The 137877-nt window shown below is 49.5% G+C and overlaps 4 protein-coding genes and 1 pseudogene across 12 annotated transcripts; 1 reads left to right on the forward strand and 4 right to left on the reverse strand.

Annotated features, from left to right (window-relative positions):
* Positions 1–2646: 2646 nt before the first annotated feature.
* SF3A3 (splicing factor 3a subunit 3) lies at positions 2647–26603 on the reverse strand. 2 transcript variants are annotated; one of them, XM_004001818.5, is made up of 17 exons: positions 26421–26603; positions 26096–26143; positions 24747–24799; positions 24535–24640; positions 21480–21552; positions 21018–21109; positions 19845–19927; positions 18660–18798; positions 17673–17741; positions 17185–17252; positions 16947–17054; positions 15948–16017; positions 13267–13431; positions 13059–13169; positions 11856–11946; positions 3840–3895; positions 2647–2956 (listed from the first exon to the last, which is right to left on the reverse strand). In XM_004001818.5, the coding sequence occupies exons 1-17, from the start codon at positions 26514–26516 to the stop codon at positions 2879–2881; spliced, it is 1506 nt and encodes a 501-aa protein (XP_004001867.1). In that variant the 5' UTR covers positions 26517–26603; the 3' UTR covers positions 2647–2878. The 2 variants fall into 2 exon arrangements, with proteins under 2 accessions (XP_004001867.1, XP_060255450.1); XM_060399467.1 differs by having other exon boundaries at positions 2647–3895.
* A 3979-nt stretch (positions 26604–30582) lies between these two features.
* FHL3 (four and a half LIM domains 3) lies at positions 30583–44706 on the reverse strand. Of its 8 annotated transcripts, none has more exons than XM_060399505.1 (6): positions 44555–44706; positions 32997–33170; positions 32734–32908; positions 31752–31921; positions 31451–31637; positions 30583–31315 (listed from the first exon to the last, which is right to left on the reverse strand). In XM_060399505.1, the coding sequence occupies exons 2-6, from the start codon at positions 33150–33152 to the stop codon at positions 31161–31163; spliced, it is 843 nt and encodes a 280-aa protein (XP_060255488.1). In that variant the 5' UTR covers positions 33153–33170; positions 44555–44706; the 3' UTR covers positions 30583–31160. The 8 variants fall into 8 exon arrangements, with proteins under 8 accessions (XP_060255488.1, XP_027823956.1, XP_027823945.1 ...); XM_027968155.2 differs by lacking the exon at positions 44555–44706 and adding an exon at positions 38539–38624; XM_027968144.3 differs by lacking the exon at positions 44555–44706 and adding an exon at positions 38018–38183.
* A 185-nt stretch (positions 44707–44891) lies between these two features.
* Positions 44892–56114, forward strand: UTP11 (UTP11 small subunit processome component). The gene is made up of 8 exons (XM_012100981.4): positions 44892–45028; positions 48506–48567; positions 49762–49864; positions 51125–51238; positions 51742–51835; positions 51932–52062; positions 55026–55136; positions 55858–56114. The coding sequence occupies exons 1-8, from the start codon at positions 44966–44968 to the stop codon at positions 55939–55941; spliced, it is 762 nt and encodes a 253-aa protein (XP_011956371.1). The 5' UTR covers positions 44892–44965; the 3' UTR covers positions 55942–56114.
* On the reverse strand, positions 50464–51018 carry LOC121817644 (transformer-2 protein homolog beta-like; annotated as a pseudogene).
* Positions 56115–74341: 18227 nt separating the features above from the next.
* On the reverse strand, positions 74342–77289 carry POU3F1 (POU class 3 homeobox 1). Its single transcript, XM_042245861.2, has one exon. The coding sequence runs from the start codon at positions 77238–77240 to the stop codon at positions 75885–75887; it is 1356 nt and encodes a 451-aa protein (XP_042101795.1). The 5' UTR covers positions 77241–77289; the 3' UTR covers positions 74342–75884.
* Between the last annotated feature and the right edge of the window lie 60588 nt (positions 77290–137877).

A 137877-nucleotide genomic window follows, 5' to 3' on the forward strand; every position in this document is an offset into this window, starting at 1 on the left:
TGTGAGTTGCAAGTTAAATTTTCTTTGGGGCAAAATGAGGACTGTAGCCTGGGAGACAGCACCTCAGATAGCTCTGAGAAACTGCTCCCAAGAGTTTAGGGGTAAGGACAGTATATATGTGATTTTGGTGAATACATGCCATCAAGCACGTATTTTTTCAGGTTTCTGTTGGTCTCGTGAGGCTTCTGCTAGTCATGAGAAACAATCGTCATCATGACGGATTTTAGTGTTTTTCTAGATATGGGGCGATTCAAGAACTGGGCTCATAAAATCAGCCCCTGAAAATATCTGAAGACCTATCCTGCCAGTTTCCACCCCTCTTCTACCAAAGCACAAAGTGCCTCATTTCTGCAGGTGGTAGGGAAGGTCAGCAGCTTCAGCAGCAGATGACTTAGTCGTTGTAGAGGTAGATAGGTAGATGACAAGTGCCCATGGCAAGTGCCAATTCGTAGCTGACACTAAGGAGAAAGCTTCCCTGGTGGCTCCGGTGGTAGAGAGTGAAAGTGAAGTCTCTCAGTTGTGTCCGACTCTTTGCGACCCCATGGACTAGTAGCCTACCAGGTGGTAAAGAATCTACCTGCAATGCGAGAGACCTGGGTTTGATCCCTGGGTTGGGAAGATCCCTGCAGGAGAGCATGGCAACCCACTGCAGTATTCTTGCCTGGAGAATCCCCATGGACAGAGGAGCCTGGCGGGCTACAGTCCTCGGGGTCGTAGAGTCGGACATGACTGAGCGATAAGCACAGCACAGCACTGAGGAGAAAGTCTACAGGTATCTTTATATTTCCGAAGAAACTATGATCCTAAAAAGATTAAGAATGACTGATCTAAACCCAGAAAGAGCTCCTCTCATTCTCCCCTGCCTGGTCAGGGGGTTCAGTCGAAACCCTGTTCTTCCTACAGCAAACCCCCAAAGACCAAAGAGGGAGACACGACCGAGCAACTGAACAACAAAAAAGCAGACTTCAGAGTCCCCTCTGGGGAGAATCGCTCCTGATCCAAATTTGCTGGTCCCACCCCAGTAGCTATGTGGCCCCTCAGGGCTGGATAAGCTGGCCACCCAACAATTCCTGCTGGCCCAGGTGTGACTGGACCGCCTTACCTCTGGGTCTGCTCCCACCCTCCCACCTCCACTCAATTCTCTAGATTTATAAACCTAGCTGCGCCTGGCACATGCAAGGCACTAACAGATAGATATTTGGATAAATGGAAGAGATAAACAGAAGCCTCTGCAGTGACAGAGAAGCCCTAGGTTTTCTAATGCAGCTCATCAGATGCTCTCCTCAAAGTTCAAGGATGACTGCAGTCATCTGGGCAAGGCTGAGGGCAGGACTCCTTGGAATCTGGTCCCACTGGCCTTTCACACTGTAAAGCAAAAAAAAAAAGAAAAAAAAAAAGAAAAAAAAAAGAAAAAAAAAAAGAAAAAAAAAGGGGGCTCTTGGGTTTGACCGTGGAGTCCCAGGTACCCCTCCTGAAGAGGGGGCTCGAGGACTGTGACAGCAGGAATGTTCTGGGGAGGCCTTGCTGCAATGCTGGAGGGACATGTGCCTGTGTTTCCCGTTTTCCAGGCTTTAAATCTCTTCCCAAAATGGTAATGTCTCCTGGCACTTTGGGCCTGTTTTCAGTAATCAACGCTTTTAGTTGGCTTGATTAGGTTTAATTATCTACTTTCTCTGCTTTAGAAGCTCAGGCCCTGGAGAGGTTGTCCAAATGGGGTTTCAAACAACTGGAGGAGCCAAAGCACACATGAATGTGTGAAGAGCTGCCCAAGGGATAGGCTGAACCGGGAAGGAAAGTAACAGAGGGAAGGACCACAGCGGCAAGCTGCGTGGAAACCCTACTCATGGAGAACAGGGTACAGATGAGCATGAGGCAGAGGCCAGCTCTGGAGCTGGGATCTTCCCCAGTGGATATATGACAAGTGAACTGAAGTTCTGGGTGCTGAGGGGCAAAGGGAGCCTCTCTGCGATCGTGTCAGACCAGGCCCTGCCATTCAGATGACTGTGCCTGTGGGCAGATCAGGGCCCCCTGACTCCCCTAGTTCTCTCCACTTGGGATACCTGATTCAGATCCTGAGGCAGCTGCTCGAGTCCACGCAAACCGTGGCTCTTGGGGCTTGGAGACCATTCTGGGCTTGGAGCCACTTCACAGTCAAGCAGGGATCTTGGAGGAGACAAAGGCCGACGGGATCACCAAACTCTCGTTCTGAAGCAGCAAGCAGGCGGTCACTGCTGCTCCTGGTTTCACTGTGTGCCAGGCTGCTGAGGCGTGGAGAGGGGCGGGGCTGCAGGACCATTCCAAGCCCAAGCCCTCCCTCTATGCAAATTAAAAGGCAACCTTGGTGGCATGGCTTTGTCCTCAGCAGAGGTCCTGGCTCACTCTCCCCATTTTTCCCTAGTATAGTATATGCATGAATGGCTGACTCAACTAAGGGCAGGGCTTTCCTGGGGTGATGCTCATTTGGAAAGGCAGCAGCAAATGCGGGTGGGGAACAAGGTCAGGTCAGAATCACCTAGCATAATATACGTTAACAAAATAGGTGCTCATTAATTTAGTTGCTTCTCAAGTTTGTGAGAAAGAAGTAAGGAGGTGTTATAAACTAGAGGACTGAATTAGTTCATGATTCTTGTTTCACAAGAAGACACATTCAGAACAAGGGCTGGTTTTATTTTCCAACAGAATCTTCTTCAGTAAAAAACAAAGATAAAACACATCTCAACCCTGCGACCTGCCAGCATGTCTTGTTTCTACAAGATGCACGCTAGTCCGTAAGACTAAGTAGCAAAGAGTCTTTAGGAGCATTTGATTGGGAGAAATAGAAAAAGCAGATCTTAGGGAAGCCTGGGCAAGGCCCACGGCTGAGACACATCCCCAAACACTAGAGGAGTCCTTGTCTTTTCAGATCCTCGTACGTCTTCTTATTCACAACATTCCCACTGGAGTCTTCATACTCTTCCTAAAAGGGAAGAAGGACTCCATTAAGTACAACTCCTGGGAGAAATATTTAGACCAGCCTCTGGGTACCTGAGCTCACCCTGGCCTGATTCCATGCCATTCATCTAAAACAGCCTTTCTCAACTGGGGTTCTGCTCTACTGCCCAATGGTACCAATTATGACCAATCCTTGGGGATATATGAGAAAATTGTGTATTCAAATCACTTCCGGAGTTTAAGATGAGGAACTCCAGCTGAGAAAGGCTCACTTAAGACATGATTTTCAAATGGGTCCCAAGAACTCTAGGTTTCTACCTAAGAGGACACTATAGGGGAGAAAGGCCAAGAGGACTGAGCTTCTCCACATCCAGAGGAGTTCTGCCTTTCCTATGTATTGGAGTTCTATGTCACAGTTTGAAAAGGGCTTTGCTGCTAAAGGAACACTGAACACCACTGACCCAAGAGGAAGCAGCTACCATAGCTCACATACATACCACTCCTCATCTCTGAAATCTGCTCTTAGGGATAACCATCCCAAGACCAACAAGACGCCTCCCTACGCCATGAGCAAGCTCATCAGATGCTCTTCTCAAAGGAGATCTAACGTATGACACAGATTTTCAACCTCTTAGCTTATGAATCCCGAGGGCAGGACAAGACACAGGGTACTTCTGCTTGCCACTTCAAAATTTCAAAGGGAGAATATAACCTGTCTTAAGACACAGATTTGAAGTCTGACATATGTAATATCACAAATAAATTAGGCTTTCAAGTCAAGAGCCGATTAGAGATACTGTCACCCTACACTTCCTGCTACAGTGAACCAGGGTCCGTCTCTCACTCCCTCCTGCACCATGAAGGACTCTGTGGCTTGACGTTACACCCGATGCTACATAAACACTCACCTCAGTGTCAGGCTGCCATCGTTCCGACGCCTTCTGCAGTTTCAGCTTGGCCCACACTGCCGGACGAGAAATGATCAGCAATCAGATTCCACTGAGTCCCCTGAGTACTGGGTGTTACAACATATCCCTCATTAGGATCCCCCTGAGTGCCTGTCCTAAGACATCTGCCTGCCCCAAATGGGAATTTTGGCTCTGGACTGGCTGTGGACAAACCCCTTTCATCGCACAATTTATCACAATGTTCGCTTTGTTGCGGGCTTCTCTGGTGGCTCAGACGGTAAAGTGTCTGCCTGCAATGTGGGAGACCTGGGTTCGCAAAGAGTCGGACACGACTGAGCGACTTCACTTCACTTGCTTTGTTGCAAAATAAAAGTTGGATCAAATATAATCAAACACCTCTCAGAACTGAGAACTGATACTCTCAAAGGAAAAGTTAGTATGGTACAAAGCATAGGAATTATTGGAAAAAGTGACCTTACTGTATTAAAGTTCATAATAGAAGAGAAAGAGAACGCTGTGCTTAGTCACTCAGTCATGTCTGACTCTGAGACCCCATGGACTGTAGCCTGCCAGGCTTCTCTATCCATGGGGATTTTCCAGGCAAGAATAATGGAGTGGGTTCCCATGCCCTCCTCCAGGGAAATCTTTCCATCCCAGGGATCAAACCCAGGTCTCTCGCATCGCAGGTGGATTCTTTACCATCTGAGCTACCAGGGAAACTCGAGAATACTTGAGTGGGTAGCCTATCCTTTCTTCAGGGGAATCTTCCCAACCCAGGAATTGAACCAGGGTTTCCTGCATTGCAGGCATATTCTTTACCAGCTGAGATAATAGGGAAGGCCCAAGAGAACACTAGACATTGTCAAATACCTCTACCTGAGGTCTGATACATGTATTTCAAAAAATTCAGAGAAAAAAAAACAACAGTGAAATATCATGGCCAAAGAGTCTGAAAGATAAGATGGCTCAATAAACACTGAAGACAATAGGAGAATAATTCTTGACAGTTCAATTCTAATGAACACGAAAAGGGAAAGACATCTACAGACACTACCACAGCTCCAGAGGAAGGGGTCAGACATGTGCAAAGACAGGACAGAGACAAAACTAGGGAAAGAACAACTGAAACTTGTAAGAATGGTGTCTGGAAGGTGAACAAAGGGCTATGTGCCACAGATGGGACAGGTCGCTGCTGTGAAGTAAGATGGCAGTGAAAAGGAACAACTACTTGATTCTTATAAGCTTTCATATTTCTCATCAAGTAGAACACTCTCTAAACACGACAAGAATAGAAGAAATATCATATAGAGAAAGCTGAAGTCTAAGATGGGTGAAGAAATGTTAATAGCAAATGAGACAATATATAAGTGCTTAACTCTGCCTGGTGTACAGGCATTCAGCTAATCATCTTTTCCTTCCTTGCTAATTGCCTTAAATTAGCTGAAATCTTTTTAAAAACATATTCATATTTGGCATCGGGTCTTAGCTGTGCCCCATGGGGTTTTGGACCTTCACTACAGCGTGAGGGATCTTTAGTTGCAGCGTGAGGGATCTAGTTCCCTGACCAGGGATTGAACCTGAGCCCCCTGCATTGGGAGCACGGATTCCTAAGCCACTGGATCACCAAGGAAGTCCCTGAATTCCTATTTTTGATGGGACAGCCAATACACTAAAAGCTACAGACACAGGATATCATGGTTTTAGAAAAGCGATTGCTCACAGGCAATGTCCCTAGAATCCATGAAAATGTATCTCTCATGATATTGTCATAAACAAGATGATGATATCTGAACCTGATGCTATTAGTTTATTAGGTTTAGTAGACTTATACTTAGTGAATTTTGGTCAATTGTGACCAACCACCTAAATGAGAAATATCTTGTGAGAAGTTCCATAGGGCTCTTTCTTAGCTGTCTTTCGTTCAACTTATGACTTGTAAATTTGGAACAATGGAATGATTAAAATAATGAATTCATACCTCAAATCCTTCATTTAAGTTAAAAAAATAAAAAAGTACTGTAACTTAAATAATAGTACTGAATCCCTCCTGCTAAAAATGCCAAAGAAAAGCTTAAACAGAATGATCTAAAACAAAGACAAGGAAAGCCAGTATGGGAGCTGTGCCAGTGGCCCGCTCCCTGCCCACTCCCACAGGGCACACGCCTTTCCAGGTGCTCTGGAAGGAGCAATCCTGGTCTAACAAGGAGCTGCTTTTGCTGCCAGTTACTGAAGCAACAGCTGACTGCACCACGGATGGCACCTGACCCAGCTGCACCTGCCTACCATCCTTCCCTGATATTAGAAATTGGGACCCTGAGAGGCTGAACTGCATGAAGGCAGGCTCTGAATACTGAAAAAGGTCATACAGGGCAAGAGCTAGAGTTGCTTTCACTGTGAGCTAAGGCTTAAAGAGAAGATACAACAAAGTGGAGAAGGCATACACACAGATGGAAGCACAGCTGGAAAAGCACATTCTTCCTCACAGGATGGAAGGGCATGGAGTTAGATTTTCAGGGGCTCTCTTCCTCATAGCCCCAGATCCTTAAGATGTCTAGTTTAGATGCTTAAAAAAACCCAAATCCAAAAACCACACATGAAATCCAAGTTTAATAAAAAATATTCTACCAATGGGAAATGAAGAAAAATTGCACATACTCTACAGAATAATAGAAGTTAACTTCAATTTAACAATTAATTGATTATACCTATAGCTGATTCATGTTCATGTGTGGCAGAAACCAATACAATATCGTAAAGCAATTATCCTTCAATTAAAAATAAACTTATTTAAAAAATAAGTGATGCCTATTAGTAGTGAGATGCCTGAGATAAAAGTCTGTCACGATCCTGTGGGAGTCAAGATGTCTGTAACTGTCTGTTACTGAAAAGTCTGAAAGGAAGCCAGAGAGTTAACCTAAGATACTTAAAAAGGAGGACTAATCCCTGGGGAAAGAAAGGAGAGGGGAGATGATGAAAAGAGAAAGTGATACTGAGATAGAAGTGAAACTACAAATGCTACACAAATGACCTACAAGTGTCAAGGGAGGTCATTATGGGTGAAAATGATACACTGTATCAAAGATGTGGCAATAATAATATGAGAGAAACTGATAAACCTAGACATCTGAACAAGGAGATAAGTATCGAAAACAATATGGATAATATTTTGAATCATGAACCTGCCAATACTATTCTGGAAAAAATTTTTTTCTTTTCTTAATGATCAACTCAAAAACATCTATGGGGGTAATTTAAAATAAGGCAGTCCAGGATTACGGGAAGAGAAAAGACTGTGGTGGAATAGACACGTGATTGACCCCTGGCTTTCTTTTCTTATGGTACATGACCTTTAGAGACTTACCTCATTTTTCCTGTTCTGAAAGCGTGGGTGATCTTCTACCTCACTGATTGCTCTGAAGATTAAATGAGTGTAAAAATCTCCCATTTGCCTCGCATATACCAAGCATCTGGTATATGGTAGCTAGCAACATAAAGACTAAACTCCAAATGAAAGATAAAGGTGACTTTGGATCTCACACCTTGGACTCTGTAGAGGAGCCCACAAGTGAAGCTGACGATGATAGCAGCTTATGCTTTCTCACTGATACTTTCTACGTTGTGGTCAGGCATGCTACAGCACTTTACCTGAATTATTTCATTTAATATATACATTATCTCATTTGAGACAACTCTCTGATGTAGATATACTATTAACACCCACATTTGATAGATAAAGGAAACCAAGGCACTAAAGGACAGAACTTGCCCTGTGTCCCCTAGCCAGGAAGTAAGTGGCGGAGCTATGATCTGGACCCTGACAGGTGGCTCCTCCAGAGGCTGCACTGTTAGGAATGTGGTTTTGAACCACCTTTACCCTTGAAGGGGAACAGATGAAAACATAAAGAACTTGAGGGACTCCATCAACAAAGTCCTTGGGTAGAAACAACATGACAAGACGTAGTGGGGGGAAAGCTACTATGTGTAAAACGAGTAAGCTCCAAGGACACAACACAGGGAATTGAGCCAATATTTTAAAGTACCTATAAATGGAGGACAATCTTTAAGAATTTTGAGTCACTACATTGCATGCATGAAAATATAATATTTTAAGTCAACTACAACTTTTTAAAAGAGGAAAAAAAGGAGATAATGGGATTCTGAAAGCAGAAAAGCCACTTTTTGTAAACAAGGTGATAAGAATATTGATATAAGATTAAACACTTAAGTTTATTGAATCATTATGAGTCAGATGTATAGAATTTACTGTTTCAGATCATCAATATAATCACCTCCTATAAATAACTCAACAGAATGACACATATTAATAATGGATAACAGAAATTAGTAGCAGAAATAAACTATTAGATGAAACATTAAAGTTAGAACTGTTAGAAAAACGCCTGTATGAAAGGAATAGATTCAAATTTACTATATAATCTTTGTGAGAAATCTAACAAGAAAATGAGAAATCTAACAAGGAAATAAGGAGTTAAATAGAAATAGATCAATTAATACACTGAGTGTAAAGAGCTCACCCGTATATAAGGATGAATGTTGACAACTAGGGTAAAAAAGAGCCCACATCTGCTGCCAATATTTGATAACTGGGGAATGGTCTATTACAGTAGAACAAACAAGCTGTCAGACAACAGGAATTTCAAAAAGCAAATGGGAGTGATCAATAAGGTTACAATGTAATATTGAGTTTATGTGGCTCAAATAACACAAAAGTGGCAGAAATGCAAGACACAAAGTTTAATTACAACTAGAATCAACATGTCCATACCAGAATTCAAAACAAATAGACATTAAGTATGAAAACTACTGAACAGGAGAAAATGTTTATAAATGATATGACTGCTAAAGGGTTACTATTCAAAATACGTAAACAACTCATACAACTTAATAGAAAAAAAACAAAAAAACAACCTGATTAAAAAATGGGCAGATAATCTGAATAGGTATTTTTCCAAAGAAGACATACAGATGGCTAACAGGCACATGAAAAGATGCTCAATATCACCAACTGTCAGAGAAATGCAAATCAAAACCACAAAGAGGTATCACCTCACACCTGTCAGAATAGCTGTCATCAAAAACACCACAGATAACAAATACTGACGAAAATGTACAAAAACGATACCCTTACACTGTTAGTGGGAGTGTAAACTGGTGCAGCCACTATGGAGAATAGTATGGAGGTTCCTTAAAAAACTAAAAACAGAACTAGCATATGATCCAGCAATTCCACTCCCTGGTATACAACAGAAGAAAACAAAAACACTAATTTGAAAAGATACATGTACTCCCAACATTCATAGCAGCCTTCTTTACAATAGTCAAGACAGGGAAGCAACCTTAATGTCCATCAACAAATGAATAAAGGAGATGGAGTGCGTGTGAGTGTGTGTTAGTTGCTCAGTCGTGTGCAACTCTTTGTGACCCTGTGGACTGTAGCTGCCAGGCTTCTCTGTCCATGGCATTCTCCAGGCAAGAATACTGGACTGGGTTGCCATTACCTTCTCCAAGGATCTTCCTGACCCAGACACTGAAGCCAGGTCTCCTGCATTGCAGGCAGATTCTTTACCATCTGTGCTACCAGGGAAGCCCCAAAGAAGATGTGGTATATATAGATAGATAGATATACATGCACACACATACACACAATGGAATACTACTCAGCCATAAAAAAGAATGAAATTGTGTTATATGAACAACATGACGGACCCGGAGGGCATTATGCTTAGTGAAATAAGTGAGGCATATAAAGACAAATACTATATATTATCCCTCATACGTGGAACCTAAAAAATAAAACCAACAAATGAATATAACAAAACAGAAACAGATTCACAGATATAGAGAACTTGTGGTTACCAGTGGGGAAAGGCAAGGGCAGGGGCGATGGGAGTGGCAAGGTAAGGACAGGGGATTAAGAGGTACAAACTACAATGTATAAAATAAATAAGCTACAAGGATATGTTGTGCAGTACAAGGAATATCGCCAATATTTTATAAGTTTGTTTTTTTTTCCTGTGTGACTTGGAAGATCTTAGTTCCCAGACCAGGGGCCAAATCTGGGCCCTCTTGCAGTGAAAGCAGGAAGCCCCAGCCACTGGACTGCTAGGGAATTTCCTAGTATTTTATAACCTTAAATGGAGCACAATCTATAAAATTTTGAATCACTGTTATACACCTGAAACTAATATGATATCAACGTATCTCCAAAAAAAGTAAGTTTTTGAACAAAGTAACAAGATCAAAGAAAGTATTAATAGGAAAAAGGAAATAGTAAAATGCAGAATAAAAATATTGAGTTTTCTACTTTGTCATACTAAATCAAGGAATCATATGGGCTATTAACTAGAGAGTCTTCTCAGAGAGGTACCTTTCTATGAGGAAGTAATCTCCACATAGTTTCAAATGACAGAAGAGAATATAGCATGTAATCAGATTGACTTTATGACATAAATATGGTTTTGATTCCTAAATCTGACAAGTGTCTGAAAGCAAAGCAAAAAGCACATCTTATTTATGAATGTAAAAACAAAACTTCTAAACAGAATTCTAACAGGATAAATAACTACATTAAAAAAAAACCTACCACTCAGTATGAAATAATTCAGAAATGCTGTTTTATCCGAGCCTGATCAAAAGTAATAAAAATGTTGTCACCTTTCTTTCGTGAAATGTGATAATAAAATCATAAGCCAATCTTAAAATTAGTGAGGCTGCATCACATGGTCTTTAAAAACAGCACTCAGGCAAGGAAGACTTATTGCCTGCTTCTACTTAACATTTAAGATTTGGGGGTAATGCTTAGGAAAAATAAATACATGGAATAAAATTAATTAAAACATGTTTTTGCAGTTGAACCTGATTATAAGCCTAAAATAATGTAAGGTATTACATTACAATTTCAAGGTATCAAGTAATAAATCAACTCAGGCAATCTACAGGACATATTTAAGAAAATATGCTCCCCTTTCCGCCCAGTCATGATCTACTTATTAGTTATATGCAGCTAGAAAACAAATCTAAAAATGTGACAGCATTCAAAATGCAGTATTATGATTCTATGAAATTTCATTACTATTTTAATTTCCTCTAAACAGAGTGAAGGGCAAAAATGAAAAGAGGCTAACTGGATAATCTGATATATTTTAATTCTGATCAGAGGAACTGTATGATTCTGACTTGTAAATGCATAAAGACAAAACAGCAAAAAGGAGTCCCCAAAGCTTACCACACTCAAGAAACTCAATGGAAGAGTCCCTGGAATTCCCTGGGGTTAAGTCAGGGATTGTGGAACCCTTTAGGTCACTTCTACTTGGCTTTACCATGGAGGATTTGAACCCCCGAGGTGGAGCCAGATCAGTTAGCTGACCAGGCAGCAGAGTAGTGTGATATGCTAAGAGGCAGTGCCTGAAACTTAGCAAAGTGGAGTGGTAAAATTCTTTTCCTAACAGTCTAACCTACTGACAGTGAAAACATGACAAAAAAAGAAAAAGAAGGAAAACTGTGAGGAAGATGGAAAAATCTACCATGGCCAGGTGGCCAGGAAGCCTGAGGTTCCTGGGAGCTTCAACACCACATTCCTGGACACACGCTGAGCTTGGCTTTTTCTCTGAGAGGTATTTTGCTGCCGTGTTGCTGTGTATCTGCCCTGTCACCTCAGAAATAAGCTTACCAAGATCACTTTTATTTCTTCCTTTGTATCTGCAGTTCTTAACACAGTAAAATCAATTCAGAAAATACACATACACTCATTCACTCAAAATCTTGCATACCCAGTTCACAGAACCCAGTTAAAAGCAGTTTTATACTCAGCACAGAGCTCTTCTCAAGGGGGAAAGAATCAGTACTCCTGGCTAATCCATCCCCTGAGAAAGCAATAACTATAGGACTGTAGTAGTCTGTATGTACCACAACCTGCTGCCCTTAGGCCTGGACACACGACAATACTGGGACAGTGAACTGTCGCCCTGGCCTCGGGAAAAATAAATAATTACTTACAGGAGACCGCGTCTTCAATCTGTGTCACATTAGCAAAGTGGGCAGTATTTGGGATGCCCAGACACCTCATGCCATGAGCATGGCGCCATTCCTGGGAGGAGAGAAGCAAGAGGACAGCATGAAATAGGACTGACTGGACACACAGCACTAACCCCATCCTACTCAAAAACCTTCCCTAATCCTTTGCAAAAGGCTCCACCGAAAGGCAGTATTCAACTTTTGAGGTTCCTGTCTGTAGACAACTGGCTATGACTGACAAGAGGCAGTTACTTCAAAGCAGCACCGTATGTCTGCCTCACTGGGCAGGTTTATGAAACCTAGATCCAGACAAAATCTGTGTCAAGACCACAACTCTAACTCATCACTTCCCTCCTATGCAACCCCCCCACCAGCATGTGTAAGCATTACTGATGGCAAGTCAGTGTCATCTTTAGAAGTAAAGGAGAAGACTGTTCATCAGGTACAAGCAAGGATATGAAAGAGACCAAGGAGGGGGCTGATGCAATGACAGTATGGCTCAGGGATGGCAGATGGCATGGGCCCTGGATGCCAATTCCAATTCACTGGAGGTGGTACTGAGAAAGACTTAGAGACTACTGGAGTTCGGCAGAAAAGGCCCCAGAATCAGTAATATGCACATCTGAGGAAGACAAAGAGGAATTCACACACATTCTCCATTCTTGGCTACATCTAGCATGTCTTCTATTCTGTAAAATTTCCCTCCAAGTACTGAGAACTGAAGGTAGAAACAAAACAAGGCTGAATTCACTTACTGGAGTACCACCCACATAATGCCTTCTCTCAAGAATAGCTTGATAAATGTCATCCTCTTTTTTTTTTTTTTTCCCAAGAGGCAAAGGCCCATTTAAGACCCAAAGAAGGAGGCGGTCAGCCCTTTCTTTGGTATTGAGTACCAGCAACAGGAGAGAGAAAAATGACCAACGAGTTAGAAAGGCAGGAAGGGCAAGCAAGAAAAAACGGAACATGGTTCAAATAGTGGAATGCCTCCAGAAACCGTTTCAGGTGCAACCCAAGGCTGGCACTGCTGCCAGAAGCCAAATGCCACATGCTGGACTTTATGTCCACTCCTCTGATTCGCTCTAGCTCTGGAGGCTAGGGATCCTCTCAGGCTGCTCCTATCCTCTTCTCTAAAAGACTCATGTTTCAAGCTTCCATGTCCAGGAGAAGCGCCAAATTTCTTACAGCAAAGTGCCGCTGGAAGGCCTTAGGACCTCGGTAGGTATAGTTTCCACAAATCTCACAGTTATAGTTGATATTTAGGCCATGAAGCTTGTACAACCAGTAAGGAATGGGCTAAAAGAAATGAGACAAAAGAAAAACAGTATTAGACCAGTGTCTGCATGTGCTGCCAAAATGAGAGAAGGGGGAAAGAGGGCAGCGGAGGACTGACTTTGCCGTCCCAGCCCAGGGGCAGGTTTTTGGGGTTGTAAATGATCTCGTTCTCTTCGTCTTCGCTCTCACTCTCACTGATCTGCTCCTCCTCTTCCTCTTCCCGCTCTTCTCCAGTCCTCGCCTGCTTGCGTTGCACGTTTTCGTGAGTGAGATGTCGCTGCTCCTATGTCAGGGCCATGAATGAAAGGGGAGGTGAGAGAAGAGTGCAGAACAAAAAGGGAAATTTCCTGTTTTCCTATAACCTTTGTTGATCCTTCATTTTTAAGGATCAAGTTTTCTTTCTTGCACAACAAAAGGAAAGTCTTGCTTTCAAACAGAATTCCTCTTCAGCAGACCTTTCCTGATCTTAAAGGAAAAAGTAAAAACAAAACAAAAAAAACGGAAAAAGTTAAACCTAGCACTTGCCTAGTTAGTCATCTGAGGCCACAGACAATCGCAGAACAATAGAAGTCTTTTCTCTTCTGTCCCTAAACCGTTCCCTGAATCAGTCTTCCTTTCTCTTTCCCACTGTTATTGCCCTCACCAAGGTGACAACGTTCCAACTTGCCCCGAGTCTGTCCTCACTCCAGTCTAGCTTCCATGCTGTCCCCAGATTTATCTGCTGGAGAAAACCAATCTCGTGGCACACTTTGCTTAAAAACACTTTAATCTGCTTTCTGCTACTTAAAGGACAAGGTCCAACCTCTCAACATACAATAACTTTCCAAATTTTTCTCTGACTACACCATCCCTCACCAGACATACCCAGGGACAATGGTTTGTTTTCTCATTATTTCCTTTCACAGTAATTTTACCTTCATACTTGCTGTTTCCTCCACCTGGAACATCTTAATCTCCCTCTTTATACTTAGAACACCCAATCTCAAAGTATTACAGTGAACATCACATTATACTGCAGTTATCTGTAGCCCTCAGTCACAAACTGGGCTTTTCAAGGATAAGAGGCTATGTCACATTCACGACTGCATTCAAAGATTTAGCATAATATTTGGACACCAACAGGTGTCAGTAAATGGTGAAGCAATGGTAAAAATAATACCAATTCATAACAAGATCAACTTTTGGAACTCATTTTGGCTGGAACTGGCTGGAATTCCAAGGAGAATAGTGCCACCTCCTGGCGGGGAAAGCAAAATGCTCTCAAAGGTAGGACTTGTGGGCACACCTTATGTCAGGGGCACAGATGAGCCTCGCATTTGTCTTCAAAGGACCGGTGACTCAGTCTGCTGTCCACACTCAGTTCAGTTCAGTCGCTCAGTCGTGTCTGACTCTTTGCGACCCCATGAACTGCAGCACGCCAGGCCTCCCTGTCCCTCACAATCTCCCGGAGTCCACCCAAACCCATGTACATCAAGTCGGTGATGCCATCCAACCATCTCATCCTCTGTTGTCCCCTTCTCCTCCTGTCCCCAATCCCTCCCAGCATCAGGGTTTTTTCAAATGAGTCAGCTCTTCGCATGAGGTGGCCAAAGTACTGGAGTTTCAGCTTCAACATCAGTCCTTCCAATGAACACCTAGGACTGATCTCCTTTAGGATGGACTGGCTGAACCTCCTTGCAGTCCAAGGGCCCACACTAGCACAGTCCTAGTTCAGTGTGGAGAGTATAAGTATCCCACATATCCAATGTCTAGCTAATCCCTTTCATCCAAAGGAGTTGTAACAGTGGGATCCAACAATGACTCTAGTTTTATGAGTTATTATACACGTGGTCATCAAACAAGGGCAAGAGACAAAGACATGTGGACCAGCTATCTGAACCAGAGCCACCTACTCAAAGCACCATGTGAGCATCTGGAAAGGAAAAGGCTCTGAGAGCAGTTGAAAACTGCACAAAGCAGACACTCAGAAAGGCTGGTCCTCTCTGCAGCACTCCCAGAGACAATGACCATCTTCCACCTTCTCTTCCCTGAAAGAGAATCATTTTCTCCTGCTCCTCCCCCAACTTTCTCTAAGATAAGCATCTTGGTTGGGTAGGCCTTTTTGTACCTGTAACCCTCTTCAGCTTCTTCTTGAAAAAATACTCAAGGAGCAGCTCACAGCCAGTTCTGCACCACTAACCTCCAAACCTAGTACCATGTAAGTTGCTCCAACCCTGTGAACATGTAAGTTATGCCTTTTCAGAGAAAGTCATTCATGAAGACCTGCTGCTGTGGGCACACCTATGTCAGGGGCAAAGATTAGCCTCAGTCGTCTTCAGAGGACTGGCAACTCAGACTGCTGCCCACACTCGCACAGTTCTAGTTCCCTGTGGAGAGTATAAGTATCCCACGTATCCAACGTCTGGCTAACCTCCTTTTATCCAAAGCAGGTGTAAAAGAGGGAGCCAACAGATGACTCTAGTCACATCTTACACACCTTTTGAGTGTCTGCTTCCTGGATCACCCCTGGCTCTATTCTGGAGCTCAGGGAAAGAATCTGGATTCTACATGGAGAGGGGAGTCTACTCTCCCACCCAGCCTCAGGGGATTGAGCAAACCTAGGAATGTCACCTAACAACAGACCCCTAACAACAGAGCAGGACCTCAGTGAAGGGCTAAATACCATGGGAGAACACAATTTTCGGCTACAGTAGTTTGATCTATGCATTTTCTCTTGCAATCGTAAAAAATATCCTACAAGTTCATAGCTTCTTACTTCCACAACTTGGAGCATTTACAGCCCTCAGCTGAGTCACTTACCCCAAGAATCTCTACATATTCGTATATCTGGGCTTCAAGGAAAGCAATGTCTTTGTTCCTCTCAGTGTCTCTGGAAATAAGAAACAAACTGTATCACTTAAGGGTTCTTTCACCCAATGCCATGTTCTCTATATCTGGGAATATTTATTCCATAGGAGCATCTAAAATTACAAGCACAAGAGAAACATCACGTTGTGAAAGCAAATGTTCTGTTCAGCTCAGGACTTGTTATCTTTATTTATTTTTAATTAAAAAAATATTTTTGGCCATGCTATGTGGCTTATAGGATCTTAGCTTCCCAAGAATCAAATCCAAGCCCTCTACAGTGGAAGCGAGCAGTCTAAACCACTGGACTGCCAGGCATTTTTCTCGAGATTATTTCTTAGAATGCATAGAAGCTTCCTCTTTGACCTCATTCTAGAGAGTGAAAGGCATGTCCAGGTATTTAAATTCCTATACAAAGGAAATGTGGTACAGAAGGGCAAGCTCTGGAAGAGGCAGACTTGGGCCCAAGTCTTGCTACTTAGTAACTGTGAGATAACAGGTATAACTTTTCTAAGTCCTTATCTGTCAAAGATGAGGATAACAAATACTTTTCAAGCTTGTTTTGAGAATTAGCAAAATCACATATAAAAAAAATACCCTGTACAAGCATGTGGCTCAGGAACAGATTCAACTGTTACTAGCAAAAATGCACTTAGACGAACACTTTTGAACCAACTTACCCTCTATAACCTACAGAGGTAACAAAAGATACCCGGGGTACAGTTTCAACTTTAGAGACGTCACCCACTCTCAGACACCTGAGTACAGACTGTCCTTGGTTTATAGTAACGATGAGAGAACTGTCTGCCATTAGCAGAGAAAAAGAGCAGACTGGAGCCGGATGGATCAATAGCGGTGATAAAATGGGCTTTAAAATTTCCGATGTGGTATGAATTCTGCACGGGAATAAAAAGCTTAAAATGTAAGCAGAGGTGCCCCCTCCCCGCCACTTACCGCTTGGTGCCCTTTGTCTTGGGATTTTTGGCAAACAGGGAGGTGTCGAGTGACTCAAGGGACTTTCCTTTGGTGCTGAATAGCCTCTGGGCTCGCTCTTCTAGGGTCCTAAGGAGACACAGGGGCAAAGGATTTCAGGATTACTTTACCATCTAGGCTTGCTTCTCTTTGCAGTGTGGAGAAGATTGTGAAACTCAAAGTAAACGAGACAGTTCTGATAGAAAAATCAGTCTCTTACCCGCCACACTTCAGGCCTAAAGCTAGGAGTGCAGATTTTAATCTGTCCAGACCCAGGGAGGCCAACTCCTATATGAAAGAAACAAGTTACAATTTTATATAAATAGACTTGGAGAAGCAACAAATGCTCAAACTTAGGTTTGCAGGCTGGTGTGTGGGTGTTCCTAAAACAGTGGCAAGACCACACATTCCATAGCCAGTCTCCTAGCAGGATGCTCCAACTCTCCAAAGGACCGACTCTGTGATTAAGTTCATCCGTAACCATACTGGCTGTGTTCCACTACCTCCACTATAGCTTAAGATGGTTAATTTTCAGTTAACAGTGTTCAAAGAAATTGGATAAGCTTTTTTTTTCATCTTTCTATATTCTTCGTAGATGCTTATCTCAAGGATTTGTGTCTTACCGTAATAAGTCTGTAGCGTTAGGAGATCAAGTGACCCCTCTGAGGCGTGAACAGGCAAGACCAGCACAGGCTAAAGAAAACATACCTCCCAGGAGGAGAATGCAGAGAGGTCAAGATGGGCTCCGGCATGGGTCAGGGCACTGCTTGTCTCTTTCTGGAAAAACAATACGATGTTTATTAAGACCCAGGATTAGAACAAAGGCAAGGGAGTCATCTAAATTACAGGCATACCTTGGAGATATTGCAGGTTCAGTTCCAGACCACTGCAGTAAAACAATTATCGCAATGAAACAAGTCCCACAATTCTTCCTGGTTTCCCAGTGCATACAAAAGTTATGTTTACACTATACTGTAGTCTATTAAGTGCACAATCCCATTATGTCTAAAAAGACAACACACATGTCTTAGTTAAAAAACTTTATTGCGAAAAAATGCTAACCACCATCTGAGTCTTGGTAGTAATAAAAATCAAAGACCACCGTAACAAAATAAAAACTGGCAATAGTAGACTTGCCTGATGCAGGGAGTTGCTGCATTTGTTAAAAAAAAAACAACACAAAACTGCACCATCTGAGAAGTGCAAGAAAGCAAAGTGCAGTAAGACGAGGTGTGTGTGTACCAGGTGCTGGGTGGCCCCTTATAAACATGTATGAGTGAGAATCAAATGCCTTTAAGAGCAGAGCAAAAAGGAAAAAAAAAAACACACCAACTAAAACTAGATGGTCCAATTCTCCCAGAGATTTCAGAAAAAATTCATGTTTGTCCCCAGGAATGAAAATATATAATAAAGATTTCTAGCACATAATTATATCAGCTTTTGGTCAGTAGGAACCACAGAGCAGTAATGATATGGTTGGTGAAAATGCTGGGCTCAGCCAATGGCAAGTGGGCCCTGACAAATCTCTTTCCAAAGTATACAGAGAAAACTCAGCATACTTGGCAGAGAACACCTCCTGGCTACAACTGATCCCAAGGGACCAGCATCCGAAGGCCTAAAGCAGAGGCTCAAGATTAAAGTAAAATAGTTTACTTCCCTGGAATGTCCTCCACCCAAACCCCCACTGAAGCTCACCGGCCATCCAGGAAAAGTACCATTCTCCCACTTCTTCTCAAACTCGTTCTGAATTTTTCCAAAAAGTTCATTCTGATCTTGGAGAGGCTTTACTCTATCTGTGTAATCCTGAAGGTATTCAAGCAGCATCTCCAGATATCTACAGAGGAATATGTAATACAGAGACAGCAAGGTTTCTGTTTCTGATATACCGTTATGCCCTATAAGATATACTTATAACTCCAGTGATACTAGTCTTTTGAAGGAATAAAAATGAGCTTACAATTGGCTTTCTTCTAATATGTCACCTTGATTCTGACCTTTCCTATCTTCTTTCATCCTCAAGATACAATTCCAAATACTACAGTCTTAACTCACAAATAAGAAAGATTTCAGGTAAAAAGAAAATGAGAAAAATAGAGGAAGGCAGATTACTAACTAGGGGCACAACACCACCAACAAAGCATGACATCTATACATCAGACCCAGGCACCTCTGAGAAAGTTTAATTTTGTCCCCACTCTGCTCAGCTCCAGAGACAGAGGCACCAGGGTGGGAGACTTCCTTTCACAATGAGACAAAATTAAGAACAGTATGGGCCTAAGATCACAGATGTGCCCACAGACACATATTCTTCCAGAGCCAAAGTATTATGATTTTACTTAACTAATTAATCATTTATTTGTTTGGCTGCACTGGGTCTTCACTGCTGCGAGGGCTTTCTCTAGCTGCACAAGCGGGGGCCACTGCTGGCTGCAGTGCACAGGCTTCTCACTGTGGTGGCTTCTCTTGCTGCAAAGCACAAGCTCTAAGCACATACGCTTCAGCAGCTGCAGCACACAGACCCAACAGCTGCGGTGTGCGGGCTCAGGGTGCCCAGACTCACTAGCTGAGGCACTTGGGCTCTAGAGGGGGGCTCGATACTTGTGGTACAGGGGCTGCTCCACGGCATGTGGAATCTTCCAGGACCAAAGATCAAACCCGCGTCCCCTGCACTGGCAAGCAGATTCTTATCCACTCTACAGCCAAGGAAGTCCCAAAGTATTATGATTTTTAAAATGTATCTTTAAAACCCCTACCTTCCCATAAACCTGGAAGTCATTCATGTATGCCTTTCATGAAACAAAATTCAAAACTGCCCTCAAATCTCATTAAAATAATCTTCTAGTCACATTCAGGAGAGGCCTGGAAGCTAATAATGCCTACCTCTTGTACTCGGCATTCTTCCTTTCTTTAGGAATGTCAAACAACTGGTCAAAGATGGACAGGTAAGTGATATAATCCAGCTTCTGAAAAGAGAAAAGAAATGACAAAGAGATTCAGTTAGGTGTTTGCACCAAGTTACAACATAATCTCCAATAAATGAGATCAAAATTGGTCCTAACTACATAATCTCCAATAAATGAGATCAAAATTGAGCCTAACAAAGTTAACAACACTCACTTTAGCCTTTTTTTTCCTCCTACCATTTAATTCCTGCATTAACTGGGTGTTAATTCCACTAGACGGAGTAGAATATGAGACACATAATTAACCTGGAAAAATACAGATCAAGTCAATAAACCATAGGCTAAAAGAAATATCTGTTCATCATTACTATATACCGGGCACTTATTTAAAGACTGACATCCACTACCTGTTAAAATAACGTCCCGGAACGTGCCGTTTTTTCCCTCAATCACTTATTAAGTATCTTTGGACCAAGTGTATGGATATACATGAGAACAAGACAGATCCAACAGGATTGGACTCATGGAGCTTATATAGCTGAGACAACTTTTGGGACATGTCCTTACAACTCCAAGAGGAATTCCATCACATACTTCCTTGCGACTTTCCTGACACTGTCACATTAAATCTCATCTCTTATACTACTACTACTAAGTCGCTTCAGTCGTGTCCGACTCTGTGCGACCACATAGACGGCAGCCCACCAGGCTCCCCCGTCCCTGGGATTCTCCAGGCAAGAACACTGGAGTGGGTTGCCATTTCCTTCTTCATCTCTTATGGTAAGTTATTTTAGGTATCTTTTTAAAGATATTAAATAGTCATTCCTGGAAGAGATTATGTTTTTGTATCTTTATGTACCTACTACTATGTGTACCTAACACAGATGCTGGACGTGTATTTGGGAGTTTTAAAAATTTATTGTTACAAAAGCAAAATAGGCTTGTAATAATAAAACAAAATTTACTAGTAAGTAAAAGACTTATTCATTCACTGCAGAAACCCGATTTTCACTTTGAAAATGGTTTCCTTCTAAGAAAGCACATCACCATTTTAATAGTTACCTAACAGTTCCAGAACACAAGGAAGACACGGCTCAGTGTCCTGACTCACTGTGAGAATCAGAGCCACCTTCTCTATCCTGGGTCTTACCTCAGAGGCCTTCAGGTTAATGTATTTGAGGTAACAGTCATGAAGATCCAGGTAACGACCATATCCCTCTTCATCTGTGAACTCCACCAAATCTGAAGCAATCAGAGGTATCAGTGATTCAGGTACTAAAGACCACTTTATTGGACTTGGCCTTTCAAGTGGACTGCACTGTTTCATAATGCAGCCCTTTACCCAAATACCCTTTCTCTGCTCACAGAGTGAAACAGGACTCAGCCAATGCATTTAAGTTGGACGAGCACAAAATGAACATTGTGCCCAAAGCCAGTTTAGGATGACAATTTAGTCCAGGCTTTTCTCTAGTCTAACAAAGAGAACATCAGTAGGAGAACCCAGCTATAAATTTCTGTGGGGCCATTTTCCAGAGCTCTGAGGGCAAATCTGAGCTCTGTAATTTACCTGTACTTCTGTTGGTGCTGGAGAGAAGCACTAAACCCTACTTACTTTGTGCTTCTTCACTTGGATTCTCTCGCGCTTTTAGGAGTTCCTCAAATTCCACTGACATCGGAACACAGATCTGATGGGAAAAAAAGAGAAAAGCTCAGGTGGATTTTTCAACATAAAGGTTGCAATATCACAGAATGGGCTATATAGAAAGTTGGATTTCTAATGCTTCACTTAGCTTGGATTTTTCATTAGAAGTTTACTTCTGTTTTCCAATTACCTTGCTTTTTCCTTTGCTTTCTGCCATTGTTTAACTAACATTTGCTAAAATAACATTCAAAAAAGTTCAAATAACATAAAAAGACAGAATGAAAAAAAAAAAATCAAGCTGCCCCCTTTAATAATTTTCCTGCAAGGGAGTTCTCTGGTGCTCCAGTGTTTAAGATTCTGCACTTACAATGCAGGGGGCATGAGTTCGATCCCTGATCGGGGAACTAAGATCCCATATGTCTTGAAGAGCACTCCCATCCCCTGGGAAGCAACCTGCCTCCACCAAAAAAGATTGTACTGCAAATAGATAACCACTGTCTACAGACTACTTAAAAAATTTTTAATGTCAGCCATTCTCAAACTTTGCTGCACATTAGAATCACCTGCCGTTGCTGCTAAGTCACTTCAGTAGTGTCCGACTCTGTGCGACCCCATAGATGGCAGCGCACCAGGCTCCCCCGTCCCTGGGATTCTCCAGGCTCAAGGATACTGGAGTGGGTTGCTTTTTCCTTCTCCAATGAGTGAAAGTGAAGTCACTCAGTCGTGTCCAACTCATAGCGACCCCATGGACTGCAGCGTACCAGGCTCCTCCGTCCATGGGATTTTCTAGGCCAAGAGTACTAGAGTGGCTTGCTATTGCCTTCTCCTGAAAGAGCGCGCTAAAAGCCCTGACATACTTGATACCAATTAAATGAGAAGTGGGGGGAGGTATCAGCACTTTTTAAAGACCCTCAGATTCAAATGCACGGCAAGATTTGGAAACCATTGCTCTGTGCATTTATATATGTATTTGTGCAACCATAATACAGGCAAATGACAAGATTATTACTTTGCTTCTCACATAATTGGATTTATTTTTTCCCCCTTAGTATATCCTGGAATAAATTTAACCATTTATTCTGCATCACTTTTCCACCAGAGCTGGGATAAGGTTACACACCAAAATGGTACTCACGTCTTCTCTCTTGGTTAGCAAAAGACTGAATACCTTCCAAGGGGAGTGAGGAGACATTTACGTGCCTCCACTAAGTAGCCTCTCCTGCCTAGTATTTTCAGTCTCTTATTTTTCTACCCATTCCTTTACATATGGACACCTTCCTATCTTCCTCCTGCGTCTCCTCTCCTTTTTCCTGCCAGTCTTTCAAATGCATGTTAAAACACTACACACTACTGTTTCCCCATTATTCACGAGTACTCCCTGTGACCAGATTTCCCAGATTTCCACGCCCACCACTTCCACTGAGCAGCAATCCTGGCAGTTACCAATCAGTAACAGCAGACACCAGTCACTTCCTTTCTGAAGCTCATTTGCTGAGCTCCCATAAGACATGGCCTGGAGCTGCCAACTGACCTGTGCTGGAGGCTCCCCAGGCCCCCTTCCCGTGAGGTGCCTTACTGTGAGTGCCCCAAGGCACACAGAAGCTGAGTCTCCCTTCACACTCTCTCTCCCTCCCAGAACACTATGATTCACAGCTTCAGCCATCAAGTCCACGTGATAATTCTCAAGCCCCAGTCACTAACTTCAACTGCTCATATGACACTTCCACCTAGGTCCATCATCACCTGAAAATCTACATACATAAAAATCCACTTCCAGTGTAAACGAGTTCTTTCTTCCTTATTTCCATCAAGGGAAAAAACAACTTTTCAGTTACAGAGTCATAAATGCTCAGTGCAACTACTGACCCCTCTCTCCACTTCTACAGACATGCCTCACTCCCCCTTTGCCCTGGAATTCCTTTGGTCAGTTGTGCAAGATGTTTAGTAAGTTCTCAACAACTGAGATGTAATCCCTGCTCCTTATAATTTTACAGTACAGTGGGGCAGACATTTATTGTCAGAGAACATGACAAGATCATAAAGAAAAGAAAGATTAACTGGCATTAACTAGGAGTGAGATAGACTAGGAAGCAATTTTCATGAAAGAGTTGATCTCTGGGCTGAATCATGAAGGGGTAATGATCAATGGACGTGAGTAAAGCCTCTTTGTGTTAGTCGGTTCCTCCAGGCAGCAGATTTCAAGATAGGAACACAAGTGGTTTCTTGACCAGTGGGGTGGTGGGGGCAGGAGGAGAGGGATTACCCATGAAAGATAAAAAGGAAAGGACTTCCCTGGTGGTCCAGTGGTTAAGACTCCATGCTTCCAATGCAGGGGACACGGTTCTGATCCTTGTTTGGGGAACTAAGAACTCATGAACTATGAGGTGTGGCCACCAAAAAAAAAAAAGAAAGGAGAGAGCGAGCAGGATGGAGGGATGGAGCAGAGAGAGCCTAGACCATGATGTAGATATGAGAAAATCTCACTGAAAGTCTCACAGTGGGCAGAAATAACCAGGCTGTGATACCCCTCCCCCACACTGTGTTCAGTCGCTGGTTAGGGGCTGCCCAGGAATATGTGTGCTCTGTCGCTTCAGTCGTGCCCAACTCTCTTTACGACCCTATGGACTGCAGCCCGCCGAGCTCCTCTGTCCATGGGATTTCCCAAGCAAGAATACTGGAGTGGGTTGACATGTCCTCCTCCAGGGGATCTTCCAGACCCAAGGACTGGACCTGCAACTGCTGCAGTGCAGGCAGTCTTTACCACTGAACCACCAGGGAATTAGCAGGCAGCTTCTTTACCATGAGAGCCACCTGGGAAGCCCTAGAAGAGAATGGCTTTAGCTTAAAGCTGAGGGAAATTCTGAAAGAACTCGCAGTTGCAGGATGTCACCTAACTACGCTGCTTATTGCTAACTGGTAAGTTCCTTTTTGAAAGGACATCTGAATGACCATCTCCATTTTCCTAACACATGTCCTTTGTATACTCTTTGGACAGGACTGGAGAAAAAACTTTGCAAGGTCATACCTCATTTGGGTGCTTCCGGTGGAATTCCTTTATTTGTTTGAGTCTATTATAGAATTCAGCAAACTCATTGGGTCCTGAAATGGCATTGAGCTCCTCTTTTCGTAAGCTGCAATTTCAGAAAAAAATCCAGAAAACATGGAGCACAAAGTCAGTCCTTTAACCATGGCCCCTCAAAAGCAGTAATTGCTGGACTGAATGTGACTGTGACTTACCCATCCTTGTCGTCATACAAATCCCTCAGATTCCCACTGACTTCCATATACCTCTGAAAGGCAAACACAAATCCATTAGAATGAAGCAATCCGCCCGTACAACTGAGACCCAAGCAACCAACAAGGGCTCTCTAGTCAAATCTCAGGAAAACTTCAAGACATGTGGTGTTAAAAGTTCTTATGCTTTCTGGTACCCTTAACAGACAACACTGGCTCCTAGCTAATTTTTAAAACAGGTCACTCTGAAGATTACCTAAGAAATGTGTTTTGAGGGGTGGCAGAGTTCCCATATTTAACTTTCCCTAGAAGAGTCATGGGCTTCCCTGATGGGTCAGTGGTAAAGAATCTGCCTGCCAATGCACAAGACGTGGGTTGGATCCCTGGGTCGGGAGAAGGAAAAGGTAATCCACTCTAGCATTCTTGACTGGGAAATCCCATGGACAGAGGAGCCTGATAAGCTACAGTCCATTGGGTTGCAAGAGTCGGACATGACTTAACAACTAAACAACAGTAGAAGTATTGTATTGTAAAAGAGAGCCATGTGAGAGTCACCCTTTGGAAAACAGCAGTTCCCATCAAAGACTCTCAAAGATAAAAGGGTAGTCCAAGTTGACTTCCACTATTTCAAAAGGCTTGACTAAGGAATGCTCAGGCTAAGTAAAACACCACACAGCTTCCTCTGGATTCAAATTCAGGATGGCACAAGTACATAGCCCATTCTCCAAAACTTTTGGAACCAGATTTGCTTCTGAATTTGGAATTCAGGAAGGTACTACATGAAATATCCCTAGTGGGATCTGGAAAACACATTAATTAGTTCTGCAGTGAAAGTTATGTTATTTATTGAATGGGATAAAGACCATAAAAAACCTCTCATCTGATCAGATCAAGTCAGATTTTTGCCACCAAATAATTTCCAAAACAAATTAAAACATCTTTTGTTTTCAGAATACTTTGGATTTGGGAATCTAAATAAGGGATTAGGGGCTAGTAATATTTATCTATCCTAATTCAGAAACTCTGATTAGGGTCTTTATTTTTTTTTCTATGGGGGAGAAGGAGAGTACCTTCTAAGCCTGAGGCATTGACACCTCATAACTACTCTTTGCACATCCATGGGACACAGGATGCTGTAAAGGGGATCTTCTCTAGTAATTAAAAATGAGTAAGAGTACTCCATTCGGAGAAGGGAGTAAGGGTGGTTAAACATCCTCAGGGTTGCTTTCGGCGCGTACATTCGGCAGGCATACAAACTCCTCGACTGGCCAATCGGCTACCTTTTTCCCGCACCCCCTCCCTCCTCTTCCAGTCTACCGTGCCCAAAGAGAAGCGGACAGCGGGACACTCACATCTTGCATGGCCCGCGTGCGGTGGTCAGAATTGATCTGGTCCCGGAGCTGAAAAAAGGCAAACGGTGACATATACGCCGTTAGTCGGAATTCTGGAGTTGGGAAGGCCGCCCGAGGGCGGAGCTTACCTGCTCGGGTCTTAGCAGCCCAAGCAGAGAGGCCTCTGGGCGCTGGGCCCCGGGGAAAGGTTACCTAGGCCTGAGCTCGGGGAGGGAATCCCCCGAAGGGCTCGGGGCGGGGCGGGTCTGAGGGCTGAAAAAAACTCTGAGGTTAAACCCGGGCCGGGGGCCCGGCCTTACGGTAGCCCCTGCCTAGGTCCACTCACCGTGGACTTCTTAGTGAGCATCTCTTTGGCCATGACATCCATAAGCCGTTCCTTCTCCTCATGATAGCGCCGCTGCTGCTCCAGAATCGTTTCCATCTTCCCTCCTCCTTCTCCTCCCCCGCCGCCGCAGTCGCTGCCGCCCCAGCTCAAGCCAGTCCACCAACACGACCGGAAACAACCCCTGCCGCCTTGCGCGCCCGCGTCCGCAAGTTACGAGTCCGGAGGCACCAAAGTTCCGCGGTTGCCGGAAGTTCCTCGGGGACTCGAGGAAAAGTGAGCACCGCTAAAGACCCAGTCCGTGCTATGGAGACTGCTGCAGTGCCCCCTGCTGGCCGGAGGTGTGTGGCGCGATACCGAACGATTTGCAGGTGCCTCTAGGGGGCACACAGAAATCCATCAGCCTGGCGTTAAGGAATCTGACCTGGCCGGCGGGGACTTCCCTAGCTGTGCGGCCGTGCTGGTAGGGACCTGGACTGAGTAGCTGACGCGCACGTATGGGAGCTGATGAACCGGAACTTGAGTCTCCAGCTCAGTGTGACCTGTGACAACGTTTTTCCCTCAGTAAAATGGGAATGATCGCGGGTTTTTTTCCTTTCATTTATTCTTTTCTTTCTCCTTCCCTTCCTCTCTTTTGTTATGTGGAAACAACCTAATTGTCTATCAGCAGTGCTGCGTGCGTGCTAAGTCGCTTCAATCATGTTCGATTCCTTGCGACCCTATGGACCATAACCCGCCAGGGTCCTCTGTCCAAGAGGTTCTTCAGGCAAGAATACTGGAGTGGGTCTCCATCCCCTCCTCCAGGGGATCTTCCCCATCCAGGGAACAAACCCACATCTCTTATGTCTCCTGCATTAGCAGACAGGTTCTTTACCACTAGTGCCACCTGGGAAACCCAAGGGACTGGTTAAATAAAATATAGTGCATTCAAGCAGTAAAATATTATATAACTGGAAAAAAAAAAACCGAAACAAGTCTATATGCCCACATCTAGCTGGAGAAATGAAAACCTATGTCCATATGTGCAGACATGCATAGCAGCACTATTCATTATCAACAAAGCTGCTACCCCCAGTCATTAACTGGTAAATATACAAACCAAATATGGTGTATCCATACAATGGAACATTATTCAGCAATAAAGGAGTGTTACAATATGGATGAACCATGAAAGCATCATGTTATGTGAAAGAAAGCAGACACGCAGAAAAAAACAACAACACACACACACACACACACATTAGTGGACGTCCAGATGGCAAATCTACAGAGACAGAAAGTAGGTGAGTGGTTGCCTGCTGCTAGAGGTGAGATGGGAAGGAAATGCAAAAGCAATCTTTTGGAGGTGATAGAAAAATTCTTGGAAAAGGAAATGGCAACCCACTCCAGTACTCTTGCCTGGAGAGTCCCAGGGACAGAGGAGCCTGGGAGGCTGCTGTCTATGGCGTTGCACAGGGTCGGACACGACTGAAGTGACTTAGCAGCAGCAGCAGTAGCAGTAGCAAAATTCTAAAATTGAATTGTGGTGATAGTTGCAAAAATCTATTAAATTTGCTAAACTCAACTGAATTGTACACTCGAATGAATTTTATGATATGTAACATACCTCAATAAAGATGTTTAAAAAGTCTATATGAACTCAGGTGGAAAGATGGTCATACAGAGTGACAACAACTAGAGGTACAACAGTTTATATAAAAATAGACATGCAAAGAGATTATTTCCAGAAAGATATCCAAGTAACAGTAAACCATTGTTGTTTATGAGGAGACAGACTGGAAGCTCTGGAATGTGAGGGAAATTTTTCTTTGTATACGTCCAAAGTACATCATGAAAAATTTTCCTAAACATATATATCTTTCAGTTTAAAAATACATTTAAAACTAAGTATGAAAATACATATATGCACATGCTTGCTTAACAAAAAAGAACTAGGAGGTCATAATATATGAAGGAGTTATTCGTAATTTACCTTCTTCTTTTGATATTCTTCAGTTTTTCTACAATAAGCATGAACTGCTTTTTGTTTTCGAAAATTTGAAAAATAACAGAGATAATGACGTTTGTCCTGCTTGCTCATGAGGTGTTGTGAAGGTTATATTAGTGTCTAAAAATTTAAGCAAGACCTCCAACTTAGGGATAGGATCCCCAGATACAACAAATTCCCAGAAATTTTTCCTGCACTTCTGGGAGAGAGGTAAGAAATTCCTCTTCTGGATTGCAGAGACTCAGTGTGTGTATCTTTTGAGGGGGGGGGGGGGGGGTAAAGGTTTGGGATTTACCGTATTTCATCACATATGAGACACTATCAAGCGGTAACCCCACCATTATTTTATGGTCGATTAAGAAAGAAAGAAAAATTCTTTTTTTCAATTAAGCTATGTCACATGGTTGATTATATGGTTGCATCTGGGTTTCTTAGGTCATAAATCTGACAAATGTTTATCTTGAAATCAATGACCCATTATTGTACTTGCACATCCCTTTCCTCTTAGGTGGGTGGGTCACCTAAGCACCATTCACCTGATGCCTTTCTTCCCCTGAAACCTTCTCCTTCCTCACTCCTTCAGACCGGTCACCAAGTCCTGTCTTTTCCACTCCAGCTGCCACCTGTCTCATTATCTCTCACCTGGACCACTGCACCAGCCTCCTCCCCAGCCTGCTCGTCTTACCCCTCCAATCCATTATTCACTATGCAGCGATCTCACGCCCCTGCTTTAAGACTTCCACTGCCTGGTTTACCCACAGGGTGAGGTCTGTTTCACTTGGCTTTCAGCGTTTCATGACCAGGCTGCTGCCTGCTGCCTTAGTCTTTTGGCACTTCCTCCAAATGAAATTACTTGCTGCTTCCTCAAAATACACCATATGTTTTTTCAGGCCTCCAGGTCTTTGCATTAGCTGTTTTCTATGCTTGGACTACTCTTCCTCGGTAAGTTCTTTACTGAACATGTAGTTAAGTGCCGGAGGCTGAGTGTGGAGGGGTGAGCAAGGCAGGCGTGAATCCAACCCTGAGAGGCTGGTGGAAGAAAGAGACGAAAATGTCAACATACAATTATTAATGATAAGCACACATGGTGGGCTGGGCATTCATCAAGGTTTGTTGAAAATGTCAAAGTTTAGGATTCAGATTGATCCGGGAAGGCAGCGTGGAAAGTAGAACCCCGGATCTACCTATTTCGGGAACTTGACAAGTAGAGTCGCCACTTCTGTGAAACGGAAAAACGCCCGCCCCATAGAATTTCGGAGAGGATTTCATTTCAGATACATATAATCACGCGGTTCTGCCGGCCCGGAGGGCCCCTCCCCCACTGGGCGCCGAAGGTCCGCCCGCCCGTCCCCCCGGCCGGGGGTCCCCCACCCGGGGGGAGGCCGCGGGCGGGACGTCAGTGGCTCAGCCCGCGCCGGCCGCCAAGGCGCACGAGTCGGGCTCCGCCAGTCTAGACCGCGGAGCCCACACCGCAGGCCGCCGAGAGCGCAGGGGCAGGGGAGCCGGACGCCGGGAGAGGGGAGCAGCGCTCCGCCCCATCGCCTCATTTTGGGGGACAGCCCCCCAACCCCCCACCCCCGGGCTCATTCCCGCCCCCGCCCTTGAATCACGGTGGGGCGGGGCCATGACCCATTCATGCCGGGAATCGGATCCAGATGTTCCCGCGGCGCGTGCAGCTGCGTCCTTGCCTTTTTTGGCAAAAAACGTGCAGCCGCGAGCGGATCCCGGGCCGCCTCCGCTAATCCTAGGAAAGAGGGGGAAGGGGGCTGAGGGTCTGGGCCCAGACTCGGGATTCGCACTGGATGCTCCGTGGGGTTCGTGGGGGGCTGTTAAGGGAGGGGAGTGACTTGTACCTGACGGAGAACCCAACACCAGCCGCCCCCGCGCCGGCTCCGGTCCGCAAACTCCCTAAATCCCTCCCTTCCTCACTGGAGGAAAAAGCCCTTTGCCAGCAGGCGGGGGAGGTGGAAGGGAGGCCGGCTAAACCAGAGAGGGACGGTAGCGGCGGCGGGGATCCCCTTTCTCTGGAGAGATTTCCCACCCCGCCTGGAAGCTTCCTTCTGTCCTGCGGGGAGGAGGTGGGAAGAGCCTCCGAATTCCCTAGCTATGGCGAAGGAACCTTCCTTGCCCCTCCACCCACCTCCGCCCGCTCCCCCTACCCCCAGCCAAACAGAGGCCTTCACTTTCTCATACTGCTTTATTGCAGAATCTGAAACGGGGGCAAGCCAAACCCACCCCTCTGCCCATCTCTGGGCAAAATGGAGCTGAAATGAAAAGAGAAAACACAACACGGGATGGGCAAAAACCTGTACCCTAGGACCCCCTAACCAGTGCTGCCCAGACAGCCCCATCCTTGGGGATCCCAGTGGGACAGGGGTGGGGAGCGTCAAGCCTGAGTATATTTGACTTTTGAGGACCTCTCAGGCACCCAAAGGAGACCTAAAGTCTTTGTAGACAAGTCTACATTGAAGGGGGATTGGGTCCCAGAGCCCTGATTTGGAGAAAGGGCTTGGTCTGGGAAGCAAGCCCGACCCAAAGGGAGAGGACAGAGTTCTGGAGTTCAGATTTGAGGAGGGGGTTTGAATGATGAAGGCTCCGGGAGAGCCCAAGTTTGGGGGCCCTGGGTCAGGAAGTACCAGATTGAGGACGCTGGAGTGGGGAGGCTGAATCCTGGAACCCAAGGGGAGCCCCAAACTGGGGAAAGGCTGGGTCCCAGAGGCGGTCTGGAGGAGAAGCCTTAGTCCCGGAGCCCTGGCTCAGGGCCCTGCCTGGCTGCAGCCCTGGCACAGCACTTGGTCTCCATCCGGCACGAAGCCCTGACCCACCAGGGAGGTGGAGCAGCGGGCGCAGGAGAAGCAGCTGTGGTGCCAGTGGCGGTCTTCGAAGGACACATACTTGCCTCCACCGAGTCCTGGAGGGAGGCTGAGGATTAGTGCTGCCGTCTGGAGGGCGGTCCTGTCCCTTGGCCTCATGGAGACCAGATCCCCTGCCCCCCCCCGCCTCCGCCTACACCCGACCCATTCGGTCTTTGGACCCCCTGACCCACCTGTGATGGGGCGCTTGCAGCTGCTGCACTTGGGTGCAAAGAGTTCTCCAAAACAGGTCACACAGTAGGGATCGTCCTCTCGGGAGGTGAACTGCTGCCCTGCCAGGGGCGTCTGGCACCCAGTGCAGACCAGGCATTCTCGATGCCAGGGCTGGTCACGGTATGTCACGCCACCCTGTGTCAGCGTCTGTGGGGGCAGCCTCTGTCAGCAGAGGGGGAGGCGTGGGGATTCCCACCCCGCAACAACAGAGCCTTGCTCACCCCCTCCCCTGAGTGCAGTGGAGCTCCACGCCGCCCCCACCTTGCTGCAGCGGGCGCAGCGAGGAGCAAACTTGTTCTCATAGCAGGGCACGCAGTAGTGAGCGCCTTTGTCGGGCACAAAGGAACGGGAGCCCAGCGGCTGCTCACAGCCGCTGCACAGGAAGCAGTGTTCATGCCACGTCTGGCCTCCATACTCCAGCTTCCGGGACCCTGTGGGGGACAGGGGTCCCGTCAGAGGCTGTGTCCCAAGCTCCTGAGTGCCACCCTCTGCTACCCTCCAGGAGGGTCCCTGCTGCTCCCGCAGCCTTGAAGGTGGTGTCCATGCATTTTCACCAGGGTCCCCACCTCGTATGTTGCACATGCTAACTTTCCCCCAACACCAGACATGCTGGCTGAGCATGTGACCTGAGGGTTTGGCCTAAGTGAAGTCCTCACATGTCCCAGAATATGATGACCTCAGCTGCTACCAGGCCTCCAGGTGATGGGCGCGATGACTCAGTGTATGCTAAGCAAGCCCTTATACACCAGATGTGATAGTGTGAGCACACACACAGAGACCCCATCTACGAGGCAAGCGAGTCTAACGTCTAGGACATGATAGATTCAGTACATAGGAAGCCCGGCCATATCCTCATCATGCCTATCTCCATGTTCTAAATCCTCACATTCTATCAGCCATGCAGGTCGCCACACGTGTTAAGTCCTCTATGTATCTGTCTTTTCTGTCTTTGCACACAAGCCCCAAGGCAACAAACACTGACAGTCTCAGTACACTATGTGTGCCAAATGTGTTATTTCCCCAGGTGTGTGTCATGCGTGTCAGTCCTTGCACGTGCTAAGCTCCAAAGAGCAAACAGGCACAACAGATCCTGCACACAATTTCCAGGAACCTGTGGCATGGGCAGTTCTTTATCAAGCCTCAGACAGGCATGCCAGTCCCACGCACATGCACGGATGCTACACAGATGCCAGGCATGCCAGTCCCACGCACAGCGAGCCCCCGGGAGCCCCTGGGAACATACCGGGCATGACGGTCTCCCCGCAGGCGGAGCACTGCGAGGAGAAGGCACTGCAGTAGCAGTCGTTACAGAGCAGCTCGCTGTCCTGGCAGGTGAAGGGCTCATCGGCTAGGGAGCGCTGGCAGCGGCAGCAGCGGAAGCAGCCCTCGTGGAAGTGGCGGTCTTCGTAGAACAGCTCCTGGGGGGAGCGTGGCAAGGGTGCTGGCACATTTGCCCCCTCTTGCCAGCTTCCACCCACTCCCTGCCCTGCGTGGTCCAGTCCTCACCCGTGAGTCGTGCCCAATCAGCTGTTGGCACTCGGCACACGTGTTGGCGAAGGTGTTGTCGTAGCAGGGCACGCAGTAGGGGCCATCGTCGGTCTGGATGTATTTGCGCCCATACAGGGACTCGCTGCATTTGGCACAGTCAAAGGCTTCGCTCATGGTGGCTGTGAGTGAGCCCTGTTAGAGGCACAAGGTGGGGCAGGGGTCACCCCGAGGAGCTGTGGCTTAGCCACGCTGCCTTAAAAAAAAAAAGAACAAGAGACTAGGCATAGGAAATGCGAGGTCAGAGCAGATGGTGACGGGGAATGGGTGCCTCTGGGAACACAAGAGTCCTGCATGTTTATTTCTGTATTTAACGTTGGGGGTTAGGGGGTCAGGAAAAAATCAGGAAGCAGAAGTTCTTATCTGGGCCCTGGCAGAACTGGGGGGAGGGGGCTTTTCCTGGGTCAGTGACTCATTTCCTGCCCCTACATTTAGCCTGAGTTTAGCCTCCACTGTCTTTACTGTCTCCAAAAGGGTGTAGGAGCTGGGGCAAAGAGTCACCCTACCCTCTCCCATATGAACAGTACTCTCATCGGCTCCTGACTCCCAGGAAGGGACATACCCAGAGCCCTGGAGTGGGGAGCTTTGGGATGACAATGGGGCTGTTTGCACCACCCACCCCCCTCTCCCTGCCTCAATCCCATTCAGGAAACAGCAGAGTGTAAGAAGGATGCTGGGCCAGTGAATGGTAGAGGTGGAGGAGGCTGATGGGAGAAATGACATTGGGCCTCCCTTCCCAGGAGAATCCAGCAACAAGGACTTCAGAGGCTCAGCCCAGGTTTAACCAGGAAGGAAATCCTGCAAGCTGGACACAGCCAAGCTTCCCCAGCTGGACCCTCTGCCCTCACCCCACTCCACTTCCCTCTGCATCTTTGGCCATATCAGCCTGGGCAGCCTTGGCCGGCAACATCTGCAGCAGCTGTGACAGCACAGATGGCCAGCTGTCAGGTCTTGCCAGCAACAGGGGAGAAAAAAGGGAAACGAGATGCTTGGGGACAGAGAGGGGAACAGGGATGACACAGCGTGCCCTCTGCCCTCTCTCCTGCCGGGCATCACTCCTGGCAGTGCCTGCAGGGCCCCAGAATCTTTCCATCCCCTGGGTCATTATTTCCTTCCCCCTGCCTCTGGGAGAAGACAGTCTATCTCCAGCTTTTCTAAGGGTTTGGGGCTGGGGGAGTGAAAGGCGAGAGAGTGGGAGCCACTGAAGACATTTCCTCTCCAGTCAGGCCCCCTCTAGGGTGGGGAGTCAGGCAAGGGGGAGCACGGAGAGCTGCTGCTGCAGACACCCAGCCCCCCACCAAACCTCAGACACTTTCCATTTTCTCAGGAACAAAGCATGTTTGTGGGATGAGGTCATCCACACAGCTGCCTCTGCAGCAGGAGCTTGGGGAGTAGGGAGGATTAGGAAGTGGGGTTCCTGGTCCCTTCTACTGCCCCTCGTTCCCATCTCAAGCCCTAAATTCAGAGCTCAGCACCCCAGCCTCCTCCATCAAGAAGCCTGCTCTCTGAAGACTGGGATCTTGGGTGGAGAGGAACCACCAGGAGCCTGGGAAGGGGATCTTCTCACAGCTGCAGATGAATCTGAGGAGCACACAGGGACCCACCAACCCACTCCCCCATTAGACTCCAGGAACTGGCAGTCCCCAGAGCCTGGCCTGGCTCAAGTTGAAGGAAAAGCCCTCCTTTTCTCAGCCACCCCCAGCAGGAAATTCTAGCAACAAGCGTTGCTCAGACTCTAGGCACCAGCGGATGCCCCAGGCCTGGAGGGCCTGGCTCTTCTGAAGGGGTGGCTCGAGCTCACAGCTACCCTTCTGTCATGGGAGGACACTCAGTTCATACTCCAGGCCAGGAGCCACCAGGGGCTGGGGTCTTCAGAGTGGAGACTCCTGGGCTGGGGGCTATGCTGGAGGGTGGAGTCCACTCCCCACCATTCAGGCCTAGTTTCTTCTGGCCCAACATCTGAGGGTGGCCTGGGCTGCCGGCCACTGGGCAGCAGGGGGCCGCACAGGTGGAGAGTGGCTATGCATCGCTCCAGCAGAGCCCTGGACCTTCCCTTCCTTCCTGGCTTGGCCCCGGGCAACCACCTTCCCAGGCCCAGACTAGTCCTAGGTCCGCCCCCTGGGAGGCAGTCACCACTCTGAGACAGGGGCACCCCAAATAGGGAATGGGCGTGGCTTCGGCTTCTCTCCCAGAATTCCCTGGTCTCCTAGTCTGTCCAGCTGGGCTCCGATGAGGACAGAGTGAAGGGCACTCTCAAGGCCCACCTGTCTCTGCCCTTTCTCTGCCCCTCCCCCCTCCCCCCTTCCCTGGCAGGGCTGGGGAGCTAAAGGGAGCCCGTCTTGTGCCATGGCTGGTAGGGGGGTGCGGGGGAGACTGCTCAGTCTGCCAGATGGCGCTCAGCCGCTGCCCCCACCAACACACACACACACCCCTACACCTGACTCAGGACACCCACATCTGACAACTGCCCACAAACTAGCAGCTCAGAGTGGCTGGTTAAATGGCTGCAGCATGCGGTATGTAAAGGCCTGAACTGTGAAATATAAATTTAGGTGATTTCGAGCAAGTCACTTAGGCTCCTTCAGCTTGTTTCCCCATCTAATACTACCTCCTCCCTCCTAGGGCTGTTGCCAGACTTGGATATGATGAAAAACAAAATCTGATGATACCTGGAAAGCACCTGGGAGATACTAAGTAGTCAGTAAATGGTTGTTCTTAGTTTTTATTGATATTATTAGCCCCTTACTCGTACTGGGATCAGACTACAGTTTCTCAGCCAGGCCTGGGTCAGGGGGCTGGGCTGGGACTTGACCTTGACATTCTCAGGGTGGGCCTGGGGAGAAAACTTTTAAAAGGGAACCCCCTAGTTCTGCTGGGGAAACCGAAGAGGCCCAGGCTACGGGGCTCACTGAGACCAATGGGGCAAGTCTGACTCCAGTGAGCATAATTCGGAAAGCTCCAACATAGGTGTGCAGGTATACACGCCTGCATGCTCTTTTGCCTCTCACAAAGCCCACCCACCATCTATGCATACACGCTAAGTCACTTCAGTTGTGTCTGACTGTTTGCATCCTTATGTACTATAGCCCACCAGGCTCCTCTGTCCATGGGATTCTCCAGGCAAGAATACTGGAGTGGGTTGCCATTCCCTTCTCCAGGAGATCTTCCCAGGATTGAACCCGTATGTCCTGCAGCTTCCACATTACAGGCGGATTCTTTACGGCTGAGCCACCAGGGAAGCCCCTACCATCTATCAGATCACACATAAGGCAGGCAGGATAGGGTATCATCCTCACTTTACAGCTGAGTACAGAGGCCAGGGAAAAGGCAGAAGCATGCCCAAAGTCTCAGGTATCAGAGAGCCCAGGTCCCCTGCCTCCCAGCTGGGAGCCTTTTCTGATTTCCCTAGAAAAGGCGGGGGAGGGGGTGGTCAGCATTTAAGAGCAGGGGGACAGGAGATGCTGGGTGATGTCACTTGTACAAGAGCCTGGCTCTTCTCCCCAGCTGCCAGCCCTGAGACTGGAAGACATCCAGAAGTCTTTCCAAGTACCCATGCCAACCGCTCAACCCCTTTGCCCCCCTCTACCCCCCACTGTCCATGAGGATCCTGGCCAGGTCCCACAGCTGTGACTCACAATCAGAACTGATCCCTCCTCCCTCAGTTTTCAGGAGATGACAAGGCACTTGAGGGGAGAAATCAAACTCCCCCCACCTCATCCTTGCTACCAGGCATCAACCCCAAACTCTTCATTCTCTTCTCCCCGCCTCCTTCCACCATGGGGCCTGGGAGTCAGAGCAGTTTGGGAGAAGGGGGGTTGGGAAGCAGGATCCAGCAGCTGCTCTGGGGACAGAAGAGGAACAGTTCATTCACCCCAGGTCCCCCAGGGCTGAAGCAGAGCGTCCAAGATTGGAGTTTAAAAATAAGTTGGGGCTGTCTCCAGCAGTGTGTGAAGCTCCTTCTTGGTGTCTTACTGTCTCAGGTCCGCTGCCCCATGTCCTCGCCTCCCAATCTTTCCGGGCCTGAGTCCTTCGGGGTCTGTCCTGGAAACTGTCACTGTCCCTCCGTGACATCTGTCTCTCGGCGTCTAACTCTGCTCCACTCCGGACGTCTGTGTCTGTACTTTCAGCAGCTGTCTGTATGTTTCGTGTCTGTATCTCTCCTCTCTGTACCTCTGACACGCTATCTCCCAACTTCAGCGTCTGTGGATTTCTACCTCCGCTCACCCAAATCTTGGCATCTCAGTGTCTCCAAAGGGTGGAATGTCTCGGTCCTTACCAACGGCCCTTCTCTATCTCAGCATCTCTGTTTATCTGAGTGTCTCTGCCTCCAGTCTCTGGATGTCGCTCTAGGCCTCTCTGAGGCTAGATGACCACAAGACTAATGAAGTTTAACCTCCGGGGCCCTTCATTTGCGCTGAACCCTCCAAGGCCCTAGACCGGGCCGACAACACGTCTGGGGTCACTGCATGGTTTTTTCCTAAAGTGCTCCGCTCCACAAAACCTGGGCCCGTCCCAAAGCCTCGGGTCTGCCTCCTGGTGACCTGCGCCCCGGCCTCTGTCCCTGTTTCGGGTATCTCTGCACCCTCCGGTCTAAGCTCGCCGCCACTCCTGTCCAGTCTCGGTCTCCTGCTCCCACCGGGCTTTCTGGAAGCCAGTTTCTCGAACCCTCTCCCTCGGTCTCTCTCGATTCTCGCTTTTCCATTTGAAACTTGGCCCCCTCCCCCGCCTAATTCGCGTAGCAGCCCCCGCCCCGGCCAGGCGGCCCGGGGCGGTGAGGTCCGAGGGGCGCCCCCGGGGATCGGCGTCCGCGCGCCACCGGCTCCAGCGTGTTCCCGGCGCCCGCGGCCGGACCCAGGCGGGACCCCGGGGCAGAGGGCGGGGGCTGCGTCCACCCTTAACCTCCGGCTGACCGCCTCTCCCATCCCGCCCGAGGGCGGGGGCCGGGAGCGCGGATGGGGAGCCAGGCGCGGCGGGGAGCTCACCTCGAAGCGGGCGGCGGGAGCGGGTCGCGGCGCTCACGCGCAGGGGCGGGAAGATGGGCAGCCGGGGCCGCCTCCCTCGGCGGCTCCTACCAGCGAGCTGGGCCGAGCCGGGGCCGAGCGAGCAGCCGGCCACTCTGCCGGCGGCACACGGACTGTGTGGGCGAGTGAGAAGGCGGCCCCAATCCCTCCCCGAGGAAGTGAGCGCGGGGGCCCGCCCCGCCCGGACCCCGCCCCCGGCCGCCCCTGCCCGCGGGGTGCGGACCCCGCCCCCGGTCCTCATCCCGGAGGCGGGGGGCCAGACCCCGCCCCCACCTTCCTTTTAGACTGGAGCCGGCCCCAGCCCCCTCGGCCTAACCTGGCTCTCCCAACCTTCCAGGGCCGCCAGGACCCCGCCCCAGTCCCCTCCTTTCAGCTTTTGCTGGCCTCCCCCACTTCCCTCCCATCTCGCCCCCTTCCCCCGCATCTCCCTTCCCCTCGCCGCCCCCAGCGGCTAGCTGTATTCAGTCTTAGGCAAGGGATACCCGGAGGCAGCAGACCAAGGTCCATTTGGGGAGCGAGAGAGAGTCCTCCTTCGTGTCCACTTCGTGTTCCCGCCCCCTCCCAGTTTACCCCCAGGGATCACACTCAGCCCGAATTTGTAAAAGAGGACTTAGGCCAGCCTGGAGGAGGGGGTGGTTTTTACCCCGCTGTCACGTCCCTGGCAGTGGGAACCAAGGTGTTCTCCGGAAACAAGGAATGAAGCAAGGACCCCCTCTCTAAGGCTTTGACCTTCAAAGGGCTTTATTTCACAACTCTGAAGTGGCAAAAACAGAAGTAACCGCCGCCTCGCCTCCAGCTCATCGTGGAGTAGAGAAGACCTCCCTTGGTCTCCACAGTGCCCAGGAATAGTTTTGACCTTTGAGGCCCAGGGGAGACCCATATCCTAGGCCCCACGATTTCTGAGCTTCTCAAGAAGGGGTGTGAGGAGTGTGCATGGGGCACTTGCTAGGGGCGGTGGAGGAAAGTCCTTCTCCCCGACCTTTGCAGTTTCCAACCTTCCTACTTCCTCCCTGTGCCCTGCCTGGGAGGGAGCACTGACGCCTGCCAGGGACACAAGGCCCCTCCAGGTCCTTGAGGCCACCTCCCCTGGGATCCTCAGGCTTGTCACTAGGAATAAATAGCCTCGATCTGAAGGGGAGGGGAGGGAGAAGGAGGCTGTGCCTCGCTGTTTGCAAAACAGGAGACAACAAACCAACCCTGGAAATAACCTCAGGGTCTAGAGTAGAAATTTGGGGCCCACAGAGGTGCTCCCATCCCCAGCCTGGGTCTGGCCAAACTCTCAGAGACTCATTCCCTCCCAAACTGGGGCTCCTGAATACCCTGCTCTCCCACTTCTGAATCACATAAGTGCCTTCCTGGTCCCAAGTCACCCTTGAGGCCAGGTTTCCTTTCAAGACTAATTGCTTATTAATTATTATTGTTCCTGACACCTACTCTGTGCACAGGGACTGCGTTATTCTGGTTCACCACAGCATTCCCAGTATCTACTCCAATGTCTGGCACTCAACAAATATCTGATGAATGAATGAATCAGACACTGCTTCCATTTGGACCCCCAAGCTGCAGATTGGTCCACAGGCACGTAGTACCTGGAGTCCAGGGAGGGAGTAGCCAGTCCAGACTTTGGAATTTGCCTTGCGGGTATAGGAGACTCCCAGCTCTGGGGAGCAGAGGGAAGACTGCCTGGTTGGAGGAGATGGTAAGAAAGGGTTTGCTCTGGGTTGAGGGGACGGTAAAGGTGAGCAGCCTTCAGAAATGGAGTGGTTATGAGTGAGTAAGGAAGGTGCTGGATCAAAGGTACCATTGTGGGTCTTTTTTCTTTTAAATTGAAGTTGGACCATAAAGAAGGCTGAGCGCCGAAGAATTGATGCTTTTGAACTGTGGTGTTGGAGAAGACTCTTGAGATTCACTTGGACTGCAGGGAGATCAAATCAGTCAATCCTAAAGGATATCAGTCCTGAATATTCATTAGAAGGACTGATACTGAAGCTCCAATACTTTGGCCACCTGATGCAAAGAACTGACTCATTAGAAAAGACCCTGATGCTGGGAAAGACTGAAGGCAGGAGAAGGGGACGACAGAGGATGAGGTGGTTGGATGGCATCATTGACTCGATGGACACGAGTTTGAGCAAACTTCGGGGGATGGTGAAGGACAGGAGGCCTGGCATGCTGCAGTTCGTGGAGTTGCAAAGAGTCAGACTTGACTGAGCTACTGAACAACGACAATTGATTTACAATGTTGCGTTAATTTTTGCTGTACAGCAAAGTGATTTGGGGTCTCTGGTTTTACTCAGTTTGAATCTCTGATGAGCAGCCTGAATAACAGTCAGTATTTCCTGAGTTCTTACTTTGCACCAGTCCCTGCCTAAGCATTTTACATATATTAATGCATTTGACTATCCAACAGCTTTGTGAAATATGTAATTTTATCCTTAATTTAAGGATGAGGACATGGAGGCAACAGAGAGAGTAAGTACCCTGCCAAGGGTAACACAGCTAATAACAGCAAAGCCTGGATTCAAATCCAGACAATCAAATGTCAAAGCTCTTTAGGCACCCCCACCACCAAAAAAAAAAACCAAAACAAAAAAAAAAACAAACCCAGCCAAACAAAGGGAGCTAACTTAATCATTAGGCTCCATAGCCTCTGTAGTCATTTAACCTCTTGAACCCTCCAACTCTCATCTGTTCAGAGTGGTGGACTCCCAGTCTCATTGCATAATTGTGAGGAATGGGTGAGAACACACAGTAGGTATTCAACATAGGGGACACCCCCTCAACCCCCTGCCGCCCCCAGCCACTGCCCAACTCCTCCAACCCAACACTCTCTTTCCTCGTCAAGTGGTAAGATTTTGCTTCTTGGAATCTGGAAGCCCTGGAAAGTTAGGAGATTTTTGATTTGGCCTAGCCTAAGGGAAGGAGACTGGTGTAGGGCAGGGCTGTATCCTTTCCCCCCTCCATTGCCAGCAGGCTCACATTTCCCTGCTTGCTCTAATTTCCCTCGACACAGGTGGACATGCCCCAGGGAGGTCTAGGGATCAGCCTCATGGACTCCGTGTTCCAGTTCCCCATCAGTCTTCCCCACCCCCCACCCCTCCTCGCGGGAACAGATGTGTCTGAGCTGGGGCTGGAAGCAGAGCCTGAATGCTGGCCAGGCCGACTGGCCTTGGGTGAGTGGGATCTGGTTGTCCCTCCCCTCAACCCTAAAGGTCCCCACCTTCCTTATCTTGGGGTGGAGGGCGGCTTATTCAGGGTCTCCCAGCTGTTCTCTCCCTTGAAAGTTTACAAAAGGAGGCCCTGGGTGCCTGGTGACTGGCAGGCCTCTCATGGTTTCCTCTGGCTGCTGAATCACTCTCTGATGCTTGTAACCACAAGCCCTCTTCCCCCCTGGTGAGAAAACTCCCTTCCTTCTCTGCTATATTGCTCATTCTTGCCTGCTGGACTGCCTGCAGCCCCTGCAGGCCTCTTATTTGAGCAGACACCCTCTTTCAGATTGCCCAGAAACACCTTCCTCATGACCCCAAGCCTTGCAAATGGGTCTGTGGGTGCAGAAGGTGAAATGACTGACTTCTACAGAGCATAGGGAGAACTAAACAATGCTTAAATGCCAATTATACACAGGGTACCATGCTAAGTGCCAGTTGTTACTTCCTTTGGTTCTCACAAAAGCCATGCTGGCATGCATGCCAAGTCACTTTGATTGTATCTGACTCTTTGCAACCCTGTGAACTGTAGCCCACCAGGCTCATCTGTCCATGGGATTCTCCAGGCAAGAATATTGGAGTGGATGGTCATGCTCCAGGGGATCTTCCCAACCCAGGGTTAGAACCCGTGTCTCATGTCTCCTGCATTGGGAGGCAGGTTCTTTACCACTAGCACCACCTGGGAAGCCCCACCAAAGCCATATGAGGTGTTATTATTGTATCACTATTTTACTGAGTAGTACAGAGGGCTCAAAGAGTTTGACAAAGTGGCCCCAGATCACAAGCTTGTTGTGGATGTGCAATTCAAATCGAGTATGCAGAGCTGCCTTCTGAACATCTCTGCCACTAAATGCCTTCTTCAGGGAAAGTGGCAGGAGCTACTGGGGCTGCTACCTGGTCACTCTGCCTGATAGCTGGGCTTCTTAATTGAGGTGAAGCTTGATAGGGCCAGATCATGAAGGTCCTTGTCTTTCGATGGTCACCGATTAATAACAAGTGAGATTGAATTTTGTTAATGTGGGTGGACTTAGTTGGGCAAGGCTCAGACTCAGAGGCAGGAAAAAACTTTTCACACAGCGGATCTCAGCTACTTTCAGCTTTTACATGCCCACTGACTTACTGGGTTCACACTTCCGGGGACTAAGTAGAGGTTTTCTCCAGAGCTCCACAGCTGGAGGGGTGAGCCTTGTGATGAAAATGGGTGCAATTACAGAACTCACTGAAGGTTAGCTTTATGTGGTGGAAAAGAAGCCAAATGCCTCTGGAGTGTCCTCCTGTGCTCAACATTTTCTCTATTCTTACAGGTAGCTTTAGTTATAATAACAATAAGAGATCCAAATGACTGTGAATTTGCTAATGAGTGAACACAATATTAAGGACTTTAAACATATTATTTCATTTAAACCTCATAACAATCCTGTGCTGCTGCTAAGTCGCTTCAGTCGTATCTGACTCTGTGCGACCCCATAGACGGCAGCCCACCAGGCTCCCCGTCCCTGGGATTCTCCAGGCAAGAACACTGGAGTGGGTTGCCATTTCCTTCTCCAATGCATGAAAGTGAAAAGTGAAAGTGAAGTTGGTCAGTCATGTCCGACCCTCAGGGACCCCATGTGCTGCAGCCTTCCAGGCTCCTTCATCCATGGGATTTTCCAGGCAAGAGTACTGGAGTGGGGTGCCATTGTAGGTATAATATTATTACCTCCATTTTACCGATGGAGGACTAAGTTTCAACGAAGCTAACTGTGTCTTGACTGGTAACAGGATCAGAACACACCTCCATGGTTTATGGTCCCAATCATTACATTGTGCTGCCTTTGAGATTCTTTCAGCCACACCTTGAGGGTGTGACTTAGAGCTTTGTAACTAGTGCCATAATATGACTTCTCTGTTCAACTATGAGCCCTTTGACAGCCCTATGAGGCAAGCAGTGTATGCTATTATTATCCTTGGCTTATGCATGAGAAAAATGATGCCATTAAAGTCAAGTAACTGTGTGTGTGTGTGTAGTTAGGGCAAATTCTGGACCAAAAGATATAAAAAGACTAAAAAATCCAACTATCCCTTCCTGGGTTGCAGCAGCAAAAATCAGGTGTCGAGAGCTAAGAAGGCAGGGTAGCCCCCTGCACTCAACACTATAAAGGGGTGGGCAGAACACACCTAAGCAACTCCTCTGGCCTGAACCCTGACACACCCTTGTCCTCACCCCTAATAAGGCACCAGCCTCCCCTCCCAGCTCTTCCCCAGAAAGGGAACCTGTTACTTTTTTTGCTCCCGCTTGGAGTGACAGGGGCTGCAGTAAAGTCCTGCCTGAATTTCTTGTCTAGCCTCTGTTGTTCAGTCGTTCTGACTCTGTGACCCCTTGGACTGCAGCACACCAGGCTTCCCTGTCCTTCAACATCTCCCCGAGCTCACTCAAACTCATGTTGAGTTGGTGATGCCATCCAACCATCTTGACTTCTGTCATTCTCTTCTCCTCCTGCCTTCAATCTTTCCCAGTATCAGGGTCTTTTCTAATGAGTCAGCTCTTCACATTAGGTGGCTAAAGTACTGGAGCTTCAGCTTCAGAATCAGTTGAGTTCAGTTGCTCCGTTGTGTCTGACTCTTTGCAACCCCATGGATTGCAGCACTCCAGGCTTCCCTGTTTATCACCAACTCCCTGGCATCAATCCTTCCAATGAATATTAAGGATTGATTTCCTTTAGAATTGATTGGTTTGATCTCCTTGCAGTCCAAGGGACTCTCAAGAGTCTTCTCCAACACTACAGTTTAAAAGCATCAGTTCCTCAGCGCTCAGCCTTCTTTATGATCCAACTTTCACATCCACACCTCTAGTCAGTTTCTGTTGATTGGGGAAGGCCAGGAACCCTTGTCAGTATCAGAGTAACCTGTCCACCGTTATGTAGACAACAAGTGTGGAGAAGGCAATGGCATCCCACTCCAGTACTCTTGCCTGAAAAATCCATGGACGGAGGAGCCTGGTAGGCTGCAGTCCTGAAGTCCCTAAGAGTCGGATATGACTGAGTGACTTCACTTTCACTTTTTACTTTCTTGCATTGGAGAAGGAAATGGCAACCCACTCCAGTGTTCTTGCCTGGAGAATCCCAGGGACGGGGGAGCCTGGTGGGCTGCCGTCTATGGGGTCGCACAGAGTCGGACACGACTGAAGCGACTTAGCAGCAGCAGCAGACAACAAGTGGCAGAGCAACAGGTAGTTTTAAGGACTCTTGTCTCTCTTTAGAGCGGCCTTCCCGATACACCGGGAAATTCACAAGGCTCCTAGCTTTAAACTTACCGCTTAAATACAGCAAGTGGAGCAGCGCTGGTAGGAGACCACGCATGCGCACACTCCAGGCCCAATTCTGTCCGAGGGCTGTGCCAGCCACGTGTTCCCAGGTGCCAACGCAGAGCCGAGCGCGAAGGCGAGGTTTCGGTACACGTGGACACGCTCTGACGAATAAGAACCGGAGGTTGTAGAGTCACGAGACTAGACCTAGAGAACTACACTTCCCAGAAGTAGCCTGTGGTGGACGCCTTTACTAGATGACGTATTTCCGGAAAGACAGGCGCTGGATAGGCTGTGGGGAGGAAGTAGGCGGTTCTAAGCCGCAGTGGCTTGGCTTATTTCCGGTAGGATCCGCGGTCCGGCGGCTGAAGCGGTGAGAAACCGGCGTTGTGTACAGATCTTTTCCAGAAGTGAGCGGACATGGCGGCGGCATTTCGGAAGGCGGCTAAGTCCCGGCAGCGGGAACACAGAGAGCGAAGCCAGGTAGGGTCCCACAGGCCCCATTGAGCGCTTGCCGGTGGCCCCATGTGCTATTACTACCCCACAACCTGCGGATCTTGGCCTCCGTGCGGGCATGGTACAAGTAAATACATGTAAATATATGCTAGCGACGCCGGCGTGGCTGGGGCGGAGCCTTGCCGTTGGGGAGGAGGGGATGTTCGTGCTCTCTAGGAAAAGAACGGCTGTCCTTAATCCTGGGAGATAAAGCTATCTTGCAAGGTTTCGGTGAGGTGGTTAAATAAGATATTGTGTGTAAAGTGTTTGATTTTCTTACGGGAAGTTGAGGTCAAAGTTCACACAGCCATTAAGTGTCCCGACTGGAACTGGAGTCCGCATTTAAAGATGCTCAGCTCTGTCCACTGCGTCTGTGGGCTGAGCCCGAAGAGATCGGTGTTACTAATGCAGTATCATCGTCATGCCTGGGTTTGGAGGTTCCCTGAAGATCTGCTGCATCTGCTTTTTGTTATGTCTCCCCCTGTAATGTTCATGTTTTCCAAGCCCATTATATAGATGGGGAAAATGAGGGTCACAGAACAGAATTGGCTTGCCCGGTCATAAACACCAAATTCAGGCCAGATGAACAGTTGTAGGACTTTTGTGCGGGGTGTCCCTTGAGTGGGAATTCGTTTAATGTAGTCAGAATCCATTATTCCACTACTCTCAGGAATCACACAATATCCTATCCAGAAAGGCCCTTAGGGATGTCTGGTCCAGCTTCACATTACAGATGGGAAAGGGAGAAGAATGTGTCTAAAGTTGCGTCACTGATGGGGTGGGATGGAACTAAGGCCTCCAACCACAGTTCAGTCTTCCGCCTTAATAGCATTTATCAGACATTTATTGTGAACTTGCTGTGTGCTCAGTGATGTGTTTGGACTAGTGTAATTTGCCACCTTATTTGAACTTACATATAGATACGTCTAAAAGTAATAACGGCTTAGCAGTGCTTACTGTGTGCCAGAGCCAGACAAAGTGCAGAATGCTCTATTACCTCATTTAGCTCTCAATAGTGTGTGAAAGTAGGTACTACTATTATGTTACATTTGCTGATGGAGAAGCTAAGGCTCAGATAGGTTAAATAATTTGCCCAAAGACATACACCTGTAGCTGGAAGTTGACAAAGTCAGGGATCAGATCTCTGAATCCAAAGGCCACCAAAGGTTGGACAAAGAAGCAGCTGTGTAAGAGATGTGTGAGGAATGCCCAGTGAGGGGGGGGGGCGGGAAGGAAAAACAGAAATTCCCAACAAGAAACATGAGTGGGAAGAGGAGAGATGATGAGAGAAAGCATCACTGTGAGATCTGTTGTACTTGGAAGGCAATGATAGTAGCTGTCTCTTTGAGCACTGACCATATGCTAGGTCCAGCCCAACGTGCTGTATAAGAATTATTTCGTAATCCTACAACATCCCTGTGAGGAGGATGTTATCCTCATTTTACAAATGAGGAATCTGATGCTTAAAGAGCCTGACTAGTGTGACCAAAGGCACAGTTTTGAGTAGTTGATTTAGATTCCTAGAGCAGACAGAGGCCATGTGTGAGTGGGAGTAGAGGGTCTTTGTGGGAGAGGTGAGAAGGCCATATTGGAAACAGTGGTAAACACATTGAAGAGAGCAGTCCCTATTTGAGTAAAGTTTGGACTCTCCTGTAGGTCCTCACTGTGGCAGTGGGGGAGCACTGGAAGATAGTTGGTATGGAGGGGGTAGTTATGGGAACTATTTCCGATTCAGTGCCAGGCTTCCTTCTGTAATGCAGGTGTACATTCAAGTGGACATGACAGATTTCAAGATTTCTGCCTTACTTTGTTCCTCTTTTGACGCTTGGGTTTTCTTTCTCTACTGTCACCCTCCCTTTGCTGCAATTAAAACAATGATCAGGAGAGGGCTTGGGTATTCTTTTAAATACTAAGTTATTTCTTGCATCACTTCAGGGGTGAGGATGAGAAAGGAGACTTAAAAATCCTGTCCAAGTTATTATAGAAGTTTAAACAGTGAGTTTACATACTTCCTCAAAGATCAAGATCATTCCGAGTGGAAGAGGATGCAGTGTAGGAGAGTGGAGAAGAGCAGATTGTGGCCCCAGCCAGAATGGGTCTAGTTCTAGCTTTGCCACTTACTAGTTCTGTCTGTGTTCTTGGGCAAGCTGTTCGTTAAACTGCCTTGCCTTTTTGGAAAAATGGGATAACAGTTGTGCCTGCTTTATCTGCTTTCCATGATTGGGGATAAATGAGATTGTGTTTAATGAGCCTACCAGATTACTTTGTAGCAGTGATTCTTTTTTTTTTTTTTCCACATTGATAAAAATTTTACTCATATACTCATCCTTATAGGAGAATAGCCTTTTTTTTTTTTTAAACCTTCTGGGAATGTCAAAGCTCCTAGATGTTACAAACTAAAGTAAAAGTACATGCAAATTCTTTATATTGATTTTTTTCTTTCCTTTAATTTTATGTTTGCAAAATTGCCTAAGATGTAGTAGTAATTTTTAGCAAACTTGTCCTGTTATGATGATGAAGGCAAAAGTTGCTAGCACTGACCTTGCCATACGTTAAGTGCTGAACAAGTGATAGCTTGTAGAAAGATGATACCAAGATTTAATCCTCGTACCTCCCATGTTATCCAAGTTCTCTATCAGAGAAAGTATTTTCTGTCATTCTTGGTTTTCTCTCATGCTTTGTACCAAAATTAGAATTCTAACAGTACACATATGCTGGGCAGCTGCTATGTGCAGGCAGCTACCACTTTAAAGTCTCATTTAATTCTCAGGGTAATCATGAGAAGTAGGTCCTGTTATTCTCACTTTATAGTTGCTGTTCAGTTGCTTAATCATGTCCGACTCTGCGACCCCATGCACTGCAGCACGCCAGGCTTCCCTGTCCTCTACTATCTCCCGGAATTTGCTCAAGTTCATGTCCATTGAGTCGGTGATGCTATCTAACCATCTCATTCTTTGCCACCCTCTTTTCCTTTGTCTTCAATCTTTTGAAGCATTTTACACTCACAAAACAGCAACTCGGAAAAGTAAAGTGACTCGCGCAAGGTCATAGATTGTTAAGAGGTACAGCTTGGACTTGAACCCAGTTCTTCAGCCTCTAAATTTAGCTCTCTTAACCACAGTTGCTTCCCTGTTACTATGTTTTCCCTTCGTAGTATTTTATAAACCCCCTGGATTAAGTCCGTAGTAATTTTAGTACAGCTGGCAACTGCTCGCTTAGTGCCGAGTCATTGTTGCCTTTCTCTGTCCTTAATAGGCCAAGAAACCTACCATGGCAGTACTTGTGGCCTCTCATCCTCGGGCAGAGCCCAGTCGGGGGAGGGAGGGAACAGGGGAGCACGTTGGCCGCCGGGACATGGGTTTACTGAGTGCTCCAGAGACTCTTGTTCCTGTCAGGTGTCATGTTGATTCGGATATGTGTTTGCTGAGGAAGCTAAGCACTTTTTTTTTTCCTTTTGTTTTCTAGCCCGGCTTTCGAAAACATCTGGGCCTGCTGGAGAAAAAGAAAGATTACAAGCTTCGTGCAGAGTGAGTGCAGTCCTTCTAGTAGAGGTGCTGCCAAAAAAGCTTACAGCCTCCCTGTATTGCAGCTGAACTGCCTGAGTGTCCAACAACGGACAGTTTCCTGCCATTGATAAAATGGCCAAAAGCTCTGGCAGCCCGTCAGATACTTTTCTGGGACCCTAAACTTCTCTCTTTGTTTAGGCGGAGCATTATTTAACTGTCATTGCGTTGTGAATTTTTTTTATTATGTTGCTCCAGATCGTTTTCTCATGGTGGCTTTGATTTGCTTCTGCCTTGGTGTTTGAGCCAAAAGCTGAATCTTTTTATCTCTCTCTTTTCTTGACATTCAAGATAAAATCTAACATTCCAGTTGTTGAGTCTCTTACATCACCATGTGTGGTGTGGAATGAAGAGATGTGAAAGATGGATTCATGGGACTGAGCGTGGGTGATAATGAACTCTGAAAACATCTTATAAAACAATTATCCCCATTCTTCTTCTTCTTTAGCACTTTATTTGCAAAGTGTTTTATAATTATTTGTTAGCCATGCATGTCAGCTGAGGTCCTTTTTTATGCTCCTAGAGCAGATGGTGATGGATTCAGTGAGTTGCTCTGGGTCCCAGAGTTTTTCAGGCAAATAATAATAATAACTGAGACACTGTTCTCCGAGAGTTATCATTTTTATACTTAAGTTATTCCACCTAGCAACCTTGAGGGGATACTATTATCACGCCCATTTCCCAAATTAAATAGGGATGTAGAGTGGTTAACTAACCCATCCAAGATTACTCAGCCACAAGCGGTGGAGTCCGGGTTTGAGCGCAGACTGTCTGGCTCCAGAGTCCACGATTTCAGTCTCTGTGCTGCGCTGCAGCGTGTAGTTTCCGAGTCTTAGTTTGGTTACTCGGTGCTCAGACTTGCCTCATAATCCTGTCTGAGGAGTTGTAATTTGTGCTTTGTTGGGTCTCTCCCTGTAATGATGTAAATGGCACTAAAACTTACATGGAAAAAGGACTGTTATTAGTTTCAGGTAGAACTGGGATAGGAGTGAAACCACAGGTGAACAAGGTCTGCAGCAGTGGAGTGTGGATCGAATCTAGTCACCACTTCGGCTCTTTTGAGTTTCATTTTGTGTATATCACTAGATGCTTTGTAAAGTTTGCTTGTTGTAGTTTTTTCTTCTTTTCTGCTGTGAACTTGTATAACCTGCTTTTTAGTGATTACCGGAAAAAGCAAGAATACCTCAGAGCTCTCCGGAAAAAGGCTCTGGAAAAAAATCCAGATGAATTCTACTATAAAATGACGCGGGTTAAACTCCAGGTGAGTGCCTAATGGATCAGTTGGTATTTTGAGCTCCAGCTCAAAAAGGAAAATAGGGATGAGGGAGGAGATGGAGAGAGGATCCTGGGCTTTTATTTAGCCCTTCTCCAGTTGGTCAGATGCTCCTGGTCAGTATCCAAGGTGAAGCTGCCCTTTCATGAGCTGCATGCGTTTCTGCCCATGAGTCTCAGTTGTTTGATGCCTGGAACCGTTCCTGTTCTTTCCCCCTCCCTTTTTTTTTTACGTTATAAAAGTAAAACCTGAACTTTATTGTTGCTTTTTGCCTTTGGAAGGATTTTTACACACAGGCTTCAATCTTCAGAATACCCTAAATTCAGTAGAAAAACCATTTAAATGAAATTTCGTACAGTAGAAACTTTTCAGCAATCAAAATTTAGACTGTAAAAAAATGCATGCAGAACATGCTTTTCTGAAAACATTGAACAAAGCACTGAATGCAGAATGAAAATAAGATTTCAATTCCACCAAAAGTAGTCATCATAGAAGGTGTGAAAGTCACTGTTCACCTAAAAAAAAATATTATCCACAGACATATCCTAACTCTAGGACTGGCTTTAGAAAGTCTTCAACTTCTTGCTTTAATAGCAGTGAGGTGAATATGATTGAGCTCTGGAACGTGATCTGTATCCTCCCTACTACAGCAGGGAGAAGGTGACTGTCTTCTGTAGGTCTGATCCCTGTCTTGAGCAGTTCCCCATCCTCCTCCTTCACTTCCTCTGTGAGGTCCACTGTGACAGTCCTGAACATCATAGCCTCAGTCATATCCTCTGTTGTGATCTTGATGACACGAGCTGCTGTAGGTAGATCTCCCCGTGTAGATCCCTGGTGTAGGATTATGTGGTCTTTTTGCTTTAGAGTAGTCAACTCTGACCCCAATGTTCATCAAGCTCCATTCCATTGGCACACTCTTTTGCTTCGTTGGCATCATCTACATTTTCAAAGGATACAGTCCTGAACATCTAGACTGCTGGTCACAATGCAATAGACACGTCAGCCATTGAGCCATATTTAGAGAACACTTCTTTTAGCCCTCTAGCTGTAGTGTGCAGGTTCAATCCAAATACTGCCGGAGCTTTTCTGAGTTGGTGACAGGAGGTGCTGAGTTGAACATGTGTCTTAGAGGCCTGGTTCATTGAGTGGCTGTTATATGTAGCCTTTGGTCCTGCCATGAACTGTGCCTACAGCTTGTTAGTGATTTTACTCTAATAGGAACTGTATCTTCCCGATTTGGATTTTTAGGATGGAGTTCATGTTATTAAGGAGACGAAGGAAGAAGTAACTCCAGAACAGCTGAAGCTAATGAGAACGCAGGATATCAAATACATAGAAATGAAAAGAGTTGCAGAAGCAAAGGTAACAACTAAAAATGTTTATTCTGACATGTTTTTGTTGGTTAAGAAGAGAAATAGAAATCCACTGGTCTCAAGTTACAAGTTGATTCCTTTTGGCGTTTCTTAAAGTACACTTAATTATGATAATGTTTTATAGGTATAGTTAGCATGGTAGAGTAGAAAGAGGTCAAGTTTGAGAATGAGAGAGATTTAGGTTTAAATTCGGGCTCTGCCTTTTATTAACCCCGTGATTATGGACAAATGAGCTTCCTGGGGCTGTTTCCTTATTTCTATCTCATAGAATTATTATTATAAGGCTTCAGTGAGTTTTGTGCAGTGCCTGGCTATGCCCGTAGCTGACATGATTGGTGCTTGGTACATTTTAGTGATCCTTTCTTTTGAAAGAATGGACCAGATTCTTTGCTGGCTGGTGATAATGATGTGAAGTGGTCTAAACTTTTGCAAATTCATTTCTGATATCCTAGAAGAACCCAACGTAAAATGAGACCATATTCTGTGTTCCAGAAAATTGAAAGACTAAAAGCAGAGCTCCATCTGCTGGATTTCCAGGGGAAGCAACAGAATAAACATGTTTTTTTTTTTGACACCAAAAAGGAAGGTATGAAATGTTTGAAGGTTTCTGGGACGGTCTAGCGTGTTGGTCTGTGTTGTTTGGTGTTAGAGACAGCGCCTTAAGGATTGTCTTGACTTTTAGTTGAACAGTTTGATATTGCCACTCACCTGCGAACAGCTCCAGAACTAGTTGACAGAGTCTTTAACAGACCCACGATAGAGACTTTGCAGAAGGAGAAAGTGAAAGGAGTTAACAATCAGACTCGACTGAAGGTAAGTTTCTCCATTTTTCTTCAGGTCCGAGTTTATGGGAATCTAGGTTCCTTTCCTCCTTCCCCCCACTGTCGACCCCCCTCTCCACCTCCAGCATTCCATAAGATTATTTGTGGAAAAAGTACTAAGTTCTCTTAGGGAAGTAGAAGGAGAATTTGGTGATGGGAATGGAAGTGGAGGAAGGTTTCTTAGTTTCTGAGATTGGAGGATGTGTGGTATAGTGGTCAGGAGCATGGTTCTGGTCTTTAGGTCTGCATTTATTTTCTTCTTCTTCTTCTTTTTTTTTTTTTTTTCTTTTTTGGCCATGCTGTGAAGTTTATGAGATCTTGGTTCCTGACCAGAAATTGAATCTGGGCCCCAGCAAAGCACAAGGTCCTAACCGTTGCACCACCAGGGAATTCCCTAAGTCTGCATTTGACTCCACCTCTGACCCTGGGCTTATGCTTTCAGTGCTGTAACAGATGGTAACAGTTTTAAAATACAGAGAAGGGGGGAGGAGGACACTGAAGATGAAGGGATTTGGTATACTTTGATATTAAACCTTTACCAGTGCCTATGCATATCCAAAGGTCTTTCATGTTCTGCATTTGTAGCCCAGATTTTGTATCGATTTGTCCTTATGGTGTTTTCCATTGCTGTAACTGGGTTCATGCAGAAGACATGCTTTTTCTCCAAGTCTTCTGGAGTTGAACTCTCACTTGTGACTGATTCATTTAAAAAACTGCTGTCAATGTGTTTCAGGCAGACAGCTGTTCTGTTTTGATTTGAATCATTTACACCGCATCAGCTTTGCTTCCAATGTTTAATTTCACAGCAGCTTCTCTAGCTCAGAGGCAGCTAAACTTGCTTTAGTAATATAAATACCCGTAATTAGTTTGACTATATTGGGTAATCCCATAAATTTGACAGTCTGTGCAATGAAGTGAAAACAAAAGCTGTCTGAAACCACTGCTGTGAGACTATGCTAGGATCGGTGAGTCATTTACATCTGAGGCCCAGTAATATTCCCCTCTTTGTAGATAACACTTCCGGCTGAAGAGCCGGCTGAGCTAGTGTTCTAGTGCTGACCTTGTTTGTCAGGGAGTTGTGTTTTCAATTAGCTGCGTTACTGACACGTCTCAAGTATTGCAGTAGTCCCGAAAGAGATTGGTGCCGCGTAGGGTATTTCACCAACATACCTTTGGAGAAGTTGGGAAACTTTGAATCTTGCCCTTATGTCTGGTGGTGGTGGTGGTTTTAAATCAATTATTTAAAGCAAAATTATTTTGATTAATAAGAGACTGCTTACTCCTTGGAAGAAAAGTTATGACCAACCTAGAGAGCATATTCAAAAGCAGAGACATTACTTTGCCGACTAAGGTCCATCTAGTCAAGGCTATGGTTTTTCCTGTGGTCATGTATGGATGTGAGAGTTGGACTGTGAAGAAGGCTGAGTGCCGAAGAATGGAGGCTTTTGAACTGTGGTGTTGGAGAAGACTCTTGAGAGTCCCTTGGACTGCAAGGAGATCCAACCAATCCGTTCTGAAGGAGATCGGCCCTGGGATTTCTTTGGAAGGAATGATGCTAAAGCTGAAACTCCAGTACTTTGGCCACCTCATGCGAAGAGTTGACTCATTGGAAAAGACTGTGATGCTGGGAGGGATTGGGGGCAGGAGGAGAAGGGGACGACAGAGGATGAGATGGCTGGATGGCATCAGTGACTCGATGATGTGAACTGAACTGACAGGGAGGCCTGGCGTGACTGTGATTCATGGGGTGGAAAAGGACAGCCATTTCTTACTCCTTGGAAGAAAAAGTTAATGACTAACCTAGATAGCATATTCAAAAGCAGAGACATTACTTTTGCCAAGAATGGATGCTTTGAATTGTGGTGTTGGAGAAGACTCTTGAGTCCCTTGGACTGCAAGGAGATCCATTCTGAAGGAGATCAGCCCTGGGATTTCTTTGGAAGGAATGATGCTAGCTGAAACTTCAGTACTTTGGCCACCTCAAGCGAAGAGTTGACTCATTGGAAAAGACTGTGATGCTGGGAGGGATTGGGGGCAGGAGGAGAAGGGGACGACAGAGGATGAGATGGCTGGATGGCATCAGTGACTTGATGGACGTGAGTCTGAGTGAACTCCGGGAGATGGTGATGGACAGGGAGGCCTGGCGTGCTGTGATTCATGGGGTCGCAGAGTCGGACACGACTGCGCCACTGAACTGAACTAACTGAAGGACCATTTCTTTCTTTTTTTAATTTTTGGTTGCCCTGGGTCTTATTGCTGCACGGGGATTTCCTCTGGTTGTGGCAAGCAGGGCCTACTCTCTTGCGGTACAGCTCATTGTGGTGGTTTGTCTTGTTCTGGAGCATGGGCTCTAGGGCTTGCGGGCTCAATAGTTGTGACACATGGGCTTGGTTGCTCTGTGGCACATGAAATCTTCCTGGACGAGGGTTCAAACCTGTGTCCCCTGCACTGGCAGGAGAATTCCTATCCACTGTGTCACCAAGGAAGAGTGAAGGACCATTGGACTTTGAGGGGTCATCAGCAGTGAGAATTTTCAGGTCAGGTTTTACTGACAGAGCCATTCTGCTCTCTTGAGCTCTGCGGTCACTGCCCAGGGACCCTTCTCTGCTTCTCCCTATACTGCGTCACGTTAGGTGACTGGGATGCTCACACAAAGGGTGAAACAGCTCCGAGTAGTAGTGGAAAGATTCCTGGGATCTGTGAGTCTCGAGGCGCAGTCCTGCCTCTGCTCCAGGTGAACCTTGTGTCCCTGGGTAAGTCACCAAGGTTCCATTGGCCTCTGGAATGCAGTGCTCTTAAAATGGACAACTTCAGAGTGTCTTGTTACATTGATTCTGGAGTAAGGAGGGAATTTATGAAACCATTTATGCATTTGGGCCTGAGTGGACTCAAACGCTTTCTTACTCATTTTTATCCTGTTAATTGCTTCACTGAAAATGTGTGCTTCCTCTGCAGCGGATAGCGAAAGAGAGGCAGAAGCAGTATGACTGCCTGACACAGCGGATTGAGCGCGAGAAGAAATTGTTCGTTATTGCACAGAAAATTCAGACTCGCAAAGATCTTCTGGTGAGGAGAGAGAGCCTTAGGCATTCATTTTATTTTTTTCCTTGTAAAGGTCTTAACTGAAACTGGATTTCAGCTTTGTGTAAATCAACCCCAGTGAAAATGTCTGCTCCTCAGGGGCAGTGGTGTGAGCCAGTGTCTGTTACTCTGACAGTGTTGAAATGTTCCTTGATTAAGAAGGTAATAAGGGGCTTATTAGTCAGTGCTTTGGAAAAGCCAAGGGTAGGATTGGGTGGCATGTGAACTTTATAGCTTATGAACAGCTATCTGTAACATTTAAACAGGTTAACAAAACAGTGCGTGTCGATCACTGGTATTTAAAAATAGACAACATTGTATAGTTAAATAGCAGAGCTAAGGAATGTAAGATGCCCCTTTCATATTATTATCATTCCTCTAAATGTCAAATTCTTTGGCTTTGCAGATCATTTTGGTCTGCCTTTCTCAACTGGGGTTCCGTAAGAGAAGCCCTACCAAAAAAGAAAAAAAAAATTATTTGAGTACCTTTCTTCTCAGTTTTCACAAGACCTTCTGCACAGCCAACATCATTAGGGAAAGAAGCCTGGGAGAGGACCTGAGTCATCCAGTCAGAATGCCTTAGGACGAAGGGCTTTGTCTCTTTTGAATGTTGAGATGGGCTGAATTAGGGGCTTTAGTTATCAAACTTTCTATTTTACACAGCCCTCTCCTGTGATTTACTGGTAACTTTTTTATTCTTTTGTAGGATAAAACTCGGAAGGTGAAAGTGAAGAAAGAAACAGTGAACTCCCCAGCTATTTACAAGTTTGAGAGTCGTCGTAAACGTTGAAGTGTTATAGATAAGCCATCTCATTCCACGTGGAACAGAGTTTACATTTTCTTTTCCCAGTAACTTCAAATTCCATTGGTCGAAGTGACTTGGGTTTCCTGTTTGTAACCATAATTTTTTTGTAGATTTGTCATTTGATATGAACAACATTAAAGCCCCTTCCCCCATCTGAATTGTGGGTTGTTGAATTCAGTCTGTTTTGGGGCTGAGCCGTGCAGCCTCTGAGATCCAACTCCCCTACGAGGGATCAAACCCAGGCCCAGGGCAATGAAAGTGCCAAATTCCAATCATTGAACCACCGTGGGACTCCTGACACCAGTCTTATTTTTATATACTTTCATTTTTTTCATTTTATAAGGAGTATAATCTTTTATATAGCAAATTTGGCAAACAGATGAGTTCATTCCTAACCCCAATACTTATTCAAGAACAGCAGGTAACTTTTGCATATACTTACAGGCTAGGACATTAGGGGAGTTGGGGTGAACAGCTACCAAGAACATCCTGGTTAAGTTCCTCCATTTTGTGAAAGTTGGCACTGTTGTTCGTTTTTGTGTTTTGGAGTCGTGATTAAATACTTCTATGGCTTGCTTTTTTCATTTACTGTTAAATCATTAGCTCTTTTCCATTTGGTTACATCATTAAATTTTTAAAAGTAATATATGCTCACAGTAAAATTAAATATTTGCATAATGTTTTATCCATTGGAGAAACTGATTTTACCCTCATTCATTCTTCATTTATTGGATATTCAGGTGGCTGCATAAGTTAGCCAGGAATGATTTTTTTTTTTTTTTTAACACTTTACAGTTGTAGGTAGAAACCCTTGGAATCAGGAACTCACAGGGGCACTTCTTTATTGATGAAACTAAGACCAGGCTCTGTGTTCCTGCCGTCCTGGCCAGTTCTTGATGGCAAGGCTATAAATGGCTTGGTATAAGCCCTCACCTTGAAAATAGAGACCCCAGCCCCAGGGTGTGTGCAGTAGACACACAGACTTCCCAGAGTTTCACCCTTCCCTTCCCTGCCTGTATAGGGATGGTAGGCCAAGACCAGTCAGGACAGGGCTGAGCATGCTTAGAGCAAATGTGGGAGGAGCAGGATTCTGGGAGGCTTGCTTACACCTCACTCCCTAGAGGGGGAACTGCTCCGTGTGGATTTTAAAGATTAAAAAAAAAATGTTAAAACTTAATTTCTGTGACTGTTAGGTTCTGTACAAAGCTTAAAATGAAAGCCTGTTTCATCAGGGTGTACTCGGTGGGATATAGATCTGGGGCCCCTGGAAAACAGGAAGAAGGGCCAAGGGATTAGAAGCCAGCAGCTTTGCCTTCAGGAAGGAAGTGCTTCCCAGTCTGGAAAGGTGCTGAGCTAAGTGAATGTTGATAGTCTTATGACAAAGACATCTGGAGAGCTGAGACCCGAGCCAGGAAACGAATCATCACATAGGTGTTGGACAGAGGAGCAGGCTGATCCAGCAGCAGTCTGTTCCTGGGACAGCACAGCTTGATCCTGCCGCTCTGACTCCCTTGCCCCTGCTTGGGGGAAAGGTGGGAAGAGGGTGGGGAGTACACCTAAATGCTTTTCGTGGAGCATGCTCCCACACAAAGCTGCCCACACTGTAGACTCTCAGGTTAACAGATGCACGTGGTACCAACCGCTCAGGCTGAAACGGGTGTGTGCATATCTGCGTACCCTCTGGTTCACAAACAATAGGGTTTCATGGATGCAGGTTGCTGTGCTTAGTCATTCAGTCAAGTCTGACTCTGCGACTCCATGGACTATATGTAGCCTTGCAGGCTCCTCTGTCCATAGGGATCCTGCTGACAAGAATACTGGAGTGGGATGCCATACCCTGCTCCAGGGATTTTCCCAACGCGGGGATCGAACCCAGGTCTCCCACGTTGCAAGTGGATTCTTTACTCCTGAGCCACCAGGGAAGCCCAGGAATACTGGAGTGGGTAGCCTATCCCTTCTCCAGGGAATCTTCCTGACCCAGGAATTGAACTGGGGTCTCCTGCATTGCAGGCAGAGTCTTTACCAACTGAGCTACCGGGGAAGCTCCTGGACACAGGTTACGTACCCACACGTCCTCACATGATCCATAGGTGCACAGGTCAAATGGAACAGGAAGGTCCATCCTCTCTGAGTAAGTTCCAGGGTAGAAGTCATCAGAGCACTAGCTCTATAAGGGGATAAAGCTAGGGATCCTGAAAGCCGCTCGATTTGTCTGACTCTGTGACCGCATGGACTGTAGCCCACCAGGCTCCTCGGTCCATGGGTTTCCCAGGCAAGAATACTGGAGTGGGTTGCCATTTCCTTCAAGGGATCTTCCCAACCCAGGGATTAAACCTACATCTCTTATGTCTCCTATATTGGCAGGTGGGTTCTTAACACTAGCTAGTGCCGCTTGGGAAGCCTAGGGGTCTGGAGCTGCTTTTAAACCGAAGTCTGTCTTCAAGGCCCAAGGATTCTAAGGGGAAAGATTGGCTGCCCCTCTGATGAACCTAAGAGGCTCCAGCTTCATGGGTCCTGAAAACAGGCCAAGGGCTTTGACATTTTCGTGCCTGTTGGAACCTCAGACTCCTGGCTGCTTGCTTGGAAAAGAGAGATTACTGTTTCTTTAGGATCCATCCCATCCAGGTCCAGAGGGTGCTTGGGCTCTTGGTGGCATCTGTTCTAGCTGTGCCAAGGAGAATGTGGCAGCCTCCGGAGGTGGAGAGCATTTCTCTTGGCAGAACACAGGTGAATCAGATCTCTTGTACAAACCCAGATTTCCAAAGCAGCAGCCACACGGGTGACATGGAAGCCCCAGGCCTCTCTAGCACAGAGAACTGGCTAACCCAGCTCCGCCTTAGTCCATGGCCACGTCTTAGGGCCCTTCTGATTGAAGCGAGAGAATGTCAAGCCCTGGCTGTTCTGGTTTCATTTGAAGAAAACCTCATACTGGACCGATTCCTGGCAACAGAGTGGGGAAGGGCCCAGTAGGTGGAGCTGCTGCCCCTTCGCTGAGGTTAGCTCTCAGGGTGTTGGCGTTGAAAGCACCCAAAACTCCATAGGTGCTTAGTAGGCATTTGGTTATTGGATTTAATGCCACGTAAGTGAGCTCCTGTGAAAAAAGATGTTCTTCACCCCAGTCCCCTTTCTATCCCCGCCTCCCCACCCAGCTTGAGACCAGTGTGACCCCCAAGAGACTGGGCAGGAAAGGGCCTTCCCCTCACATTCCTGGTGAGGATCACGGAGGAAGCCCAGGTTGTCCAATGATGGGTGGTTCCACTGAGACATGGTGGGGTCTGCCCATGTGCAGTTCTGTTCGCGAGCAGATGTAGACTCGCTCCACCGACCTGTGGAGGCCAGCAAGGCCGGGCCTGCTGGGACTTGAGACAGAGAGGTGAGTGGGTGTCTGGTGCTCGCCTCCCTTCCTCCTCGAGCTCTTCCAGCACCAGTTCACAGAGCCTTGTGCATGGGGTGTCAGAGAAGGGCGGGGGAAGCCTGGGTGGGAGTCCTGGCTCAGAGCCCCAGGTGAGCGGAGTCGAAGGCGGACCTGAAAGACCATCTTGGGGCTGAGCCGGCAGGTTTCTTGTGCAGCTGTCTCCTGGGGTCAGGGGGTGCACTCTCTTGCCAGCCAGGTCACGGGGCCTCCCTGCTGGCAGGGCTCCCACCACCCGGCTCCTTGGGTCTCTCTCAGCAGAACTGTGGGGAAGAGGCAGAGAGCAGCTACCGAACTCCAAGAGGCAGAGTTTCCTTCCCCAAGCCCAGTGCGTAGACTCAGGAGGTTCGAGAGGCTGCCCAGTTCATGCTTCTGCTTGTTCTCCTTTCCTGACCTCTGGTCAGATGGAAAAAAATCTCTCCTGCTTCTTCAGACTCCCTATAAGGAATCTCCCTGTTCCTTATTTCCAGATGCATCATCAGTACTTTCGGGAAAGTGCAGTCTAATCTGTATCTCTCCTAACTGAAGGGGCTACCTCATTCTCCCTGCCCAGTTTTGTCTGCGTCCCTCGATGGCCCTGGTAATTGCCATGGCCCTGTCCTCTCTTGTGCGGGGCGAGCTGACTGGGCGGGGCGGTAGTGCTGAGGGTAGTGGTAGAGGCTGAGTCAAAACAGAGCCAAGGACCTACTGTTTCTCACCAAGAGGAGTTTATCGGGGGACTGCTCTTTGGGGTAAAGGGTGGAAAGGAAGCCCTTTCCTTTCCTCCTGTCGTCTGTCACCTGACGGCCAAGCCCAGATCATAAGTGTTAATGAATTGTGGTGCCCCGGAGGCAGCTGGGCAGCCCCCCCTGCCCTGAATCAGCCTGACTCATTTACAGCTCTCTCCCAGTTCCCCCAAAGGCTTCTCTCTGAGGTGAAAAATGGGGGGGGGGGTTGGTTTCAGGTTTCATGTTTTCACATTACTGGATGGAAAAAAAACAAAAAACCTTTCCAAACCAAAAAACCAGCTTCTACAGCAGAAACACGTCCCGAGAGCACTGAAAATTTCCCCATTTTCTCTTCTCAGCTGCTCAATGACACTGAGGCCAGTGACAGAGGGGTTAAGAGGAGGGGGTTGGAGCCAGGCTGCATAAAGCACTGGGGACAGTCCCTTTAAAGGTGGCAGCACCTGCCTTCCTGCATAAAGACAGGGGAGGACCTTTGCGGGGCCCTCTAGTTCTGGAGTCTGTGGCCAGCTGTGGATTGCCAGGGGTCTGGGATGGGCAGGGGCTGGGTAAAGAGTGGCCCTCTTGCATTTCCAGCTAATTTGATCCCAGGGGGTTGGAGGGCAAGTGTCCCTCCCTTAGAGAGATTTCTTGAGGTGGAGTGTATGTGGGGAGATTTAGGGTCCGTCTGGCACGTGGAGAATAAGGGGCACTACCCTGTCTTGCTACTGGCTGGTAGCGTTATAAACCACACCCACCCATCCCCGACTGGGGCAGATGGCCTCCACGGCAGATGGAGACTAGGCCAGCAGTGACTGGACGAGCTTTGTAGTCTCAGTCTGGCCTCCCTAATAAGACAATCCAGAGGGGCAGTGGCAGGGGTGTGTGTGTGTGTGTGTGTGTGTGTGTGTAGGGGCTGGGGCCCTGGCCTTTTTGGGCCATTCTGGAAGAGAGGGAAAGAGGGAATCCCAGATGGAGCCAGTGAATCTTAGGGACACACCTAAGTTTGCCGTGTAGGGGTGGCAGGTTCTCAGTGTGGCCCTGACCCAGCCCACTTGCCTGGCCTCCTGAAGCTGCCCAGGTTCGTTCTCGAGTGTTAGCTCTCAAGTGAAGGTGATGGTCCTCCGCAGCAGGAGTCTCTACTGCAGCTGGAGCCTGGTGGGCTGGGGCAGACCCCCTGCCAGGTCCCCAGAGCCCATGGTCTGGGCAGCAGCAGCTCCTCCCAGAGGACGCGCCCGTTTATTATGCGCTCGGGCTCCCTCGCTGCGCAGGCAGGCAGCGGCCTTCATTAGCGCAGGAGCTGGGGTCTGTTTTGGCTGCCTCATCAGCATCAGTGAACTGCGTCCCTGCGAGATTTGATACAATTTAATTAACCTAATTAAAAGCTCTGATTGCAGAGATGATTGGGGTAGCGCCAGCAGCGACTGCATATTTATAATGAGCTGCAAGGTGTGGGACCGCAGCCAAACGCCACGCATCCTAATGAGCGGGAGCCGGGAGCCAGGGAGCGGGAGAGCGAACGTTTATTTTTGGCAACAATGCCCAGTTCCTCCCTGCTAGGGAGTCAGAGACCTAGGGAGAGGAGACGGACCTGCCCGCTGAGCTCTTTGGCGCAAGGTGGGAGCAGAGCTGTGCACCACACGTGTCCCGGTGCCTTTGGATGCCCACAGGAGCGCACAGTGCCCATGCTTTCTGCTGCAGACTGGGGGGGCTGGGACCCCAGCAATGCACTTTTCCTGCTTCTCTCCATCTCTGGATCATGAGCAGCGGTGTGAAGAAACGGCCCAGCAGAATGACCTCGATGTCAAGTCTTCTGGATCCCTGGGCTGTTCTCTTCCAACTTGTCGAGGAAGATCAGAGGCTGAAAAGCTGGGTGGGGAATCAGAAAAAGGGGTCTGAAAGTTCAAGAGACCCAGGTGAGGATCCTGGGCTTGGAACAGACAGGAGAAACAGGAGAGATGACTCTCCAGCTCATCCCAGATCCCCATCTCCTGACTTTCTTCTGAGAACCCTGTGCCCGAGAGGGCCACCTCCCCTGGACTCTCCTCTCTCACTACCTCCGCTGGGGAGTCTTGGTTTGTCTGACTCAGCATTTCCGCTGTAAATCACATCTAATAATAACGAGAGTGAGAGCTGTGGCCGAGATGCCGTGGGTGAAGTGGGCACCGGTGAGAAGGGGTGCGCTGCCTAGGTGCAGAGGGGTGTCAAGAGGGGAGGCAACTCTGGGCTGGTGGGAGTTTGGAAAGTCACCATCAGAGGCCTGGGGGGTGGGGAAAGGAGGTGTGAGCCTCCCTCACCCCCTAGTCCTGGGGAGCTTGGGTATGTCATAAGCTCAGCCAGGCTGCTCAGTACCCCCCCCCCCCCCCCCCCCCCCCCGCCCCGAGTGCTCTGAGAGACGCCAGGACAAGATGAGATCTGTCCCCAGCCCACCTTGCAGAGCTGCAGCTGTTTAGCTCTCTTATCAATCTTCTCTGTGGGTTTAATCATCTCCTTGTCATCCTGCTGGGGCAGCCCTCCCCTTGCTGGAGCCTGGCTTTCCTCCCGTCCCCCTCCCCCAGATATAACCATCCTTTTCCACCTGACTTCCCTTGCAGGAGACAGAGGATGGGCCAGGGTGGCTTTTTCCCAGGTTTAGTCTTGGCGGCGGGGGCAGCAGTCCCTGTTTTTGCAAGGAGTCAGGAGGGAAGAGTGGTGGGTAGAGGAGGCTCTGGTGGAGAATCTATCCTAGATGGGTACTTGAGATCTTTGACTCCACTCCTGGCAGGGTAGGGTGGGGCTCAGAGGTGGGCCACGAGGGCCTTTAGCCCAGATTGTGAAGATCCTGTGAAGTGTCCCTCCCTTCCTTCTTCCTCTCTTCTGCCAGCTTCTTAGGAGATGCATCCACCCACGCTGTCCAGCGAGCCAGCTCTGGTCTCTTTTCCTGGGTGGGTCCTGTGGGGCCAGGCCCTGTGGAGCCTTGTGGGACTCCGGGGCCCGTGGGCTGGAACCACGAGCCCACAGTTTTGCATGCATCTTGGGAAAGAGGGTGCCCAGGAGTCAATGGAGCCTGTGTTGTGGTCCAGGCCGGGAGCCAGGGCGCAAGGGGCTGTGGGGCCCATCCCTGTGCTGACGTGCAAGATGACCTTCAGGGCAACTCTTGGGCCCTTCTCCACTTCACTCTCTCCTCTCCAGAATATGTAGGGTATGGGAGGGGATGGGGGTGGCCGGGGTGGTGTATGCACCCCTCAGAGGGCACAAGAGAAAGAGGTCCTTTCCTCCTCCGCCTGATCACCACTCCCACCCCAGGCACTCTCAGTGCAAGTGGAAAGCTCATTTCTTCCATGTCTCAGAGGTGGATGGGAGGTCCTGAAGAGGTTAGGATTAGTCTAAGCATCAGGCAGCTTGTCCTCGAGGTGGGGGCTGAGAGGGTCCCCTCAGGAGAGGACCACAGATTCCTGGACCACAGGGCACTGAATGATCTTGGGCTGGAGGGGACTTACTCCCTCCAGCATGAGGCTGGGCTCTGGAGGACAATGGCGTGTTGATGAGGCTTTGGTCCTGGGCTCACATGACCCGACGGGGGTGGTTGGGCCGCACGTGGCTGAGCCGCCTGGGCTGACCTTTGGTCGCTGGCTGGGGAAGAGAGGAAGCCGTGAAGCTCCCCTCCCACTCAGTCAGCCCTGGGCCCCCTGCTCCCCCACCCGGGAGCTGCCTTCTGGGCACACGTGATCTCTTCACCTACCTTCTTTTGGCCTCTCCCCTTCCCTCTGCTCTGTGTGCGCATAAATTGTGTGTGAACACGCATGTCTATGTGAGTGTGAGTGAGGAGGCTCCCAGAGGATGAAGGACAGTGAGGGAAGAAACGCCCTTCATAGGGATGAAGTTTCTTCCATTGTGGGGACAGCACCAGGGTAGGGCCAAAGTGTATGTGTGTGTGTATATTTGCCCACACGTGCTCGTGGGCTCAGGGGGTGCATGTGCGTGTATGTAGAGGGCAAGGCCTCTACCCTGCCTTGTCCTGTGACCCCTCCTCTAGTGAGAATGGGGGAAGTCTAGGTCAGCACTTTCCAGCTGGGGCTGGAGCCACACTCCTCCACCCTCTGGCACTGGGCCAGAGTGTTACCTTCACAAGGAAAAAGGAAGACTTTTGGGGGATTGTGTAATTATTGTAATCAATTGAATTAACCAAAAATTACCATTCAGTCAGGAGGCAAGGCATGTGCGTGCGCGCACACACGCACACACACACACGCACACATATAATGAATTACACACGGACATGTTTACACAGATAGAAAGTCAAGATATGTAGAGAGGTAGATAGGGATATAAGCACACTTAACAATTCTTGTTTTCTTTTTGAGAAGCTAGGGAAAGGTCCTAAAGCATTTTCTTTTCTTTAAAAAAATTTTAAGGGACTTCCCTGGTGGTCCAGGGGTTGAGACTCCGCCTTTCAGTGTGGTGAGGGTGGGGGGGTTGCTGGTTCGATCCCTGGTCAGGGAATTGGGATCCCACATGCTGTGAGGCAATTAAGCTTGCACACCACAGCCGGAAAGAAGCCTGTGCGCCTGTGCACCGCAACGAAGACTCGATGCAGCCAAATAAATAAATGTTAAAAACTTAAAAAAAAAATTTTTATATTGGAATATAGTAGATTTACAATGCTGTGTTAGTTTCACGCGGACAGCAAAGTGATTTAGTTATACACATTGTTACATCTCTTCTTTTTCCTCCTAGGTTATTATAGAGTGTTGAGTATAGTTCCTTGTGCTATACAGTAGGTCCTTGTTGATTATCTATTTTATATAGACAGTCTTTCATATGCTAATTCCAGCCTCCTAATTTATCTCTCTCTCTCACACCTATGATTCTTGAAGGGGGCTGTCCATCCTGCCTCTTCTTCCTCACCAAGGAGGATACAGCCAAGCAAGTTATCCGAAGAGAAACTCGATGTCCCCAGGGGGTTGAGAACAGGGGGCCTCTGAGACGGGGCAAGCCAGTACAAATGACATGCTACAGAAGTTGGGAAGGGAGTCCATGGTCTGACTTTGTCACGCAATTTATTACAAACATTACGTGAAGATGTTTTAGCATATTCTGCGTTGTTGGGAGCCTCATCCACGTCTGACTCTAGGGCTAGTCTACAGCAATAACCCCTTGGTATGGGGGGTATGTAGATGAAGTTAAATTCCAAGATCTGGGATGAGTTGGGGGTGGAGTACCCAGATACTGGCATGGGGAGGCCCATGTGAGAAGGGACCGGCACGGGCACCCTCAGCCTCAACCTCTCAAACGCATAGCTTTGAGTGGTGTTTCTGGATGCTCTTCCCTCTCCTCCCTCTGTTTTCTTCTTTGCCTCCTCCATCCCACCCCCATATAGTCCTGCTGACCCCACTGGATGCTGGGGACACAGTATGGGAATGGTCCTCAGCACTGAAGCAGAAAGGAGAGGGCCTGGAGGCCAGGACTGAGGCAGAAGCTGGAGCTGGGATCTGGACTGGAAGCCGAACTCAGCACAGACCCCAGTGGGGGTTGTTGGAGGCTGGGTTGCAAGGTGTCTGTCTTGGTCTTGACATGGTTCTGAGGAGCCTTTTTTTGGAGTCCGAGGCAGGTGTTCTCCTCCAGTGAAGAGCACGTTTGGCGTCTGCTCGCCCCTCGGAGGGGCGGGACAGGTCCCCTCCCCCTGCTCCCCTCGGCTGAGCAGAGTCATACATCACCAAGGGGCCGGGCTCCCTGGATGTATTGCCCTAATACGTCGCTATAGCAACCCCACTCTAATCCTGCATTATTCTAATGTGGTCCCCCTCCCCACTGTGATGTATAGCTTGGGTCTTGGAGCTGTGAGTCGCCTTCTCCGAGTCTGCTCCAAGTATCCCAGGGATGAGTGGGTCCGAGGCTGGCTTGGCTTCCCTGGGTCCAGCCTTGCTTCGCCTCACCCTGTGCATGTGATCCTTTGTGAGCCGGGGTGCGGAGGTGGGCTCTGGCCTGGTGGCCCACCCATCTGCCTGCCCGGAGAAGGGAAGCGGCAGGCTGTGTGTCCTGGCCCTGGCACACGAGTGCTTGACGCACCGACCCACGCCAGCCTGCCCGGCCTGGGGACCTGAGGCCTTGGGGTTGGGGGCCAGGGCAGGACAATGGCCACATTCCGGCTACCAGCCACAGGCCCCCATTGTTCCTGTGGACACTGCCTGCTTGAGGGCCTTGGTTCTGGCCCTCACCCCGCTTGGGGCGTAGGATGCTCCCTGGACCACTCCCCCGGGGATCATAGAGGGGTGATTCATGGGGTGAGCAGGGCATAGCAAGCCCCAGCTGCGCCCGGATTCTGGGGGGTGGGAGGGGGAGGTGACTGAGGGTTGTTTGTGTCAGGAGAGGGCGGGGTTGAATAGCCAGAGGACTCGGGGCTGTGGACACCAACCACGTCATTTCATACTCCTCCTCATGTGTGGGCTGCTCAGACAGGCTCCATTGTCAGAAGGGCAGGCCCACCCAGGCCGGAAGGGAAGTGAGGATGGAGAGGGGTCACCTCAAAGTGGGGAGGACCCAGGACACACCCCCACCCCAACTGCACTGAGATCCAGAGAATGGCAGGGACTTACTCAAGATCACACAGCTTGGTGGGGACAGGCCTGGGTCTAGAACATTCCCCAGACCTTTCTGGTGCTGAGATGCTGCTGCTGTCTCTGGTAGAAAACCAGACCCAGTGGTGATCTTCAGCTTTGGCAGAAGTTATATTCACAAGCTCCTTCCTCTCCCTCACTTGCTTTGAAATTCCTCTAGTTCAGGTCAGTACCTGGCATCCCTGGAATGAGAATTTGGAGCTAAGGGGAGTCCTAGGGCCATGCAGAGGCCATACCGACTCCGTCTTCCGTAAGGCCCCGAAGAAATGAGTGGGGCAAGGAGGTTGCCAGTGCTCTGACACACAAGATCCATCGATGTAACAATAGACTTCACTGTTTCCTCCCCGTCGGTGATCTCACTTGGGCTTTCACATGTCGACTCTGTATGACTGAGAGGTAGGGAAGGGAAGAGGCTAGCTAGGAGTTTTAAGAACAGGGGGACTGGTCTTATTTACCTCCATGTTCCTACTTCTCAACATGGGACCTGTTAAACTGGATGATTGGATGAGAGGATGGATGGGGAGTGGTTGGGTAAATGGATAGGTGGGGGTGGCTGAAGAGGTGATCAAGGGTTGCATGGATGAGTGGATGGGTAGGTAGACAGATGAATGGATGGTTGCCTGGGTGCATGGGTGGTTGGCAAGTGGATGAATGGATGGACGCAGGATGGATGGGTGGGTAAGTGAGGGAATGATCCATTTTATATACTGAGGTCCAGAGATGACAAATGACCCAGCTTGGGTCATCCTAAAGATAAACAGTGGAGTGAAGTCTGGAGCCAGGTACCTGGCCCCTGCCTCTGAGGCTGGGATGCCGTGGGGCATGGTTTGGTGGTCAGTCTCTGGGCAGGGCTGCAGTGGAAGCAGGAGTTGGGACCCAAAGGAATCTGTAGTTGTGTAAGTGTCCTGAGAGGTGGCTTCCCAGAGTCTAGCAGCCTTGACCCTGAGTTGAATCTTCTGTGTTGGGATCAGGTATGTGGAAGTGTTCTGAGCATGGCAGGAAGAGGCGTGAAGTTTCAGGAAGGCGGAACTGGTGGAGTCTGAGGGCACTGGGGCTGAGCCATATTACCTCTTAGGGATCAGGTCCTGAGTTAGAAGCCCCAGAGGCAACCCCCACCTCATTCTTCATGACCCAGCTTAGTGGTACCAGTGTCTATGGGGCCTTCCCTAACCCTCTGGGTGCTCTCTCCCCAGAACCCAGCACAGTGCTACTAAGTATATAGAAGGGGCTCAGAGCACATCACCAGGGCCATGGGGTTGCCACAGAGAATCAGAAGAGGGGAACAAGCTAGGAGTCTGCACCTGCCACTGATTTTCTGGGTCATTTTGGACAAGTGCCTCAACCTCTCTGGGCCTGCGTTTCCTCTTCTATAGTTGGGGAGTGGAAAGGTTGAACTTTTCTTCCCAGGATGGTTTTGAGAATGAAGAAAAATAATTCTGGGGAGGGGGGAGAAAGAGCACTAGGCATTATTCTTCTGCACTGCTTCAGCCCCAGCAATAACACGATAATATATATTGTACATATAAAATTGATTTTATAGCTAACATTTAATGAGCACTTACACTGTGCCGGGCTCTCATTCTAAGCGTTTATGTGTATCATCTCTCCTCTAGGTCTCACAACAGTCCTACCGGGCAGGTACTGTCATCATCATCTTTTGACATGCGAGGAAACTAGCTTGCCCAAGGTCCCATGGGTAGCAGGTGGTGAGGCCAGGATGGAAGTCTGGACAGATGCCACGGCCCACATCCTTAGCCACCATATGTAGGTCACTTCTCAGTGCACAGTCTTCTGAACGGACACACAAGAAGGCTTCCTGACTTTCTTGCGGATTCTAGGCGACTCATCCAACTTCCCTGAGCCTTACGGGATTTGCCTGGTTGCACAGCGGTGAAGAAGGTGACAGATCCTAGCCAACTAACTCCAAAAACCCATGGTCCCCACTTCTCTCCCTGGTTCAGTCCTGAGTTCTGGAACTCCCTCTGCTTGGGGCACACCCCACAAGCACTGGATACTGCTGTTCACCTCAGCAGCAGGGAGTCTAAAAATGACATATACCTGTCATTGTTGTTCGTGTATCTGACCATCAGATTACATGGGTTTTCTTCTAGGCTTTATAATCAACTAGTCTTGGTGCCTTGGATAGGTCACTCAAACTCTCTGGGCAACACTTTTCTCATCTGCAAAATAGGAATAGTTAATGTGAGATAATGAAAACAAAGCACAAAGTCAGTGCTTGGGCAAGTGTTATGTCAGGGTGCCTTAGACAGAGTGGGATCATGGTAAAAGTTTATTTACATTTTGGCTGTCCTCCTCGCTCACTTGTTTTTGTATGATGCACTGCCCAGGTCCCACATTAAAACAGCTTTCACTCATCCATCACCTTCTTAGGCTAAGCACTCTGAGTACATCATGCCCCTTAATCCTCGAAATAACTCTGTGAGGTAAGGACTCTCATTACCACCATATCAGGAAACTGAGGCACAGACAGGGTAAGGAGCTGGCCTAAAGTCACATAGCTGATAAGAAGGGGAGCCAGGATCTGTACCCAGATCCGTCTGGTCCCACAGCCCCCTGTGCTTCACCATTCTACTCTTGGCCTCTCCTGAGACATGGAGAGCATCCCTGGGGACTTGGATGACACTGGGGAAAGGCAGGTGACCTACAGTGGCAGGAGGGGGCTTTGTCAGAAGGCCAGGTCTGTCCATGAGCTGCTGGGGTCGACTCTAGCAGCTTCTGCGTGGAGGGGGCACTCCCTCATCCCCGGACTGGCCGGGCCCTGGGAGAGGCCGAGGATAGTGACAACTTCCCACCCTAAGCAGGGAGGGCAGCTTCAGCACAGGGTCCAGGTCTGCCCCTGCTCAGAGCTGAATAATCTGGAGCCTTTGAAGAAGGATTTCTGAAAAGCCATCAGGAGTGAATCATTGACTTAGGGAGGCGATGAATCAAAGGGGAGTTCATAAAACGGCAAATGAATCGGGTGTGTGAACGACGAGGCACTGCTATTCCCCAGAACCCTCCGGGGACAAGAGAGCCGAGAGAAAAGAAATAAAAATAACACGGGGCCTTACGCCTGCTCCAAACCTGAGTCAGCCCCTCCTTTCATGTGGAAAGACAGAGGGGGACAGAGGGATGAGACCCACTGGTGGGTGAAGCGGGGCCAGAGGGAGGCTCTCCGGGCACATTCGGCTCCCTGGTCCAGGCTGTGGGTACAATTAGCAAACGCCTTTTCCCCTTCTTTCCAGGAGCCCTCACAAGAAAGAACACTGATTTTGACGAACACCCAAAATAATGTGAGATCAGGCACCATGCATTATGCATGAGGTCTGATTTAACATGAACATTATTTCTTGTGTACGAGACCATATGCCTCCGTGCTGTCTCTGCAGCCTAATAATACCCAGACCCACCCTGGTCAGGCTCAGCCAGAGACATGTCCACTGGGGGTGTGTGCGTGGGGGCGGGTAGTGCTGAAGCAGAGTCCTCCTGGTACTTGGCTCTTCTGAGCGGAGCCCATTCAGATGTCCTGGAGGTGGGTGGGAGGTAGGTCGTGCCCCTGGAGAAACACCAAGGAGCTGGGGGTGGGTGTGTGAAAGTGCCAGTGTGTATCTGTGTATGTGTGTGTGAAAGAGAGAGAGAGAAAGAGAAAGATCAAGAGCCCATGACTGTGAGATGCTGGGTTCATGGCGTGGCGATGGGGGACATGTGTTTAGCACAAGAGGGACGACGGCAGGAACAGATAGATCTAATTGCTGTGTGTGTTTGTATATATACACGCATATGTATGTGTGGGGGTGTGTGTTTAAAAAATAAGATCACACATACATACAAACACACAGCCTAACTTTAATTATCTGAAGGGAGCAGGCGAGATCTGGGAGGAGTTGGGAACAATGATGGGCAGGGATGTGTCGGGAAAGCAGCTTGTGGGGTGAGTGTTTGAAAATCCTGAGAGGAGGGGACCCTGCCAAGGGATGGAAAGGAGGCTGTGTGTGTTAAATCAAATAAGCAAAGGCACAGGTAGCTAGCGACTCTGGAGAGCTCGGTGTTAAAGGCCTTGAAGCTGGCATTGGACACCAGACGGTGGTACGGGTGTGCCTGTGAGGTTCAGCATGTGCGCGAGTGAGCAAGCTGGCAGAGTGTGGACTGGGGTTTTAGCTGGTTGAGAGGAGGAGTGGTGGTGATGGGTGTGGGTGGGGCAGAAGCAGAGGAGGCAGCTGTGATGGAGAATTTCTGAGGATGGCTGGGGGCACAGGCTGGGTGGTAGATGGAGAAGGAAGGGTCACGGGCAAGCCTGTGTGTATGTAGAGCCAGGTCACTTCCTTTGAAGGCTAAGGTTGCCTCTGCTCTACCTGGCACCCTTCAGTGTGTAGCCAACTTAATGCTGATTTTGGGGTATGCTCAGCCGTGTGGTGGCCCTGGTGACTGCTGCCACGTCCCAGCTCAGGGACCAATAGAGGGCAGTCCTCCCACACGGAGGCCTCCCAAGTGGCAAGGGGAGCCTTGACGGAGGGCAAATACTAACTCCAGGGCCTTCCCATATGCTGTGCAGGACACGATCCGAGGCTCCTCTGGTCACTGTGGTCACTAAGCCAGAAAACCGGATGAATCTCCTTTGCTAAGCTTAGGGGGAGCCTCCAGGCCAGGTAACTAACTTCCTCTTTCTCCTCTCCCTGCTCAGGTGGGTCTCCTTTCTGGAGCTCAAGCCCTGCTGGCGAAAGCCTGGGCCTGGACATGTCACGGGGGGCTTGACCCTCCCCCATGTTGGCCCAGAGCCTCTTCGGAGGAGAATTGATTCTAAAGAGCCCTAAGCAGGCAGTTTGCAGTTGGGGGTCAGCTAGTCCTGTGGACCCCTAGTGGAGTCCTGGGGTCAAAAGATGATGGCATAGGTTCTAAGCTCCGCGACATAGAAGCCAGTGCAAACTCCTGGGGCAAGTGGTAGTGGGGAATACAGGCATCCTTGAAATTCAGGAGCGGGCACCTTCCGAATCTGCCTTGAGGATCCCAGGCAACCACAACGGCCACCTTTCTTCTTTACATGTTAGCCAACTCCCACCCTGCAAATATTCTCCCAGCTCAAAGCAGCGGCAGTGTAGCATGGACTTCCTTTTCCTCCTCCTATCTCTGGGAGCAGCTATGGATTTACAGGCACAGAAGTACACGTACACCTTCACACACCAACGCCCATAGGTTCCTGCAGGGAGAGGGAGGCTCTCTTTAACTACCAGAACCAGTGGTTGTCTGATCTATGAAAAGAATTTTGTTCCAGTGAGAAGAGGAGGGAGATGGGATGAGAAAATCCCAAATCCACTAGGGAAAGCTTGGGCTTCGTGGGAGGTCAATGCTAGGGACATCTGGCTCTCTTGAACAAAAGGAAGCTTGGAGCTCTCAGGAGTGAGCAGGTAGACCCCCATATACATGGGCTGGAAAAATCTAAACTCTGTTCTACCTGGGGAGTAAGACTCTAGGGAAAAATATTGCTCCGTGGGTCCTATGGTTTCCTTCTTATAATGTCAGACGTGTTGTGGTTCTTACCATCAACCCAGCCTGGAGACTGGGGGAAGGAGTCCCCTGGGGCCTTCTGTGACCAAGGGGTGGGTCAGCGGGTAGCTGTCCCAGGCTGGTGTCTGTCTCATTAAGCAAAATCGCCGCCAAATGGAAGATCTTCTTCCGTCCCCTTTCCCACTTTTTTTCCTCTTTTTGTTCTACTCCTCAGCTGCTGTTGGGTCTTGGGGGACCGCATTGTTTGGTTGTTTTGGAGTTGACTTGCTTAAATAATAAATCCACCCTCTTGGACCGGATTAAGCAGACAATTAGGAAATCAATCAATCAATTGGTGTCAGCTGCAGGCAGAGGCCAGGGAAGGGCCCCCATCTTCCCGGCCGCCCTTTCCAAACTCCAAACCTGCTGCGGCTCAGGCGGCAGGGAGCTCTGAGCTACACTGGCTTCCATTTCAGGGCCTTGAGGCTGGGACGAATCCGGGAAGGAAGGAACAGGGAGGGAGCGTGCGATTCCTTCAAAGCTGGAGATGAGGGGCCTAGGTGGGGTGGCCGGCGCTCCTGGTCGTGCTGCCATACAATCAGCAGGTAAAGTTTCTAACCTCCCTTGTAAAAAGCCTGGGGAGGCTCCCTGGCCTGCCGACTTGGGAAATGGGATGGCTGGGACATGGGTGCCAACTGCAGGCCTAATTGCTTACTAGGCTGGACCGAAGGTGTAAGGGGAAAAATAAACAAGCTGTGAGAGGCTGAGCCTGTGAAAACCATGATGGCTTCTGTACTTGGACGGACAACTCTCTCCCGAGACTGAGTGGGGCAGAGCTCTGGGTGTCTCTAGGAACCTGCAGCATCGAAAAAGTCATCCTGAGGCCCAAGCCTGCCAGAGACAGCCAACTTGGGGGCCTGGGGACCCTTCTCTGGGCACCCAAGATTCTTTCAGCTGGAGCCAAGGCCTCTCACAGACCTGGGCTTCGACAGCTTCCCCGGCAGGAGGGAGTCATACACATACCCTCGCTAGGGACACAACTTTCTCCCCCGGCAAGCAATTGTGCCTTCAAGCTTTGTCTCCACGAAGAGTAAGATAAACCTCACGTGGTTTCTCCTAAGATGGGAAAAGAACCGCATCTACGGAGGAACAGGAAGAGCTGCTTTTATTAGTATTTTTAAGAGGAGTTGTTTTAAAGGAGAAAGGATCTTTGCTGGGACACAGATAGTCAGGGGCTTTGGCTCTGGAACCCGGAGCTGCCTTCACCATCCTGACTCTGGGGAAGGGGGTGACGCTGTGCTGAAGGCTTGACAGGGGGATGTCTGAGCATGGCTGCTTCTCTCCCCAGGTCATAAGTGCACGGCCCTGGAGTCCTCCATAGGCAGAGACAACCACTCCCTGAGGAGTGGGGGGTTCCCTTGGTGACCCAGCCCTGGAGAGGAGATGCCAGGGCTTTCTGGTGGCACAGATGTTCTCGCCCCTGTTCCTCCCTGAGAGAAGTTGGGGCAGGTCGTTTGCCTGTAGAGAAATACTGGCTTTGCTCAAACAAACACGTGGGATTCCCTCCCCAGGCCATTTAACTCCTGCAGGACCCTGTCTGAGCTGCTAGGGCTCTTAGTGGATCCAGGCAGGTTCGGGTACCATTTGTTTGCAGGTGGAACGCCAGCTGGGGTGATCTGGTGAGGCCTGACTCACTTCCACCTGCCCCAAGACCTGGAATGATGAAGTTGGCCTGGGCTCCACCCAGGAAGTGCAAAGTGAAGCCAAAGTCAGGGGTGGGTGTGTGCGTCAGGGGGAATGTAAATACAGAGATGCCTGGCTGGTGGGCCAGGTAGAGAGGGGCAGGCTTCTTCCTTGGCTCAGAAGGGCAGTTGAGTTGTGCCTGAGGAATGGTTGATCCGAATTCAGTACGGTGTCTGCAGGGTCTTATGCCCTGCTCAGATTCCAGGACAGTCTGTTTATGGGAGGGGGATATGAGGCGGCTTCATCTTCCCTAACTTCACTCATCTGAGGCAGGGGCCCAACTGGTGTCCAAGTAACAAGCTGCCCTGATACTGGCCTGGAAGAAGGTCTGTGTGGTCACCTTCCTGCAAGATAGTGATGCCAGACTTTGAGGGAGGCAAGCCAGGGTATCCCATCACATCACCCATGAACCAACCCGGCCCTAGTAGTAAGGAGGACAGGACACAGCCCTGGGGTACATGTTTATGTGAGTAATAAAATATTTACTATAACATAAATATAAAGGGAACTTCCCAGTCTACATTATTATTACTTTTTTTTTTTTTTTGCAATAAGGATACAAAGAGAATGCACCAAAACATTGTTCCAAAAAATAATAAAAATAAAATAACAAAATTTAAATTCAAACGGTAACAGAACAAGAAATGGAGAAGGGGGAAGCTCCAAACACATCCAGAAAATAAATAGAGATGGATCAGAAATCTGGAAATCATATTAAAATATCTTTTTCGGATTAGTGAGTGTACAAAATCCTTTAGGATAGGGAGGGAGGGCAACCCGGAAAACCAAAAATAAAAACCAAGCACAAAATGTTTCTTTCTCCCCGCCAGTGTGTACATATCTCACATATTTACATGGTTCCCACCTCACCCCAAACTTGGGGAATTTCTCTCCAGGCCTCCCCCAGCATCCCGCATCCTAGGGGGCTGGAAAGGGAGCGGATTCAGGCAGAAGGTTCTCAGGGAACGGCTTATTTCTACAGCTGGTTAAAAAATATCTCCAACTTTTCCAAGTTTCGTTTGTTTGAGGCCAGGAGGGCAGGGCCCCGCGGGGAGCCGGGGCCCTGCTACTTGCTGGTCGGTCAACGGCGGGGCAGAAGCCCCTTCCCATCCGCGTGTGCGTGGGAGCGCGGATTCCTCCAGCGTGACCGGGAACCGAGCAAAAGCTCGGGTAAAACGAAACGAAAAATGAACACTCGAATTTTTTTTTTGTTAGTTTTTTTTTTTTGTTTTGCCCTTTTTTTTTTTTTTTCCTTTGAGGGGTAAGATAGGGAAGGTAAGGGGAAAAATAAATTAGGCTAGATTAAAGCTTTGGCTATTTCCTGCTTTTATACACAGACGCGGCTCTCGCGGCCTCCCCTCCGGGGCCCCGATAAATACAGTATACAGCGATTTAAATTAAGGGCGCGGGCGGAGTTAGAAGGACCCCAGGAGCCGAGAGGCTCCATGAATAAATAAAAACCGTAAAAAACCAAGCCCGGAGGAAGGGTAAGGGGGATGGGGCGCATCCTTATGGGAGAGAAGAGGCGTGGAGCGAATAAGGTGACAGTTCCCCACCCGTGACCCGCAGGCTCGGGGGATCCGCGCGGGGAAGAGGAATGGGGAGCTCGCCTCTCTTCGTCCTCTCTCCCGGGGAATCCCTAACCCCGTACCGCGTTACCTGTCGCTGTGGGGAGGCCGCTGCCGGGATCCGGCCCCGAACAGCCCGGGGGGGCAGGGGCGGGGGTCGTCGAGGGGTTGGGGGGCAGGGAGCAGGCGGTGGGCAGGACGCCCGGAGTGAGTTGGCGCGTTCCGGATCTTCGCTCCTCTCTCTCGGGGCTCGGGCGACGCAGCCTGTCGGCCGTCTTCGCCGCTCGCAGGAGAGGATGGTCCGGGTGTTTGGTTTTATTCGAAAGTTTGTGGGCTTTTTGTAAAATCCAAAGCAACCGAACAAAAAAGAGTTCAGGCCGCGCGGCGCCTCGCCGCGCACCGGCGGGGGGCCCGGCCCGCGGGGTCACTGCACGGAGCCCGGCAGTGTGTGGTGGTGGTGGTGGTGCAGAGCGGCCGGCGGGGGCGGCGGGGGCGCCGAGGGCGGCGACGCGCTGCCCCCGCCGGGCCCCAGCTCGCCGGGGGCGTAAACGTCGTCCATGGGCGGGTGGCCGGCGCCGGCAGCCGGGGTCATGCGCTTCTCCTTCTGCCGCCGGTTGCAGAACCAGACCCGCACCACCTCTTTCTCCAGCTGTAGGCTGTCGGCCAAGCCTGTGATCTCGTGCGCCGAGGGCTTGGGGCACTTGAGAAAGTGACTCTCGAGCGCGCCTTTGACCCCCACCTCGATGGACGTGCGCTTCTTGCGCTTGCGGCCCTGCGCCGCGATCTTGTCCAGGTTGGTGGGGCTGCCGCTGGACGAGTCGGTCTCCTCCAGCCACTTGTTGAGCAGCGGCTTGAGCTTGCACATGTTCTTGAAGCTCAGCTGCAGGGCCTCGAAGCGGCAGATGGTGGTCTGCGAGAACACGTTACCGTACAGCGTGCCCAGCGCCAGCCCCACGTCGGCCTGCGTGAAGCCCAGCTTGATGCGCCGCTGCTTGAACTGCTTGGCGAACTGCTCCAGGTCGTCCGAGCTGGGCGCGTCCTCGTCCGAGTGCTCGCCCACCGACGAGCCACCGCCGCCCGCCCCCGGGTGCAGGTGCGCCGCCGCCGCGTGCAGGCCGCCAGCGTGTGCATGTCCGTGTGCGTGTCCGTGGGCGCCCAGGTGCGGCGGAGGCGACGGCTCCAGCTGCGCCTCGTGGCCGTCCTCGTGCAGCGCGTGGTGCAGGCCCGGCCCCGCACCGCCACCGCCCGCCGCCAGCATCCCGGCCAGGCCGCCGCCGCCGCCCCCGGGGTAGGCCGCCTGCGCGTACAGCCCCAGTGGTTGGGGCTGGTGGCCCCCGCCGGCCCCTGGCGACGGAGACATGGCGGGGCCCAAGTGATGTGCCGTGCCGCCCTGCGCCCATGCCGCGCCCGCGTGGGCCGCCCCCTGGTGCACCAGGCGCGCGTGGAAACCGCCGCCTCCGCCACCGTCGTCGGCTCGGCCGGTGCCGCCGCCTCCCGCCTTGCCGTGTTCCAGGTGCGGGCCGCCGGCCCAGTCCCCGCCGCCGCCTCCTCCTGTGGGTAACCACTGGGGGTGCGCTAGGCCCACTGGGTGGCCCGCGCCCGCGCCCAGCCACTCGTGGTGCATCAGCTTCTGCACTTCGCGGTACGCGGCCCCCGCGTGCAACCGCTCGGCGGCCGCGGCCGCTGCCGCTGCTGCCGCGGCATCCGGGTGCATAAGCGGTCCTGTGCCCCCGGCTCCGCCGCCGGGGCCCCGCGGCAAGTACTGCGCGGTGGTGGCCATGCCGCCCCGCGCCCCGCGCCGCGCCGCGCCGCCGCTCCTCTCCGTCTGCGGGCCCCGCCGCCGCGCTCCGCCGGCTTAAAGCCGGGACCCGCTCGGCGCTCCAGAGCCCCACCCCACCCGCCGCCTATTGGCTGCCCGCGGAGCCGCCTCCCGCCCCCCCGCGGCCCCGGCCCCCGCCCCCCGCGCCCGCCTGCCTCCCGGCCGGGCCGCCCAGAGCTCTCCATTGGGCCTCACTCCTGGGGTCCCGCGCGTCGGCCATGCTGATTGGCCGCTGGGGCTTCATTCACAGGCCCCCTACCGTCCGCGTACACACTCACGCCCCGGGGGCGCGGCCGCCACGTGGGGAGTGGCGCGGGGGTGGTACTGGGACCGCACCCCTTCTCGTCCTGGCTGCATGGGCCCCGCTTTCCCCGGTCTCTGGAGACTCCGAGCCCGGCGGGTCCCACGCTCCACGCGAGCAGAATTCCCGCAGGTCTCCCGCCCGGGTGGCCAGAGGCGGTGGCGGGGATGGCGGGCTCCGGGAGGCGCTAGGGCTCTGAGAAGCGGCTTAGCCCCGCGCTCCTCCCTCCGCAGTGCCGCCGCCGGCGGGCCGGGATTCCCGCGGGTCTCGGCGTCCGCGAGCTGCAGGCGGCGCGGGTCCCCGGCTCGGTTGCGGCGCGGTTGCTCACCTCGCCCGCCTCGCCTCCCACGGCTTCCAGCGGGTGCGGAGCTCTCCTCTGCGCGCCTCCCCGGCCCGTCTCGGTTTCCCTTCTTCGTCCTCTGGACCACCCAGTGCAACTCCGTCGACCTCCGCGGCCCTGAGAGAGCATCCGGAGTGGGCAGGGGCGTACCCGCCCGACTTCACGCCGCTCATGGGCTCTTCTCCAGGGTACCGTGGCCCAGGTGAGTACCGCCCGGGTGGCTCCGCGCCGAAATGGTCGGCGGCAGCGATGCTGTGGGAGAGACCGGAGTTCCTGTAACCAGGCCGATTCCGAGGTTCCTGAGTGAGAGGACCTCGAGGGTGGAGCCTGGCTCCGGGGAAACGCCGCTGACAGAGCTGGTGGACAAACAGGGCCCCCGGATATCTGACCCACGCCACTGCCGCCTTCTCGCTCCTTCTCCTTCCTGCCTGCATGGCTCATTGGCCTGGGTCATGGCGGGGTTACGCCCCGGGGGAAACTTGCTCTAGGTGAGGAGCCGCGTGGACTTGGGGAAGGGCACTGGCGCCTCAGAAATCTGGAGTTCAGGCCGGGAGCTGTCCAGCTTCGTAGGGAACCCTGGGCTGGAGTTTAACCCACTTGCCCGGGGCTGCTGAAAAGGGCACTGGGATTGAAGAGGCCTTCCTTGTTGGCAAGGCTGGGGTATCTCCTCATCCCCCAGGTCTTTGAGGGCTCCCTGAAGGATCTTTAGCGGACTTAGGCCTCAGCATCAGCTCTTTCGTGACACGCTGGCTGGGGGTTGTGTGGAATGAGCTGAGCCTCCACTCTTCCCGTGCTGAGGCTTCTCTCACAGCGAGTCTTCCAGCTGCCAGTTCACCTCTATTCTGTCACTGACCTTGCCTCCAGTGGATTCATAGATTCCAGGGCCCCAGGGCTCCAGACTGCAGGACCAAGCTGAGGGCCCAGCTAGGGCCCTACTGGCAGGTCAGGACAGTGGAATAAAGCTTCAGTGTGTGAAGGATGATGGGGGCTCAGGTGGCAGCTGCAGTGGGGGTGACTGGGACAGAGTCAACAGTGACAGGGCACAGATGTGCTCATCCAGGCCTGGAATGCCCCAGGACTAGCCTCTGGCTAGCCCGCAAGGGAGAGTGGCCTTTGGCCACTGTCCTGAGCAAGCTGCTTAGGTCCCATCTCCATTGCAAGAGCTGTGATAGAGCTGAGTGTCTGAACCTAGCTAAAAATGCTGGGCTTTCCTGGACTCTGGCCAAGGAAGTTGTCACCTTGCAGCATCCCAGGACTTCCTGACCTCTCTCCCAGGCCCAGGAGTTAGGACCACACCTGGGAATTCTGTAGTGAAGTCCCCTTTCACTCCAGAGCTAACCAGGACGGTGTGACATTGAAGCTTAGGCTTCCAGCCTGGACCCGCCACTGTCTTCCTGGGCAAGAATAACTTGCTGGTTTGTTCTTTTACCTGTAAATTGGGAATAACAGTACCATAGGCAGCCCACCTGTCTCACTAAGGTAAGTCATAGAGTGGTACAAGACAGTGGGAGGGAATAGGACTCAGAAAAGACTTTTACTCTTGTTCTTTCTATTGTTAGCACCCAGTGAAGAGTGAATGAAGAGGTTACTCCTCTCTAACTAAATAGCAGTTCCCTCATCTGCAGAGTGGGGATGTGGAGGTTTGGATCAGATGACCTCTTTGGTAACCTCCCTTCCAGCTCTGATGGTCTGAGTCTATGAACCTGTCTCAGTTTCTGTTGGAGGAAGGGAAATGTCTGGACAGTGGACCAGATGTTGTTTGGAATGGTCACCATGAGCAATGGTTGTTTTAACAAATAAATGCTTTTCATTCATGATGTTACCTGCTACTCTCAGCCCCAGGAGAGAGCACTAGAATTGTTCTCCCACTGCACAGATGAAGGAACTGAGGCCTGTTCAAGGGCTCAGAACAAGCCTCACCCTGGGGAGAATGATGGGGAAGTCCCACTCCCCATGGCTCCCCATCGTTCTTGGCAGGCTGTGGAAGGGGAGGTTTCCTGTGGAGGCAGCGACTTTGGCTTTCATAGCAGAGAAAGCTTACTGCCCTACCTCTGGCCACCTGGTGCTCCTGAAGGCAAATTCCCAAGTCTGTGCTGAATTGAGGGGTGGCTGCAGCAAAACCAGACTCCTAAGCAAGTTAACAGCTTGTCGGCCAGCAAATCTAGTCGCAATCCCATTAATTCTTTTAACAGCCCTGCTCTTTGCTTTGCCTGTTGGAGCCTCAGTTTCTTCATATAAAAACAAGGACAGAAATGCCTACCTCTCAGGTTTGTTTTGGAGCTACAAGGATGAAACAAAGCATGTAATTTAGCTGCCCTCTTAGTATGAGATGTTGCCCTGGGTTGAACAGCAGTGTGAACTAGGAAATGATAACATTTCTTTCTCTGCTTTCAAAGTTTTAGATCCTCCACAATGATATGGGTTTGGTCTTGAGTCACAATTTTCTTGTATTTGAGAGTTAAGTTTTTCCTAGGAAGTCTCAGTATTCCGTTTGCTCTTTTTTTTTTTTTAAGATATTTTTTGATGTGGACCACTTTTAACGTCTTTATTGAATTTGTTACAATGTTGTTTCTGTTTCCTTCTTTTTTTTTTTGCCTCGAGGCATGTGTGATCTTAGCTCCCTAACCAGGGATCAAGTCTGTACCTGCAGCACCCCCCCACCCCCCATATTGGAAGGTGAAGTGTTAACTGCTGGATTGACAGGGAAGTCCCATCCCCTTTGCTCTTGCTCTTTGAGATTCTGTGCAGGACACTGAGGGCGAAGACATGGCTAGTGGTAGGGATACCCACTACAGAGCATCCCCTCTCTTTAGGAGATCCCCTCTCTACCTCTTTAGGAGAGCTCCTAGAGCTCTCTAGGAGCCCTACCCTCGCAGACCACAGAGAAAACCTGGAAGACAGAAGTCAGCCACCCACCTGACCCATGCATACACAGAGTGGTTTAGGCATGTGAACAGATGTGCATTCACACACACACACAAATACACAGAACGTGCAGATACACACATGAAATTTAGCCTGAGGACAGACATACACATTCATAATAGGAACACATGGACTCACGTCATTGGGTCGGATATTCAAACCAACACACGATGATAAATACAGACATGTGTCTCAACATTTGCAGAGTCCACACCGAGGCTGAAATTGGCTCAAGCAGGCATTCCTTCAGCCTACTAGACCAAACCTATAGGAGACCTACAGGCCTCTGGGGTGACAAGCCTGGAGGCTGTCAGCTGGCATGCCGGTTCACACAAATGGGCGCACCTTCTTGTGTTCACAAACATGAGCATGCACTCTCCCACCCCATGCACAGATACAGAGAGGCCCACCCCATGCATCACATAGATACCTACACCCTGTAGGAACTAACCCATCTACACAAGGGATCAGAAAGCCCAGGATGGGGCCGTGCCCAGCCCAGAGCTTAGTCCATGCAATTCAGCGGCCCCATTCATTTGAAGGAAGCAGGAAAGCCCTTTCTTTTCATATGTTTCCCCCCCCCCCCCAACTCTCCTTGTCTGTGGAGGGCAGCTCCCAGCCAGGCCGCCGCCAGCCTCAGAGGCTCCCTGGCCTCCCTCCCCAGCGGGGGCCCCTGCCCAGCCTGCCCCCAGGCCAGGAGCTGCCTGGGCTTTCCCAGAGTGGTGAGGCCTCCTCCAGGCCCTGGAGTGTGACCGAGCGCCTGCTCATTTGACACAGGTCAGCGAGCCTCCAGCAGATGGGGCCCTCGCTGTGGGGGGTCTCTGAGCCAGAGGGGCTGCAGAGGGAAGGCTCTGTGGGGATGAACTGCAGCTACACAAGCCCCCATATCCTCTCTCCAAAAAGTCTCACGTCAGAGGCACAAACCCCACAATCTACGTTCATACTCCCGCCTGAGAGATTCAGAAGCGGCCTGTAGAATATGACCATACTCACCATCAGCAAGCAGCAGGGCAGCTGCGCATGCACTATAATATTCTAGACGCACATCCCAGACAGGCGAGCAGGCACAATGGTGCACTGAATGGGATTTAGGAGGGAGGAAAAGGGGGCAGCTGGGTCCAGCTGCTTTCCCGCTTTGGTCTCTGGGCTCCTGCCATTATGTCTTGTTGCAATGGGTCAGTGGGTCCTCGGAGTCCAGGGGCGCCCTGAGAGCAGATGCAGCCACAGACCTAAGGCCTTTTCTTCTTTTTTTTAATATTTATTTTTATTTATTTATTTGACCGTATTGGGTTTTAGCTGGGGCATGCAAACTCTTAGTTGTGGCGTGTGGGATCTAGTTCCCCATCCAGGGATCAAAGCTGAGCCCCTTGTATTGGGAGTGTGGATTCCTAGCCACTGGACCACGAGGGGAGTCCCCAAGGCCTTTCTAATGTTGGAGGAAAAGGGGCTCTGGACACTCTACCTGGATCCCTCGCAAGTCAGGAATGCTGAGTGGAGGTAAAGAGAGGAGAGATCAGACTCCTAGGGAGGGCTGCTGGGAGGAGCTCATGTCCTAGGATGCCCTCCTGTGTGCGTGGGCTTGAAGTCTTTGTCCAAGGCAGGCTGAGTGGGAAGGGGGGCAAAATGGGGGCAGCCTGCTTCTATTCCCTTCTCAGCCCGCCAGTCTTTCCCTTATGCTCCAGATCCTATGTTTTCAGTGTCAAGGAGCCCTAGGTTTCATCTTGTCTCAGACCTGCCTGATGACACCAATCTCAGCTCTCCTGATCTCTGTGAACCTCAGTGTCCTCATCTGTAAGCTGGGCAGGACGGTCTCCACTGGGTTCTTGTGGAGGCGGGATGAGATCACTGCCTGGATGGAAACTTGGAAAGGGAGAGCGTGGCTTGGTTTTCCTGCCTGGCTGCCAGGGGTGAGTAAGAGGCTGTGAGAGCTGGAGCAGAACCTGCCTGTTCCTCAACCAGTTCTTGCTAAGTGGTGTCAGGAGCGACCACGCCCACACCCTGCTTGTTCTGGGCTGGAACCTGTTTTTGACTGGAAGCGTCTGGCAGGGTCCCGGCTGCCTCAGATTCCAGCCTGCCTGCGTGCCCAGTCGCTTCAGTCGTGTCCGACTCTTTGTGACCCCATGGACTGTAGCCCACCAGACTCCTCTGTCCATGGGATGTCCCAGGCAAGATTGATGGGAGGGGGTTGCCATACCCTCCTCCCGGGGAATCTTCCCGACCCAGGGATTGAACCTGAGTCTCTTATGTCTCCTGCGTTGGCAGGGGGGTTCTTTACCACTAGTGCCCCCTGGGAAGCCCAGCCTGGGTAGGTACATCCACTTCCTCCCTGCAGGTTGGTGCCAGCTAGACTGATTTATAGCACTCCCCACTATCAAGAGATCTTTCCCACAGGGGATGGGATCACTCTGAGCTCTCAAACCCCCTCCTCTCTCCCTCTGAACTCAGCCCCTCCAGGTGTCTTCCTCTTTTGTCCTTCCTGTGCTCCTGAGAGTCACGAATAGGGAACCAGAGTGTAGGAGAGGCACGGCTGCCTTTGGTAGAGAAAGGAGCAGTCTCACCTATTTAAGTTTCCCTATCTCTCAGTCTTGGGGACGGGAAAGAACGATGAAAGGTGAGATATCTTTTAGGAAAGAACCTTTCCTTGTGTTTTTTCCCTTGCCTCAGCCTTCTAGGTCGATGGGTGGGGGTAAGGGTCCTCCCAGTGCATCAGTAGGATATTCAAATTAGGGGTGGTCAATTGCTCTTGAAATTTACTTTCATTTTTAGCAGAATGGCAGCCTCTGAGCTGGTGTTAATGCCCACAATCCGGTTATGCAGAACACGCTCTCTGCAAATCGGTAAATCATTAGCAGGGATTAATCACTCTGAAAGGCTGGGGCTGGGTTTGAGTTTCTCTCTCTCTCACTTTTTTTTTTTTTAACACACTTTTTATCTGGATGGCTGCAAAATTCACCACCACAGGGTGGGGTGGGAGCAACGAGTGATAATTTAAGTTCTTGTCATCATTGTTAGACAAGGGATGTGCCTTCCTGGGCTTGGTGTTGCCTCTGGCCGACTGAGGGTGGGGGTGGGCAGCCTGAGTAGTCTGGAAGGGAGGGAGCTGGAAGGGAGTTCCTTGTGTCTGTGTACCTTACAGTGTTTACAACAGTGAGTTGGGGGCTTGGTATGCTTGTATAGGTGGGTAACTGCAGGTTAGCATGCCTGCACGAATTCCTGCTTGTATTTTACAGATGCGCATAAGTATTTCTGTGCTTGTGTTAGGGTGTTTGTGCTTGGTTTGTATTAATATGTGTGCATTAGTGTTTGTAGTTGTTTCAGACACTGCTTGCCATTGACAGTGCTTGCAAAGACCACACCTCACCTTCCTTAGTCTCCAGGAAGCTCTTGAGGGGGAGGAGGTGGAGCTGGAGGGAGGTCCTGACTTCACTTGTAGGGGTGTGCGGCTTATGCTTTATTTACATATGCATGAGCTGCTGCCTCTAGGAACTCCCCTTCAGAATAGACTGAGTCTAGTGGGGGAGCCCCTTATGGCAGATGGGGAGGTCAAGGTCTCACTGTAACCCCTCTCATTCCTCTACTTCAAGTCTAGTGGCTTGGACTGGGAAAGCTATAACTTCTGCAAAGCTGCAGTTAACACAGCTCTGTCTTGATGGGAAAGTTCTGTTTTCTTCCTAGTCTGCGATGCCCCTCTGAGGGCTCTTGGGGAGAGAAGGTCATTCTTCTAGCCAGGACTAAGCTGACGAATGGGACTCGCTCTCACTTAATGTCCACACTTCCTAATTTCTGTCTTTCTCTCTAGCTTAGTGCACCTCTGGAGCAGTAGTTACTTTTAAATGACTCAGCAATGGCATTTCTAGGGCGCTGGTCAAGGTACATGAGTGTGGAGTTGAAGTCACAGGACTTCTCCCCTCCAGTCCCAGAGTGTGGGGTTTGAGGTAACACTGAGTGGGCTTAGTCTTTACATCAGCTCTGATCCCCACCTAGTCCCCTTTGTACAGAATCATCTCGGTGGCCTGGGTACCATTGTCTACCATGCCACAGATGGCGCAGATGCTGTGTACTCTTGTCCACGTGCCTCCTTCATTGCCCCACCGTATGTGCCGTCTTCCCCTCTGTGCAGCAGGCCAGCTTGGAATCGGGGGAAAGACAGAATAATATAGCTGTTTGGCTGTGCAAGTTGGGAGGGCCTGGAGAGAGCTGGCTGGGTTCAGTGCTGGCCCTCCTCAGCTTTCTCAAGAGTAGCAGGTGGAGGGTGGCAGTGGCAAAGGAGAATTTAGGAATTATATTTTCCCAGGGACCTCTTAGCATCTTTATATATCTCTGGTGGCAGACATCTGTCTGAGCTTAGGGTAGCATCTGCCTGGGCTGGAGACAACATCTGTTTGAGGCTGGAACACCTGGCTGAGCCCAGAACATTATCTGGCCCCAGGAAAGCTTTCGTCTGGGCCCAGGACATGTATCTGAACCTGGCACAGCATCTGTCTGGGCCTGGTGCAACATCCTCCTGGCCTGGGGGCAATGTCTGTTTGAGTCCTGGACATCTGTCTGACTTGGGGATGTCTGCTAAGCCCAGAACAATACCTGTCTGAGCCTGGGGGTGGACTTGTCATTGCAGATAAAATCACCCTGGAGTCTCAACTTTGGTTTGTGGCTGAGAACAGAATATATGCCAGATTCACGTCCCTGCTCTCATTTCGACCAAGAAAGGGCTCTTCTGTAGAGTGCCTCAGTTTACCTCCATCTGTAGGCCCATTGGCCTGCTAACTCTGGGCACCTCAAGGGATAGCCATAGCCTACACCCCAGAAGCTCCAGGAAACTGAAGTTAAAAGAATAAGGGGGCGTGAATAGGTGATAAATATAGCTACTGTGCAAGTTGGGGGGGCTAGGACCATTCTTCCTTCCTCTAGTCCCTTTGTTGAATTAAACCAGAGAGCCCCCCCAAGACACACTTGGACATGTCACTTGCCTCCCGAGAAGCTGTTCCTTGCTCCCCATTGTGTATAGTATCCAACCCAAAGCCCCCTCTGGTCTTGCCCCTGCCTCTCCTCTGAACCAGCAGCATGAAGCATCTTTCCCACAAACACATCAGGTCCTGATGGTTCCTTACCTTTGCGCACACAGCTCCCTCTCCTTGGAATGCCTTTCTCTCTACCCACTCCCCTGTCCTCTCATCACACCCTTCAGGTCCTAGTTCAAGGGGCACCTGCTCTGGGCTTCCTTTTCACTCCCTCTCTAGACCAAGCCACAACTTCTTCCCTGCTTCCATGCTGTATTGTGAAGACCACCTCTGCGCTAGCATTTGTGGGCTGGCATGCCATTGCCATTGCCCTTTGTAGATCTCTCTCCTGGCAGTACTGTGAGCTCCGAGGAGCAGCTGGCTCTGGTTCATGTCTGTCTCCCCAGCACCCAGCCCAATTCCTGGTCTCTGGCGGTACCAGTAAGAAAGACCTGTTGGATGATGACATGGTTATGCTTCTGTCATCTCCTTCCATTCTCTGTCTGTGACCTGGATGAAGATTCGAAACATACGCTCCTGACAGGAGCAGTGATGGCCAGGGAGCAGCAACGAGTCCAGACCGAGTGACCTGTCTGAGGGCTCTGGGGATGGGACCCCGTCTAAGTCAAGGCACACCTGGCCCAGCTTGTTGGAGAAGTTTCAGGGTTCCTGGGCTTACTGATCCTGCCAGAGAGGGGAAGTCACATAAAGTGTTGTTACTAGAAACACCATGTCCAGAGCAGACTGCTCTCCCTGACCGTTTTTGGAGGAGAGTGTCTGAGGGCAGAGGCTGAGAAGGGAGGCGTGCAGAACCATGAGGACGTAGCTAGGAAGTGGGTGCTCCCAGCACAGGGTCTCTGCCTTGGTGGCTTTTATTCCACCAAACAGAAGTAGCTTTCTTGTTTTTGCTGCTGGTGAAAGCCATGCAAACTCATTTGTCAAAATTCTTGGCCTCAGAAATATACGAAAGTGGAGGGCCCCTGTTCATCCCTCTACCTCCCCTCTGTTAACTGCTCCTCAAGGCTATATCTTTCCAGAACTTGTTTGCGTGGACACACAGTATTTGATAAAATTGCTGAGATTTATTGAGTGCTACCCTATGCTGTGCTTCTGCCTGGGTTTCCACCTTGCATCCTCACCAAAGCACTCTGAATTAGGTGCAACTCTAATTCTCATTTTACAAACGGAGAAACTAAGAGATATTACCATTAATAATAGCCCATGTACATTGGGTGTTTGCTAGGTAGGTGCCAGCTACCATTCTAAGTACTGTGCATGTTATCTCGTTGAATGCCTATAGTATGTAGAATGCCTGTCATGTAGTAGGCAATCAATAAATGGGGGTTGATGCTTCCAACTTGAAAGTTCGAGACTCTCAGATGATACATCTAGAGTTGTTCAGTGGACCCCTAGATGGGAGGGCTCTTGTCCCAAACCTCTTGAGTTGCAGGCAGCCTCTCCTGTGTCTGGAGATGCTGACTCAGCAGTGAAAGATGTAAATTCCTACCTTGGTTTGCATTTGATTTGCGCATATTTATTTATGAGTGTCTTTGATTAATGTCAAAGTGCCTTGGTGATTTTTCTGCCAGGCTTCGGGGCCCTGCAGAGGGCATGGGTTAGTGTGGACCGGCTGCAGGTTCTGAAAGTGGCTGCCTGGGGAGGCTGTTGGATGAGGTGAGAGTGACATCTGGGGAGAGGTGGATGGCAGCCTGGGGTCTGAGGAGGTAGACTTGAGCTGAGGATTCTGGAATGGGTGGTTTGGGCAGCTAGTGTAAGTGGGGCTGCTTGTCAGCATAAGGCAGGATCTAACTAAGGGGCTGGGGTAGAGTCAGAGTGCCAGGCACTGGGGTGGGTGACTGGTGGCCCTCTAGGTGGCCACCGTCCTAGATAAGCCAGGCAACCAGTCAGGCTTTCTGGGTAGGAACTCATACGCTAGGAGTCCTAGGAAACGGATGTGGGGCTCAGATGAGGACACCTGGTCTAACCTGGCGAGGGCTTCTAAAACAAGGCAGAAATCATTAAGAAGAATAAAATAATGCCAATTGCAGCAACCTGGATGGACCTAGATTGTCATACTGAGTGAAGTAAGTCAGACAGAGAAGGAGAAGTATACTATGACATCCCTAATATGGGAATATAAAAAGAAATGTTACAAATGCAGTTACTTACAAGACGGAAAGAGACACACAGATTTAGAGGATGAACTTACAGCGGACTGGGGGAAGGATGGAGGGAAGGGATAGTTAGGGAGTTTGGGATGGACATTTACACACTGCTATATTTAAAATGAATAACCGACAAGGACTGTATAGCACCAGGAATTCTGCTCCATGTTACGTGGCAGCCTGGATGGGAGGGGAGCTTGAGGGACAATGGATACATGCATATTTATGGCTGAGTCCCTTTGCTGTTCACTTGAAACTATCACAACATTGTTTGTTAATCGGCTATAACCCAGTACAAAATAAAAAGTTAAAAAGAAAAAATAAAACAAGGCAGAAGCTGACAGGCAGGAAGGAGCCTCCCTCCTGGAGGTGTTCCACCTGGTGCTGTCCAGGGCAGGGATCCCTTCCTTGGATGCTTTGGGACAGGGCATGCTTTCTGCAATCAAGCCCTTGGGAAAATCTGCTCATTAGCAGGAATAGTCTGTGTGTGCCGGTGGTGCCCAGCCCTGTGCCTGGCACCATGGGGAGGGCCAGTCCCAGCCTGCAAACCTTGGCAGAGAAGCTGGTGAGATAAGGCGGGAAGGGCAGGGCCCTGGCCTTGATTGAAGGCTGCATGTACTTTTATCCATTATCTCCTTTGATCGTCAGCAGGATCAAAGGCAGTGACTGTCTTATCTCTACATTACTAAGGAGGAAGCAGAGACTCAGAGAGCTGCAGTGACTTGCCCAAGGTCACACCATGAGTGAAGGAGCTCAGATTTGAACCCAGTTCTGTTTCATTCTATAGTCTGGGCACTTAGTTTATTCTGCTTCAGCCATGTATACAATAAGGATCATACCCACCTTGCTTAATTGTTGTGAAGGTTAGTTGAGCTCAAGTATGTAGGGAGCATAGCACAGTGGCTGGCAAACAGTAAGTGCTCAATAAAAGTTTTTTTTCCTTAAGTGATAGAGCTAGGATTTTAAATTGTGGTCCAGTGGACTCTACTGTTTGCCTGGTACTGTGGTTCTTGCCAAGGCTGGTTGGAAGGGGGCTGGTTGGGAACAGAGCAGAACTCAGCTGTGGGTTGTGTGAGCTCTTGTTGTGCGTGGATGCTGCTGGCCATCTGCATATGGGAGGGGCCACCTGCCAGCCAGAGCCCCTGCCAGCTCTAGTCCTAACCCTGGGTAGGGTGGGGACTCTGAAGTTGTCTAGTTAGAATTGCCTGGATTTGTGTGTGTGTGTGTGTGTGTGTGTGTGTCTGTACATTCTTGGTGAGGGTCCTTGACTGGGAAAGGAGAGACAACTCTGAGAGCTCTATTAGCAGGCAGAGGTCAGGGCCCTTTCTCATTTCCAGTGGCAGAGATGAATCGAGGGAGGGAACCCTCAGGTGAGGATATGAGGAAAGTCACTGACAGGAAATAGCAAGTGCAAAGGCTCTGGGGTTAGAATGGGCTTAATGTGTATCTTCCCCAGTAGTTATGGAGACAGTATTGACTTATATCTTCTGGTGTTTGGGGTAGAGGAGCTAGGTGGGAGCAGGGTTCCTTCACTCATTCGTATATTAATTCAACAACTATTTAGTGTTCATTTTGTGCCAGGCACTATCCTATGTGCCGATGGCTAACATTTATTGAGCCCTTACTATATGTCTAAGCACTTTAGTATGTTATTTCAGGTATTTTTAATGCAACACAGGGAATCTTGGGGAGATAGTTGGGCTTCCTTTGATTCCTTCAGACTCTTCCCACCTCCTAACCACCTCAGGCACCAGTGTCTGCCACTTAGACAGGGCAGGATCTGCACAATGGGTGAGGCAGGGTGGTCCTGAGAACGTCATGGCTCTGGAGTCATACATGTCCTGGCTAGGCCCTGCCCAGGATCAGGCCCTGAGCCTCCTGGAAGCCACCCAGTAGAGGGTGGGGTGCCCATATTAATCCCATCCAACCAGGCCTGCCTCAGAACTTCCTTTCCCTGGGGCTCCCAGTCGCATCTTCCCTGTATCCCCTCCATCGCTTAGCTCCTGGCCCAGAGCTAAGTCTTCTGGGCTCTGCCCAGGGAGCCAAGTTGTGGCTTGGAATATCGGCTCTTGGCAGGGAGAAAAGAAGGCTCTGTACTTGTTTTCTGGTGGGACTGTCCTGAGGCATTCCCTGTGCTTCACTAACTCTGATGGAGGTTGCAGGGATGGTGCTCACCTGGCCCGGCTCCCTCTGTCCCGTTCCCAGGTGACGAGCACATAGGCCTCACCCAGGGTGGGCTTCTCAGGTCCTGACCATCCATCTGTGCCTGTGACCTGGGCTCTTCAACATCTCCTGCAGGAAAAGGAACAGAGAAGAGGAAATGGAAACGTTGCTCAAAATTCAGCGGCCAAGGAAGGAGTCTGGTGGAGAAAGAAACCTGGGAAAGAAGGCTTTTTGGATAGCACAAAGGAAAAGGAAGATCTTGTTCTGATGGGCTATACTAACTTGGAAGTCATGATTCCATCTGTCTTCCCATCCACCCATCCATCTATCTATCCATCCATTCTTCCACGTGTCTATTCATTCACCCATCCATCCAGCCCCTAGATCACCTATCCATCCCCCAGTCCCTCAATCCCTCCATCCCCCAACCTACCCACCCATTCACCCATTCATCCATCCATCCATCCATCATCCGTCTATCCATCCCTCAACCTACCCATGCGTCCATGCATCCACTGACTGAATGCCTAACACAGCCACCGCTCAGTTATGTTTACTGAGTGTGTATGTTGGAGAGCTGGTCAGTGTTTATACTTTTGTGACCCTTTTGTTTATGTAATTCCTTTCCCCACCTGGTTCTTACAGAAGTTCCTTGAGAATTCAGGGTCCCTATTCCTATAGAGCCAAGAGGAGGGGTTTTGTCTTGGCTGTGGGGTTGTCAGCAGCTGCCTGGCTTGGATACCCTGGGGGACTAGAGTCGTGGGGAATCTTGCATGCTGCTCCCACCCCTGCTGGGCTGGGCCTGTGACTGTCACTGTGACCCAGCTTGGAGGATGCCTTGCTGCTCCAGGGGCAGGGACTCACCGCCTGGCAGCCTGCCTGCACTGCTGCAGGGGCTGTTGGCCTCTTGCCAGCACCGAGCTTTTGGAGCGGTCAAGTTGTGTGGCTTCGGAGCCTCTCCACGCTTCTGTTGCTACTGTAATAAACAAGCAGGCTGGGACTTAGGGCAGGAACTGGGTCGGGGATGGCTGCTCTGCTGGCAAGAGGTGGAGCCTCATGGGGCTCAGAGGAGTGGGTGGGCGAACATTGAACTGAGCTGCTGCTGTGGGCTGGAGAGCTCAGGCTACTCTTCCCTGCCGTCCTCCCTGCCCTCCTCCCTTCCCAGACCAGACCTGTGGGGCAGCTCTGAGCTGCCCTGGTAGGAGGTGAAACTGAAGGAGGAGGGGCTTAGACAAAGACCCATATTCAAGACAAAGAGACATGGAGAGGCTGAGGGTTATAGAGATGAGGCTTCAGAGAGAGAAAGAGAGAGAAGGAGGGAGAGACTGAGACTCAGAAAGACGGAATTAGGTGAGAGAAGAAAGACTCAAAGCCCCTGAAGTGGAGGGTTGGGGGAGGGAGTCCACAGCAAGAGGAGAAAGCGGTGGGCCCAGGGGGAATAGCTCTTCCAGAGGCAGGAAGTATGGAGCTTAATAACAGCCCCCTCCTATGTGGATAGCACCCCACAGTGAACAAAACTTTTCCACTTGCTTAAGCTCATTCACGATTCACAATAGCCTGACTGAGATGGGCTTGGAGTCCTCCAAGGATGGGGGCAGGGAGGTGGCCCGTTGTGGGGCGCGGCAAGGGAAGAGGGAGCTGCAGGACTGGAACTGGAACCTGAGGACTGGCTGTGAGATGGGCCCTACAGAGTGGGCAGTGAGGGGCTTGGAGACAGAGCCCCCGGCTGGGCCTGGGTCCCTCCAGCCACTGAGTCTTTCTCAGCTGTGCTCAGAGGCCCTGGTTGGTGCTGGACCCTCCTGGCGCTGGGCATTACTGCTCCTCTTCCCATGAGAAAGCAGTGTTGCTAGTCTGGAGGCCTCCCTCTTGGTCCCCTTTCCCCTGTCTCCCCTGGCTGCCTGGCTGTAGTGTAGGAGTGTGGGCTGTTGATGGCTTCCAGCTGAATCCATGTCCAGGAATTGCCTTTGGGGGAAGAGGGGCACTTTGCCCAAAATTAGCCCCCTCCCTGGGGGCAGCCTGCTGCCAATGGCTGGTCTGTTGGCTGGGGGGTGTGCAAAGGCCAGGTCCCCTTGCTGCGACTTGGGACACTTCTGAAGGGCCGTCCCAGTCCCTGATCTCCGTGTCGAGTTAGCTGTGATTGCACTGCGTGTCAGTTTCCCCCTTTGTCCAGTGCTGCTTCCTTCTCTTGCAGTTGTCCTAAGAGTCTTCTCCTGTAAACATCCTTTATGCAAACCTCATAGTCTCAGAGCATTTCCAGGGAGTCTGACCTGTGACGCTAATCCAGCCAGTGGGCACCACCTGTGCTCAGCTCAGCTCCCCTCCCAGGCATCCTTGTTTGTTTCCTAATCCCCATCTCCACCCAGCTCTCAGTCCCTCCTGCACCTGGCAATGCCTCCTACCTTGTCTTCTTGCTTTTGCTTCTGCCACTCTATAGCGGGGCTGCCCGGTGCTGTAATCACAGGCAGCTAGTTGGGTGCTTAAAGTGTGACTCGTCTGAATTGAGATGAGCTACAAGGATAAAATACACACTGGATTTTGAAGACTTGGTATGAAAAAAAAAAAGAATATAAACCATCTAATAATCTTTCAGTATAGATGTCATATTGAGAGGATAATAATTGGATGAAATAAAATGTATTGTTGAAATTTCACCTTCTTCTTTACCTTTGAAAAATGTTTATTTTTGTTTATTTGGCTGTGCTGGGTCTCAGTTGCAGCGTGTGGGATATTTAGTTGTCTCATGTGGCATCTAGTTCCCTGACCAGGGATGGAACCCAGGCCCCTGCATTGGAAGCCCAGAGTCTTAACTGTTGGATCACCAGGGGAGTCCCTGTTTCTTTACTTTTTGATGTGGCTATTAGAAACTTTTAAATCATATATGTGGTGTCCATTCTGCTGCACGGTCTGTTATTCCATGGCAGCCTGAAGGATCCTTTAAAATCTGGGTTGAACCATGCTGCTACCAAGTCGCTTCAGTCGTGTCCGACTCTGTGTGACTCCATAGAAGACCTCCCACCAGGCTCCCCCATCCCTGGGATTCTCCAGGCAAGAACACTGGAGTGGGTTGCCATTTGCTTCTCCAATGCATGAAAGTGAAAAGTGAAAGTGAAGTCGCTCAGTCGTGTCCGACTCTTAGCAACCTCGTGGACTGCAGCCTACCAGGCTCCTCCAACCATGGGATTTTGGGGTGCCGTTATTGAACCAGGTCCCTCCTCAATTCACAGCCCTTTAAATGCTCCCATCTCACACAGGCCAAAATCTGCCTGACCTACCCTCTTCTTCCTTGCAGATCTTCCCTCCTGCCGTCCTCTCCCATATTCCCTTGTTCCAGCCACACTGGCTACACCAGCCACCCTTTTACTCCTTAAGCTCGTTCAACTCATTTCTACCTCAGGGCCTTTGCACTTGCTGTCCCCTCTGCCAGGAGTGATTTCCCACCTCTTCACATGCTCAAACTCCTCCTCCCAGGGTGGTCTTTTCTGTCTACCCTGGCTGAAACATCTTCCTCCCTCTCTAACGTTTGTGGCAGAGCATTTTTCCTTGTACAACATTACATTATCTATTTGAGTGTTTACATTTTGATTGTTTCCCCAGTTTGAATGTAAACTTTATAAAGCATGGTTTGTCTTAGTCTGACAGACTTGGTTTGTCTTACTTACCAAAATATTCCTGTGTCTGGAACTGGGCCTGTGATAGACTAGATGGTCGATGAGTATTGGTCAAGTGATTGAAATTTACAAATGACAAAACTGGTCCAGGAAGATGAACTTGTGCCCAAAGCTACACAGCCAGGCAGGAACAGAGGAGGGAATAGCTCAGGGCTGAGGCCCAGGCTCTGCCCACTACAGGTACTGCCTGAAGCCTCTTTCCTTCCTCATCACATGGGAAGACAGGCATTGCCTGGGAGAGAGGGGATCTGGCTGTAGAGAGGCAGCAGACTCTTTTTCTGGCACCTCTGATTTTCTGAGTCCTGGAGACTTTCAGGACTCAGATTTCCAGTGCCTAAGTGCACAGGCACTCAGCTGCCAGTTTGTCCTTCCCTCCCCTGTGCACTCAGATTCCCCAGTTCAAGGAAGGCCCTTGGATGATGGTGGAGGGGAACAGAGAAACTATAGGGGAATAGGGGTATGGTCTTCCCAGGGGGCAGAAATACTGTTTGTGTGATGCTGAGTGTGGGGCATAGGGAGGAGGTCACGGCTGTGAGCAACGAGACTCAGATATGAGAAGATAGGAGCAGGGAGAGAGAAGAGCCCTGAAAACTGCAGGGCTCAGAGAAGGTGCAGGTGGGACAGTCAGAGGACCAGATCTAGGGGGTGCATGGGCAGGGGGTAAGTTGAACTTGGGCCTGGTTGAGTTTGAGGTGTCTGTGAGGCTTCAGCATAGAGATGCCCTGGGGGCAATTGGATTCCTGGCTCTGGAGGGCAGTTTGCTCCAGGGAAGGAGGTTGGGGGTTAGTGGCAAAGAGACAGGTAAATCTGTGGGAGTGGGAGAAGGCCCAGGGGGAGTGTGTGGCATGAGAGGAGGTGAGTATCAAGAACAGAACTGGGGACCCTTGCTTTAGAAGGCCATTTAGGGAAAATGAGCTGGAAAGGAACCTCAGAGGGACCAAAGGAGGCAGAAGGGGAATCAGACAGACGACTGCTACCGAAACCTCAGCGGGGCTCCTTAAGTATTTATGGAATGAGTGAATGAGTGTGTGCGTGAGTGTGGCGGAAAGGACTGGATTTTCCCTGGGCACTGGGCCCAACCCACTGATTCTCTGCTGAAGACCCACAGTCAAGGCTCCTTCTCCCTCCCAGGGACATTCTGGCTCTTACCTCTCTCCCTGCCATCTGGTCACCCCTTCCCCAGGGAGCCAGGATGGGATTACTGTCTCTACGTCAAAACTAGGGAAACTGAGGCAGAGAGGACCAGAACCACAGAGGCACTCTGTGTCTCAGTGCACGTGTATTCTAGGGGCAGGACATATCCAGACAGGGGGCTCCCAGAGCAGTGGGGTGTTTTGGGGGTCTTCTGAAATCCCACCTGTGGTCTGTGATTCCTTGCCCTGTAATTATGAAAACCCCACTGACACTTGGAAGGCTCTTGAGATCACCTGGTTCAACACTCTCATTTTATAGATGGAAAGACTGAAGCCCAGGAAAGGAAGAAGCCTGCCCAAGTTGAGAGTCACTGAAATAATAATACCCAACTATCTTTTTTTTTTTTTTTCGGCTGAGCATGGGCTTTCTCTAGTTGCAGTGAGCATGGGCTGCTTTTCATTGCGGGGCACAGGCTTCTCATTGCATGGAGCACAGGCTCTAGGGTGCACGGGCCTTAGTAGTTGTAGCACGCAGGCTCAGTAGTTGTGGCGCATGGGCTTAGTTGCCCTGCAGCATGTGGAATCTTCCTGGACCAGGAATCAAACCCATGTTCCCTGCATTAACAGGGGATTACTAACCACTGGATCCCCACTAGGGAAGTCCCCCCCCCCCAACTACCATTTGTTGAACACCTACTATATAAGCCAGGGGTTTCCCATCTATATTTTTTAGTTCCCTCTCTTTCCTTTGTAGTCTCTGATTTTGCAGGTGAAGTATCGGAAGTTCAGAGGGCTAAAGTGATTTGTCTGAAGTCACATAGTAGGTGGGCGTAGGCCGGGATTTGGACCTGGATCTGTTTGATCACCGGAGCTTGGGTTGTTCCTCTATCCTCTGTAGTCTCCCAAATCCCAGGACCTGGGACTCCTGCATTCAGGGTAGATTTTCTCTTCTGGTTACAGCTTTAGCCAGACCCAGGCAGCAGCTCAGGGAAATGACGTTCAGCAGCATAGAGGGAGCACCAGCCTTGAGTGTCCACCGTACACAAAGCAAATGGGAGAAGGAAGAGAGGGCCCCCCTGGCACCCCCACCCCACCCCTGCCCCGCCACTCAGGCAGCCTGGCTTTCTCCCTCCCTGGGGCTGGAGCTGCCTCTCCGCCTCTGCCTGCCTGATCGGGGCAGAGCGGCTTCATGTATTATTAATAGCACTGCCAGCCTTCCTGTTTTCACGCTGATAACCTGCTGGGGAGGGCGGGTGGGAGGGAGGGAGCAAGGTGGCAAACCCTGGAGCTTCCAGGGCCCCTCCCCGCCCCCCAGTGGAACTGCTCTGCGGGGGCTGGCCCAGCCCCAAGTCTCTGAAGTTGGTTTCTAGAACTTCCCCATCCGAGCCCACAGGAGGGGACCTGGGCCTCTAAAGGGAATTCACGTGGGAGGTTGGAACGTGTGCCTCTGGGCAGGGCCATGTCCCTCGTTTCCCTCCTGGGATATACCATGGGCTCAAATCACCTTGGCCTCCCTAGAGGCACATGTGTCTGTAGCCCAGTGGCCCTGGGACTCAGGGCTGAGGATTCAAGGGTGTGTTGAGTGTGTGAGTTTGTGAGTGTGAGAGTGTGTATGTGTGTGTGTGTGAGAGAGAGAGAGAGAGCGCAACATTGGCTCCCAAGATTCCCAGGAACACATGAACCTCAGGCCACATCCGAGCTTGTCTCTTCCTGCCCCCCACCCCTATGCCTAACCTTTTCCCTTCTAGGGCCCTATGTGAGTGCCAAGGGCAGGGAACAGATAGAGCCAGCCCTGTCAGGGGTCGGGGTGGGGTATGTCCTCTGAGCCAGCCTGCAGGCTGGGGGTCACTCCTATGGGCTTGCTGGTGTTTCTCTTTCAATGTCTCATTCAGTGACATCACCTTGGTAGTTTAACATGAGGTGGGAGTATCTACCCCACAGAAATCAGCAGGTACTGCAGATCAGGGTCCCCCACCCCTAGAGACAGTTGTTAGGCATTTATTAAGCTCTGCTCCGAGATGGGTATGGAAGGCTCTGCTCTGAGCTTGAATGCACCTGCACTCTGCCTTTAACCGCTGCCCAGCCTGCTCCTCGGAATCCTTTACTCTTCCCCTTTGCCTGTTAATTTTCCATAACAATAAATAAAAACAGTGACAATAATGGCTAACCTTTGAAGTGAGTGGAGCATTAGTCGCTCAGCCCAACTCTTTGCGACCCCATGGACTGTACTTCCTGGGTTCCTCTGTGCATGGGATTCTCCAGGCAAGAACACTGGAGTGGGTTGCCATGCCCTCCTCTAGGGGATCTTCCCGACCCAGGCATGGAACCCACATCTCCTGCATTGCAGGCAGACTCTTTACCGTCTGAGCCGCCAGTTATTGTGTGCTTATAACTGTTCGGTCAGTGTGAAGAGCTTTGCAAATTCAATTCATTTCATCTTCACAGCCGTCCAATGAGTAGACATTGTATGTTTTTTCATTCTTGTATTTCACTTAAATATTTAGTTTTATTTATTTATTTGTTTGGCTATGCCGGGTCTTAGTTTCTTCATGAGGGATATTGTTCCCTGACTAGGGATGGAACCTGGGCCCCCTGCATTGGGAATGCAGTTTTAGTCACTGGACCATCAGAGAAGCCCCTGTATTTTTTCTTTTTTTAATTTATTGAATTATAGTTGATGTATAATATTATGTGAGTTATAGGTGTACAATATAGTGATTCACAATTTTTGAAAGTTATGCTCCATTTATCGTTATTATAAAATCCTGTTTATATTCCCTGTGCTGTACAATATATCCTCCTAGCTTATTTTATACATAACAGTCTGTTCCTTTTAATCCCCTACCCCTGTCGTGCCCCTTCCTCCTTCCCTCTCCCCGCTGGTAACCACACGTTTGTTCTCTATGTCTAAGTCTGATTCTGCTTTGTTATATTCACTCGCTTGTCTTATATTTTAAATTCCCCATATAAGTGATACCATCCAGGATTTGTTTCTCTCTGTCTGATTTATTTCATTTAGCATAATACCCTCCAAGTCCATCCATGTTGCTGCAAGTGGCAAACTTTTATTCTTTTTTATGGCTGAGTAGGGAGGGTGGGTATTCTGTATTCATATTCTGTAAATATATATACATATTTTTTGGCCGCTTGCGGGATCTTAGTTTCCTGGCCAGGGATGGAGCTGGGTTCCTCGGCAATGAAAGCATGGAGTCCTAACCACTGGACCACAGAGAATTCCCTATAAATCCCTCCATCTTGGGAGAGGGACGGCTGTGCAGGAGAAGCAGGGGAAGGTTCCACTTTCAACAGTGCAAAACAGTCTCGCAGCCCTTGTCTGGGCCCTTGGCTTCTTGTGCAGCACGGAGTTGCCTCAGTTTCCCTTCCAGACTCCTACCAGACTCCTCTCGTATTCTGATGGTACGTCCTACCTGAGGGGCACTGCTGGCCTGGAATGCCACCCTCCTTCTCTTTGGGGTTCTGCTGTCCTTTCTGCCTCAGGGAATACTTATTCCCAGGTCCGATTCATTAGATGCTAACCACTGGACCGGCCATTCCTGATACTTCTGCATTCCAGCCACTGCCCTTTGTTTTCCTGAAGTCCAGCCTCCAGGCAGAGCCTGCTCGAGAGCAATACAGCTTTCTCCCCAAAGAGAGTGAGAGTTTCAGGGTCTGAAGAGCCTGGTGGTATAGGAATGAGGTAGTGAAGGAAGGCACAGCATGGCGGGGGTGCGGTGTGAGTTCAGTGGGCCGGAGGGGTGCTGCAGGGGTCTCCTCCCCATCTAGAGCCCAGGACCACTGAATGGGGGTGGTGCCAGGGCAGGTGATGTCCGAGTTGGAAGTGTGTGGACTGGATTTATTTGTCCAATGCCACACCCCACCCCAGAGCCCTAAGTGCTCAGCATCGTAAATAAAACCCACCTAATAAATCTCCCCTGTAAATTTTCTGCGTAGAATTTCATTACTCATCTCGTTTCCAGTCATTAGGTTTTAGTCCAATTTGGAGTTGTCCCGATGGCTGTGTAAATCATGCCTGCACTCTGGGGAGTGCAAACTCCAGGGAAAAATCATGCCTGGGCCTGCGGGGGTGACAGCTCCAGCCTGAAGACCTGGACCCTGAGTTGCTGCCTGTGGAGTGTCAGCTGTTGGTGGCAAGCTCCTGTTCTTCCTCTTGCCCTGGAAAAGGGAGAGGTGCTAACATGAATTGAGCACTTTATGTATGCCAGGATCTTTAAATACACCCCCTTTTTTTTTTCAGTATTTATTTATTTGACTGCATTGGCTCTTAGTGGCATGTAGGATCTTTCATTGCCTGGCACGGACTCTTTAGTTGAGTCACGCGGGCTTAGTAGTTGTGGCGTGTGGGTTTAGTTGCTCCGAGGCAGGTGGGATCTCAGTTCTCCGACCAGAGATTGAACCTGCACCCCTTGCATTGCAAGGTGGATTCTTAACCACCGGACCATCAGAGAAGTCCCTATACACATCATGTTAAATCCTCATATAAGCCCTCAAAGTAGGAACTACTGTCTCTGTCTTAAAGAATGGGATGGAAGCTTGGAGAGGGTAAGTTGCTTGTACAAGGTACACAGCTCAGCTGGTTTGTACCTTGATAGTCTGATTAGGGCCCGGGTTTATCCGACTCCAAAGCCATTGCCCCTGCTGCCTCCCCGCTTCATGAATGGAGGGGCTTATGAAGAATTTAGCACAATGCCACCCCTCGCAGGAAGCATTCCTCCGATACTAGCAGGAGTCTGCCCTTCTGTCATCTGTTTCCCCGGTATGAACTCTGAACCACTTTGGGAGCTTTCATCACCTCCAGTGGCCTTCCATGACCCTTCATCTGCTGTGCTGCCTCATGGCTCCCTGGGCCTTTCATTCACAGTCTTTGGCACTTCTTTGCTTTCGTTTCTGCGACTGCTGGGTTGTTGTCTTTCCTCTCCTTTGGTGCTAGGGGTAAAGAACCCACCTGCCAATGCAGAAGACGTAAGAGACACAGGTTCGAGATCCCTGGTTTGGGAAGACTCTCTGGAGGAAGAAATGGCAACCCACTCCAGTATACTTGCCTGAAAAATCCCATGGGCAGAGGAGCCTGGCGGGCTACAGTCCATGGGTCACAAGGAGTCAAACACGACTGCTGCCGCTGTTGCTAAGTCGCTTCAGTCACGTCCGACTCTGTGCGACCCCATAGACAGCAGCCCACCAGGCTCCCCCACCCCTGGGATTCTCCAAGCAAGAACGCTGGAGTGGGTTGCCATTTCCTTCTCCAATGCGTGAAAGTGAAAAGTGAAAGGAAAGTTGCTCAGTTGTGTCCGACTTTTCGCGATCCCATGGACTGCAGCCCACCAGGCTCCTCCATCCATGGGATTTTCCAGGCAAGAGTACTGGAGTGGGGTGCCATTGCCTTCTCTGAAGCACGACTGAGCACCACGTATTTATTTATGGTTGTGCTGATTCTTCGCTGCTTCACGCAGGCTTTCTCTAGTGGTGCGTGAGGGCTACTTTTCGTGTGGTGCGTGGGCTTATCCTTGCAGTGGCTCCTCTTGTGGGACGTAGTCTCTAGGGTGTATGGACTTCAGTAGCTGTGGCTTGAGGGCCGTAGAGCCCAGGCTCAGTAGTTGTGGCACGGTTTTAGTTGTTCCACAGCATGTGAGATCTTCCCGGGCCAAGGATTGAACTGGTGTCCCTTGCATTGCAAGGCAAATTCTTAACAACTGGACCACCAGGGAAGCCCTTTCGTCCCTTTAAAAATGCAAGTTCGATGGAGGTAGCAGCTGTGTCTGCTTGGCTTACAGTGCATTTCCAACATCCGTTACAGTGTTCGGCATGTAATAGATGAGCAGTATATTTTTAACTGAATGGTTGAGTGAAATAATACATGAATGAATAAAGTAGTCAGCCCAGAGGGACAAAGGAAGAGATGTCACTATGTCAATACCTCTACAGGGTACGTCAGTGAGACTCCCAAGGCCCTGTGGGGGTCTGTGCACGCAGGGAGGATTCCGGAACCTCAAGCCCAAACCCCAACTCAGGGCAGACTCAGCTTCAGCCTGATATCAGTCTTCAACTCCAGACCCCACTCAGACCTCAACCTTGACCTTAACCTCTAACCCATCTCCAATGCTGATTTCAGCCCCAGCCTCAACTCCCTCCTCAGCCCTAACCTTAACTTCAACTCCAGCCCACAAGCCTCAGCCTCCATCCTAAATCTAACCCCAGCCCAAATTTCAACCACAGTCTCATTCCCAGTTTCGGCCAGGTTCCCGCTCCGATCTCAATGTCAATATCACTTGGGATACTGATGTTCTTCAGAAGGCAGTGACGTTTCCTTGTCTGTGCGGCAGGGAGCAGCCCTAGACATCAGATGTTGGCTCTTCTGTAGGCCTGCTACTCTTTCCCCCATTTGCCTTGCAACTCGGAGGCAGGAACTCAGTAATAATTTCCCACCTCGGCGTCATGGTTGTAGTTTACAGACCACATCACATCCCTTAGCCCACCAGATCCTCTAAACAGCTTGGGAAGAAGAGTGAATTTCTTTATGTTATAAAGGAGGAAATAGAGGTTATCGAATGTTTTACCTGCTTTGTGGCAAAGGGATTCTATAACCCATCAGAGGTATAAGCTGCCCTTAGTTCTCTCTGGCCTGTGAGGAAGATGAGAGGGTCTTCTGGCTCTCTCTGTCTGTAGCAGGAACCCCTCCCCAACCCCAGCATCCTGGAGGGGTCTCTCTAAGAGAGGTGACAGAGGCAGTCTCAGTGTTTCCCACCTTGGGTTCAGGAGAACTTGCAGGGGAGAGACACTGAGAGATACTGAGGATGCGAAAGAGCATCCTCTTTGGTTGAGTAGGTTGAGGTGTGTTCAGTAAGGGTCCTGGCAGGACACACTGTGTGTGTGTGTGTGTGTGTGTCTGTGCACGCGCACGCACATGCGCTTAGTCGCTTAGTTGTGTTGGACTCTTTGTGACCCCCTATCCCACCAGGTTCTTCTGTCTGTGAAATTCTGAAATTCATGAATTCTGGAATCCAAGGCCAGAATACTGGAATGGGTTGCCATTTACTTCTCCAGGGGATCTTCCTGACCCAGGGATCAAACCCGCATCTCTTGCAGCTCCTGCATTGGTAGGCAGATTCTTTACCTCACCTCAAACGCTTTTCACATAGAGACTGCAACAGAATGGACAGGCTACTTGCAAGGCATGGCCGGAGTTTAGAAAGCCAGGGCTGGTGCCAGGAAGGACCAAATGCCTCATGCATGCTGTAGTCGTGGAGAAACACAGCCTTTTTGAAAAATGTGGCCCAGGAGAGGAGTCTTGGGGAAGGAATCCCTGACTGCCCTCCCCTCCCACCCTGCTATCTCTTCTCATGCCTCCTGCCGGTTGAAGCCAACCAGGGGCGCCCCAGCTGTACAGTCCTCAGGGGTCAGGCTCCTGGGGCACAGAGCAGGACTGAGAAGGGCAGCAACTGAATCCGAGGCAGGGGATCAGATGGAGACTCAACCTCCCGAGGAGACAGAGAGGCGGAGGAGCAAGCCGTCCAGCAGAGACAGACAGACAAAGAGAAACCAAGTGAGGTGCAGAGTGTACGAGCGACAGTGAGAAAGGGCTCAGCCTGTTGGTCTGGGCAGGTCTGCTGAACCCAGATCTGGCTCATCTGAGTCTCCTCGAATAAACCAAGCAGTGAATGCAGGAAGCTGGCACGGTGCAGAGAAGTCAGCCAACGTGTGTGTAGTGAATCCCATGCTTTCTGTTCCCCAGCCCTGGGAAGAGCAGCATAGCTTGGGTGTCCTTCCCTCTGATCCCTGGGATTGTTCTCCACCATGGGCATAGGGAAACATGGAGAGAAACCTCTCACCGAGTAGGCCCGAGGTCCAGAGGGATGCAAGTCACACCAGAGAGAGACACTGGTCTCTGGGGCTGACACCAGCCTTCACACGCATGATGTGATGGTGCCCACTGCCTCCAGAGGGCACGCTGGCTGGCCTCGTTGTTCCATTTTACAGGTAAGGGAACTGAGGCTTCTAGGGAAGGGACTTTCACACAAGGCTGTGTTGTGAGTCAGTGGGAAAGCTTTGATTAGGTTCAGACTGAGCCTGAACTCTGACCTTACAGTGAGAGTTGGCCTCAGGTTCAGACTGGCCCTGAACACTGCTTCAGATTGAGCCTCATTCTGTCTGGACAGACTTCTGGGATGCCCTTGAGGCTTGGAATTTTTCCAAAAGAAACTTTTACTAAAGGAAGACCGCTGCTATTTATGAAACAGTTTTTCTTTACCTGGCACCGTGTGAAGCACTTGCATGAGCTGTCTCATTTAATCCTCTCAACTATTTATAAGTTCGGTACTATCATTATCCTCATTTTATAAATGAAGAAACTGGGGCTCTGAGAGGTTAAATAGCTCTTTCAGTATCTCATGGCTGGAATGTGGTGGAGGTGGGATTCAAACCCACGTGTCTGTGACCATAGGTTTTCACTGTCAAGCTACACTGCCTAATAGAGACCAGAGACTGTAGTTTGCCCCTCTTCTTGGCCTTTTGGCTAAGATCAAGTGGTGGCTCAGACGGAAAGTGTCTGTCTACAGTGTGGGAGACCTGGGTTTGATCCCTGGGTCGGGAAGTTCCCTGGAGAAGGAAACGGCAACCCACTCCAGTACTCTTGCCTAGAAAATCCCATGGACGGAGGAGCCTGGTGTCCATGGGGTCGCAAAGAGCTGGACATGACTGAGCGACTTCACTTTTCACTTCAAAAGCAAACACCTTACAAATCTCTGATGAGGAAGGGACATAAGTCAGCTTGCTTGGCACAGCATCTGTTTTCAAGGTTGGTCTGTGATAGAGGAGGCTTGAGAGAGTTGCCTTTCTTCATCCCCAGGGAAGGGGAGTAGGGGAGGGGGTCATGGTCATGGAAACAACATCCTCAGTCTTGCACAGGACAAAATTCTGTAGTCACCTCACACCTGGGCAGTCCACAAGGTATGGGTATATTTATTGGTCAGGGATCTCAAGAGAAACAGAAGAACAGGGTGTATATATATGTATATGTATGTGTCTGTGTGTGTATACATATATATATATAGAGAGAGAGAGAGAAAGAGAGAGTGAGAGGTTTATTATTAGGGATTGGCTAACATGATTATCAGAGAAGACAATGGCAACCTACTCCAGTACTCTTGCCTGGAGAATCCCATGGACGGAGGAGCCTGGTAGGCTGCAGTGCATGGGGTCACTAAGAGTAGGATATGACTGAGCATCTTCACTTTCACTTTTCACTTTCCTGCATTGGAGAAGGAAATGGCAACCCACTCCAGTGTTCTTGCCTGGAGAATCCCAGGGGCGGGGGAGCCTGGTGGGCTGCCGTCTACGGGGTCACACAGAGTCGGACATGACTGAAGCGAGTTAGCAGCAGCAGCACATGATTATGGATGTTGAGAAGTTCCACCATCTGCCGTCTATAAGCTGGAAGCCCAGGAAAACCAGTGGTATACTTCCAGTTCAAACCTGGAGGCCCGAGAACCAGGGGAACCATTGGTATAAGTCCCAGTCTAAGTCTGAAGGTGTGAGAAGCAGAACTAAAGTCTGAAGGCAGAATATGGACATCTCAGCTCAAACAGGGAGAGAATGAACACTTCCTCTGCCCTCTCTGCTCTATTCAGGCCCTTGGTGGGCTGAGTGATGCCCACCTACATTGGTGAGGGTGATCCTCTTTACTCCATCTACTGACTCAAATGTGGGTCTCTTCCGGAAATGCTCTTGGAGACATACTTAGAAATAATGTTTTTTTCCAGCTATCTAGGCACCCCTTAGCCCAGTCATGTTGACACAGAAAATGAACCATCACAGCATGCTACACACTTGTGAGAGAGAGATGTCAGCTTGCCAAGAGAAGGTGCTGGGTGTGTGTAGGGAGCCTTTTCCTACCCTGTTCGTAGTGCTGTGCGCAGTGCTAGGCATGTGAATGATCCATCATAGCCCCAACTCAGAACTGTGAGGAGGAGAGATGGGCAAAGGACACTTTCCAAGAGTTCTGGTCTAGGGCTGAACCCCTAGGGAGAGCCTAGGCCTCCTGCAGCTATCTGTTCCTCCAGGCAGCCCTTTCATGGGGTCTCCCTGTACACCAGTAACTCTTCTTTTGTGTCTCACACCCTAGGGAGTTCCTAGAAAACAGAAGGGACCCAGAATCCTGACCTCGCCTTCTGTGGGACGGCATGAGATGTGGGGATTGTGAGCTTGGAGATCCAGCATCTTTGTGATCCGGGGAGAGTCCTTTGCCCTCTCTGGCCTGTTTCCTCCTGTGCAAAGGAAAGCAGTGGGCTTCACTGGTCCCCAGGATTCCTTCACACTGAATGCCCCACTGCGCCCCGCCACCCCTCAACTCTGAGCCCTGCAGCATCTTCTCATCTTGACCCGCTCCTGCCATTTTTAGCCTCTGGGCAGAGACTCTGGCCATGGTGCTGAAGGAGGCATAGCTTCTACAGCAGCTTGGAGACGAGCAAGGTAGCCATCTAAGGATTTGCGAGGGCAGAGGAAACTACCTGAGTTGAGCACCTGCTATGGACCAGTCTCTTTGCCATTTCTGTTGCGTGCTTTGTCACCTTGACTGATGGAAGTATCCCCTTGGAGGAAGAGCTCTTCAGGGGGAAACTGAGTTTCAGGGGCCATGGGTCCCATACCTTCCAGGAAGCAGAAAGCTATTCTCTTGACTTCAGATTTCAAGTAGCCATGGTTCCCAGAGATGGTCCTGGGACAATTAAGGGCAGCTGAGAAACCAGTGACATGCAGAAATGGTTGATAAAGCTGTGAAGAAACGTCTGTTGGCATTGGTTCTGAGCCTGCGGCCAGAGATGAATGATTGAAACGCCAGGCTTGTTAAAGCGAGGGCGCGTTTGATTTCTCTGCCCTGCACTGCATGCGATTTCGCTGGAGGGAAGTTAGCAATCAGCTAATTGACATTGAATTAACCATGAAACTCAGCCCGTGCCTTCTCTCTGAAACGCTCTCCAGCAAGACTTTATCAAGGCTTTGAATTATTGATTATTACTTATAGCTCTGATGGGGTGATTTCCTTTTATTTGTTTTCACGTTGGGTGTCCTTCATAAGTGTCCCTGAGAGTGGGAGGCACCCAGACAACAGAGCTTCTTACTGGAGGAGCCCAGGGAGGAGGGTTCTGGACAGTCTACCCTGCCCCAGAGAAATTTGTTAAACTGTGAAGCTTTTGCTTTTTTGTTGTTGTTGCTGTTAGTGTTGCGAAGCCTAGCCTAAGCCGACTAATAGGGTTTCTGAGGGCTGGTGTCCTTTCTGATGCCTTGTGATGCCAAGCTTAGAGTGTGAATGAGCTGTGCTCCCTACCCTTGCTGTCTGTAAGGCCTCCCCTACCCTCTCTCTGTAAGGCCTACTATTGTATGTTTATTTCAACTTCTTCAGATACCTGAAGAATCGAAGCAACCAAATCAAATGACTTTCTGGACTCTGCTTGCATATTCCTGCAACAGGGAATTCACTCTCTCCTATAGCAGTCTTTTGAAAAGTGCTCTGCTCTGACTGTGCCTCTGGGAATTGTCTGTGTAACTTCCCTTGGTCTGAGCTCTGTACCAAGGAGACCCACAGAGTAGTTTTTGTCCCATGACAGTCCTTCAAGAATCTGAAATTTGAGATTGGAGGTTTATCCTCTTCCAGACCAAGAATCTTTTCAACTCTTCCTCAGAGTAGACTTCAAATCCCCTTTTCAACTTGGTCTCCTCTCTTTTTTGGGAGTCCCTTCTGTCTGAGAGGCTCTGAAACTACAACACCTCAAGTTGCAGAATAGCAATCTAGTTAAAGTTTGAAAGTGGCATTGCTGAATAGAACCATCAGTTTCTTCTGGTTGGATATTAGACCTTTAATGGTACAGCCCAACTGGATGAATAATTTCATTCTATGGTAGAGACATTTGCTTCTTACTGAATTCACGTGCTGCCTGTATTTCTAACTTCCTGTGTCTGTGCAGGGCCATGTGACTGATCTGGCCAGGGGTCTGTGAACTGAAGTTATATGTGACACTCTGGAGTGAAACATTTAAGAGCCAGTGAATGACATTTCTTTTTCCTGATCATGGAGACTTGGAAGCCATGTGTTCCAGATGGCATTGCTATAGGACACAGGAAGCCTGCATCCGTGAGTCACTAGTGGAGAGGGAGTGGGCATGAAGAGCTCCTGGGCCTGCAGTGGACTTTGCAGGCACCGAAATAAACTTGCCTGTGTTAAGTCGCTGACATTTCTGCTGTCGTGGTTGCTGTTACTGTAGCACAGCCTAGCAAACCCGACTAACAGGCCGTCATGCTGCGTATTCACAGTGGGCTCCAAGCCCATTCCATCACCAATGCAATGCCTCGTGTCAAGCCCATCCCTCCTCAGTCAGCCCTGGTGGTGATTCTTATTATTAACTTTGAGCTCCTTAAGGTTACTGAGCATGTTTTATTCTTTATATCACCCCCAGGGCCCAGTCTACCACACAGAGGGCATTAATCTTTGCTGAGTAAGGGAGTAAGAAAAGGAACTTCTGGGTCCATCAAGATAGAGACAGAAAATATCCCCTTTGGAATGAGCAAATGTGGATTGAAATCTCTAGCTCCCTTACTGACCAGCTGTGTCTCCTTGGTTGGTTACATATCCTCTGTGGATTTTAGTTAGATCGAGATAGGAGTCCCGGTCTCTCAGAATCTGAGGATGTAATAGTGTATTTTATAAAAAGTCTGGCACACTGTGTTGAAAATAAATGCCAGATGTCATCATTTTCATCATTATTATCATCATCATTAGTGGGGTCAAGGGATATTGTTGCCCTGTCCATCCAGGTGGAGAGTTGAGAGGAGGATCATACCAAAAGGGATTCAGCCCAAGGTGGTCACGGGGAGGATTTTGCTGATGTGGGATCAAGGAGGCCCTCCTGGGTTCAGGGCCAGACATCCCAGATCTAGCCATATTGTAGCATCCCTCCAAAGATGCTCACCCCACCCACCGCGGGCATCCCTCCCCTTCCTCACTGGTGTTTGCTCAACAGGTATGTTTGGCCTGAGATGCAGCTTGTCACATCTGTCTGCATGGTTCCTCCCATAACTCTGCTTGATTCCAGCAGACGCCTGGGCCAGAAGATGGGAGAGTGAGGAGCCGTGTCTCTCTGCTGGTGGGTGTTCAGTGTGAGGCGAGGGAGCGTGACCTCTGCACAGATGCCGCACTAGAGGTGGACAGCACATGCAGGCAGATGTCCTCTAAACACAATCCCAGACAAGTGTCACTGTGTAGAGGCACGCCACTTTGAGTTTTTAAAAAAATTTGAAGAACTTTTATTGTAATTGATTTGCAACGCTGTGTTAATTTCTCTCTGTACAGCAAAGAGGTTCAGTTATACACCTATGTACATTTTAAAATATTCTTTTCCATGGTGGTTTATCCCAGGATATGGAATATAGGTCCCTGTGCTGTGCAGTAGGACCTTGTTGATTCATCCTCTATGTAATAGTTTCCATATGCTAACCCCAGTCTCTCAGTCCGTTCCTCCCCCATCCCCTTCCTCCTTGGCAGCCGTAAGTCTGTTCTCTGTCTGTGAGTCTGTTTCTGCTTCGGAGATAGGTTCATATGTGGCACGTTTGAGAGGTCACATATGAGTGATGTGGGACTTGTCTTTCTCTTTTTGACTTGCGTAGGATGGTAGTCTCTAGGTCCACCTGTGTACCTGCAAATGGCATTACTTAGTTCTTTTTTATGGCTGAGCAGTATTCCACTGCATGCGCGTGCCATATCTTTACCCGTTCGTCTGGTAGATACACACCACTCTGAATGCCTAATGTCCCTGAGGAAGAAGAAAAGAGAGGAAACTTACATTTTTTGAGCACCTACTTTGCACATTTAACCCTTATTTAACCCTCATGATTCTATGAGATAAGGATTGTTATTCCCATTTGACAGACGAGGACATTGGGCCTAGGAAGTGTTTGAACTGGGGACATGAGTCCAGGCTTACTTGACTTCAAAGCCAAGCTTCTTTTAAATCATCGCCTGCCTCCCAAGCCTTCTGCCTACTGCCCTCCACCTTGACAAATGTATAATTTATTTTCCTTCTTAAAATATTTCCTAAGTCACCAGGCACTGTCATATGTTCCAAGCCTGTTTCTTCTCCTGAAAATGCAATAATAATAGCACCTACCTCTTAGGGTTGCCATGAGATTGAGTTCATATTCATAAATCATGTCATGCAGAGTTAGCCTTATTGAAGTATAGTTGTTAATGTAATATAGCTAACATGTATGGAGTGCTGTTTACCATGTTCCAGGCATGGTGCTCAGTGCTTTATGTGATTCATTTTATTTAACCCTCAAAACAACCCTTGGGGCAGGCACTAGTACCCTCATTTTCAGCTGAGGATTTTGAAGCATAAGGTAAGTTAAGTCAATTATTCCAGTTCACTCCCTAAGGAAGAGGTAGTGTGGGAGTCCGAGTCTTGATCACCTGAGGCTGTGTTATATGAGGTCAGAATCAAGGAATAATAATAGTATAGGAATAACATGTATTAAGTGGTTATTAGGTATCAGGCACAGTGCTAATATATGCACTACAGAATTTCAATTTTCAAAACTATACTCTATGAGGCAAGTCCTGTAATGAGCTGATTTTTTTTTTAACACATGCGAGTAAGCAAGATTAGATAACTTACTGAAGATCTCATGGCTAGATGTGGGGACCTGAACCCAGGCAGTTGATAGCCCTTGCACTTAACCACGTAATCTCCTTAGCAGCAGTGATAATACAAATGTTACATATCCTAAGAATGTGATGCAATGTGGACTGAAAACTGGTTTACAGAAGGCATCCTATAAACAAAAGGATCCAGAAAGTTTGAAGAGGAAGGGATAAATAAAGACATCTCCAGCAAAGGCCAACACAAAGGAAAGGTATTGACTGGTTGACCTTCCAGTGGCTCCAGGTGGGTTGAGCAGGTCGCAACCAGTTTGATTCAGCTTTATCCAGTCCTGGCCAACTCCACACATTCTGTGCTGGCCCCACCAGGTCTGGTTTGATTCAAGCCAGCTTGAATCAGTTAGGTCGAGTTGCAGCCAGTTGGGACCAGTCTGAACTGGATTGCCCTAGTTTCAGTCTGTCTCTTTAGGCTGACTTCCCTTTCAGCATGAGGGTTCTGACTCCCTGTGGACACTCTTCTCGTGGACTCCCCGGTTGGATGGCTTTGGTTGGGACACCAGTGAGAAAGAAAGTGTAGGTAAATTATTAACCTTGGAGAGGCCGCCCTGGGACCCTTGGGGGGGGGGGGGTCTCTAGACGGAAGCCACAGCTGGCAAGCCCTGCCTTGGTCAGTTCTGCCAGGGCACCCCCCCTCAACCCCCTCCCCATCTGTCCCTGTGGAATCCTCTTGCCACGTGCTCCCCCGACCCCCGTCCTTTTCTGTCCTGCAAGTAGACTTTCCTTCCATTTTATTTATTTATTTTGGTTATGCTGAGTCTTCATGCTTTGGATGGGCCTTTCTCTGGTTGCGGTGAGCAGGGGCTACTCTAGCTGTGATGCACGGGCTTCTCATTGAGGCGGCTTCTCTTGCTGCAGAGTGCAGGCTCCAGGTGCATGGGCCTCAGTATTGCGGCTCGCAGGTTCTAGAGTGCAGGCTCAGTATTCGTGAAGTGCAGACTTAGTTGTTTCGCGGCATGGGGACTCTTCCCCAGCCAGAGATTGAGCCCATGTCCCCTGCATTGGCAGGCAGATTCTTCTCCCTCCAGGGAAATCCCCCATTTTAAAAAAATGTGTGAACCTGGGGGATTTGAATGTGCCAACCTAGAGCTGTGCCTGGGCAGCGGGGCTGGGATGACAGGGTGCTTGTGTGGTGGGGCTCCCCCATCATGGGAGACTTGGTGGGCGTTGCTCACCTCATCCCCAGACCCTGAAACAGATGTGACTTGCACTCCGACACTGGAAATTCAATTAAACATTGATGTGTGTGGGGGCTAGGGGAGGAAGGTGGGCAGTGAGGGCAGGTGCTGGCTAATGGGATGCCACATTGCATTACCATCCTGCAGAAACCGTGCCCCCTTCGGAGAATAACGCAGGCCGAAAGGGATGAGCACCAAGCAGGCCTGGGGAAGAGGGCCTCCGTGTGGGCTGGACCCCCGCCTGGGGCTTGCTGCTCCATTCCTAGCTGCACCGGGTGGTGATGGAGCTGTGGGACTGATCAGAAACCCAGCGCCAACTGTGTCCTGGAGCTGACGGTCCCCGGGACGGGCCACCTTCTCCTTCCCTGCTAAAGCCACACCTAATGCTGTGAGTATTTGTTAGAGAGCAGGACTGCCACTGGGAGGGAATTTATATTCTTAGAACTAGAAGAAGCTTGTTGCGGTCACTTACCCACCGTCATGTGGAGGCTTGGTAGCAGTCCTGCATGCTTCTTCTGGAGACCTGTGATCCATTCAGTACAGAGCAGGGGAGCAGAGTAACGAGCACCGGGGACTCCTGCCTCCAGGCCGGGCCATGTCCTCCATAATGTGGATCCCTCTGCCTGCGTGGAAGGCCAGCTCTGCCCTGGAGCACTGGTTCCGCATTCTCCCAGGCCTAGCTCTCCCCCAACTCTTCTCTGACCCTGCTGCCTCCACCTGCCAAGAAGCAGGCCTTGCAGGGGCTGTGGGGACCACAGAGGGTACTTCCAGTTCCTTCGGTGGGCCCCAGTTCTCCAGGTCCTCTGAGGAGGGACTGGGGCCATAAGAGAGGGGTGATGCATCTGTGAATGTTAATCAAGGATGGGGTGCTCAGTGGACTGTGTCAGGGGTCTGCTTTGTTCTAAGATTGAATGTGCCAAGGGACTGAGTGTAGTGCCTGGCTGCTGGCCATGTCTTGGGATGTCCTGGTCGGCCAACGATGCCTGGGAACCGGCTCTGCCCAGGGACTGGTGGTGACCACGGAATAACTGAGCCCAAATGACTGCTCTCTGAGACCCTTTGAGGACCCTTTGTGTCTGGGGCTCATCCATGCCCAGCACTCTGCCTACCATGGCTGCCCGAGAGCTGACTGGACCTGGGGCTACCCTGACCTGGGGCTACCGTGCCCAGGGGCTGATTATGCCAGACACTGGGTATGCAGAGCCTGATTGTGCCAGAGACTAGAGTGGCCCAGTGGCCAGTTCTACTTAGGAGAGCTCCACCGAGCAAAGCAGCTGAGCCCAGTTCTCCTCTGCCCAGGGCTGGATGAGGCCCAAGAATGGGCTGTTCCTGGACCACTAAGACTAAGATAGGAGCCCAGCTGTGTCCAGAGACTGTGTTGGGGGCAGAGATTCTCCTACCTGGGAATGGAGTCTTATGCCTGTGTGGCACACAGGCTGCCCAGCTACATGGCACCATGCCTGGGGTGAGGGTTTCTAGCAGCAGCTCTTCTTTTGGAACAGGGTGAGGAGGAAGCCCCCACCCTCAATGTAGGCATCCTCAGGGGCCCTGTTTTAGCGCCTGATGAACAGAGAAGGAGAAAGAGCTACTGAGCACCTCCTGTGTGTCAGCACATGCACGGTTTTGGCATTTCGTCACTAGGACAACCCCAGGAAGCAGTAGCTATCATCCCTGTTTACAGATGGAAAAACTGAGGTGCATGGAGGTGAACATTCTTTCTGGTCTTTCTTCTCTTCTGCCCCCAAGGCTGTGAGCTTCCCTTGCTCCTCATTACGGGGAGAGGTTGGGGCCTCTCTCCATCTTACAGAAGAGGAGGCTGAGGACGGATCAGAACCCAGACATACAGTCTGCAGCTGGCAAGTTGAACCTGCTCGTGCCAGTGGCCCGGATCCTCGGGCAGGAGCAGGGCACTTGGCAGGCCTGGTAGGAAGGGCTTCCTGCGGGTTGCATTCCTGGTTGCTGTCCTGGAGGCGGGCAGGCCCGGGTGCGGAGGCTGTTTGCCTCCTTACAAGCTCCCTTTCATGATGCTCAACAAGGCTCCCTCAGAGCCCAGACTCGGCTGTGCAAACACGCACATCTGGGCCGCTGGCTGCAGCAGGGCAGCGGAACTCTCCTGCAGCTGGCCAGCTGCTCCTGACCTTCTGGACAAAAGGAGCTTTGGCCCTGTGGGGGCTCCCCGGGGAACTTGGGGCTCTGGAGGGGACCGTCCCCACCCGGCCCTCTGCGGGGAGCAGTCGTCTCTGGCTGCTGCCTGTCATCTTCATCAGGCCTGGGACGCTGATGCTGACAGCATTTCCTGCCGGGGGCATGCCCTCCTCCTCTTTCCCGGGCCAACACCCAGCGAGAACAGGGGAAAGCAGAACAAAGACCGCAGACAGAGAAGGATGCGAGCGGGCAAAGAAGCCTCTGAGCGGTCATCCCAGTCCATACCCCCTCTTCCTAGAATTTATAATGTCACGAAGGAGAAAGCCACAAATCAAGCAATCACACACACAAAAATTGTAAAGAACAGCACACTCTTACCTAGTGCTTTTCAGATGCCAGGCACTATTTTTAGTGCTTTGCATATTTTAACTCATTTCATCCTTATAATGACCCTAGGAGGGGGGAATACTATTATTATTCCCACTTTACAGATTAGGTGGTTGAAGCACAGAGAGGTTAGGTGATTTGTCCAAGGCCACTCAGCTAGTAAGTGGCAGAGCCAGGATTTGAACTCAGGGAGTGTGGATTAACATTGATGCACCTTTACGAACACCACCAGTGTGGTGCAGGGGGATTCGGTGGTACAGTGGGGAGAGGAGAAGTCACTGGGAAGGGAAATATGATTTGAACTTAGGGAGGATCACTGTGGCTGCTGGGTGGAGGGCAAATCTGCACATCCAGACTAAAGGCTGTCATGAGTATAGGTGAGAGATGATGGTGATGCAGCCTGGATGAGGGCAGGGCAGGGGGTCTGGGGGGAAGAGCAGGGGGCCTGGGTTTGGGAGAGATCCAGCATCTAGAATGGTGAGAGCTGGCAGCTGGGTGGGGATGGGAGTGGAGGGAGGACTCTATCCTGTGTTTAGGGAGCGGGCCAGCTGGGTCCCAGGTTCCTTCTTCACCTGCCTGGCAGGACCACTTTGGCTCTCCTGCCTCCCGGGAGGATGGGGCCCATTGTTGCTATGCTCCAGCTGCCAGAAGCAGCCCTGAGGGTCTGGAGGGGAGAGCAGGTTCGTGGTCCAGCAGAGGAAGCCTCGATTTGGCAGCAAACATGGATTTAAATCCTGACTCCTCCTCTGACAACCTGAGAGATGTTGGGTGCTTGACCTATATCTCAACACCCTAATTTCTTCTGAAATTGGGGAAATGATGCTTCCCTTGCAAAGCTTGTGTAAGACTGGATGTGAAAGTGAGGGGCAAGGTAAAGGGCTGAATTGCCGTTCTTTGCTGCTGTTGAGGTAGGGTCCTTTGAGGCTCATTCTGCCGGATGGCTGGGGGACTCTGGAGGCCTGGATACTTGTCTCTAAGATGCTGCGTGATGCTGGACATGTCTTCTGCCCTGGGCTTCGGCATCCTGCTCTGGACCATGAACCACCCTGTGGGAGGTAGAGGAGCCAGGGCTGTCTTGAGTTTAGTACCCGGAATGGAGCTGGGCAGACAGGACATCTCTTGTTCATCCCAGACTGTGCTCTTGTTTAACAGACATTTTGGGGGGTGCTTATTTATTTATTTATGACTTATGAGATCTTAGTTCCCCAACCAGAGATTGAACCTGGGCCTGTCAGTGAAAACCCATGTCTTAACCACTGGACCACCAGGGAATTCCATCATTTAACAAACTTTTAGCTGAGCCTCTCCTACGTACCAGACCCTGAGGGGAGATATTGTGATGAAACTAGGTCTGCAAAATCCTGGCTTTCCAAAACTCCTTTATAGTGGGGGACGTGAATAGTATCAAGTCAAAAAAATAAAAAAAGTTTACATTAATGAGATGTGTTACACAGAGGGGATAAAGGGTAGGGAGAGGGGTTCCTTTAGATGCGGTGGCCAGGGGCAGTCAGGGGAGAGGCCCCGAAGAGGTACTAGGGGAACAGAGGCCTGGTGGATGAGGAGCAACCAGCCTAGAGATGTGAGGATGAGCTGGCTATGTGACTAGCAGAGGCCTGGGGAGGTAAGAGAGAACCAGCTCACATCGGGCTTTACAGGCTCTTAAGGAGTGTGAACTTTCCTCCTAGAGCCATGGGAAGCCTTTGAAAGGATTAAAGCCAGGGCATGACATAATCTGATGCACTGGTTTAAAAGGTTACTCGGGTTCCCTTGCAGAGAATGGATTGCGTGGAGAAAAGGATCCTGCCGGCCCGTCCATCTTGGCTCTGAATCCTGGCCCAGCGCTGCCCCCTCCTTAAGGGGTCCTCCCCCAATCTCCCTACCCCTCCTCCACCCCGCGGCTCCAGATGTGCTGTGGTCCTGGGCGGGAGTTGGGGTGGGGAGCACCAGGGCCCCCAAGGCTGAGTCCTAGCTGGCTGACCCCCGGGGCAGCCTGGGCTAGAGGCTGCAGGCGGGGACCCATGTGCAGGGACAGTGGGCGTGGGCATGCCTACCCTGCCTGCTTCCGCCCACTGCATGGGGCAGGCCCCCTACCCCCACCCCGCATGGGGCTTTTGAATTAAAAAGACTTAACTTTTTCTTTTAAATGGCAGCTCTGTGTACTGTACATGGTAATTAATACATTAGCATTTATGCAAAATACCATCACAGCCGGGCTGGTATGTCAGCTGCCTTCCTGAGCTGCAAAAATGTGAGCGCCCCGAGGTACCTCAGACAGGCCCCCGCCCCTAGCAGACAGCTCCCTTTGACCTGGTGGTTCACTAAGCGTGTCTGCCTGTGTGTGTTTCTGTGGATGCTGGCTCTTGTGTGTGTGCACTGCTTCTTGTGAGGGTCTGTAGGTTTGAATGTATCCTCGTGTGTGTGGACACACACGTGCTTCTGTGCTGACATGAAGGCACCTGAGTGGTACATGAGGGCACCTCTGTGTCTGTGTGTGCCTGTGATGACTTGGGAGTGAGTGTCTAAGAATGAGATTTTGTATGTGTGCATCTCTGAATATGTGTGTGTTCATCTTTGTGCACCCAGGGACATATCTGCTGGTCTGTGTATTTGTGACTGGGTATGTGTGAATGAAAGTGTGTGTCTGCGCATGTCTGTATGTGCACCTGGATATACTCAGTGTGTGTCTGTGTGTCTGTGTGGGTTATGTGCACAAATGCATGTGTGCATGGATGTGTATGTGTGTGTTCATCTGTGTATCTTAGTTAGCACACGTGTGTGAGTATTCATGTGGATCAGGCATGCCTGTGGAGTCTGCTGTTTGTGTCTGTTCACCTGTGTGTCAGTAGGGCTGTGTGTGTCTCTGTGTGGATATACCCATGTGCATTTCTGTACATGTTGAAGTGTGTGTGTGTATATGTGTGTATGAGATGCTTGCTAGAGTGGTTCCTAATTGAAGTTGTGATGCAGTGGAAAGAACAGCCCCCTGGGAATAGTGACATCTGAGTTCAAGCCCTGGCTGCACCGCTTGCCGGTTCTGTGACCTTGGGAGAGTCGCTTGCCCTCGCTATGCCTCATTTTCCTCACCTATAAACTGGGGCTGATGATCTGACCCTGCGCAGAATGACAATAACGATCATTCACTGGGTGCTGGATGCCCTCTGTCAAGGAGCTTATGGTGCAGTGGGGGGACAAGCCCATACCTAGGCAGTGACACCGAGGCCGTGAGGGCGATGGCGTAGAGTGCTGGGGCGAAACTCATTTAGCCCTGAGCAGGAGATGGGGTGGGGTGGGGACAGGGAAGGCTTCTGGGAGGAGGCAGTTATTGAGCAGGGTCTTGGAGGATGAGAAGGGGTGAGTCAGATGAAGAAGCAGAGAAGAGCAAGCCAGGCTGAGGGAGCACAGGCATGGAGTTGTCTCGCCTCTTTGGGGTGGCTTGAGACAGGGAGAAAGTTGCAGGAGTTGGGGGGTGTGTCGCTGGTGGAGACCACCCAGTGCATGGGGCAGCCCGTGAAGAAGACCTTTAGGAAGGAGAGTCTGGGTCTAGCTTCTGCGGGGAGGTGGTGACTGCAGGTGAGGGGTAATCCGGAGACAGTGACCCTGAGCGAGGCAACAGGGAGGAAGGGGAGAGGAGGGGACCGCAAGGTGTTGCTGAGTCAAATCAATACCACGCAGAAACTGATTAGATAAGAGCAGAAGACTGTCCAGGCAGAGCTGAGGAGCAGGTGCAAAAGCCCAGCAGCAAGAGAGAAAGTGGTGTCTGGGAAGAATTAGAAAAGGCAAAGGAGGTGGGAGAATGCAGGGGAGAGAGAGAGAGAGAGAGAGAGAGAGAGAGAGAGAGAGAGAGATAGCTTGCCCGTGCACATGCCCCCTGCAGGGGCCTGGAGGTGGGTTAGTAGGCGGAATGTTTAGGGGAGACAGTTGGGAGGAGGCCCTGACTGTAGGGGTTGCCAGGTCAGTTTGGTGTTTTAGGAAACCTTTCCTTTCCCCTTCTTGCCCTTGTCCAAAGCTTGCCCAGGGCGTCCTTGGTTCTCTGATCTACAGATCAGATGGGGCTGATGATCTGGGCCATTGCCATACAATTGTGAAGTTGATTAAAGCTGGGCCCTGGGGATATATCCCTGCCCTCTAGGAAAGTCTGACAGCACATCATAGGGGCTGATTAAGTATTTGGTGAATAAGTGGTCTGTAGGGGTAATCTGGGAAGACTTCCCAGATGAGGTGACCACCAAGCTGGATCCTAGAGCTGGAGTGGACATTAGCCAGGTGAGAGGGGAGGGAAATGCATGGTCCAGGCGGGGGTGGGAGGGGGAAACGTGTGACAGGGCAGAGGGCTGGGATGATTGTAAGTCATTCAGTGGAGACTGGAGATGGGTGTGGTTGGAGTGGGATAGAGGCCATATCACTAAAGATCTGCACTATCAGCCTAAGGAGCAGAGATTCCGCCTGACCTGCACTGCCCACCCGTCCTGCCTCCGGCAATGTGAAGTTTTGTAAATTTTATAAATGTGGTTCTGGGTACGGGGTATTGGATCATCACTGAGGGAAGGCAGAGTTAAGGACACAGAGGCAAGCGAAGGGGTCTTCTGTGGCTTAGTTTGGGGTAATGACCACGCTGCTGACCTCTTGGATTTCTTTTAAGGATGGGGCACCAAGCTGTTTTTTTATTTTGGGGGGGCTGCCCCCCATGGCTTGTGGGATCTCAGATCCCCTGACCAAGGATTGAATCCAGGGCCACAATAGTGAAAGTGCCAAGTACTAACCACTGGGCCAGCGGAAACTTCTACCAAGCGTTTTTCAGTGAAGGCATGCTCAGGACAACAGCAGGAGAGCCCACCCCATACGCTCCCACTGTCTAGCCCTGCGACCTTGGCGCGGCCAAGTCAGTTAGCTTCTCAGGGTTTAGGTGGTTCTTGGAAAGGAGGCCGTAGAGGGTGAAGCAGTAGAAACGGAGGGGTGTGGGGAAGAGCTTGGTTTCCCTCACCTCTTGCGGGGAGGCTGCCCTCAGGGCACAGGAGGGCTGGGAAGGGGGAGAGCTCTCTCCTTCCCCCTGCCCCGCCTGGACTGGAGCAAGGTGAGGACGAGGACAAGGCGAGCTCATGTATTTTCATGCCGTGGCCTCGACACTCAGCCCCACAGTCTCAGCTCACGGGCTGGGAGGCTGCTCTGGGGTGGGCCGACCCCACCCGCGAGCAGACACTCCGCTATTGTTCAAAATGGAATTGGTCCCAGGAAGCTTGGAGCCTGCAAAAACCGCTATGAATTTTGCAAAACAGCTCTGAGGCGGTAAAGCATGTCAGAGGAATCAAATGCGGAAATCCCTATTTAGAAACTCCACTTTGGACAGGCATGATGTGCCCTGAGAAGATGGGGTGCAGGGGCTCCGTGGCTCCAAATCTCCCCTATAGCCTTGGAGGGTGCCTAGCCCACAGCAGAGGGGAGATAGCCCCGCCGCTCCCGCCCCTGCCCCGGCCCCAGCTTCTTCTGGGTTTGCCTGGCTTGATGTTGAGCCCTTCATAAGGCACTTCCCTCTCCCATTCTTTCTTAATGTACCTATACTTTTTTTTTCTTTTGAAGGCAGCTTTATCATTTTGTAAAAAAGGATACATATGCTCGTTGTAAAAAATTCAGACAATATGGAAAAGTTCAAAGAAAAATGTAAAAATCACCTCAGATTTCACCATCCAGAGATAACCACATAACATTTTGGTGAGCGTCCTTCCAGACTTCTCTCTGTGCATAAATATACACAAATAGACTCCACGTATGCAAGTCTACCCTGAGCGAGATCAGACGACACAGGCTGTTCTGTCACCTGGTTTTTTTTTTCCCCCACTCAGCAATATGTCATGGACATCCTTCATGTCAATACATGTAGATCCACCTCAAGTTTGGAATGCTTGTATTCTGTGTTCGAATATACCTCACTTAGCCAGTCCCCAGCTGATGGCGATAGATGTTTTTCCAATTGTTTTGCTCTTGTAAACATCCCTGCAGTGATTGTCCGCGGGCCTATCTTTCTGCATTTATTCATCCATTCATTCATTCATGCCACAGATGTTAATCAAGGGTGTTCTACATACCAGGCCAGTGCAGGGCTGGGAATAGAAACGGGGAATAAAACTACATGGTTGGTCCTTGTTTTTGCAGAGTTTATGATGTAGTGAGGAGACAGGACAACAAGCCCCTGCCAGCAGGGAAGACAGCGATTTTGTGCGATGAGCTTATGTCTTAAGCATTTACAGAAATAACTATCCAATTAGCACATGCTATGCAGTACAAAAGTACACACAGTACGAAGGAACAGAGAGAAAGAGTCAGACAGGAGAAGGTAACTTAGACTCAGGAGTCAGGGAGGGCTTCTCTGAGGAGGTGACTTTCAGGTTGAACGAAGAGTGGACGGGAGACAGAGGAAGGGAAAGCGATGGGTGGGTGTGTGAGGACTTCACTTGAAGGGAGCAGTATTTTCAATGACTAACGGAAAATTCCCAAAAATGGGATTGCTGGGTCAAAGGGTAAGTGGAGCTTGCATTTCATCACATATTGTAAACCGCTCTCTGCAAAGGTGTTGCTTTTTACAGTCTCATAAATGGTACGTGGAAGGGGTTGTCAGGAGAGTCAGTGAAAGTCAGTGCAGGCAGGCAGCGAGGGCTAAGTGGTTGCACACGGGAAGCGAGCTGGTCGCTGCTGTTGCCATTATTATTATAATTATCTTTGCCAATCTAATCGGTGAAAAATGATATCTCATCTTTGTTTTTAACCAATGTGTCTTTTTTTTTTTTCCGATTCTGCAGGAAATTGAGCCCTTGGGGGGAAATGAACTATCTTTCTTTCTTAAGCCACCTTTGTCAGAACCTTCCTGTGCCCTGGGAGAGGCAGGAAATGTTCAGGGTCCTTAGCCTGCAGTCCCATCCTCCCAGTAAAGCCCCCGGGACTTAGAAGTGATTCCAAATCCCTCATGGCTCTGGGTCTCCTGAGGCAGGCGGAGGGCGGTTTGACACCCGGGCAGGATGGGAGTGATGCCCTTGGGGAGGGTCAGGCAGAGAGGTAGGGGCGCTGCAGCCAGAGTCCACATGCCATTAGGAGTGCTTAGAGATCCCAGGTGTTCCTGGAGGATATTAATGCAGCTAGATGAATATTAACAGAGTGGCTATTAATATTAATGACAATAATAAACAAGTGTGAGGATTATTTTTAAAGAGGGCTGCTGCTCCAGCTGTTGCCTCCGTTCATTAAGAAGCTTCTGAGGGCCTCAGCCCTCCTCTCCCCAGGCCTCACACAGGACTCAATGGCATCCTAGTGACCTTTTCCCTGGGCTGGGACTGAACCAGAAGGGCCTTTCCAACACTTTGGACTGAATGAGAATCAACGCAGGAAACCTCGAGTTTCCGTCCAAGGCGCTCTGGGCCAGTGAGCGGATGGGGGCCAAGGAAGGGATGAATTGGCTTGTGTGCGGGCAGCCAGCTGCCAAGACGCCACTTCTGACCCTCTCAGGCATAAGGCCCCGGTGTCTTCATCCCCAGAGGAACATGGGCACGGGGCTTCACGGGGCTTGCAAGGGGCCCATCTCTTGCAGAGGTGGCTGGAGGAATTACCCTGCTAAAGTGGTCATGAATTATAGAAGAAGAAGGGGGAGGAAGGCCCAGAATATCATATGTGTAAATAAACCGGAGTGGCTGCCAGACATAAAAGCCAGCCACCAAGCTCTTGGACCCACAGCGCCCCTTCTCCCACGACCCGCTCGTGCCAAGTACCACAGTGAGTCGCTTACCACCTCCTTCTTCAAAGGATTTGTTAATAAGTCAATGACGGAACATCTAAAGGGGAAAAATATTTCTCTTTATAGTTGGAGATAATTGTCCCAGGAAAAAAAAAACAACAAACCTTTAATTACAACTCACATGGAGAAAGCTTGATTTGTGGGCAGAGCCCAAATGCTGAGGAGCTGGATGTAAAATATTTGTAATATTTAGGGAACCTAGAGTTTTACATAAAAGTAAACAGCATTGCCTGAAGGCACAATTTCCAGCAACACAATAAAATGTGCAGTGAATTTATGGCGGCCATCCATTAGCTCTTACCAAGGCAACGTCGCCCCTATCTGTCGTCCATCATTATAATAGAGGGTTAATGCACCGAATTTACATAAAAAAGTCATATTGTCTGCATGAATTATTTACACTCGAAGCTGTTTTTACAGCTTGGTTTCAAGCTGGATTCTGGGAGAGATTCTGCCAGTAAATTACTCTGTGGAGACCTGGTTCTATAACTACACGCGGAGCCGGCAATGAAAAGAAAGGAAAATGGGCTGGCCCTGGCCGGTCGTTGGCGCTGACGCCTCCCTGGTGGGGCTGGAGGCAGTGGTGTGGGCTTGGGAGGCTGTGGGACTTTGCTGCCGCAGATGAACCTCTGTGTCTGGGCCCGTGGCTTCGTGGTTGCCGCCTATGCATGTGGTCAAGAGTAGTTTGGGCTCCATTGGAAAAACAGTGATCCTCCAGAGGTGTGCAGGGGCTCTTGGTGGCTGAAGTTAGGTTTCTTTTAGAGATCAGGGTCCTGGAGAGGGAGAGGAGCTGCTATGTTGGTTGGAGCCGGGGCCTAGCTCTGCAGTGTGAGGGAGACCCAACGTCCCCATTGTACAGATGGGAAGACTGAGCTCCCAAGAGGCACCTACTTGAGAAGCAGGAAGCCTATTCATCCCAGGTGGGCTTGGGGAATGTGGGATGTGCACACACTTCAGATATGGGGGGATAGTGGGGCTGGCATGGGGCATCCTTGGAGGACATACACAGAGTTCCCAAGATGCCATCTCAGCCTTTATGTTTTCTAGGAAGTTTAGTGAATCAAAGGCAGTTTTTGCGGTTGGGCTGGGGATGAGCCGTTGTGTGGCACTGGGTCCTTAAACTCTCTTCACTTTAGGGTTTGGGGGACTAGGGGGGAGCTGTTCATGCTTCCAGGTGATGTGGAGGTTGGGGAGCTGGTCACACAGTGGAAACACACCTGGATTTTAAATTCAAAGCCAGCTGTGTGGCCTTGGGCAAGGCTTTTAGCTTCTGGGAGCTCAGTTTCCTCATCTGTAAAATGGGGTTTTTAATCCCAGCTCTCCCAGCCTGTACCACATGCCCCATCACGGGCAAATGGCAAGAGGCTCAAAGGGAATAATGTGCCGCCCCGGGAGGTGTGTCAGATGTCACCAGCAAGGCCGCACAGACAGAGGTCAGCGGAGGGAAACCCTGAGGGACGTGGAGAGCGAAAGACAGACAGATGCAGAGAGACGGCCAGACAGCCAGACACAGATAAAAGACAAATCCCAGAGACAGAGAGGTAGAGACAAAGAACAAACACACAGAAACAAAGAGAGAGGGATGGAGCAGAGGGAAGCGTCGAAGGTCCCTGGGAGAAAGAATCAGGCGAACTCAGGCAAAGACTCAGACATCCTAGAAGCCTGAGGGTGTTGCTATGGCTGGTGAAGAGGTTGGCAGGGTGGATCTGCACTGGGGCCACTTCTTGCCTGGACCCCCTTTCTCCCTCCAGGCCAAGTGGCTGGGCTTCTCTGGCCTGCAGACTCCTGCTCCCCCTCTCTGCTTTTCTTTAGCACCAGGAAGCCTGGGCTGGATGCCGGCCCCTTCCTCCCCCATCCCCCACACCTGGGACAGGCATGTGCTTGTCGCTGCTGCTCTCTGGGTCTCCCGCCCTCCTGGAGCAGGCACAGCAGGTCCCAGGGGCCTGGAGACAACAAATGACTCCCTGCTGACGGGTTGCTGGCTGCCTCCTGCCTGCCAGCCCTTTCCGCTGCACACGGCAGATAATCATGTAAGGCAAGGGAACCCCTCCTGCCCGTGGTCGTGTGATTTAAATCTGAACTTTGCTTTGCTTTCATCCTCCGGAGAAGCAAGATTTAGATGATAATTTTCTCTGTCTTCTTGGGAGCGTGCACACACATGTGCGTACACACACACACACACACATACACACATGCCACAGACTCCCTATGTGTGAATTCTTACACACAAACGTGTCCTCCTCAGTTGCAAACCACATGTCTCCACATTCACATAGGATGCATCTGTGTGCACACACCTGCCATCCAGGGAACTTGCGGCTGCTGGTCAGGGCAGGAAGAAGAGGCTGAAACAGCTGGGAAGGGTAGGGTGGGTGGGGGAGGGTGAAGTGAGCAAGCGACACCGAAATTGTCAGGAGCTCTCCAAACCTCACCCCACCGGGCTGCCTATAAGAAGGGAATGGGGTTTGTGTTTTTGTGTGAATATGTGTGTACAAGTCTGTGTGCTTATGTGTGGGTGTTCCCAAGTGTGGGTACCTTTGTGGATGTCACTGGCCTCAGGCAAGCTGGTGCCTCTCTCCCAGCATCACTTCCCTCTGGCCGCTGAGGTGACAGTGTGTTTGGGGAAAGATTTGTGAGTGTGTTTTGCTTAATAGAAGAATCAGTGAGGATGAGGACCTGATCGCTTAAAACTGTGCCTTTCCTGTTTCCTACTCCTTCTCTGCTTTAAAATTCTCCATCGCAGCCATCATTATTTTTTTTTAAAATATTTTTACATTTATTTGACTCTGCTGGGTCTTAGTTGTGGCATGTGGGGTCTAGTTCCCTGATCAGCGGTCAAGGCCGGGGCGGGGGGTGGGGGGGGGTGGGCCCTGCATTGGGAATGCGGAATCCTAGCCGCTGGACCACCAGGGAAGTCTCAGCATCCATCACTACTGAACACATTATATTTATTTAGTTTCTAATTTCTCTCTCCCCTGCCAGAATATAAACTCTAAGAGGGTAGGAAATTTTAGCTCTTTTGTTCACATTAGTATCCCCACTGTTAGGACCATCTCTGTCTCATTGTGTGTTCAGTAAATATTTGTTGAATGAATGAACCCATGAATAACTTCATCATCTCTTTCCAAGAGTTCTCTTAAGTGTCACTTTCTTTCCCCTTCTATGTTAATCATGGAGCACCATCTGTGGACCAGTAAGAGCTGACATCACCAAGGTGCAGATAAAGGATGGAAAGGCAGGAGAAAGGGGAAGTTCCTTTTTAAAAGAAAGTTGCTTATCTTTCCAGGAGCAGTTTTGACAGAGTTTTGAGAATGAATAATAGATTTCAGGGTATCAAAAAGGGAGGTGGAGCAGACCCGGTAAAGACAGTTGTTTTGGAGAAGAGTTGGAGGGGGGCGGGAAAAACATATTAGCTGGAAGAGGCATTGGGGTCCCTAAATCATTCTCCCTGACATGATGACACTCATCAACCTTTCTGTCAAGCTACCCAGGTCCATGGTATGTGGTAACTTAAGTAGGTTTTGAGGTATTTGTAACAGGGAGTATCTCATTGAATGAGGGAATTAATAGAAAACCGTCCAGTTCTGAGCTTTCTAACACAGGAGGCATTGGCCAAGCATGTGTGACTATTGAGCATGTAAGTGTCACTTCCTTTTTAAAAAATTTTATCGCAGTACAGCTTACAATATTGTATTAATTTCTACTGTACAGCAAAGTGATTCATGTATATATATATATACACTTTTCCATTCTGGCTTATCACAGGATATTGAATATAGTCCCCCATGCTATGCAGGAGAACCTTGCTGTGTGTTCATCCTATATGTAACAGTTTATATCTGCTAATTGCAAACTCCCAGTCCATCCCACCTCACCCGCCCTTGACAACCACAAGTCTCTCCCCTGTTTGGGAGCCTGCTCCTGTTTTGTAGATAAGTTCACTTGTGACATATTTATGTATATGTTTATATTTTTTATGTGGACCGTTTTTAAAATCTTTATTGAGTTTGTTACAATATTGCTTCTGTTGTTTTATGTTTTGGTTTTTTGGCTGCAAGGCATGTAGGATCTCAGCTTCCCTGACCAGGGATCCAACCCGCGCCCCGTGCGTTAGAAGATGAAGTCAGTCTCCTCATAGGCAAAACAGAGATACTTTTAATTTCATGCATGCATGCATGCTAAGTCACTTCAGTCGTGTCCGACTCTGTGCGACCCCATGGACAGCAGCACCAGGATTGAAAGGATTAGGCTGCTATTATCACTGTTATTATTTTAGGTGTATAAGCAAAACTGCACAGATCCAGGAAGGGAAGAATGTCCTAACAGAAATTCACACGAAGAAGAGCCAGGGTTTTGGCTGATCTCAAATTAGCGTGAGGGCCAAGCATGGGTGGTAAAATTTGCGACACTCAGAAAACAAGCCAGTGACCCTTGGAGCCCACGTGGGTTCACCAGACCAGGCACGTCTTTCAGATTCTCGCCCGCTTACCGACTGGTGGCTGAAGGAAGTAAGCTGGCACGTGGTGGACTGGAATCTATTTACCGAGCACCTGATGCACTGGATGTCTCAGTTCAGTTCAGTTCAGTCGCTCAGTCATGTCCGACTCTTTGCGACCCCATGAATCGCAGCATGCCAGGCCTCCCTGTCCATCACCATCTCCCGGAGTCCACCCAAACTCACGTCCATCGAGTCGGTGATGCCAGCTGGCTGTCTCACGGGGTCTTTTTTTCAATCTTATTTGTTTATTTTTGGCTGCCCCAAGTCTCCACTGCTGTGCACAGGCTTTCTCGAGTTGTGGCGAGCAGGGGCTCCTCTCTAGTTGAGGTGCTCAGGCTTCTCACTGTTGTGGTGTGCGAGCTTCAGGGGTCCTGGTCTTACCTGTGGCATGTGGAATCTTCCCAGACCAGGGATCAAACTCGTGTCCCCTGCATTGGCAGGCGGATTCTTAACCGCTGGACCGCCAGGGAAGTCCCATCACATCCATCATCTCAATCTTCAGAAGCTTGTGCGCTAGATGTGACCATTCTTTATTTTGCAGGTGAGAAACTGAATCTCCAGGGAGTTAAGTGACTTGCCCAAGACCCGCGGAGCTGGGATTCAAGCCTGGATCTGCCTGACCCTTTCTGCTATATCATGCGGCTCTCCCAGACACTGGACAGGATCTCTTATGACTCTTGAAGACACGATGGATGGTGTGAGGGCACAGAAGGGGCTCCCATCTGAAGGACAACCATGGGATGTTCTTGTAAGTGGGAACAGGTCAGTCTGTAAAGGTCTTTAGAGGCTGCTGTGGGGCTCTGCTTGCTCCCCAGTTCTGATCAGTATATGCCAAGGACCAGAAGAAGATGCAGAGTGTGCAGGCCTTTAATAGTAGGAAGTAGAGCAGATAGAGAAAAAGGACAGAGAAAAGCTCAGATAGCAGGGTCAGGGTCCAGGGAGATCTCCACAGACTGGAGTGAAGAGGTGAACTTAGCAGGATGCAATGTCATGGGGATAAATGCTGGGGCCCATCTTGCTGACAGGAAAAAAAAAAATTGTAGAGAGGAATAGCAGCTTATGAGAAAGGGATTTAGGAGTTCAGGGGCCCAGCAGGGTAGTATGAGTCAGTGGGCTACATTAATAGAGGTATGGGGTTTGAGTCAGGGGAGGTGACCACCAGCCTGATCCAGCCTGCTCTCTGCCTTGGGGCAGTCTCTCTTGTGCATATCTGAAGGTCATGTGCTTGTATCTGCTTTTTCAGCTCTTCTCCTTTTTTTGAGGGGGTGGGGATAGAACCCTCCTGGAGTTCGATCCTTGGAATCCAGAGCAGCCCTTTAGAACGACACCTTTGAAAGTGGGAAAGAAGCTGCAGATTTTCTGAACATTTTTTGAGCGGCAAGTCCTGGATCTGATCTTTATGCCAGACCTCCCTCATTTGATGAGAAGAAAGTTCTAGTCCCTGAATACTGTGGAACAGGGAGGGGTCCAGGTTTCCTTGGCCACCGGCCAGGTGTGTCCACTGCTTTTCCAGCTGCCTTCCTCTGCTCTTGGAGGCCTGAGCCCAGTGGTCAGCGGTTTGCTGGAACCTGGTGGGGCTGGTTCCTCCCGTGCTGGAGGCGGGCAGGAACGGAGAACCTTGCGGTTGCTCATGTCAGGGCTGGGTCCCTGCTCGAGCTGGAGCGTCACCTGCCAAGGTGAATTCGGCACAGGAAGCGCCTGGCGGGGAGAGGAACTGTTCGGAGGCTCTGTTCCACTCTGAAATGCTCTTCTTCTGGTAGCTGCAGTGAAATGAAGCTGTTGCGCTTCCTTCTCTCTTGCCAGAATCACAGCCACTTTTTCCTGAGAAAGAAATGGGGCTGCAGACAGTTTGACTCATTAAATTACTTTTTTCCTCTTGAATCTGATTTTGTAATTTTTCTTTTTTTTTGCATGAATGGAAAATCCAAATGAATGATATTGAAATAAACAAGGCATTTGTGATGGGAGGGTTAAAGCAGATTGTTGGGGGTGGGAAAAGGGGGTTGGAGACGCCTCATGTTTCTGCACACAGGCTGCTCATAGCCTGTTGAGGAGGGGAGTGAGAGAGAGTGTTCATGTTCTGCCCACCTCCCAGCCCAGAAGAGCCTTTTTCTCCTGGTGTCTTGGGGATTCACTGAGAAAGGCTGTGGGGGAAGGGAACTCTCATTTATCAAGAACCTACTAAGTGCTAGGCCTGTAATATGAGTAATGTCATTCGATCCTCATAGCGACCTTAGGGGATAAGGGGACCCATTCTGTAGATTAGGGAAGTGGAGGCTCAGAGGGATTAAGGTGAACCAGCCAGGGATGCACAGGACTGGGATTTGAACCTCCATCTGTCTGTCAAAAGCCATGCTCTTTTTGCTCCTCCTTGTTACTCTGAGCAGTTGTATATTGAGCTGGGGGATATAAGAGGAGGAAGAGGAGGAGAAGAAGAAAGGTGAGGAGACATCGACCACTGAGGAGTGGGCATCCCACTTGGTGAGACAGAATAAGATGCTGGCTGATGAGACTGAGCCAAGCCCTAGTTGCTGGGTTCTGGCAAATATGGGTGGTTTAGGGAAGGGTGTCGGAGAAGGCGATGGCACCCCACTCCAGTACTCTTGCCTGGAAAATCCCATGGACGGCAGATCCTGGTAGGCTGCAGTCCATGGGGTTGTGAAGAGTCGGACATGACCGAGTGACTTCCCTTTCACTTTTCACTTTCACGCATTGGAGAAGGAAATGGCAACCCACTCCAGTGTTCTTGCCTGGAGAATCCCAGGGATGGGGGAGCCTGGTGGGCTACTGTCTATAGGGTGGGTCGCACAGAGTCGGACACGACCGAAGTGACTTAGCAGCAGCAGTAGGGAAGGGTGTGGAGTGTGAATGGGTTTGGCTTGAAAATCAGGATGGGCTTCCTGGAGGTGGAGGGCCTGGAAGTTGAATGGAGGTGAGAGAATGACCTTGCTGTGTAAGCAAAGGTAGAAAGAAAGGTCTGAGTCTGGCTTGGGTATGGGGACATAAGTCCGGGTGGGGTAGTGATGATTGTGCTAAGAATCTGGGTGTTGGAGACTTCCCTGGTGGTGGTCCAGTGGCAAAGACTTCGTGCTCCCAATGCAGGAGGCCTGGGTTTGATCCCTGGTCAGGGTATTAGATCCCACCTGCTGCTGCTAAAATGATCCCACAAGCTGCAGATAAGACTTGGCACAGTCAAATAAACAAAGAAAAAAAAAAAAGGAATGTCTGTGTTGGAGTTGGAGTAGAGGGGTGATCAGGTTGAAGAGTGTATTGCAAAGAAAGAGCCCTGGGCTGGGAGGCAGGTGCCTACTTCTTGTGCTGGCTCTGCTACTGCCTTGCTGTATGATCTTAGGCAAATCCCTTTCTCTTTCTGGGCCTTAGATTTTCTCTCTGAAAAATGGTGAAATTGGACTGGAGGATCCCCAAAGACCCTTGCAGGGTCCCATAGAGAAGCTGACTGTAGAATCCAGAAAGCCTTGGCTATCAAGACTTGGCATTAGAATTATGAAATGTTAGTGTTTACAAGCGGAGAAGGCAATGGCACCCCACTCCAGTACTCTTGCCTGGAAAATCTCATGGACGGAGGAGCCTGGTAGGCTACAGTCCATGGGGTCGCTAAGAGTCGGACACGACTGAGCGACTTCACTTTCACTTTTCACTTTCATGCATTGGAGAAAGAAATGGCAACCCACTCCAGTGTTCTTGCCTGGAGAATCCCAGGGGTGGGGGAGCCTGGTGGGCTTCTGTCTGTGGGGTTGCACAGAGTCGGACACGACTGAAGCGACTCAGCAGCAGCAGCAGCAGCAGCGGTGTTTACAGGAGCCCCCTGCTGCTGCTGCTTAGTTGCTTGGTCATGTCTGACTCTTTGTGACCCTGTGGACTGCAGCCCACCAGGCTCCTCAGTCCATGGGGATTCTTCAGGCAAGAATACTGGAGTGGGTTGCCATACCCTTCTCCAGGGGATCTTCCCAAACCAGGGATCAAACCCAGGTCTCCCACATTGCAGGTGGATTCTTTCATCGTCTGAGCCACCAGGGAAGCAAAAGCGCCCCCAGGAATCATCAACTAAACCATGTTACTTTATGTCTTAAAGGATGAAGAGTTCATGAGGTAAGGGAAGGTAAAATGGGGGGAAAATGAGGGTGTTCCAGGCAAGGGGCAGGTAGAGGATGAGCAAAGGCATGGATGGAAGCTAGAGACAGGTGTTCAGGGGACACCAAGCTCCTTGGTGCTGTAGAGAATAAAGGCCAACTTGGGGTGGAGGCGGCAGTCTGAGATCAAATAGGAGAGGGAGATGCAGCTAGACCTTGGAGAATCAAGGGACTTTGGTCCCATCCTCTGGGTAATGGGGAGCCACTGAAGGGATGGGAGGGACATGCTCAGAGGGGCAATTTTGAAACATCACTTCGGCAGCTGTTGATGATGGATTTGGCCAGGGCTGGGAGTGGGTCCAGGCCAGGGGATAAGGGTTGAAAGACCAGTTAGGAGACTGGTGTGTCAGCTCAGTGATATGGTGTTGGTCTGAGCCAGGAGAGTGGAGTGGGTGTGATGGTAAGTGTCTGTTTCAGATGAAGTGGGGAGTGGAGTGGAGAGGACTTGCTGATTGACGGGATGCAGGGACTGAGGAAGTGGGAGAGTCAGAAGCTGCAGGTTTCCAGCTTGGTGAGTTTCATCGGGACAGGAAACACTGGAGGAGGGAGAGCCTTTTGGGAAAGGTGATGGGTTCAGTTTGGGATTTGGTGAGTGTGAGGCATCAGTGGAACACATGTGGAATGAAGTTTTGATTCACTCATTCATTCATTGCGGGGCATTTCCTATGTGCCAGGCACAGCTGGCGGCAACCTTCCTGGTGCTGTCAGTCCAGCGGGGCATTCAGAAAGTCCCTCCTTATGCTCAACCACGATCTGCTGAGCTTTTACCCGCTGGTCTTCTTCTGTCTTTAGGCCCTCTCAGGAGTCTACCCTCCTTCAGAGATTCGAGATCAGTGACCTTGGCTCCCTGCATTGCTTCTGGTTCAGGGAACATGGAGCTGCCGAGAGAATGTGGACTTTAGAAAATTGGGAAGAAACGGATTTCAGCCTGAGTACCTTTTTATACAGTCTCATCTGTTAAGTGGGTTTCTTAAAAACCTCTCTTCCAGGCGGAGGTGTGCTAGAATGTATTTCTATTGTCTTTTTTAAACAAAGTTTTTGATTGGGGTGTAGTTGCTTTACGGTGTTGTATTAGTTTCTACTGATACAGGAAAGTGAATAAGTTGTACATACACATATATACTTTCTGGGATTTCCTTCCCATTTAGGTCACCATGGTCTTTCCTGGTGGCTCAAACAGTAAAGAATCTGTCTGCGATGCAGGAGACCTGGGTTTGACCCCTGGGTCAGGAAGACCCCAGGAGAAGAAAATGGCAACCCACCTGCGTATTCTTGCCTGGAGCATTCCATGGACAGAGGAGTCTAGCAGGCCCCAGTTCATGGGATTGCAAAGAGTCAGACACAACTAAGTGACTAACACTTTGACTTTGGGTCACTGTAGAGCATTAGTAGAGTTTCCTGTGCTATCCAGTAGATTCTCATTAATTATCTATTGTATCAGTTCAGTTCAGTTCAGTCTCTCAATCATGTGGGACTCTTTGCATACATAGTATCAATAGTGTATATATGTCAATCCCACCTATTGGCTTATAGAACCAATTGAGGACATCTCTTCTTAATTCTGTGTTCAGCTCCACTGGGAGCTGAAAGTTGACCATGGTGGGAATATTTACACCACAGAAATTGGCAGATACTATTCAATGCAAGTCAGTATCAGTATCAGTTCAGTCGCAGTCGTGTCCAACTCTGAGACCAGGCTTCCATGAGCTTGCTCAAACTCCTGGAGCTTGCTGAAACTCATGTCCATCAAGTCGGTGATGCCATCCAACCATCTCATCCTCTGTCGTCCCCTCCTCCTGCCTTCAATCTTTCCCAGCTTCACAGTCTTTTCCAGTGGGTCAGTTCTTTGCATCAAGTAGCCAAAGTATTAGAGCTTCAGCTTCAGCATCAGTCCTTCCAATGAGTATTCAGGACTGATTTTCTTTAGGATGGACTGGTTAGATCTCCTTGCAGTCCAAGGGACTCTCAAGAGTCTTCTTCAACACCACAGTTTAAAAGCATCCGTTCTTCTGCACTCAGCTTTCTTTATGGTGTCAGTGCAAGTCAGGGCTCTTTTATTCTTCCAGATTGCTAGTTGGTAAATATTTAACCAGCATACCACTGCTCACAGAGTTACATTAGGATGATGGATGTTGAGCCCCTGATACATAGCCCCCACATGTGCATACATGCTCAGCACACAGTAGGTGTCATAAGTGTGACTATCTTCTCCTTTGACATTTCCCTTGCTTGGGAAAGACTATTATTTCCTTTGCTCAGAATAACAACTCCCCTTCAGCCAGGGCCTTCTCCCCCTTTCAGATAAGATGGTTCTGATGGAAGCTGCCATCTTCTCTTGCTCCCTGGGACTTCACAGAGGGGTGGAGTCCAAAGGATGAGGAGTTTAGAGTGTTATGAATCTAGGTTTGGATCTTGGCTCTGCCTCCTGCTAGCTATATAATAACCCTGAGCAAGTTAGTTAATTGCCCTGAGCCTCAATTAAGTCACCTGTAAACTGAGGATGGACATGCCTCCCTCATTAAGTTGTTGTGAAGATGAAATGAGGTAATGAGTGTGTGGGCATGCAAGGACCTGGCACAGAGGCAGCAGTTTCAGTGGGAGCTTGACCGATGCTGGTCTCCTTTCCTGAAGAGTCCAGTGTGGATTTGGGCTCCCACCTCTGACCATGGGAGGCGAGGGAAGGGAGGAATGGGGTCGCATCCTTGGGAAAGGTGTTTTCTGGTGGAACATGTAGGCCGGGAGAGGCTGTGGGCTGTAGGACCTACCAAATGTATTCTGAGTGCAGTGGAGGGGAACTCCCTGGGGCCGTAGTTCACGCTTCCAGGGCCCTCGCCTGCAGATCTGCAGATAAACTCCTATCATCAGCTCGGCTCGTGGGTTTCTGGGGCGGCTGTGGCAGCCTGGGCTGCACTGATTTACCACCCTGGCCCCAAGCAGATTAAATCACCCAGAGTCATTTGAATTTTACCCAGTCTTGTCACACAAATCTTGGAAACTGCTGTCTGGCAAGAAACTTTCTCTGTACTTCTTGGAGGAAGTCTAAGAGCTCTAGAAATTGAGGTGAATGGGAAAAGGGAGGTGGTGCCAGGGGATTTCTGCATCTTCAGGTCAGATTTGAATTGGGGAGTGGAGGAGGGAATGTGGAGAGTGTGTGTGTGCATATGTGTGTTTATATGTGCAAGAGAGTGAGAGTGAGTGCAAGAGAGAACTTGCTCTAGAAACCTCTGGAGGCAAGTCACTTAACCGCTCTGAGTCTCAGAGGATTGTTGTGAAGGTCAAAAGGGTTTGTTTTTATAAAATGTTTTGTAGGCTTTAATGAGTTCTATCATTACTAACTGGGAAAAATGGACAGATGACTATATAAATTACATATGGCTTGGTTACCAGGTGTTGAGAAGAGAGTAAGAGCCTTGGAAGCTAAAAGGAAGGAGCCCATGATCAGAGTTCTGGGGCTTGACTTGGGTCTTAAAGGAAGCCTAAGTCCCAGGAAAGTGAGATGTCAGTATCCCATCCATCTTCACAGTGTATGTGACTCGAGAAGTGTCTTGGTTGGTTTAGCCAGTCAAGATAATCCGCTCTCTTCCCAACCTTGGCACATTGGTTGATTGTAAAGCAATTAATACACATATCCCTCTGGTCATAGTGGTTGGTTTAGAGTGGCCCAATCAGACAGAAGCTTGGAACATTTGTTAGATGGCTGGGAAAATGCACCTAATCTCTGGATTCAAATGAGGAAGAATGAAATCCTAGTTCCTGGTAGGCATCTGGTGACTAGGAACATGATGTAAGATTCCTGTCAACATACAGAGGTGGGAAGAGCCTGGAAAATCACAGAAAAATGGCATTCTAACCTTGAACAAACTGCCTGAAGCCTGTTCAGTTAAGTTGCTAAATAAATTTGCCTTTAAAACCAGTTTGGATTTCATCTTTGTATTTCTTGCAAATAGAAGATAGAGAGGCTGTTCGGGGGATCTGACCTGGGAGTGAGAACCTGCTTGGTATTAGGCAGCTGTTAATGAGGAGAACATTTCAGCTGGAGTAAAAGGTTGGTAGTGGAAGTGTGATGGGCAGGGGCAGCAGGAGTCTATAGGAGATAAGCCTGGAAAGAAGTTCGGGGTTGCTTAAAAGAAGGGCTTAGATGCAAACTTAAGAATTTGGACTTGAGTCTGTTGGGGTGTGTGTGTGTGCTAAGTTGCTTCAGTCATGTCCAACTCCTTGTGACCCAATGGACCATAGCCTGCCAGGCTCCTCTGTCTGTGGGATTCTCCAGGTGAGAAGACTGAAGTGGGTTGCCATGTCCTCCTCCAGGGGATCTTCCCGACTCAGGGATCAAACCTGTATCTCTTACATCTACCTGTATTGGCAGGTGGGTTCTTTACCACTAGCATCACCTAGGAAGCCTGATTCTGTCGGCAGTGGGGAATAATTGGAGATTTGCAAGCAGTTGGGGTAAGGGGGGAAGTGGTAGAACAGTGTGATCACAATGGTATTTTGAGAATGTCAGCAGAAGATTGGGATATAGGTTGGAATGGAAAGAGAATTGGGGACTGAGACTTGAAAAAATATTATCATTTGTTGATATTGCACATAGTGTATATATTAGCTCACTTAATCCTTATAAAACTCATCTTAATTTCGAAGATCTTAAGTAGTAACATGACTAGGTCATATGCTCATAAATGATAGTCAGGACTTGAACACAGGTCATCTGACTTCCAACCCTGTATCCTTATTCTTCACGTTTGTCATGTCACAGGTGACAAGTTAATATGGGCCAGACCAGGGTAGAAGTCACAAGGCTGAAAAGGATGGAACAAGAGATACTAGGCTGGCGAAACCTTAGGTATATTCTTGTTAGAGACAGGAACTAAATCAGGATAGCTCTTGTTATCAATATTAAAAAAAAATATTTTTCCTAAAGTGCTAGACATTGGAACTAGACGAGAAGATAAAAGTTTTAATATTGAGGGAGGAGAGAAAAATAGTCATAGTTTGCAGATAAGATGATTATTTGTCTGGAAAATCTAAGACAATTTCCTGAAAGCAATTAGAAAAAATAAAGAATTTAGTAAAAGGACCTGGAAGAAAACAATATATACAGGAATTATTAATAATAGCTTTTCTGTTTATAAAATGAAAGGCCTCATCCACACTGTTGAGAAGAAAACAGCAACACAAAATAGCTGGAAATGAGCTTTACAAGAAACATATAGAGTTTACATGAAGAAAATCAGAAAACTCTTCTAAGGATTACAAAAGGGGCTTTAATAAATATGACATACTACTACGTCTTGTGTGAAAAGATTTAATTCTTTAGGGATGTCAATTCTCCTTAAGTGACTATACAAACTTAAGATAATCCAAATAAGAGTCCAGCAGAATTCTTTTCTTTTTCAGTTTGACAAAAATAAGTATAAAACTAACGTGGAAGAATAAAAAATGAAAATTGTCAGGAAAGTTCTGAAAAAGAATGATGAATACTTAGCCTATCTGATATTAAAATATTTTTATAAAGAACAGTAAAGAAAATTCTTACGTGAGAACAGACAGATCATTGGGACAGAATAGAGATCCAACAGGATCCAGAAATGATCCAAGTTTTTAAGGGAATTTTTTATCTGCTAAAATGGCATTTCAATTGAGTTGGGAAAATATGGGCTATTTTATAAATGGAATTGGACTAATGGGCTAGTAATTTGAAACAAAATCTAGCTTTCTACTACGTAAATAAGATCGAGCCGTGAAGACCATGACGATATAAATAAGAATGAATATTTTGGTCATTAAGGTGGAGAAGGTCGTCTAAGCATGACGTGATATCCAGAAAACAGAAAGAAAAGATTGATCAATTTGGATATATGAAAATTTAAATTTGATTGCCTGAGAGATGATTAAAAGGAAAGTGGGAGAGGAAAAGGCAGAGGGAAACATATATGAGGGAAAAGTTTAATCTGATCTCAAATGTACAAAGAACTGTTACAATTCACTAAGAGATCACTATCTTATTAGGAAAATGGGCAAAGGACAAGAACAGGCAATTCACAAAGAAAATACTTGTAAATGATTGAAAAACATAAAAGATACTCATTTACTCCCACTAGTAATGGAAGCAACGCCAAGAAAAATGAGTGTCATTTTCCTTTCGATTTGGCCAAACATTAAAACCCCGGGCTGGCAAGGGTGTGGGCAGACAGATGCTTGGGTACTATTGTTGGGAAGTCACTGTCATAAGTTTTCTGAAGGGCAGAGTGGCAAAATTAGAAATAGCCTACCCTTATTGCAATGATCTCATTTGCAGGATTTTATTCTAAGGAAAGCATTGCAAAAAGGAGTGAAAAGATAGGCACACAACGTTGTTTTGTGAGAGTAAAATCTTGATAACATTCTAAACCATCAATAGAGACCCAGCTCAAGAAAGTATGATACATACACGGAATGGAATACTATGAAGTAATTAAAATAATTTTGCAAAGCTCTATTTATTGACATAGAAAGATGTCTATGACATATTGTTGAGAGAGAAAAGCAGGTGTCAGCGAGAACAGTATGTATAATACAATTCCTCGTCTATAAAATTATATACATAGATCTCTGTGCGTATATATGCATAGAGATATGTCTGAAAGCCTGTTCACCAAAATGCTAGGGGTAGTTATATCTGGGAGGTAGGATTTTGAGTGTTTTTTTAACTTTCTTTTTCATACTTTAAAGTATTGGTTTGATTTTTTTTTTTCGATAATGAGGCTATAACATGCTTTTCAATCAGAATAAATAATCAAGCTATTTTCATTTTGAAAATTAGGTATTAAACAGGAAGAATCAGCATGTGGTGATTTCATGACTGTGGGTAGGGAGTCAAGACAGAAACCAAAAATTTGGGGAGGACTAATGGGGTGGAAAGCCCAAGGCAGAAGCTGATTCTAGAGGAAGGAGGAGGAGCTGGGTTTGCAGAAATGTAGCTTGGGGCAGTGACTGGCAGGCAGCAGGCCTGCCTCTTAGGACACTCATCACAGAGGCACAGATGGGGCGTGGGTCTCTTCCCCAAGGACAAAGTCACGGACGAGGTCTCTCAGGGAAGGGGTGCATCAGCAGGAGAAGGCCAAACACTGGGCCCTGGAACCTGGCCACGGTGATGAGATGGGAGAAGAAACAGGATGAGTCAGGAGGGCGAGGGGCTACCAGGGGCATAGAGTGCCTCAGAATTCCGTGGGGATGGGGGTGACTTTCTAGAGAAAGGTCAACAATATCTAATGCTGCAAAAGCACTGACATCAAAGAGAGGCCGCAGGGCTTGACAGATAGGAGTTTGTTGGTGACCTTGGAGAGAGCTGTGTGATGGGGGTTGAGGCTGCACGTGGTATGTGTGGAGTGGGAGAGAGTTTGTGATGGGAGAAGGGAGGGTGATAGCTTGGGGGAGCAGATTTGAGGGAAGGGACCGGGCCTTGATCAGGGATGGCAATCCCCAGCACGTGTACTACCCTGCTGGCTCCCCAGCACTGGCGGGCATCACTAATCAGTCTGTCGAGGCCAGGTTAAGCCTCAGCATCTTTGTCCCTAGTGGCCAGGGAGCCACTAGAAATCAACTGAACTTGGCTGGTGGCATGAACCTATTTTCCATGCCTGGGCTTGAACACATACTTGAAAGATGATGAGAAGGAAGGCATGGAGAGGTGGGTGATTAAAGGTGCTGGGAGAGAGGAGGCCTGGGGCAGCCAGGGCCTCTAGTGCAGGTGTGGACTGTGGCCTCAGCCTGGGAATATTTCTGGGTCTGAAGCCCAGGAAGGTAGGTGTGCTCTGTCTGTGAGGCTGAGGTAAGGAGATGCCAGAACAAATCCATGCGTTGGATGATGCTGTGAAAAAGCCCAACAGTGTGTGGATTATTGATTGGTGTGCAGATATCTGGGAGCCCACCATGGCTCACCACCTGCCTGTCCAGGGAAGGCGTAGTAGGGACCCCACTGTCCACTGTCTGGAAGTGGAAGGAGGAAATGGAAGGAGGTCTGCCTATGTGTCCCCATGGTGGGGCCTGAGAGCAGAATGAGGAGCTGAGGTTCC

Source organism: Ovis aries, chromosome 1 (genome assembly GCF_016772045.2).
Source record: "Ovis aries strain OAR_USU_Benz2616 breed Rambouillet chromosome 1, ARS-UI_Ramb_v3.0, whole genome shotgun sequence".
Classification (NCBI taxonomy): domain Eukaryota; kingdom Metazoa; phylum Chordata; class Mammalia; order Artiodactyla; family Bovidae; genus Ovis; species Ovis aries.

Coding starts and splice junctions, on each gene's coding strand:
- SF3A3 (XM_060399467.1), bottom strand. CDS start 26,516: ATGGAAACGATTCTGGAGCAGCAGCGGCGCTATCATGAGGAGAAGGAA. Junction 18,799..19,844: donor AAGAATGCCGAGTACAAGAG/GTAGGCATTATT, acceptor ATTCCTCTGTAG/ATATCTGGAGATGCTGCTTG. Junction 17,055..17,184: donor TTAGGCCTGAAGTGTGGCGG/GTAAGAGACTGA, acceptor GTGTCTCCTTAG/GACCCTAGAAGAGCGAGCCC.
- FHL3 (XM_060399495.1), bottom strand. CDS start 33,152: ATGAGCGAAGCCTTTGACTGTGCCAAATGCAGCGAGTCCCTGTATGGG. Junction 31,922..32,733: donor CGGGGAGACCGTCATGCCCG/GTATGTTCCCAG, acceptor TGTCCCCCACAG/GGTCCCGGAAGCTGGAGTAT. Junction 31,638..31,751: donor GCTGCGCCCGCTGCAGCAAG/GTGGGGGCGGCG, acceptor CTGCCCCCACAG/ACGCTGACACAGGGTGGCGT.
- UTP11 (XM_012100981.4), top strand. CDS start 44,966: ATGGCGGCGGCATTTCGGAAGGCGGCTAAGTCCCGGCAGCGGGAACAC. Junction 49,865..51,124: donor TGACGCGGGTTAAACTCCAG/GTGAGTGCCTAA, acceptor TTGGATTTTTAG/GATGGAGTTCATGTTATTAA. Junction 52,063..55,025: donor ACAATCAGACTCGACTGAAG/GTAAGTTTCTCC, acceptor CTTCCTCTGCAG/CGGATAGCGAAAGAGAGGCA.
- POU3F1 (XM_042245861.2), bottom strand. CDS start 77,240: ATGGCCACCACCGCGCAGTACTTGCCGCGGGGCCCCGGCGGCGGAGCC.